The sequence below is a fragment of the Cavia porcellus genome, unplaced genomic scaffold, assembly GCF_034190915.1.
Source record: "Cavia porcellus strain 051 isolate PalLab524CR breed Dunkin Hartley unplaced genomic scaffold, mCavPor4.1 scaffold_12, whole genome shotgun sequence".
Lineage (NCBI taxonomy): Eukaryota > Metazoa > Chordata > Mammalia > Rodentia > Caviidae > Cavia > Cavia porcellus.
The window spans coordinates 45,445,130-45,567,025 of NW_026947495.1; the positions used below are offsets into that span (position 1 = coordinate 45,445,130).

General features: G+C 37.8%; 1 protein-coding gene and 1 pseudogene across 5 annotated transcripts; one reads left to right on the forward strand and one right to left on the reverse strand.

The window, feature by feature from the left end:
- Positions 1-80,823: 80,823 nt before the first annotated feature.
- On the forward strand, positions 80,824-81,801 carry LOC100725792 (testis-specific Y-encoded-like protein 5; annotated as a pseudogene).
- Positions 81,802-103,567: 21,766 nt separating this feature from the next.
- Nr4a2 (nuclear receptor subfamily 4 group A member 2) lies at positions 103,568-121,293 on the reverse strand. Of its 5 annotated transcripts, none has more exons than XM_063259112.1 (8): positions 120,888-121,293; positions 109,765-109,891; positions 108,414-109,101; positions 107,500-107,629; positions 106,935-107,098; positions 105,852-106,054; positions 105,292-105,470; positions 103,568-105,145 (listed from the first exon to the last, which is right to left on the reverse strand). In XM_063259112.1, the coding sequence occupies exons 3-8, from the start codon at positions 109,086-109,088 to the stop codon at positions 104,889-104,891; spliced, it is 1,608 nt and encodes a 535-aa protein (XP_063115182.1). In that variant the 5' UTR covers positions 109,089-109,101; positions 109,765-109,891; positions 120,888-121,293; the 3' UTR covers positions 103,568-104,888. The 5 variants fall into 5 exon arrangements, 4 of the variants coding, with proteins under 4 accessions (XP_063115182.1, XP_063115180.1, XP_063115181.1 ...); XM_063259110.1 differs by having other exon boundaries at positions 108,414-109,279; positions 120,888-121,291; XM_063259111.1 differs by lacking the exon at positions 120,888-121,293 and adding an exon at positions 111,510-111,729.
- Between the last annotated feature and the right edge of the window lie 603 nt (positions 121,294-121,896).

Sequence of the window (121,896 nt, forward strand, 5' to 3'; positions counted from 1 at the left end):
ATTAGGGAAGGAAAAGCTTATTTATCTTACAGTTTTGGAAGTTTATGTCCATAATCAACTGGCTCCAAGGCAGGGTGGCATGACACTGGGGCAACACTTCAAGGTATCAACCAGAACAAAAAGTCGGAAAACAAACCTCTTCTTCTCCCTTATATCATACAGGCCATCCCCTTCCTCACTTCAGGGTGGACTTAGCACACACAAAATCTCTTTGCCCTCCTTTGCAGAGGATGAGGATTCACAAAGTAAGAACCATAGCTCCCTGCTGAGTCAGTCAGTTAAACTTCTAAACTTCTTAAGTTGCCACAATTTATCAACCATAACAGGATCCAAGAGCCCAAAGGTGAGGAGTGAGACTGAGACAGAAGAGAAGTAAATAGGATAAGGGTATGCCACATATAGGAACCCAATAACCTTACATTCCTTAAAAATTGACAAAGACTAATGATATCAACCAGAATGAAAATGTGGAAAGAAGAATTACAGGAGGAGGGAGGGGTGTGAGAGAGAAAGGGAAGGGATTTTTTAAAAAATGATGTATTATGTACTACTCCCAAGATGATTGCCAATTGCACATATTATAAGCACGTACTAATAAAAAAAAGTATTAAATGGTAGTTGCTCAACTCACTCAAATGTGCTTCCCATTATAAACAATTTTGAAAATTTATTTTTTGGTATTTTTTTATTTTAAAGACAATAAAACCAAGCAAAATAAAACAGAATAAAGCCAATCATAACAACAGTATAAGTGATACAGAACTTCATAACAAGATAATAGGAAATCAACAATGATTACCATAATGTCACTTGTTGTCTTGAAAATAGTTGTCCATACCTTCAGACATAGTAAGAATTAAACAAAACAGAACAGAATAGAACCAATAAAAACAAAACAATGAAATGCAATACAGGACTTCAAATAAGATAATAGTAAATCCAAACTGGATACCATAATGTATTTCGTTATCTTTGAAATAGCTGCCTATGCCATTGTGTATAATAAAATCAAACAACACAAAACAGAATAAAACCCAACCCAAAAAATCAATGAAAATGATACAGGAATTCAAAACAAGATAATAGGGAATTACCAATGATTACCACCTTCAGAAGATCTCCCATAGATGCTACATCGCACACTGATATCCTCTAAATAGATGATCAGACTATTGGCTTTTGGCCTGCAAGGTCAGGGAAACACTAAACATTACAAGCATTAATTTGTATTTTATCTCAATAGCTATCACCTCAGCCTGTGTTTCTCCAGCTCCATCAATCACTTGCAGTGTGTACATATGGGGAGGGTGGCTCTTCTTGTCTCTCAGCCTGTGCCCCATTAGGGGCTGGCAAAGTGGGTCTTAATTCTGTACCATCAAACATTCCCCAAGAAGATACTATCTGACCCAAGGCTGAGGTAGACTACATTACTGTTCACAATTAGTTGGTTTCTCTTCCTACAGGAGGATTAGATTTCTACCCCTCAGCTTGGAACTGCTCTGTTGAAGTCAGTGATTTCTTGTGAGTTAGTCTGGAAAATAAACTGGAAATGAAAATAAAATTGAAAGCAAAATGACACGTGCTACTTTTAGGCTGGCTATTTGAAAGCATATCTTCTTTTCTCTGCCCTGAGACTGTGGAAAAGAAGTATATGTTGTGACAAAGTCTTCTTTTGCCTGAGTCCCTGAGTGACTATTTAGATGTCCTCCTTCACTAAACATGTTACATGAGTAACCTCACTCATTCCAACTAATGGAACTCACATTCTACAAGCTGAATATTTTGGGGTACCAAACTTCATCTTATCTCAACCCTCAAAATGATAGTATAAGGAAATGAAACCTTTGAAAAGTGATTAGGTCATAAAGGTCAAGCCTTCATGAATAAGATCATGGATTTCTAAGAGTCTTATAGAATTCCCTTCTTGAAAACATAGGAAGAAAAGGCAGTGTATGAACCAGGAAACAGGAAGAAGACTGGTACCATCTATAAGATCTGCCACTGCCTTGATGAGAAACATTCCAGCCTTCACAACTACAAAAAATAAATGTATGTTGTTTATTGTTCAAGTCATCCAGTCTGTGGTGATCTAGTATAGCAGCATAAAGCAGCATAAAATATCACAAAAGAAAAAATTGCACAATAAAAAATTATACTCTACAAAAAATCAGTTTCTAATGGAGATATTTGAAAATTAAAAATTTAAGGTTCCACAAGATACAGAGAATGTATCTACAAACTCTGATAAAGATTTTTTATTCTATTCTCCTAATAATTTTTTTTGTGTTTTGTTTCATGAGCGTTTTGCTATGCAGGTCAGGCTGGTCTTGAACTCACTTTGTAGCCAGGCTGACCTTGAACTCACAGCATTTTTCCTGCTTCAGCCTTCCAAGTACTGGAATTACAGGTCTATCCTCCTAATAATTACTACCTTTCTAATAACAAATATTCTACCCATTATTGGTGCAAAAACTTTTTGAGGAGATTTTTACATGAAGTGAAAAACTTAGAAAATATCTGTCACCCTATCTAAAGTGTTTTTAAAAACCGATAAGAGTTGCCTGAAACTTTAAATTTAGGGGCAAATAATGATAATAATGATGAAAAATTAATATTTAGAATACAACATAAATATTAAGGCATTCTATGTTTCGAACAAATAATCATTCTGATGATGAAAATCAACGATTTACTAAAAACAGAGAAAGTACATCTCTCTAGTGCAGTCTAGGCCATATACACACCAAAACAAACTATTGAATTGATATAATTTGCTTTGGAGGATCATAAATGAAACATAAAACATTCTTTTGAAAAGCAAGTTCTTCTTACTTTAAAATTACCATGATCATCAGTGATTCACTGCATACAAATGCCTCACCAGAACAATAAATCAGGCATTTTTACATTGTAGGAAACAGCTTTGTCAGTAACTAGAGCTCAGAGTACATTATGATTACTCAGAGGAAATTTCTTTCAGGGAATTTTTGTCAATTTCTGCAGGAAGACAAATATTTTCCCTCTCTTTTGAAGGGTTGAATGCCAAATTCTATTGATCCATTTTAAATAGGAAAATACACTCTTAAACAAAACAATAGCATAATCAAAACATCAAGATGATAAAATAGAAAGTTAAAAGAAATGAAGTTTAGGGTACCTGTGGAAAATAAAAGGAAATGTAAAAGCCAGATATAAAAGTTGGAAAATGTAGTCCTAGATGCTACTTGTCCTGTGATGTGTATTATTTCCATTGCTTTCATAGCAGAACATCTGTATCGATAAAGACTAAAGATCCTAGGCTTCTTTGTAGTTTGGTGCACCACCTGCCTAACGTGTGGGCAATGGTTCATTGTTGCAAATGGTCTAGAAGCTTCCAAGAATGTCTTCCAGGGAGTAAACAAATCCTTTTAGCTTTCTGCCTCCTCATGGAAGGTGACTGAACTGGTAAGGACCAAAGTGGCCGTTTGAGCAAATGAGTAAAAGCTTCACATTGAGGATAAAAGGAACTTGGCTGCCTGACACTGTGGCAACCTGCATCACCTCAGGAAAGCCTGGGTTCACAGGAGACAGAAATAGATTTCTACTTCTTTGAGTCATCCTTATTTGAGGTTTTCTGTCACTTTCAGCTGAGCTTAATCACAACATCACATATTATAGACTACACTGTGTCTCCCAAAATTCGTATGCTGAAGACTTAACCGACATTATTACTGCATTTGGAGACAGATAACTTTACTAAAGTAAATAAAGTTCGACGAGGCTACAAGGCTAGGGCCTTAATCCCATAGGACTGGTGTCAAGGGAAAAACACCATAGCTCCCTCTGACTCTCCACACACCCACAGAGAACACAGGCCATGTGAAGAGACTGAGAAGGTGGCCATTTGCAAGTCAGTAAGAGGTCTTACCAGGAACCAAACCCATCAAAATGGCAGTCCTGGACTTTCCTAGCTTCAAGATTGTGAGAAAATAACTCCTGCTGATTAAGTCACTCAGCTTGTTGTACATCAGGGTTGTAAACCTGGCAGACTAATAGAGAATACGTAGTAAAGAACCACAACATTCAAGGCTTTGCATTTCATATTAAAGAATTTAAATATAACTAAAAAAGGTATAATCAAAGTATGATGAATAATCAAAGAAAAGCATACATTTTTAATATTTTAATCACACTTTCAGAGAAGAAAACATATTAATTGTAACTAACTGGTCAAACATTTACATATTTTATCCTACTTAATATTCACCCCAATACTGTGAGTTATTATTACAGCTCTTTTACAGATTAAGAATTCAAGTTCAGAAGAATTAAGTGAGCTCCTTCTCAGACTGCATAGCTAACAATTATCCAAGCTAGTGTTTATTTTAGAAACAATTTTGAAACCCTTTAGTTTTCTCATAAGACACTTTGAAAAGTACCACAAATATGAAATATCTAACTGATGGATATAAAAAATAATGCATTTCTACTTGTTTAGTCTGTTTAGTTTTTCCTTTTTTGTCTTGTTTTTGTTTTGCTTTGTTTTATTAAGATAAGGTCTTGTTATGTAATTCAGACTGGCCTCAAAAGCTCAGCAATCCTCTGCCTAAGCCTCCCAAGTGTTAGGATTATAGACATGTGCCACCACATTCAATATTTCTAGTCAATTATTTTGGAATGTGAAGTTATAATTGAAATTTTTAAAAAGTTGCTGCTCCAAATAATTAAAAGGATAATATCAAAATATATACTGACATAATTTAATTCAGTTGCAAAAATTAATAACAATCCCAATATTTGTCAAAAGAAGACATACAAATGTCCAGTTGGTACAAAAAAAGGTACTCAGAGGGAAGTGCAAATCAAAAGCACAATGAGCTATTACCTCATATGTGTTAGGATGATTATTATAAAAAATGAAAACTTAAGTGTTGGCCAAGGATGTGAAGAAAAGGAAACCTTATTATACATTCTGACACCATGAAAACCTTGGTACAGCCACTGCAGAAAACAATACGAAGTTTTCCCTTAAAAGATTAAAAAGAGAATTATCATTTGATCCTACATCATTTACAAATATACAGCCAAAGAAACAGAGATGGCTATTTTTAAAAAGATGCCTGCGTTTCCATGCTCCTTGAAGCATTACTCACAATAACCAGATATATAATTAACCTAGGTGAAAGATGTGATACGTAAATATAACATAGTTACTCATCCTTGAAGAAAGATGTGAACCCTGCCACTGTAACAGCATGAATTGAGTTGGAGGGTATTATGTTCCCACCAGACCCCACCTCTGAAAGCTCACCCCAGCTCCCAACACCATCACTTCAAGGACCAAGCCTCCAATACATGAACCTTTGAGAGGACAAACACCTCCACCATAGCAGACGCCATCAAAATCAGGAAACTTTACATTTCACAAGACTATCAAGAAGGTCAAAGACAACCCACAGAATGGACGAGTATATTTGTAAATAAAGTACATTGTAAGGAATTTGATTTCAGAATACATAAGATACTCTTACAACTCAACAATATAAAGACAAATAGCCTAATGAAAAACTGACAAAGAATCTGAATAGGCATTCCCCCGACCAAAAAAATATACAAATAACTAGTAAAAACATGCAAACATATTCAGTATCAGTAGTCATAAAGCAAATACAAGCTAAATTCATAAGACGACATCACATCTACTTGGTTAGTGAGAGTGTGTCCATAGGACATGCTCCTACCTGTGTCATTGGCAATCTCATTGTCTATAATTGACAACAGACACAATAACAAGTGTTGTCACTTTGGAAAACAGTTTGACAGTTGCTCAAACCATTATAAATATTAAATTATCATGTCACATATAAATTTTACTCTTAAGTCTTACCAGAATTTTACATGTATAGTTTGGGTCTTTCAAATACATATGTATGATCATATTGTAAAATTCTGTTCCTTACTCTTACCCTGTTATGTCATAAGCATTTTCACAAACTGAAAATTACTGCATTTCTGACTAATTTAGCAGCAGTCTATTACTTTGTCAATTGCATATACTAGAATATATTTAATCTTTCCTTTCCTCCTCAACATTAGGTCAATTTCAAATTTACTACATCTAGATGTATTTTTCCATGAATAAAGATTTCTCTACTTATGATTACATCCCATTATAGATTCCCAAAGATGGTATTACTAACTCAAAAATTGGTAAAATGTTAAAATTTTATATATGATGTCAGACAATTTTCTAAAAACTTTATATTACTTTCTAAAACTTACAAAAATTTCACCAAAATTATGTTTTCAGTATTTGATAAATCATAAGTAGGGAAAAACCTGTAGTTCATCTACTAAGATTAAATATGTTTCATGCTCAATCATTCTATGTTTGGATTCTGCCCATTTCTGTTTATGCATATTGTACTTTTCATTAATTTATGTATTAAAGATAGCATATTTCTATATATCTTTTTTGCTGTGACAATTGCACTGGTGCTTTGCAACAATTTTAATTTTCAGATACAATGTATTTATATATTTTTTTCTGATTTATATGGTTAACATTTACAAATCCTTTTCAATATGGGAAACTTAATAGAAATATTAACTTCTATTATATTCAAATATTTCAAGAAAAAAGACACTATGGTAACTACTTTTAAGTCGGGTTATTTGGTGGTAAAGCACTAGGTTGCTGAAACTGTCATGCTTTGACCTGTATTATTATGTTGTTATGTCCTCTTTTATCTCAATCTCTCCCTTATTCATTAAAAAAATTATTTAGTTATTTTTTATGATTTTTTTAATTAAGGGGAAAAGTCAAAAAATTAGCAGGATATATTATAGTAACTTTTTTGATTTCCTATTAACTTGATTTGAAGTCCTGTAATACTCCCACTATCTTGTTTTGACTGATTAGACTCTGTTCCATTCTGTATGATAGTACCAAGTTTGAGGGTATAGGCAACTACTTTGAAGGCATTAAGATTCACTATGATGCCCATTCTGGTTTGACTATTATCTTCTTTGGAAGTCCTGTAATGTTTACAAAGTTTAGGTTTTATTGGTCTTGTTCTCTACTGTTTTGTTCAACTTTATACCTAATGAGGTAGACAATTCTTTTTAAGGAAGCAAGAGGCATTATGGTAACCATTGTTGATAACCTTGTACTCTGTTTTTACATCATGTGCTGTGTCTATCCTTAGTTTTGACTGACAGCTTTGTTTTGCCATATTTGACTTTATTCTCTTCCAAAAACAAAAGTAATAAGAACTAAGGAGTAATAAAACCCAAAATGTGTAAATTTTGTTGTAAAAAAGAAAGGGAAAAAAAGTGCTCTAAAGGATACAACAGTAAGTGTGTTTAGGGGTGTTAAATAGCTGTCCATATCAGTGTTTTTGGTTGGATCATTGAACACAACTGTTTGCAGTCTCACTGTTTGAATGTCCACTTTGTATGCTTTGATACTGTGACTTGAGCAAGTATCTCTAATATGATAATGTGTAATCTATTAACTGGTGATTTCTTACTGGTTTTTTTTTTTTTTTTGGTAGCTCTGTATTACTTGTACCCTTACACCACTTTGTTTTGTTTTGTTTTTTTCTCTTTTTCCTTTTAAATAAAATTTTAAAAAAGAAATATTAACTTCTATCTTCTTTCCTCTTAATATTTGATAATTTATATTAATCCTTTAATTTTGTTGGAATTTATTTTACTTAGTTTTTAAAAGTTATTTCTATACTGTTTTTCTCGCTTGTCTTTTCTATTGGTTAGGATTCAGCAAAAGGATCTTCTTTGACTAACTTAGAAAAAGAATTTCTTGAGCAGACCAATTTATAAAATTGATGGTGTGGTTGAAAAAGCAGGCTTAAAACTAAACTTCTGGGAATAATAAAAGGCCAAAAGTATGACCAGAGAATTCTGAAAATCTGTAGCCAGTACTATTTCTGCTGCCATCACCACATATCAAGTGTGGCATTTGCTTTTTCGTCGTATTACTGCTTTCCTGCATCATGAGATTGATCACGAAACCATGTCGAGCATAACAGCAACAGAAGCTCCACATAATCTGTTTTTCTGAATTAAAGCATATATGGCTTTAATTTGCCCAACCACATCCTGTACCTGCCTATGTCCCAGCAAAGAGAGGCCATGAGAAAGAGTTCTGACTTTCATATCAGGAGCAAGGCTCACAACACTGAAATTTCTCCCATATGTACAGACATGGCAATCACATACGGAACCAAGTCCATAAGTTCAGAACCTAGCCATCCAATATTTCTCCTAAATTTTCATGTTTACTTTAAATTATCTATGCTAAGAGCTTTATAGATTATAAAGCTGGAAAATATAAGTCAGATACAGCAATTCTATCAGAATCCAAAAATAAAAAGCATATATTCTGAAGCCAGACTTTCCCATCTTAAATTTCAGCTTTGGGTCTTAGTAGTGCAAGTTGAGTAAATTAGTTTCTTTAGTGACCTCATATATAAAATGTAGATAGTTAAGTTCCTACTTTATAGGATTTTCTGGGGCATCAAATAAACAAACAGTGCCAAAAAGGAAATTAACACTTTGTGTTTTACTGATTTTTTTCAATCTTCTTCCCCAAGGTATTCTTTGTCCTGCTTGAAATTTTTTCCATTTACTTTTACCCTTAACTTCTGCCCTTAGCCAGTTTTCAGTCTAAGCTGTCAACCTCTGTTCTATTTCACAACTCTGCACCTTAGACATTTGCTTCTGATGCGGAACTCTGTTAAATGCTATCTGAAATGATTTGTAAACTGTGGCTTGATTGCACAATACAGCAGTACAAAGCAGAAGTGCATAGGTAAAAATTATTTCCAAAAAAATCCTTAAGAAACTGATTTTGATCTCTTCCCATATAATGAGCCACATCATAATACTACACTGACTAGCAATTTCATACTTGCTTAGCCTTGTACTAAATGCTTCAAGTACATTATATCATTTATATTTTGCAATAAGCTCTTGAGGTTGTGTGGGAAGTGAGCATTATAATCCTCATAGGTTTCAAAAAAATGAAGCTCAGGGAATTTGACTTCCATGGTACGAGTATCCTATTACTGCTATAACCAATGACATTAATTTAGTGTCTGGAATTCAGAAGTCTACAATGGGTCACACTGGGCTAAGAGCAAGGTGTTAAAAGGGCTGTGCTTTTCCTATAGGCCCTTGGAAAGAATCTGTTCCTTACATTGTCTAGCTTCTAGTGACATCCACATTCCCTCACTCAAGAATCTTCCATTTTCTCAGCCAGTCACAGTGAGCCAAGATCCTCTCACTCTGCTACTTCTTTGTATCCTCTCGCCACTTACCTGAACTCAGATGACCACACTGGACCCACTGGGATAACATCTCTATCCAACGCCAGCTGATTTGCTACTTTATCTGTAACCTTAATGCCCTCTGCCATACTAACATATTTACAGTTCCAGGGATTACAAAATGGACATTTTTGGAAGCCATTAATGTGCTCCTGACAGTTTCTTAAAATTTGTTATTGCTTGGCTTTAACAGTGTAAGTAAATTTCTATCACTTTTACTCCCTATCCTGGTCAGGGCCTTGGGACTTGTGGTTCTTCAATTTATCAGACACTGGGCCACTTGAAACTCTGTAATGAAATCTGGTTCTATTTAGATATAATACTGAAACTTCCTAAATAATTCTCTTGAAAGAATGGAATTAACCTTGCTGATGGTTATATATTCTCATTACTCCGTGTCCCAGGAGACTTGTATCTTCCCATAGTTCCTATCACTTTCCAGTTAGACCCAGTTCAAAATCAAGAACCCGGCCAAGAGTCCCAATTGTCAATCTCAAGAATGTGGCAAGAAAAATAAAAACACAAAGACAAGTGTCATACACCAACAGTGGCTGGGAAGTCAATGTCCCTGGATCCGATGACTCTCACTCTTTATTCCATCTATACTATGAATAGGTGGAGTTAGAAAAGGATTACAGTTCAGACTCAAGAGGGCATAGATAATTTTACGGTTTGAAGTATATTGACCTTGAGTGTAATCCTGAGATGACTTAGGAAGGCATAGATGATCTTATGCTTAGAAGTATCCTGACCTTAAGTATAATCGTGAGATGACTCATAAAGGCATAGATGATTTTATGCTTAGAATAGTCAACGGGAAATCTCAGATGGGTGGTACCAATAATCCCAATTCTTCCTTTATCTCATACGGAAATGTGCAAAACCAGTCACTGTGAATTTGTAGTCCCCAGCAGTTCAGATCATCAATAACTCAACTTACCTTACCAGTACCCATGGTCTAAAATATTTTTTCTCACAGTAAATAAAAAACAGAAGTATCAGGCCATTCACGCAAATATCAAGCTTTACAGCTGTACTTCCTTAGCAGTTACTATAAGACTTTGCATAAGAGTGTGTACTCCAAAGAGTTTATTAAATGAGTAAATATCTTCTTAATCAAATTATACTTAATAGTTCCTTAGTACCTTTCTTTAGAAAACCTTTATACATTTACAATTTATTTTCACATTCAAGTTTTGCATAGATTTCATAGTGTATGTAATATAAATCTAATTCCATACCTATTTTTAACTGTATCTTTTGATTGAAAAATTAAATAATAATTTCCACAATTCATTATTTAAATTCTTAGTTTTCTTCTGCAACAAAACATGATAATTCATAGTAGACAAATCTGCAGAATCATTATTCTTGGACTTAAACCTAAATAAAAATGAGATAACAATAAAGAGTGGGCAGGTAAAGGTGAATACTCTGCTTTTACCAAAAGATGCAAATTTTAATTTCCGAAGTTATTAAAAGTTTACGGTTTTGGAAAACTACTTATTCAAAACAGCATTATCCAATTTCATGTAAACCACAATATATTGGAAATGTCATTTAAATGACAGTATAGAGATTTTTTAAGGAAATTCTAAGTCCAGCTGAATCCTTAATAAATACCTTTCAGAAATATCATTACACCCAACATAACAGAGTCATCACATAAGAATACTAGAAAAATAGCTTGCAAGATGAGCAAAGTGTTGAAAATGATGCTGAATAATTAGGATTTGTTAAGCTAGTCTCTTCTGAGTAGGTTTACAATTTTTACAGTAAAAAATTTAAATGAAAAGAAAATAGTAGATTACAATTATTGAAATATATGATCTCAAAAGGTAAACAGTAAATGTCAATGGCAGTTCACTGGCTGTCAACTGAATCAGCAGGCAAATTTTTATGCATTTAGCTTGCAGCACATTTATCTTTGGCAAAAGAACTTGAAGGTAACAAGAGGAAATATTAATCTTGTAAACCAAAGAGATACTCATGCTGAAATAACTCAACAAAAATTCTTCTAGTATCATACTGTCCTGATAATATATTGTCAAGATTAGTAATTGGCCAGCTTCCATTATCATAGGGTATTCATCATAGTCAATGATAAAAGCAAAGCAAATGGGAAAAGGATGAGAAGATCTCAAGGTTTAACAAAGAGGAATCTGACAAGATGGAATCTGTGAACGAGTAGGGAAATCATGACCCATATGGCCACGGGAGTTGAGGATGGTGAAACAAACAGAAGAAACGGTGAGACATGGGTGTTGGCCACTGTGTCTTTACCCACATTCTAGCACCATCTGTAACTGCTTTCCTTCTTCCTCTCACTGCAAATGGGCAGAATCCGTCATCAGACCACTGCACTCCTCTAACTGGGAACATCAGACTATTTTGAAAATAGGCCACATGCCCAAGCACACAGACTGCCGTCGATGTCCTCACTGGCCAGAGGACATTCCTGACTTGTGACACAGAGACAACAGTTGCACTCACTTAATTATTGTTGCACAACAGAATAACAATTATTATGCTGCTTAGTTACATGATAATGGGATTTTTATCAGTCCTTACATTAAAAATTCAAGGAAAAAATAATTGATTTATAACCACATGTAATTTAAATCTTACTCATAAATTTTGAAAATTTTAAATCTATTGCCAAAGTAGAGCTGGGGACATAGAAGCTGTTTACTTTCATCATTGTCTTTTCTTATATTTAAAACAAGTACATAATTTAAAAGAATAATTATAAAAAATGGAATGTTTCTTTCAGTAACAGCACTGGCTACTTTTTCAACCTCTCTCTCTCTCTCTCTCTCTCTCTCTCTCTCTCTCTCTCTCCTCTCAGTTGAATTCAGGGCCTTTGCACAGAGCTACATCCCTAGCTACTAATACTTTTTTTCTTTTTTGAGACAAGTTCTCACTAAATTACTAAATTTTCTAGGCCGAGTTTAAATTTGTGGTCCTCTTGACTCAGCTCCCGTAGTGCCAGAATCACAGGGATACATTATTATTTTTTCTCTTTATTTTTTAAAACCTCAGTGTAAAATAGAGTGGCTTATGTAAAGTGAATTTTTTTCCTACCAATTCTTTGTGCCACAATTAAACATAGCTTAAAGGTGACTCAGTGGCCTAGTGAAGAAGGACATTATCAGCTTCCCACAGTTGTAGCCTTAGAATAGTGAAATATTCATCAATGAAGTAAAAGGGAGAAAGGATTCAGTCATTTGGCTGAGAAATAAAGGATAACAATGACAGTATGACATGACAGAAACATCACTGGACACCATATTTGGTGAAATGTGTCCTAAAGCCATTTTGCCTATGAGTACAGGATTCATGACAGTGAATTGAAAATATTTTCTTGATGTAAAAAAATTGCAAGCATGATGCCAGTTTAAGTCTTTATTGCTCCCTTCTCTGGCTGTTCTTAAGGAGAACCATTTTGGATCAAATATCTTTTAATGAAAACTACATCTGGTCTGAGAAACAGCTGCCAATTTCCAGCCTGTTGTGAATTATAAGAACTAAATTTGAAATCATCTTAAAATCAAAGCATGGAGTGGAGAGTTGCCAAATGCTTCTTTTAGTAACAACACTGGCTATTTTCTCAAGCTCATTGATTACCATGGGCTAGTCTGCCTGATTGACCCAAGTCCTTTCAAATCTACCCCTAAACACCCCTGAGATTTCACTCCAACACATGAGCAAGATTGTGAAAAATCTGTCAGTTTCCTTAAAAAGTGAGGTAGAGAAAAGAGCTAGTGCTGATAATGTCTGAGTCTCAAAAAACAGGAAAAAATCTATCTACTTGGTCTATGTTTAACTATGACACCAACTCTGAATAATCCTTCAGGAACTGCATTTCCATAGTAAGTCTTCCGAGCTCTTTCCTCACTGGAACCTCAGCCCCTGCGTTTCTGTCTTCATCTCCCTCCTCTGCTTCCTGCTACTTCGTGAACTCCTCCCTTCTCTTTTCTTTTATTTTCTGATTTATTGTTCCTTATGCTTCTTTCTTGCATGCCTTCCTGCAGATGATTTTCTCTGCTTTATTCAGTGATTGATAAATAATGAACAAGAACACTTACTAAGAATCTATGATTTGTGACAGACTCAACTAAGACTTAAATCCTGCCTAAATGCTCATCTACTGGAGAAATCAGGGTTTGAACTCACATCTCTTGAATCTGTGGCCCACAGTCTCTTAAGACTCCACTCTTACCTTTCTCATTACAAAATTACTATAGGGGTGCAAATAAGTACTTCTTGTATGGACATGTGCAGGTCACTAGAAAATCCTGTTTTATACTCACAAAACTGAATTTTGAAAAAAGATGAAAGCCTCCCAAATAACACAATAAAGTGATAGCACAGACACCTTTTGCCAATACATGGAGAAGACACACCACAGCCTGTGTAGTACTCTTGTCCTAAATATTTCACTTGTATTTAATAATGAAGAAACAATCAGACTAATCTGATTTTGACATTCAATATGACAACAGACAACATGAAATGGACTTTTTAAAAATGTCAACATCATCAAGACAAAAAGCAGAAAGATTAGTGATTATTCTAAATCAGAGATTAGCAAATTATAGATAAAATTGTGGAACAAATCCAGCTGCTGCTTATTTCCACACATCTCACCATGTAAAAATGCTTTCTTTTTTTTTTTGCTGGGAAGAAAAATCAAAAGAAGAATATTATTTTGTGAATCATGAATTTGATATGAAATTCAAATTCCACACTCCATAAATAAAGTTTTATTGGCTCACAGTCACACTCGTTCATTTACATATTGTCTGGAGCTTCTTTTGCTCTACAATAGCAGAGCTGAGTAGCTGCAACAAGACCATATGTGGCCCACGAAGACTAAAATATTTACTTACTATCTGAGCCTTTACAGAAAAAGTTTGCCAACCTCTTCCCAGTTTAAAGGAGACTAAAAAAAAAAAAAAAAAAAAAAAAACACTTGATCCTTGATTTATTTAAGAATAAGAGAAAAAAAGAATAGTATTTGGATAACTGAGAAAATTTTAATATGGGCTCCATATTATATTAGTGGCATTCTATCAGTGTTAAATTTGGGGAAATCATGCTTGGGTAGGAGGATTTAGCTTGTTCTCAGGAAACATGGGCTGATATACAAGTGACGCGAATTGATGGTGTCTGCAACACATTTTCAAATGCTTCAGCAAAAATCTGCATGCTCGTGTATTTTCCTGGAGAAATAAGTATCACGAGATGTTAATGATTAGTGAGTGTAGGTAAAAGGTATCTAGTTTTCTATTGTACTATTTTTTTCAACTTCTTTTTTTTTTAATTTTATTTAAGGAGAAAAGAAAAAAAAGCAGGGAAAGGGTACAAGTTATACAGATTTACAGAAAAAAAAATGAACAGTAGGAAATCACTAGTTAATGGATTACATATTGTCATCTTAGAAATAATTGTTCAAGTCACAAAATTAAAGCTTGTAAAGTGGACATTCCATCAATGATACTGCAAACAGTTCTGTTCATTGATCCAATAAAACTCTGTGATATCATTTTCTATCTTATACATTTAAATATACATGCAGTTATATAGTTTGGAGCACTTTCTTTTCCTCTCTTTTGTACCATGACTATTACACATTTTGGGTTTCATTGTTCCCACGGTTCTTATTACTTTTTTGGAAGAGAGTAAAACCAAATGTGACATAACAGAACAGAATCGGTCAAGTCAAAAGGGTGGACATAATAGATAATGTAAAAACATAATACAAGTGATCAACAATGGTTACCATAATGCCTCCTGCTATCTCTAATAGAATTGCCTATATCGTTAGTTATAATACAATTGAACAAAACAGTAAAGAATAAAACCGACAAAACCAAAACATTGGAGACATTGTAGGTCTTCAAAAGTAGATAAAAGTCAACAAGAATGGGCGTCATAATGAATCTCATTATCTTCACAGCTGATGCCTAAACTTTCGAACCTGATACTATCCAGCAAAACAGAATAGGGGAACATCAGTTAAAAACCAGATGGTGAGAGTAATACAGGGCTTTAAATCAAGGTAATGAAAAGTCAAAGTGGGTTACTATAATATATCCTGCTATTTTTTTCCTTTAATTAAAAGGATAAAGATAAAAAAGTAAATAATGGAGTGGAGATTGAGATAAAAGAGGGCATAACAACGAAACAGCGCAGATCAAAACATTACCATTTAAGCAGAGTAGTGTTTCACCACCAGATAATCCTAACCTAAAAGTAGTTACCATATTGTCTCTTTGAAATCCTTGAGTACAACTTCGTATACTGTAGCATTAACTATATCAAAACAATGTAAAACCATTCAAGAGAATGACAGCATTACAGAGTATTTAGAATCGACTAACAGAAAATGAACAATGGTTTCTGTATAATCTCCTTGTCTTTAAAAGGTTTTTGCTTATACTATCGTACATAATAAAATCCAATAAGATACAGCCTATTTAGACCATTGGAGACAGAAGGACAAAAGCTAGATGAGACTTCAAAACAAGATGATACTAAATCAGTATTACCTATTAAGATGTCATTTTCTCCAAAATAGCTGTTCCTATCATCCAATCTTCTCTGCCTCATTTCTGTTGAACTCTTTTTCTGTCAGTAGCTGTCAGTTTGTCTTCTTCATTTTGTTCTCTGCTCCATTCGTTGTGGCCTCTCTGCCATTATTTCTGGATTCTTTGTATTTTTCTTTTTTCAGAATATGCTGCAATACTCTCTGTAGAGTTGAATTGGTGGTTGCAAATTCCCCCAGTTCCTCTTTATCCTGGAAGCACCTTGTTTTTCCATCAATTTCCAGGGACAGTTGTGCAGGATATCTCAATCTTGGCTGGAGATTATTATCTTTCAAAGCTTGAATTATTTCCCCCCACGCTCTTCGTGATTTGATGGTTTGTGCAGAGAAATCTGCTGTAATTCTGATGGGTGTTCCCTTGTAGGTGGTCTGTTTCTTGTCTCTGACAGCTTTTAATATTCTGTTCTTGTATTGAATTTCTGGAATTTTGATTATTATATGCCTGGGTGTAGCTCTGTTTGGGTTATAGGTAGCTGGGGTCCTGTATGCCTCATACATCTGAGTATCTTTACCTTTTGCTAAATTAGGAAAATTCTCCTGGATTATTTCTGTGAGTAGCTTTTGTAGTTCACTTGTTTGTGTCCCTACTTCTTCTTTTATGTTCTTAATCCTTAAGTTATGGATCCTCTTATCATCTTCTTGTCTTTGTATTATTGCTGTTTGTTTTCTTGTTATTTTTAAGAAGTTTTTCATTTCATTCTCCCATATTACAAGTCTGCCCTCCAGTTCAGATAGTCTGTCCTTAGTTTCTTTCAAGCTGTTATGCCAGTCTTCGATAGACTTCTTAGTATCTTGGTAGTCCCTTTGAACCTGCTTCACGTATTCTATGCTTTCTCTGTTTTCTCCATCAAACAATTCTCTCCTTTTTTTCTGTTCTTCCATTCCACCACCTGTTTTTTCTTGGGTGGTACTTAGCATTTCTCTAACTATTCTGCATACTTCTAGCTTCAGGCCGTTGATAACTTCATTCCTGAACTGGTCTATGAGGCTCTCTATATGGCGCCTTATGTTTATTGGTGCGGTGTCTGCTATTGCCTGTTTCTCAGAATTGGGGGCCGAGGAGTCTTTTTTGTTGCTGCCTCTTCCCATGCTGCCTCTTCTTCTCTGTTCCTTATATATGCAAGCTTATATAAGAGGCCCAGCTTCTCTCCCAGTCAGCCACAGCCTGATCGAATTGCGCCAGTTAGGTGTTCCCGCTCACCACTGCGCACCAGGGAGTTACGGACCAGGCAGCCTACACGTCTCCCCTCCCAGCCACCGTCACGCTCTGGGATCTGGGTTGGGACAGCCTACCAGGTCCGCCAGCAGTGTCACGCAGGCCAGGCACTTTTCACCAATCCAGCCCGAGAGGGGGATGTGTGGCTGGAGTCGCCACCTCGCCCTGCTCCCGCAGGACTGCTCGGGCCCAGAAAGTCCTCTGCTGGAGTCAAACTGTGGTAGAGTGTCAGTTTCTCTCACTCACCTCACCACAAGTCAGTGCACGCCTCCCTGCTGTTCGCAGATTGCCGTTCTCAGAGCTTCTGCGCGTCTCTCCCCTTGCCGAGCCACTGTAGAGGCAGCCAGCCGCCGCATGGCGGGAAACCCAAATCGCGGCTTACAATGGCGCGGGGTCCAGCCTCCACACCGAGGCTTTTCTGTTCCTGTTTTAGCACCAGGACTGCATTCCAAGTTGGTTTCTCTCAGCCCAGTTCGTTCCTGAGTCAGCAGAGCATATCTCCACTTGCTTATGTCTCCATAGTCCACACCATTCCTGGCTTCTGAGCCGAGTCTTTCAGAGAGCCTCCGGTAGTTGCTGTTATCTGTCCGCCATCTTCTCCCCATTTTTCAACTTCTTAAGGTTAACATTTCCCAAATAGAATGTCAAAAAATTAAACAAGTTAAAAAAAAAAAAGAAAAAGCATAATACTTTTTTAAATGTCCATTTTCTTTTGATTTTGTAAGAAAGCATGATAAATATACATTTATTTCCCAAAATTTATAAGCACACTCTCTTCCCTAAGAAGATGTTGACAGTAAAATGGATTTTCCCAGCTTATCTGAGGAACCTAGCACCTAACTTTAATTTTTCTTTTACCCTAACCCAACAAACCTAAACATCAACATACATCCAGAAACTGATTATTTTCCCCACCACCACCCTGGTGTGTTGCTAGGTTGAACCAGCACCTGGTATCCTAAAATGGATGATAAAAGGCTCAGGCTGCCATTGCTGTCCTCCTTCAGTTACAGTATCTGGACTTTCTGGACTTGAACCAAACAATTCCTTCTTTCAGTAATAGCACCCTCTCTTAATAGTACATGTGGGCCCAAAGGTTCTCTCATTTCCTTTGCCTACCTCACCTTCTAACCTCTGGGCGTGGCTTTCTCCTTCACCTACTGGTTGCTTAGGGACAACAATCCCATCAATTTGTATCTTACCCCAAACTTTCAATCACCTCTCATGTAGTAAAAAATTAGAGTCATAACCAAGTTTCTTACAATTCAAATCTGCATCACCACTAGAGACAGTCTAGAAAAGCTAACCCAATAACTAAAAGGCCTCTCACTGTACATAGTTTGTATTAAATGCTTTATAAAAACATTTCATCTATTCATAAAAACTCTGACACAAGCATTATTATATCCTTAGGAAGTAACTACAATTCAGAATAATAGGACTGAGAGGTAAACCTAGAAAATTCTATATACTAAAAAGCAGCAAAAACTGAATTTTGTTGATTAAGGGAACAATTATGTTTTTATTTGTTGGATAGCTAACCATTTATGCCAAATGTTGGCCAGATCTTTTAGTCTTCATAGTTTGTTGGTCATAAAATTAAATGCTCCACTCCTAGAACTAAAAACAAAATAGAAAAATATTATTGGACATTTTAAAACCCAATATTGAATTCTGAAAATAATCTACTGACAACATTGTGTAATGCTTGCAGAAATGACACTTTCTAACTTAGTGATGGTCACTAAATTAGAGCATAGTTTCAATAATACTAAAGCATTGTTAACCTTTAGAAATTATAATTCAATGAGTGAATGAATGAATATCTGACCAGCCAAATATCTGCTTTAAGAAAATAACTAGACTGCACATAAGGAATAGCAAATTACAGCATACTACATGTTAGCAAAAGATTAGACAGCTCTTATCCTTTGGGTCAGATGGGAAAATATAAAGTAGATAATAGTTTCATGCATATGCAGCTGACTTCTTAGTTCTAATGAATTTGGGTTTATAGAAAACAAAACTTTTGATTTCATCATATCCTTATCCATAATGTGGATAGAATTCTACGCTTCCAAAGATCTTGGGTCCATATTTAACCTGACACAGATATTAGCATATTTGATAACTGGCATTTGGAGAAATCAGTCAATATAGCTTGAGGAAAAGATACATTGTATATACAACTGGAAAGTATGCAATAGATTTTCCTTTTAGTAGAGTTCTAAGCACTGTATGTATAAAATAACCAAAGCAAAACTAGCCACCAAAATTGGAAATATTTGCTAATAGTAGAGTTTATTTTCAATAAAGTAAATTGATAAAATTTAAAATGTGATTATTCATGCTTTGCTCTTCCCTGGTAGCTTTACCATACCACTGTCTAGTAAAGGCAACCTTAGCAGCACAAGCACTCCATCCCTCAATTTTCAAAAACATTTCTTTTCATATTTACACTTAAGAAAAATTTATGTAGCTGCCACTGTGCTGCTTTTGGTATATTCCCTTAGTTACCCATGCACAATCACTATTAGTAAAAAACGTTGTACTCATTTTATATTGAGACCAGATCTGTGAAGTCAGTTCTTCTGATGGAATAAGAAATTTGTCTTTGTTTGGTTGGTTGGTTTGTTGTAGTACTGGGGGGAGAGGGGTGGGGCACAGGCGTGCTCTGCCACTAAGCTACAACCTCAGCACTTTTTTATATTGAGACAGAGTCAGTAAATTACTAAATTGCTCGGGCTAGGCTCAAACTGAGGTATAAGAATGTGCTACCACATCCACCTCAAGAAGTTTTAAATGATACACAATATCATATAGAGTATATAAACTGTCAAATATACTTTAGCTATCATGTGAAAGTCCAGAATTTGGATTCTGTGCTAGAGAAAAAATAATACTAATACACACACAAATATATATGTACATATAAGTACATATTTCTGTATTTTCTGTTATGTAAATCAGAAAATTTTTGTGAATTTTATACAGTCAACATTTCTCCCAGATCATGAGTATATAATCAGTTGATACCTATAATAAAGATTTCCCATTCTTCTGCCTTTCTCTATTAAACAAAAAAAATTGTGATGCCAGTTGTGGTGGCACACTCCTGTAATCCCAGCACTTGGAAGGCTGAGGCAAGAGGACTGCTGTGAGTTCAAGGCTGGCCTGGACTACATCAAGTCAAGCCTGAACTACATAGGGAGGCACTGTCCCAAAAAATAAGTAAAATGTTTAAAAAGTAAAAAAACTATGACACATACTTGATAATATTTTTAGGATGAAGAAATTTACACGACATTCATTTAATCAACAAACATTCTCATTCTTCAACTCTATTTTATCAAGATGAATGTTTTTTCTATATTATGAACTCCAAGTCCTTTCATAAATATTAAAATGTTGTACAGTTTTTGGCATAACTCTCATTTTTCATCTCTTATCTTAACAGATTTAATTTTAATTTGTCAAATGCCCATTTGCTTGACCTTTCTTGCTTTATATTTGATGCCGTAATGCCTGTAGTCTCTAGGTCTGAATCTTTTTTGTTGTTTTGAAACTTTTATTTCTTTCTTTAAAAACTAGCCTGTCATTTAATAATTTTAAAAATTTTATGTGTTGAGAATTGTGATTCTGTGATTACTAACACTGATTCTCAAACCCAAAACTGAAAATTGCTGTTGTAATTACATTAACAATCTGAACTATTTCATAAGGTCAGCGTGGTCATTCATCATTTTCCTTTGATTGAAAAATACATTTAAATTTATTTTTTGCTTGTTGATACATCTATGTTATTTGATTTTCAAAGTCCTAAGATCCTGGGTGCCCTTAGAGCAACAATAGACCTAGGCTCTATAGATAATAAGTTTTTGCACTGATGCTCCACTGGAGCTGCATTAAAATCAATTGTGGATACAATATATTTAATTTTTTTCTTCACTAGCTACCTGCTCATTTTAAGCTCTTCCAATTTACCTAATTCTGTACTATTCCATATTCTCTCTTTTTTATTATCCTCTGGGACAGAGTTAATATATTTCTAAATTACTATATCCAATTAAATAAGAGAATGAATACATTCATTTATTTTTTTAATGTTGTACAAACCTTGCTTTTTCTCTTGGGTTAGTGAAGATTTCCTTCTAAAAATAGCCAATGAAACCATAACAGAAATAAGAGCAGCCTACCTATGTGTAGCCTAATAGATGTTTGAAAAATCACAGGTCAAAAGTAAGCAAAAGAAAAGGTTCTAGGTGCAAATACATTTTCTTTCAATAACATAGGAATTAAAGTAAACAAATCTGAGATGATTTCTATGAGAAATTGATTCTTTTTTATTAAAATGAAAGTTTTACACTGTTTCTAATCATGTCAGTATCTCCCAACTTTTAGGGAAAAAATTTTAGCTAGTTGATAATGATCAATTTGCTTCAATTTTTCCTACAATCCTCAAAGTCAGATTTGCTGAAGGCTAATCTTCTCAAGCCACTACCTTTCATATACATCTTCAGGTGATTTCAAATCTGACGATGTGGTGACTAGACACTCAATATTCACAGCCTTCCTTATTATTTATCATTCTTGGTTCATTTCCGAGGACTAAAGGCCTGAGTCATTAAAAATTATATGCCCCATTTAAGCAAGTTTTCTGCATATTTTACTCAGGGAAAAATGCTGAATATATTTTCATCCCTGAAAAGAGATGCCTTTTTTATGATTTATCAACATTTAAACCTGGTATGAAAGCAATGCGTCTCAACCTCACAAATGAGTAATGCATAATTTCTGAAAATAGCAAATTCAAAGAATAAAGGTGTTTTTGAACAATGTCTTCTTTTCATCCCTCAGGTTCTTATTCTCAAGGGGAAAAGTCCCAGAGTTACTTTCATTTTTCAAAGAACCTATGTATTTTAACTTGGCTTTCCATAAATAAAAAATAATAATAATAATTTAAAAAAAAAAATAGAACATCCTTCAGGAATAAATTTAACCAACTACTTATTCCAAATTAACAAATGGCTAGCACTCAGGAGGCTGAGAAAGGAAGATTACTGTGAATTTGAAGCCAGCCTGGGCTTCAAAGTGAGTTCAAGGCCAGCCTCAACTGCCATGAAACTCTGTCTCAAAAGAACAACAACAACAAAAAAAAAAAAAACCTCACAAATTAACAAATAATTTATATTGTATTTTTATTCTGAGCTAAAATTACTCATTTAAAAGAAAATATATGACTTCTGGGAGAACATGGTGGATAGATAGCAGCAGCTACGAGGCTCTCTGAGATACCCCGCTTAGAATCCAGGAATGATACGGTGCGAGGAGTCCCAAGCAAGGGAAGATATACTCTGCTGACCCAGGAACGAACTAAGCTGAGAGAAACCAACTGGAATTGCAATCCTGGTGCTATAACACGAACAGATAAAATTTCAGCGTGGAAGCTAGAACCCGAGCCACTGGAAGCCGCGATTTGGATTTCCTGCTGCTGCTGCTGCATCCAAATTGTTACAGCAGGGAGAGAGACGCACGAAAGCTCTGAGAGTGGGAATCGGCAAACAGAGTTGAGAGCGGGACTGGCAGGGAGCGCTCCATCGACCTGCAGTGAGTGAGCGGAACAGGTACCCTTCCATAGAGTAGGAGGCTCCAGCAAAGGACATACTGGGACCCAGCAGACTAGCCAGAACAGGACACTGCAGTGACTTTAGTCACATATTCCCCCCTCAAGCGGGATTGGTGGGGAGTGCTTGGCCTGGGTGACACCGCTGACTAAGACCCAGTAGGCTAGCCCTAACCAGGTCCCAGCACCTAGAGGTGCACCCTAGCAGTGAAGCCTTCAGCAGGTTGACCTGGAGGTGTGGGCCCAGCAGAGGCTGCCCAGGTCTGTGTCTCCCTAGTACACTGCAGTGGGTGGGAACACCTAGCTAGAGCAATTCAAACAAACTGTAACAGACAAAGAGAAAAAAACTGGGCCTCCTATATTCGCTTGTATGGAAGGAACAAAATGTATGGGAAGAGGAAGCAACAAGAAAGGGTCCTCAGTCCCCAATCCTGAGAACACTGATCCAGGAAAGGGAAATGCAAAGGAGGACAGAAAACATGCAATATCAAACACAGCACCAATAGACATAAAGCGATATCTTCAGAGCCTCATAGACGAGTTCAAAAGTGAAGTATTTAACAAAATAAAGCAAGATATAAATAGAATAGTTAGAGAAATGCTAAGCACCACCCAAGAAAAAATAGATGGTGGAACATGAATGGAACAACAGAAAAAAAGGGGAGAATTGTTTGATGGAGAAAATAGAGAAAACATAGAATACGTGAAGCAGGTTCAAAGAGATTACCAGAAAGCTAAAAACTCTATTGAAAGCTGGCATAACAGCTTGAAAGAAACTAAGGACAGATTATCTGAACTGGAGGGCAGATTTGTAAGGTGGGAGCATGAAATGAAAAACTTCTTAAAAATAACAAGAAAACAAACCGCAATAATACAAAGGCTAGAAGATGATAAGAAGATCTGTAACTTAAGAATTAAGAACACAAAAGAAGAAGTAGGAACACAAACAAATGGACTACAAAAGCTATTCACAGAAATAATCCAAGAGAATTTCCCTAATTTAGCAAAAGGTAAAGATACTCAGATGTATGAGGCATACAGGACCCCAGCTACCTACAACCCAAACAGAGCTACACCCAGGCATATTCTAGAAAAATTCCATAATCAAAATTCCAGAAATCCAACATAAGAACAGAATATTAAAAGCCGTCAGAGACAAGAAACAGATCACTTATAAGGGAACACCCATCAGAATTACAGCAGATTTCTCGGCACAAACCATCAAATCACGAAGAGCGTGGAGGGAAATAATTCAAGCTTTGAAAGATAATAACCTCCAGCCAAAACTGATATATCCTGCACAACTGTCCCTAGAAATTGATGGCAAAACAAGGTGCTTCCAGGATAAAGAGGAACTGGGGGAATTTGCAACCACCAATTCAACTCTACAGAGAATACTGCAGGATATTCTAAAAAAGGAAAATACCAAGATTCCAGAAACAGTGGCAGAGAGGCCACAATGAATGAAGCAGAAAGCGAAATGAAGAAGACAAATTGACAAAAAATGACAGAAAAAGATCTCAACAGAAATGAGACAGAGAAGATCGGATGGTAGGAACAGCTATTTTGAAGAAAACAAGACATCATAATAGCTAGTGCTGATTTAGTATCATCTTGTTTTGAAGTCCCATCAAGTTTTTATTCTTCTGTCTCCATTGATCTTAACAGGTTGTATCTTATTGGATGTTATTATATGTGATGATATAAGCAAAAACTTTTATAGACAAGGAGATTATACAGAAACCATTGTTCATCTCCTGATAGTTGGTTCTAAATACCTTGTAATACTGTCATTCTCTTGAATGGTTTTACATTGTCTTGATATGTTTGGTGCTATAGTATATGAAGTTATACTCAAAGATTTCAAGGAAAAAGACACTATGGTAACTACTTTTATGTCAGGATATCTTGTGGTGAAACACTATTTTTCTTAAATGGTTATGTTTTGATCTGTGCTGTTTTGTTGTTATGCCCTCTTTTATCTCAATCTCCTTTTTTAAATTATTTTTATTTTTATCTTTTTAATTAAGGGAAAAATAAATAAAAATAGCAGGATATATTATAGTAACCCACTTTGATTTCCTATTAACTTGATTTGAAACCCTGTATTGCCCTCACCATCTTGTTTTGACTGATTTTCCCCTATTCTGCTTTGCTTGATAGTACCAAGTTCAAAAGTATAGGCAACAACTGTGAAGACAATAAGATTCATTATGACACCCGTTCTGGTTGACTATTATCTTCTTTTAAAGGCTTGTATTATCTCCAATGTTTTGGTTTTATTCTTGACTGATTTGTTCAATTTTATTATAACTGATGATATAAGCAATTCTTTTTAAAATAGCAAGAGGCAGTATGGTAACCATTGTTGATCACCTTGTATTTTGTTTTTACATTATCTGCTATGTCCATCCTTTTGATTTGACTGACTCTGATCTGTTATGTCACATTTGGTTTTACTCTCTTCAAAAAAAAGTAATAAGAACTGTGGGAGTAATAAAACCCAAAATGTGTAATTGTCATTGTACAAAAGAATGGAAAAGAAAGTGCTCTAAAGGATATAACTGCATTTATATTTAAGTGTATAAGATAGATAACCATATTACTGAGTTTTGCTGGATCATTGAACAAAACTGTTTGCAGTCTCACTGTTTGAAAGTCCACTTTATATGCTTTAATTTTGTAACTTGAACAACTATTTCTAAGATAACAATATGTAATCTATTAACTAGTGATTTCCTACTGTTTATTTTTTCTGAAATTCTGTATAACTTGTATCCTTTTTCTGTTTTTTCTTTTTCTCCTTAAATAAAATTTTTTTAAAATATATGTATCAACTCTATGAATTATACTCCAGGACGTGAAATGACATCTTGAATATAAAAATAAAATGTTTAACTCTTTTATTCTACACAAATTCTTTGAGACAAGTTATTATCATTACTCCCTTTTTACAGATGAGGAAGCCAGGATACACAAAACTGGGAAATATATCAAAGAGCTCCCAGCTATGCTAGTTTTAGTAAGATGTGCTCATAGCATAAGGCTAAGCATGAAAGTTTGGGACCTCATCACTGTACAACCTTCGATCCATTTCTGCTGCTCTAGTTTGGAAAGTTGTTTTGTTGTTGTTGTTGTTGTTGTTGTTGGTAGTGTTTCTTCATCACTATATCACCAATCCCATGTTTTCTTTTCTTTGGTCTTCAGAATGGTCACATCTTTTTCTTACCTGCCCTTTTTAATTACATTACGTATTCTTTGAGGGTAGGAATTTTTCTGCATTTGGTGTTGCTTAATTTTTAAACTGGGGCACATGCCAACTGGAAATGTAGATCCTGACACAACTCTGTTCTGCTTTCTCCACTGGCCACCCCAACATGCTGCCCTTAGTGAAAACAGCTACTAAAGCTGTTCATATCATGGATTATTTCCTGAAGCTTCTGAGTATGCATTGATGTATTTATTTCGATGCTAAACAAATTACCAGAAGAAACCATGATGTGTGTATATTAGAGATGGCTTCTAGTTAGGAGAAATTTAGCAAGGAAAGTTGCTTATGAAAATTTCTCATCGGTCCCAAAAATAAACGTTAAGAAAAACTCAACATTCTGTTCTTTAAAATAATATTAACCCAAAAGGAACAGAGGTAGTGAACAGAACAGCACAGCACAACATACTCTGCCTCTTGGTCTCAGAACATAACACCAAAGATCTGCTCCCTTGGAGGAGTAGAAAGAGAGGGTATAACTATTAATATGTGTAGAGCTTCTGTTAGATCATTACCTATGAACTTCAGCTCAACATAACCGAATTCCTACTTCTACCAAGGACTTTATCAACTATACTGTACAGTGCCCCATCCTGGAAACTAGATTTCATCCAGCAAAGGAGACCCCAGCTTTGGCTCTGACAGGTCTCCCAATGCTTTAACACCAGAAGCAGAGCCTGAGCTCTCAAGAGCTCATTTCTCCGGAAGACCCACTCAGAAAAACTGAGAAATTCATCACCATTGGCCTGACTGCTTTAGCTTGGGTAAAAGTTTAATAATACTTAGCAATTGAAATAATTTTTATGATCAAATTCCACTGCCCAATGTAATGTTATTTTTAGTGGGTACTTGAAACCATGTATTTTAAAATAAAATGTTAGGCAAAATTTTACTTTACTTCCTTCTCAACAGAGGCAGTATGTATAATGAAGAACAATGTCTCTTGGGAAAGGCTATACAAGAAATATATTTTATATTTCTTCATATCTGCTTATACAAGAAATACATTTTAAAGGAATTTCAAGGAATTTCAAAGGAACTTATTAAATGGAATATGATAGAAAATCAAAGTGAAGGAGACACAGTATAAATATATTCAGAATGCACACACATACACACAGTAAACACAAAGTATGAACTATTTCTAAGGTTTCATATTGATACATGCATGCAGTTTCATTGTGTGCTTTGTAATCTATCAGTCACTGATAGACACAGGTAAGAAGAATAGTGAATTAACATGTATTGAGCTCCTCCTCAATACAAACTCAGCTTCAAAATAATAATTCTTCATATATGCTGTAGGTGTTGTTCTCATTTCTTTTAGATGAGAGAGTTGACTTTCTCAAGTAATAATAAAGAAATTGAAATGCTACATCAATAAATATTTCAAAATAAGTAAAATCATATAATTTGCTTTCAGTAAAGAGGAAAGAAGACTTTCACTATGTAACACTTGATCTAGCTTTCCTTGTACCTGTTTCCACCAGAGATGTACCAAGAACAAAATATTCTGCATATGTCATCTATCTCAATCTTCTCAATAATTCATGACATATTGGTTTTATTACTACCACAGTGAACTGATGGAGGAAAGAGAGAAACAGAGATTATTAACATGGATGCCTAAGCTCATAAACTGGTGCGTCTGAGCAAGATTTAGCATCCAGAGTCCAAGGTCCATGCCATTTTATCCCATTGCCTCTCAGGACACATCTTACATGCCAGAAGTTTGAGGATATATGTGGTAGGCCAACTATCAGGAGATATATCTAGTATTAACTTTACCACTGATTAGCTGGAGACCTTGCAGAACCCTCTTAATGTGTTTGAGTCTCCCTTTTTTTCTGCAAGGGAAAGGAGTTGTCCCTAGACATAGCAAGGATTATCAAGGAGCAAACTGAGAAAGAACAGATTCTTAGTTAAATCTATGTGACTTGCTTGTGTTTAAAGGATCTTTATAGCTCAAGGTCTTAATTTACATTTTTTAGAACACTGGTCATGTTTTCTAAATTGTTGTTCTGAATCCACAGTGTACACCTGTGCCTCAAAGACTATTGAATCAAATGCAAATTTCTCTCATTAGTGCACAAGCCCCTCAGTAAGGTGTCTATGCAACACAGTTTCTCTAATCCTGCAACTCAACTTTTCCACTCTAGACTGGGTCTTCTAAATACACCTAGTTTGCACTCACTTCCTTGACTTCTACATAGAAATAACTACCTCTTTATCTCTCCCAAATCTATTCTTGGTCAATGCAACACCCATTCATTACCCCTTTGAACTTTACTCAGTGCTAAAGACTCCTTGAAATTAAGTGCTGGTTTTCACTTTCACATACTTTACACCTCAATCAAAAGGAATCATTTAGATATAAGTCACCCATTTCTGCCTATTTTTCTCATAAACAAGACCAAGAACTAAAACTATATATGTTTTCCTCACTTACATCTCCTTCTTCATTCAATAATCTATTGTATACAAATTTGCATTAAAAAAATATATATTGACATATTTATTTATCATAAGGATAGTAGACAAACAACTTGCTTGCCAAATTATCATTTCTAGAGAATTCACTAGCAAAGACCAAAATGAAATTATGTATGGTTGAACTTTATCTTATTTTAGCATATATTTTTGAATGCTGATGATTTAAATAGGAACAAAGGGAACCAAAATGGCAGAGTAATGATCAGCCTCTCTGAAACCAGGAATCTAGATACCTTAAAAATAAAAAAAAGTAGACCTCTGAGAATCAAGAAGGAACTGACAGGAAAATTAGAAGCTACAGAGATGTTGGGGAAATGGACCACAACACAGGAAAAAAAGGAAACATCCTGGAAGCTTACTCCAGCTCCAGGAAATGTAACTTGTCTTTGTTGACATAAGATAAGCTCCCACGACTGGGAATACTCACGGAAATGGCAGACCAGACCAGCAGCCTACAGCTGTTGTGAATTGAAAAAGCACCAGGATAGGGTTTGCCCCAAGATGATTTGCTCTACGAGGCAGGCAATAGCTGGAGAGGGAATCCAAAGCCACATCCACCATATGACAGATAGTCTAATTATCTGGGGAAAAATTGATTAGTTAAAACTGATAGTCAAAACAACTGAAACATCATATCAAGTTTCCTAGAGTAACTGTCTCATGGTAATAGAGTGAAAGAAAGCACAGGGAGACAGATATGGACAGGGAGTAGGGTAAGCATACACACACTGAGAAGTTTAAATTTAGGTCAAGAAAGACACAGACCCCATGTCCTATTGCGAGAAGCCAGACCCAGCTTTGTTGCACTCAGAAATGGCTGGGTCTGAAAGTGATGGCACTAGGTCCACCAGCATTAGGTAGATCAGCACAGACCAGAGGTCTTACAGTCTTTCCCATCTATCACCATGAGATGATGAGCACACGTCTCAGATGGTGGACATAGCATGGGGTATATGGAAAGAGGGCCCTCTAGGAAGTATGAAGAGGAAGGGAGTGGGTGGGTTCACAAACCCAGAGGCTATAAAGCTAGGTGAAAAACCTGTGACTTACTGGATTCCTAAATGACAGATCCTAGGAAAAAACCACTCATTGAAACATATGGAATTTTTTTTCTCTTTCTTCTTCACTGATTTTTGGGGAATGCAGGGATTTTCCTTTTTTCTCTTTTTCTTTTTCATCTTAATGTTTTCTTTTATTAATTTTCATATTTTTCTTTTCTCTCCCTTTTTTATCACTTTTTTGGTTTGAAGTTTCCTATCCTTTATCTTTTTCTAACCATCTACTCTATAATAGGATCCTTTTTTCTCACTTTCCTCTTTCTCATTTTACGTTGTTTAATTTTTCAAATTTTTTTTTCAGGTTCCCATTCCTAACATCCTTTATTAGCACTAGTATAATTATTAAGCTTTAGATGGTTTATTCAATGTTATTAATTTTTGTTATAGTCAGGGTTTGCAAGGAGAACAAGACAATATAAAACATATAATTTATAGTATTACTTATAATGGTCACTCAAGGTGTCAAATACAAAGAAAGTGCAGAATATCACTCCACACACTAAAGACCTAGAGAATTCAGCCACAGACCTAAATCTTATGGCGGTATCCTACGTGAGTCCAGCTGAAGACCTAGAGCCCATGACAGTGCTTCTCACAAGTCCAGCTGGAGGCCTAGAGCCCACAACAGTGACTCATGCAAGTCTGTTTCACGGATTTGCACTGGGAAGGCCCCAAAGTCAGCAGTGGAACCGAGGAAGTCTGTGCCAGTGGGATGAAAAATCTGTGCCAGCAGTTTGAGGGTTCTGCACTGAAGCCAGGAAGTGATCCTTAAAGTAAGAACCAGAGCTCCTCCACAAAGTACCACAGCAATCCTTAGCATGAGGTCCTGAGCTCCTCCAACAATGAGAACTGACGAGTTCAAATCAGGAAGCCAGTGTGATGAGCTTCTCCTGGAGACTGAGTAAGACAACATCTTCCCACTACCAAGAGCCAGAAAGTGGCAAATTAAAGACCAGAGGTCTCTCAAATTGTCGTCATTCTCAGTAACAAGGTCCCAAGCTCCTCTGATGATGGGAACAGCCAATTTCTTATCAGGGAAGAAGCTCCACAAACTCTTTCAGGAGAATCCATGGCAACTGGAAAACCAACAGCAAGGAAAAACAACAAAAACTTTCCTTGCAGGTCTCATTTTTATGCTAGCAACAATCCTCAGGTGGTGGGCCATCTACACTCAGCACTACAGATTCAGTTCAGCTGGTGTTAAAGCTGACCATCAGTTTTCAATCCACCACACTTTTGGATTTTTTTTCATTGTTACTAGAGGCATAGTTGTCACATTTTATAGATATTTACCATATGACAATATTTGGTTTACCTTAGTATTGATACTATTATTATAGATCTCTTATTTTATGATTAAGGATGTTATATTATTGGTTCTTATATTATATTAATATTCAATTTGTTTTTTACAATATCATGTTACTGATTCACTTACTATTGCTAAAATAACATAGTAGTTGCTATTAATAGGTTTCCTAAGTATGCCAATACCTAGATTAATTTTGTGTCATTATTGAGACTGAAGTCCATATCCAAAGAACTATATACTTGGCCATTGCACTACATCCTCCCCTGAAAATTAACAGAAGTGATCAAGAGATTTGGATAGAGGAAAAGGCCTGGAGTTAGCCACACCTAAAGTGCATCACTGAAAAAGCAGACATTTACAACCACATCTCCATATAGTAACAAAGTCTCTTCACTACATCAAAGCTAACATGAAACAAAGCAAATAACCCAAAAAATGAAGAAGCAAGATATTTTCATGATGAAAAGCACCTAAAGAAACTCATAACTACCAAACTGGGATTAGAAAATTCTCAAGACCATTCTAGAAGGAGACAGTGAATCCAACTATATCAAGAAGCCCAATTTTATACATCAGCCAGGATAAGCAATTTGGCAAAAGGTAAAAAAAAATCAGAAAAAGAAAAATAATGCAATGACAGAAATAAGATAAAGGCATTCAGCAATAACTCTCAAAGTAAATGGTCTTAATTTCCTAATTAAAAGACATGATGGTAGAATGGATTAAGAAACAAAACTCAATGATATGTTCTGCATAAGAAACACATTTAATAAAAATTTAAATTCACCTATAAGCTTCTCAGACTAACGCCAGAATTGGAGGGAAAAACAATTCATTGGTCCTTTTATAAGACCTCAGTCCTTCCAGGTCCCAGGTGAGGTCTTTCAGAACCACGGACACTTCCCAAGAATGCCCAGGGGCAGATGAGGGTGGTGCAGAGCCTAGTCCAGCCTTTCTCCTCCACAACTACAGGATCCCAGTGCGTCTCTTAGAAAGCGGTTTAAGGAAGAGACATGCCATTTTCCTCTGTGTCCCCAGTCCCAGTCTGATTCTAAGACCAGGACTGGCTTCTGAGTCTGGCCTTCCATCAAGTTTTGTCAGATACATACACACACATAAAAAAATTTTTTTTAAAAAAATGCACATGCACATGCACATGCACACACTGATGCCTTGAAGTTTACATGGAGTTGGTCCCAGCTCTGGGGCCTCTAGATGCTCTGGTCCTCAGTCCTCTTCACCCAACTTCATCCATTCCAGATCCAAGGATGGGAGTAATCAGGTTGGGTCTCTGCCTTGGGGTGGGGATGTGGTTTACTCTCCCCAACTTGTTTTTATAGCTCCTTTTGGGCTAGGACAGACGGCTAGCCTAGATCTTCATTTCAGAGCTCGGTTTTATGTCTTTCCATGCGATGGCTATGTTTCTGTTTTCTATGAATCAGTGTATTCAATACAGACAACCAGATGCAAAAAGTAAAATAAAATAAAATTGCAAGGCCAAGCATGGTAGCACATGTCTATAACCCCAGAACCAGGGAGGCCAAGGCAAAAGGATCACCATGAGTTCAAGGCCCACATGGGCAACATAGTAAGACCCTGCCTCATAGATAAATGAAGTTCAAAAATGAATTTAAAATCAAAAGATGGAAAGAATAGTTCATGCAGTGGGAACCTGGGAGAAAACAAGAGTACCTACCCTAATTTCAGACAAAGTAGTTTTCATGTCAAAACTGATCAGCAGAGGCAAAGAAGCTCATCAGATATTGGTTAAAGGAATAGTTCAACAAGAAAAGATTATAATTATAAACATATATGCATCAAACACCATCATACCTAGTTCAATAAAACAAACACTACTATACATAAAAGACTAGATAAACACCAATACAATTATAGTGGAGTTCTCAATATCCAGCCATCACAAAGAGACAAATCAACTAGACAAAAAAATCAACAAAGAAATAGCAGAGTTAAACAAAACTTTCAAACAAATAGACTTGATAGGTATCTGTACAGTGTTCAACTCAATAGCAATAGAATACACATTATTCTCAGCAGGATAATGGGACTTTCTCCAGAATATACCATATGCTAGCCCATAAATCATGCTTAAGTAAATGCAAAAGAATCAAAATTATCCCATTCACTCTTATTAGACAAACCTAGAAATCAATGGTAACAGAAACCACATAAATTATGAAAGCACATGAAAAGTAAACAATGCCATCTTGAATAATCAGTGGGGCATGGAAGAAATCAAGAAAGAAATTATGTAAATCCTTAATCAAAATGATAATGCCAGAATAACATACAAGAATCTATACGGAGTAAAAAAGCAATCATAAGAGGAAATTTTACACCTTGAATGCCCACATCAGAAAAACAGAGTAAGTACAAATAGATTACATAATGATGTATGTTCAAGTCCTAGGAAAAAATAGAACAATCAAAATGCAAAATTAGAACAAATAAGGAGAAAACTAGAAAAAGCAGACAAGAAATTAAGGAAATTGGGACTTAAAAAAGATACAAAGAATCAATGAATGGAAAAAACTTGTTTTTTAGAAAAAAAATAAATGAAGTAGACAAAACCCTGGCCAATCTCACCAGAAAAAAAAAGAAAAGACCTACATCAATGAAATTAGACATAAAAGAGGTGAAATCACAATGGACACTGCTAAAATTCAGAAGGTTTTCTTTTTTATTGTTGTTGTTTTTGATTGTTTGTTTGGGTTTTTTTTTTATTGGAAATCAAACTCAGGACTTCGTGCTTGCCATGCAGGGGTTGTGCCACTGAGCTACATCCCTGGCCAAAATCCAGATGATTGTAAGTAACTACTTTGAGAACATATGCTCTAAAAATTGGGGAACTCAGAATGGATATATTCAATGGATATATTTCTAGATACATATGAGTCACCAAAACTGAACAAAGAAGATATAAAAACCCTGACTAACCCAATAACAGGCAATAAAATTATAAAAATAATTTTTTAAAACTACCAACTAAGAAAAGTCGAAGTCCCAGTGGACTCACCGATAGATTCTACCAGAACTTTAGGAATGATCTAATCCCAATACCCCTCAAATTCATTATTGAAATTTAAAGAGAAGCAGTACTCCCAAAATCATTCCTGGAAGTTAGCATTACACTGATTTCTAAAACAGAAAAAGACCCAAATAAAAAAGAGAACTACATGTTAATCTCTTCAATAAATATAGATATAAAAATTCTCAACAAGATACAAACAGAATGCAGCAAATTATCACAAAAAGTCATACATCATGACTAAGTAGAATTCATCTAAAGAATTCAGGGATGGTTCAACAAACAAATAAATCTAATATATAACATAAATAGAAGCCAAACCAAAATGAAATTATGATCTCAATAGACAGAGAAAAAGCCTTTAACAAAATCCAACACACTTTCATGAATTTTCTAGAACCTTAAAGAAAAATATAGAAGAACCTAACATCAATCTGATCAAGGTCATTTACAATAAACCAATGGCCAACATCATATTAAATAGGAAAAAATTTAAAGTTTCCCTCTAAAATCAGGAATAAAACATGATGTCCTCTATCACACCTATTCAATAGAATATTTGAAACATTAGCAGGAGCAATCTGGCAAGAGAAGGAAAGAAAAGGAATATGTATAGGAAAAGGAAAAGGCAAATTATCAATATTTGCAAAAGACATAATCCTCTAAATAGAGGACAAAAACCTATACCAAAGGAAAGACAGCCCCTTTAATAAATGGTGCTAGCAAAACCAGTTATCCACATGCAGAAGATTGAATCTGGACTCATCTCTCATTAAATACTTAGCTAAAATCAAAACAGATCAAATATCTAAATGCTAAAGTAGAAACACTTAATCTGGTAGGAGATAAAATAGGTAAAGTTTCTCAAGACATAAGCAAAACCCAGATTGTGCAAGAAATAGCATCAAGAATCAACAAATTGTATTATATCAATTTTTAAAAAACTTCTTCCCAGCACAGGAAATAACCATCTGAGTAAAGAAACATCCTACTGAATGGGAGAAAAATTTGCCAGCTATTCTTCTGATAGAGAATTAATATCTAGAATACATGAAGAATTCAAAATATTAAACATCCCCCAAACTAAAACAGCCAATCAAAAATGAGCATTAGAACTGAACAAATGTTTCTCAAAAGAAACTGATAGGAATATAAACTAGTAAAACCATTATGGAATTCAGAATGGAGATCCCTCAAAAACCTAAAACTAGAAATTCCATTTGCCCCAGCTATTCCCTTCCTAGTTATGCCAAGGCTAAAGGCAACTTCATATTATAGTGATACATGCATACCCATATTTATAGCAGCTCAGCTTACAATAGCCAAATTTTGAGAGTGGCCCATACGTCCACCAACAAGTAAGTTAATAAATAAAATGTGGTATTTGTACACAATGTAATAGTTTTCTGCCATAAAGAAAAAACTTTGAGGCATTTGTAGGAAAATGAATGTACCTTGGGGCCATAAGGTGAAGTAAATCAGACACACAAGCTTAAATTACATGTGATTTATCTTATATGAGAAGCCAAAAAATATGAATAAAGAGCAAAATAAAAAATGGATAATAGGAGGGCCAGGGATATAACTCAATGGCACAGTGCCTGCCTGTCAAGTGTGAGGTTCTCGGTTTGATTCCTGGTACCAAAAAAAAAAAAAAAAAAAAAAAAAAATAGGAAGTAGGGTGATAGATCTTTTGCAAATGGGGAGGGAACAAAAGATGGATGGAGATAAAAGAGGAGAAGTGGAAGAGAATGAAAAAAGAATTAAGATGTGTTATGTACATGTACCAACTCCCCATGAAGATGTGCTCATTATGTACTAATAATAAAAATTAAGTAAAATAAAGTGGAGAAATCATTCTCCCATTGGATATCTAGTCAATTTAGCATTTCCAAACTGACCAATCTCTTGACCTCTTGAAACAGATCACAACAGCAAAAGGGTCTTACATCCTGCATCAGCTATCAACTGTTACTGAAGGTTTGTTGATTAATATGGGTTTTCTTATTGGTTAGTTGTGAATAACAGGACTCACAACAAAGAGTTGTGTTTTAAAGGAAAGAAAATAAGCAAGATATTTCGTATTTGACTTGTGTTGAATAGGAAACATGCAATTAAAAGTTCTATATCTTGATGATTATAAAATTGCTTATATTTGTCAGCACTCATCCAACAATACCTTAGAATTTTACTGTATGTGAACACTTTCATAAATCTGTCCTCAAAAGTAATGATCATAAAAAATAAATAAGGGAACCTCAGCAGCCAGAAGCACAGTAAAATCATATCACATATCTATCTGTTGGAGACACTACTACTCATAAAGCTGAACTTTGGGCTTTAAGCACTACTGATTGCAGTGCTTGAGCTGGCTCAAGCAGAATAAATCCTGGTCTTCCCTGATTCTCCGCATTGCTACCTCCAAATTTAAAGCCACAGCCAAACTAGACCACATGCAATGTCACAAATGCAAAGGACATAGGAATATGGAGTATCCCTTTTTGTTAGTTTCTATAATAGGAAGCTAGTTAGAACTCAAATGAAGAATTTTCAAACATAGAAAATGCATTAAAAATGCAACTATCCTTCAACATTTAAAATCTTGAAGATTAATAAGGAAATAGTAGATAAATGAAAATACATAAGATAGCAGTATCACTTCCAAATAAAATACATATCTGGAAATATATAATATTCATTTTCTAGTAATCAATGTATATCAAAATTCCAAGGTAATATATTAAGTATAAATTTGGAAAAGTATTTTTATATATGTAGATTTGGAGAGGATTTGAGGAAATTAGCACTTCAGTAAATTAAGATCACGATATATATATTGATATTATATTTCTTAAGGATATTGGTAGTATCTATTAAAGACTACAAAAGTGTTCATGCCAAGCAATTTGATTTCTAGGAATTCAGCCTAATAAAATATTTTTAAAGCTACACAAAGCCATACATAGATCTTGCTTCTAATAGCAAAATCTTGGAGAAATTCATCGAAGTCCAACAACAGGCAATTAATTACATACATTATATGATACTCAGTACTATCAATATTTACATATGAAACCTATTATAAACAACATGTAATGATATGAAAAGATAGTCACACTTTATTATTAATAAAGTTCATTAAATATTTATGTCACTGATGAACTATCTCCAATTATATGAAAAAATCTGTAATTCTACATATAAAAATTAAGAGGAATATTACTAAATAGTGGTATCATCAGTATTTATTCCCATTATGCATTTATTTTCCCTAAAACAAATGTGTCTTTTATATTAAGAAAAGCAAAAGCATTTTTGAAGTTAGAAGTTATTCCACTCAGTCTACACAGATTATTTTCTTTAACTCATTTTCAATAGTCACCAGGTGTCTATCTCTGTGTTTATCTAGGTCAGTTTTGAAGCCAGCTCCATATTTTCCCCCAAAACCACTTTCAATATCAGGTGCCATATGCTCACTACCTGTGGCAAATTACATTTTTATTTGTGTTTAAATATTCTCTTTTAAATTTCAAAGCAAGCATGCACAAGAGCAGAATTAACATTTATTGAATACCTACTATGTGCCAGGAACTATTTAAAATCCATTCACATATGTTAGTTCATTTGCATTTAAGTCTTGTTCCAATTATACATAACTTTCATAATTTGACAGACATCAATCATTTTCATTTTAGCCTACATATTGCCAGACAGATGAGAGTATATATTTTTAGGTTGTCCTCAGATGGCAGCTCTTAGATTCTCTTGATTCAGATCAGGTGTCCTTTTCTAGACCTTTTCTAGCTATTCCTCTTATTCCAAAATTCCACATGTTCTCCTAATGCTAATACTCTATATAATAATGCTCAGAAATTGCTGTATAATAATGCTCAGAAATTTTGTGACATAGTTGCTTTCCTGTGGATCCACTCTTAGAAATTCCTCACATGAGTTCATAAAAACAAAAGATTAGTAATTCACTTCATTCATTTATTTTACTTTTTGCAGTTCTGGAGACTGAACCTAGGGAACGCTTATCACTGAGCTACTCCCCCAAACACTCTCTTTTTTATTATTGGACAAGGTTTTGTCAAGTTGCCCAAACTGGCTTTGAACTTGTAATCCTTCTGCCTCTCTCCAGTGATTGGTATTACCATGCTCAGCTTTCATCAGATATTTTAAGTATAAATTAAATCTTGTCACACATCTGAGATCCTATTAATGACATTAAAAATTGTATCTACAACAATATATCCTTCAGTTTCTATTTTCAACCTTTTGGGAGATGATGTTATTCATTCTTTTTCTATGCCCTTTTAGACAAGATAGATACAGCTGTATCCCAAATAGATAAGCTGATCTGGAAACCCTAAGCAATATAATTATCATTAAGCAAAATTTTGATTTTTGGAATAAGGAGAAGTCCCAAGAACTGGAGATTAAATCTGTTAAGTTTAGCAAGGGTATAAGTCTATATGAAAAGGCTCTGGTTAAAAATGGAAAAAAAAAAACCATAGCTTGTCTCTCTCTGTCTCTGTCTCTGTCTCTGTTTCTCTCTGTCTCTGGGTCTGTGTCTCTCTCCTGTGTCTCTGTGTCTCTGTCTCTCTCTCTCTTTCTCTTACACACACACACACACACACACACAATATAAGATCATTACAGCAATTGATCTTGGTGACATTACAGGATAGATCTTTCTATAAGTTCATCCTAAAAACTCTATCATCTATTCTTTAGGAGCTAATGAGCTACAGAAATTCGATAACTAACACATGACTTTATATTTCAGTTTTAAAGCTTTATTACTGCAATGAAAATGGGTACTGGTCCACAGAGCCCAACCCAAAAAAGAACTTCAAATAGAGCTAATGAAAATTATGGGGCAGATCAAGAGGAAATCAAGCAGAAGTCCTAAAATAAATCAAATATTCTATAAAACCATACATGAATGCCAGTGTCTGTGAACAGGATTACTATATGCCTTATAGGACAATCATGTTATATGAGGCTTTTACTATAAAAATTCATGGAATCTAATTCATTCTCAAGGCTTTTAAAGAATTAGAGTTCATCTAACCAAACCTCTACCATATTTAAAAGAATTCTCGTCGACACAACAATCAAGGAACCACCTGGCTCCTGTTTACACTCGTTCAGTGACAGGGAGCTTATCAATGTTGAAAGCAGATTATTTCAGCTCCAAAAAGCTCAAATCATTTGAAAGTTCATTAAAAGTTATCAAATTGAAACCTGTTCCTCTTGTCTTCTATGTTTACTCCCTAAGAAGATGACACATCTGAAAGTTTCCTTTAAATATATGCATATTGCTCCTGAAAGGTCCCAATATGTATTCTAGAGAGTCTGTGTATGTGTGTGTGTGTGTCTGTGTGCATGTATTTTCTTCATCAAATGTTAAAACCATTCACCACATTCACAAAAATGTCCAGGATTTATGAAAGTTACGAATCTATGTTTTGCGAAGGAAAACAGAATAAATCTAAATCTTGTTTTGCTTGAGACATATTTGAAAACAAAAGTCATACAACTCTAAGTGTTCCCTCGTCAGAACAATCATTGCCTGTTTCTCAATGATCTCAGTATCACTATCTCCTGTAAATTACGTCTATCCAAGTAGGTGTAGCATTCTGAGTTTCCACATCACAAAGAAGGCATATTGGTCACTCCCTTGTTTTCTGGATGGTTTGCTTCTATCAATAAAACTTAAGAACTCAACTGTTTTTATCAGTATTACTCTATGTGAATTACACTAAGGACCCTGGAAAGAAGGACAGTAACTAAAGACAGCAGACCTCTTCACTTCCCTGGACAGAGACTTGACCAGAGTCAGGAAGGTTCAGAGAAGTGAAGTCACTAAGTAGCTGTCTGCATGACAGGAAGACAACTTCATCAGTCTTACACTTCAAGAAGTCTCTAAAAACCTGATTTAAGACCAGATAATATTATCAAAATGTCAGACTGCATCTTGTCAGTAAACCGTTTTAATACTGCACTTAAGCAATACATTAATTAATTAATTAATTAAATTTTCTCTTCCTGGCCAGGGATATAGATCAGTGGCACAGCGCCTGCCTGGTGAGCACGCAGTTGTGAGTTCTATCCCTGCTGCCAAAAAAATATCCCTTCTTTCACTTCACAAGGTAATGTTTCTTCACCAGAATCGCTGCTAGAAGACAAAGGAGACTTTAATAAATCTTCCTAACTCTTCTGTATTAAAGAGAGAAAATGAGGCAGAAGAGAGGCACCTAGACAGAAACATCAACTGCGAGAGCACTTCTTCTGATCATTCTCCCTTGAAGAACCACCCTCGTAAGCTCCCCACCCCTAAAACTTGTGGTTCAAATTGGTCTGTGAACAAGCTTACATCAAACTATAATTTGCTAGCAGGGAGTGTGGCTACTGTTTAAAAGTAAGCTGTCATGAGCTGTAAGTTTTCTTGCCTTCCAGATAGCTCAGGCTAGGCAGGACCTGCCATTGGAAAGAAGGATCCAGTAATACTTTTCTTCTATTCCATGTAATTAGATAGATGAATAGACTCTACAGCCTCCTGGCATTCAAATAGTTGCCAAATAAATATAGAAAATAGTTAAGTTTTAATATCAGGTAAAGAACAAACAAATTTGTATATAAGTATGTCCCTGTGTGATATTTGAAGCACAAAAAAAACTGGATTTTTGTCTGTGGTGGATTAACAAATTGTCAACTTGGAACACTCGGCTGAACTGAGTCAGCATGGTTTTGCACGCGGAAGACCTACCTGAGGAATGTTGCCAACATCATAAAAGAACAGCTGGAGGGGAAGATGGCACGCTTTTGCTGGAGAAGCTTGTTGCACTGGTCTTCCTGATATGAACTCAGCTGTTGTCTTTGGAGTTCAGTTCCTTGCTATCACTGAGGATGGCTATGGTTCTCTTTGGAGGAACTCTGGTCCTTATTCTGAGAGTCGCTTCCTGGCTCCAGTGCAGATCCCTCAGCCTGCTAGAACAGACCTTTCACCCTGCTGTTGCAGACTTTCAAGCTTCCACCACTGACCTTTGGGTCTTCCCAGTGTAGACACTTGATACAGACTGGCATGAGACACTGGTGTGGATTTTAGGCCTCCAGCTGGACTCATGAAGGCCACTGACATGGGCTCTAAGTCCTCAGCTAGACTTGTGAAGGACATTACCATGGGATCCAGGTCCTCAGCTGGATTCTTTGGGTCTCTGGCATGTGGAAAGATCTCTTGTACTCCTCTGAATTTGACATTTTGGGTGACTGTTATACAATAATCCTGTAAACTATGTGTCCTGTATTAAATCTATTCCCTTGAAAGCCCCTGACTGCATTATCTGATATTAAAATTTAACTATCTTGTATTTTTATCTGAGAACCACACACTCAACTATCTCACTTTCTCTTTCCCTCTTTTTTTCTCTCTCTCTTTTTTTCTTTTACCTCAATTTCTTTCTGCTCCAATATGCAAATCACAAATTTGAATCCCTACAATTTGGACTGAAAGAAAAATCTAAAACATTCAACTTGAACCTCAAACCTAAGCATATTCTCCAAACCATCTTTAAACAGAACTATACTTTTGAAGTGGTGGGGGGGGGACTCATTCAGTTATTTTATAGTTGGACTTCATTTTCCATGTTACTAATGTTCTTTGGCCACCACACAGTTCCCTGGGAAAGCACTCTGAGGAGAAAAGAGAAATGCAGAAAGGATCTATATTTGAGGAAGACCTGACTTAGTATCAACCAGTTTTATCTCACTTTATTTCTTTTTTTTTTATCAATACCAGGGATCAAACTCACAACTGCGCGCTTGCAAGGCGGGTGCTTATGCCACTGAGCTAAATCCCCAGCCCCCTATTTCTTGTACTGTCACGCATACCTGGTAGAATGCAAACTGATACACTACTCTGCAAACAGTTTGACAGTTTCTAATAAATGTATATATGCAATACCATATGATGCAGCAACCTTACTGGTAGAAAGTAAATTGGTATGAAAACTCAGGTTCACACAAAAACTCATGCACAGCCATTTGTACCACTTCTGTTCTATACATAATCACCAAAAACTGCAAACAGCCCAAATGTTCATTCACCAGCTGGCAAAAAAGCAAACAGATGTGGCTGGAGATTTAGCTCAGTGGCATAAGCGCCTGCCTTGCAAGCAAGTAGTCATGAGTTCAATCCCTAGTACTGATAAAAAGGAAAAAGATAAAAAAATAAATAAATAAAGTCCACACCCATAAAATGGAATACTACTGAGCATCGGAAAGAAACAAATTACTGTAGTTTTTCCTTGGTGTCCATAGAAGATAGGTTCAGGGCCTTGCAGATTCCAAAATCTGCAAATGCTCAAGTTCGTTATACAAAATGGTGCAGTATTCACATATAACCTATGCATAGCCTATCGTATATTTTAAATCATCTCTAGATTGTTTATCATACATGATACGATGTAAATGCTATGTAAACAGCTGTTATGTTATGTTCCTTAGTGAATAACGATAAACATCTTTATATGTTCAATATAGACAAGACCATTATAGATCTGCCTATATAGTACACATCAGCAAACACTTTTTTTAATATTTGATCAGTAGTTGATAGAACCGTAGATGCAAAAACTAATGAATATGGAGGCTCACCTATATAAAATACGTTAACGTTTGGACAAATCTCAAAGGCTTTTATGCCAAGTAAAAAATAAACAGTATCAAAAGGTAAAACACTGTATGATTCTACATGTATGGCGTCCTCAAAATATATGGAAATAGACTGACACAACACAGACCAGCGGCTGCCAAGAGTGGGAATACGAACAGGGAGTATCCATAAAGGGTAGTGTAAAGAATGTTTCAGGGTGAAGAAGCCTTACTATATGCTGAGTGAGACAGTTTTTATAGGTACAAATGTATGTTTCAAAACCAACAGAACTGTATACCAAGAAATAGTCTGCTTCACTTTATGTTAATTCAAACTTTTTCTCAGAAGACATCCTTTTCGTGAACCCCTAACACTTGCTGCCAAAAAGAGTTACTACCCTTAAATTAAATCTTATACAACTAGATTTAAACATTCTCCTTCTTATCCCTGATTTTTACAACTCTTTTCCTTCATAGAAAACTAAATACATAGAGCTATCTTTAGCCCTCATACAAAAATTGCTACTTTTTTGCAGCTGTGAGAATGAAATCTTAATTTAATCTAAAGCAATACAGCTTAAGAGTAGGATGTACCCTTATGTCACAAGTCTTTTGTTATAGCCCAAAATCATCCTCTAATGAACACAACCTCTAAGGATACAAAATTAAAATTTAAGGTGTGACTTCTTATCCCACTCCCCTGCAGGTGCAGTTTCAGGTGCTCAAGTTATGTACCTGGCACATGACTTAGCACAGTGCCATCAGTGAAAGCCTTTGAGCTTCTGATACAGGGGTGATACCCTCATTTTCAGACTTTTTTTTAGAATGATGATACAAGCCAGCAAAATTCAGGTTAATTCATAAGTCAAGCACAAGGAAATGTAAAATATATGAGTTCTGTATATGTGAAAGGTAAGCAAGCTTTCTGAAAAAATCCACCAAGTTATTAGTATAAAATTATGGGTTTTTATTTAACAAAAATTAAAATTAACAGAGAAGAAAAGAGGAGATCAGATTCAACACAGATTTTTGTCAAAGCAACTGTGTAGTCCTAGGAGACTCTGCCAGCTGTCTGACTGTGTGAGAAATCCACAGCCATAGCTCACTGGTTGCAAAGCTGGGAAAGGAATCAGAACTGAAGTCTCATTGCCATAGGAACACTAACTTCTGCATTTTCCTTTTCTTCATAAAACTGTACATGAGAACTGCTAATAAGTTTCACATTTCTTGGCTTTATAAGAGAAAAATCTAAAGATGTGCATAAGTTGGCAACATTCTTCAAGTTTAGAAACTTGGTGGGGCTTTCACAATATTCCTGAAGGATTTATCCTTCTTATTCAATAGGGAAGGAGGGAGAGAGGGAAGGATAGAGACAGACAGACAGACAGAGAAAAAGGAAGGAAGAAAAGGGAGGAGAGGCTATGAGAAGGAAAAAAGAAACAATCAAGGGCAGCAAGGGAAGGAGGGAGGGAAAAGGGAGAAAGGGGAAGAGGGGGGAAAGAGAGTATCAGAGGAAAAGCCACGTAGATTTTAAACCAGTGAAATTAAAAGATAAAATAAAGCTGTTTTTTAAAAAAATCTCAAAGAAACAGAAGGCTTCACAGCTACATCTGTCTATTAGGTGCCTTGTCACGTGTGCTCCTGCAAGATATTTTACCTTATTGTGCTTAGTGATCCATCTTTTTTTATCTCTGTGTATTCCAACAAATTGTTTTTATAAAGATGGTCGGTTACATTATTTTGGAAATAACAAATATGTACTAACACCTACCTTATACCACAAAAGAAATTGTGCCAGGCACTGAACTGTAAGGATGAGTTAGTGTCTTCAAAGATATGGTAGTTTTTGTCTTCCAGGAAACTTTGTCTGGTCAGGGAGACATCCCACCCAAAATACAACCAGGAAACAGATACGTGCAAGCACTACTGGGAAGCAAAGGCTGCAGAGCACGAATGAAACCTTCTCTGAAGCTAACAACTGAGTTCTGTACTGACCAAGCCCAAGGTGACCAGCTGGACATTAAGAGAAAGAACTTTCTAATAAAAACTGTAAGAGTAGTAACATCCAAAATGTACAATAGCTATTGTAAAAAAGAAAGGGAAAGAAAGTGCTCTAAAGGATGTAACTGCATGTTTGTCTAAGTGTGTAAGGTAGATAACCATATTACTAAGTTTTTGTTGGATCATTGAACAGAAAGGTTTGCACTCTCATTCTTTGATTGTCCACTTCCTGTGCTTTAATTTTGTGACTTGAACAACTATTTCTAAGATGAAAATATGTAATTTATCAACTAGTGATTTCTTAATGTTAATTTTTTTTGAAATTCTGTATTATTTCTACCCATTTTTCTGTTTTTTTTTTTCTCTTTAAATAAAAAAAGGAAAAAAAGAAAATCCACACATTTGGGGAATTATAAAGTTTTTGTGACATCTTATTTTCTTTTTTTCCTCATGATTCCTGTAAAGACAGACAGACAGAGAGAGAGAGAGAGAGAGAGAGAGAGAGAGAGAGAGAGAGAACTTTCTTACAGGAAATGAGATTACAATGATCCAATTAAACAAGAAACATTTCACAAACTCAGTCGACATAAAAGTGGACAATCACATTGATGGGAGTTTAAAGGCTTTTAATTTAAAATCTCACCAATCAAAATTAGTGGTAAGACCCCAGTTTTGATTATGTGTAAATGTAAAATACAGTGAATTTTCACAGATTCTCAGAAATTGTCATGGGGCTTTCTTCTCTGTAATACATGAACTATGTGGGATATTGATATATTTGAAGACATATCATCAACAAAACCATAAATTACAATAATTATCATTTTCAAAAAATTTTAAGTTATTTTACAGCTCTTATACACCGTTTTATATGTTGCTTAGTCCTCCACTTAAAATGATAATCTTTTACAAACAGTATGATAAATATATTACTAGTTAAGATGCTATATATGTTACATTCATAAATTGGGACTATTTTAGCTGGAGCTTTTGTTGTCATGTTACTTTGGATAAGTAAATACCAAATGCTTCTGTTCTCACTCATTTAGAATTTAGAAAAGTACAAAAGATTTATGACAAAGTCACCTGTAAATCTTGAATATAGATTTGCCACAAACTACAGGGAAGACTAGATGACTATGATTTGATGACAAAGAATAAAATAAGTATTAGGAATACATAATGCCATATCTAATAAAATTTCATAATAAAACAAATGCCCCAATCATTAGTTTAAATTTCAATAAGTTAATAAATAAAAATGCATGTGTCTCATATTACTAAATAGCATGTAGGTTATGGAAAAGCCAATATTCTGACAATTCTCACTAGTTAATGAAAGCAGGCTTATTAAAAAGGGCTTAATTTGTGGTGGGAATCATTCCTAACAAATGCCTTATACTTAGGTTTCAGAAAATATTTAAATATCTGATATCAATGAAAGAAAAATGCTATGAGTTGGAGATTCAATTACTTAATTATTATTAAATATGCTAGAAAGAATTAGTACTAGTCTTCTCTTATAATGATGGAGTTAAAATAGTAAAAGCTAGAAGTAATTCCAGGATTTTTATTATGAGTTGTCTGTTCAACAATCCCTGGCATACTTCCTCTCATGAATTAATATATTGCTTAAGAGTCCCCCTCTCCAACCAGGATGAATGCTACCTTAAGTCTAATGCTATATTAGGTCAATATGAATGTGCAAAATTAGAGTTATAAAAAGAATATGTACTATTTAACTCTTATTATCTTCCGTCATTGAGCAGTTCCATGTCTAATTTAGTGTAATTAGTTTTAGTATTAACATTATTTTGATAAAAATTACAGAAATCTTTTTACATTATAATGTATGAAAACTTTATTACTATAATATTTGCTTCCTTGGTCGTGAAATAACCCTATAGTGGGAGTTAATATATGCATACCAGGTCTGCTTTGATCATCTGTCTAGAACACCACTGAAACTGAAAGATATTTTTGATTGGTAGCCATTTCATATACTCTCATGTGCACAGCTCACACAGTGAGAAACAGCAGTTCACTTAATGCCGTCGCCTACCCAAAGAAAATCATGTAAAATATACACTTTCTGCTCTTTCCACTTCATACACAGGGAGGAAAGACCTTCTGACTTCCCCTCCGCATCAGAAAACAGTAACTGCAGAACTGACTTTTTTAGGAGTTACCAATTATACCATTACACACACAAACCACCAGACTAGAAAAAATCATAATCTAGCAAAGAGATGTAAGAACATGTCTGTCAGTTTGTTAAATTTGGTTAAAATAATCAGTGAAATGTTAAAAATTTACCACTAAAATAAAACAATTTGGGGCTTCTCAAATAAATTGAAAAGTATGTCTATAAAGCAATTACATCATAAATTATCATCATGCAGGATATATATTTATGAGTTAGATGATAACCTAAAAGCATGAAAATATAACAAATTGTAAATTTATCCTCCATGTGTTTTAAATTAATAATAGGATTTTTAAACTATAAAGACTGAAATTGTATAATCAAATAATTCAGTTTCTTTATTAAACCTTTATTAAACCTTTCTACCTTGGCCCATTTGACAATGTGTTAGACTGGTTTGGTCTATTTTACTATTGGAATTTTATAGAGCATGCACATAGATCTTTCATCTAACTTAGCTGTATGTGCTCTGGTCTCTGAGTTCTTTGTGTGTGACTCTATCACCACACACTGTCATCAGTCACAGTTGTGGCTTATTTACCTGTCTCCCCCACCAGGCTGTACCTTCTGTGAAGACAAGAATAAGCAAGTCTTTCTTGACATTGCATCCCCTGGGCCTAGGACTGTGCCTGGAACATAGTATTTGCTCAATAAATATTTGGTAAGCGAATAAAACAACCAACTCAAGGGGAAATAAAGTTCAATATATGTGAATTAATATTAACAACTTGCCCTTTGCCTTTATCTTTATTCTTTCTCTATCTTCTTTCATTGCTCTCAGACCCTTCCAATGTCCTGTGCATAACAACTATTACTTCAATGGTAAAGAAAAATTTAACCAGTGTCTAGTACCCAGCCCACAATATAGCATATTCTCAATAAGGAATTTTTGAATACAGGAAAGGAGTAACCAAGGGGAAAGAGGAAAGATAGTAAACAAAAACCTTTGGAGATGCTATGTTTTTAAGCCTTACCATAGAGTAAAGAAAAATTATGGCCTTGCTCTTTTCTCCTTTGGCTTTCGTGAATAAATTAACCCTTTGGGATAAACCATCTCCATATTCCCAAGGCAACCATGATTATTTAATTATTACTTTTAACGAAGCACTGTTGTTAGTGAACATTCTTATTAACATAAACAAAAATGTCATTGAGTATTTTTATGCACATTTTTCTCTGTAAATCTTCTTTTCTTATAATATTCTAATAATGAAGTATCACCTAATGAAATAGATAAAATTAACATGAAGAAAATCAACGCAGTGTCACAAATTGCAGCCCATTTCTCTGACTAAGAATTAAATATGTTCTTTGTCTATCAGGCTCCAGTTTGTAAGGAAATCAATTATATCAAATGATGTGCAAAGCCCTGGAGTATAAGAAAAGTCAAACCTGTACCCACCCTTCCAGTTCAGGTGGGAAGAAAATAAACACCATGTGGAATCTGCATTATGGGTTCAGTTTAATTCAATCAATGTCTGAATATTTGTTTAATTCAATCGATGTCTGAATATTTGTTTCCTGGGTGTTTGTTAAATATTTGCATGGGAGAATCAGGTTAATTAATGCAGAAAACTAGTCTGAGTCAGAGTGACTTTTGGTATAATTAAGAGAGAGAAAGCTAGAAATGTTGGCTGTTTATGGAAGTAGATTTCTCTTCTGCACAGACCAAATAACAGGAAAGAGACAGACTTTTTGTATAAAAGACATGTAAAATTTCCTGTATGTTGCTATAATTAATTGGTATAGCATAAACTAGATATTAGTGCCTTTTATGGTTGTTTATGTTGCAATTTTTAAAACTAAATTTTGCCACTGAAGTTATTTTCATTAAAATACTAATATATTTGTAATGAAATAATGACATCTTGATCTCCAATGTACATTTAAGAGAATTAACTCTATACAAGTAAAGTACTTCACTTGAAGATTTTAGGATGCTTTAGTTTCTTTAATGCTAAACTTCATCTAGCCCAGCAAAATAATTCAGTAGGTACACTCTTTTAATCTGTTCCTATCACCTGAGAAGTGACTTCATATTGTTATAATGGAATGAAGTATAGGATTATATAATATATTGTTTATCTTCTAAAAATATTTTTTGAAAAGCGGCTGTTATTAATACAAAGTCTTGCGCTGGATGTTTTAAATAGTGTGAGGACTGTTGGGGGGGTAAAAATATAAGACAATAAACGAACATATCACAAAGTTTTACTTCATTTCTCTTTAACCATTGAAGCCAGGTCAGGTCAGAAAATATGGTATTTATACACAATAGAGTACTTCTCTGTCATAAAGAAAGATACACCTGAGTTCTTTGTAGGAAAATGGATGCACCTTTAGAATAAAGTGAAATAAATCAACAATACAAATTTAAATAATGTATTAACTTCTCTTATATGAAAAGCCCATATTATAAATAAACAGAAAAATAAAAGATGGATAATAAGAAGTGTGGAGATGAGTCTTCTCAAATGGAAAAGGGATCAAGAGACACAGGGATCAAGAGATGAGGAGGGCAGGGGAACAAAAAAAGGAGCAAGGATGTGTTTGGGGAGAAACAGAAAGATATGCACCCCTGCATGTGCGAGGGGAGCACCAAAAAGCAAGCCAAGCCCCCAAGCCATTAGTCAGCGGGTACGTGGATTGCAAGAGAAGAAACTCCTGCCTCCCAACCCCAGCAACCAGCTGATTCTGAGGAACACAGGCTGAGATGATAACAACTGAAGTAAAGAAACTTAATGCTTATATTGTTTAATTGACTTTGCAAACCCAAAGCTGCAGTCTGAGCAACTCTTTAGAGGTTAACAGTATTCAATATAGTAACTACTGTGGATTTCCTACTGTCTCATTACTATTTTGTTTTGCTTTATTGTTCTGTTTTATTCCCTTTAAAATAAAAAAGCAGGAAAGAAGGATGTATTCTGTACATATGCCAACTCTACAGAAGGAATATAAACATTACATACTAATTTAAAAAATTATAATCTTCAATGAAAATGAAAGCCTGTTCTTATTTCTCTTTTACAATAAACAGAAGTTGCAAAGATGAAGTAACTTGAAAGAAACTATGCAGCCTGAAAATATATAACTATGTTTATTCAAACCTTACTGTCCCTAATGCACATCCAGGATCAGCAGCTACCAAGTAAGTGGTTGCCTTCTATGCAGAACTAGACTAGGGCCGTGGGCCATTCCTGTCCTACTCATAAAAGGGCACCTCTGATCTCATGTCCTAGTGTGGATGAAATTCTCCCTCTAGAGATTCACCTCTTTGTGTTAAACACTATCCTTTGATTTAAAATGAAAATAAGCAAAATAAAACTTAAAATTAATAAAAATCATAATTCATAAGACTAAAAGAAATATTTCAAATCAACCATTTCCTCTGTTCTACAGACAATGTGTGCCTAATGATAACCTCAATGAAACTACAAAAAGTTGCAGGGAATAAAAGAAAGTACAAATTGAGAAGCCCGCAGTGTTGAATACAGAGAGTTCATCTTCACGACAGTTAGGACTAACCACTCTATATACTTCATGCTGTCTCATTTTCTGACACAGTATCCAAAAAAAGTGGATTTTGAAGTCATGCAGTCAATATCTTCTGCTATGCATAAACTTTACTTCTTTATTACATGTCAAGGAAATAAAAGATTTTTTCCTAGTACATTGTTTTAAAGAGAAAAAGAAGTAAGATTTTTGTCATATATTAGTTATTTCTTTAGTTTTCTTTTTCAAAAAGAAATCTCAAACTGTTCAAAACATCTGGTGTCAGACTTTACATCAGAACAGCCATCTTTTCCCAAAGTCAGGCCAACTTGATCAACCACATGGCAGCTCATGGTAACACTTTCAAGGGTGTTAAAACACGACTCAATTTTATAACAACCTGAATTATTTAAAGAAGTAAATTCACATGATTACAAAGAACTACTGGTATATATGTTCCATGAGAGCAAAGATCTATATTTTGTTCATAACTATAACACAACATGATCAAAATATATGGGGAATGTTTACATTTTAAAATGATCACTAGAGTAAAAGACACGTTGCCATTAATCCTCTTCAGAATACCACCCCTCGCTCAGAACTTATTTATCCTCTCACTCTTGCCACTTTCTGAAGCAGTTCTAGAAGTCCTCTTTCATGAATGTCTTTATGAGGTGTAATTAAAAAAAACAGTGAATGTTGTTGCCACATATCATACAATGAGAAGGCAAACTTGTAAAAACATTATGGTATTTTCTCATTAACTTATTCACTGGATCTGGCACTGTGCAACTTTTGGCTCTTCTTTAAAGTCAATATGACCATAATGGGTAAATGTTTTGAATTGATTCAGGGCATCAAGGCCATAATACCACAACTAAAGATATATATAAAAGAGGACTTCATAACTGCTTCAGAAAGTGACAAGAATGAAAAGATAAGTGTGTTAGGTGTGTGTCACGGGACTATATTAAGGCAGCTTAATGGCAGTATGTCTTTTACTGTAATACTTTAAACACTCACTGTAGTTTTGATCACACCCCATATACCCACCACCTACTATCCTGTGCAATATATTCATAATAGAAGGGTATAAATAAATGGATGAATAAATACCTTCCTATTTTCCTGAAGTACAAGGGGAAACTACTGGTAAGTTTATTTATGTAGACATGCAAGAATTATAATGCTGAAAAAAAAGAAGACAGCATAGCTGTCAATATTTGTTGTATATTGATGTGTTCAAGTGTTTTATGAGTCTTGGTTTTATTCACTACAACACCTTCTAAGTTACGTTTCATTACCATTATTCAAAGACAAGGATGCTAACTCACTAAGACATTGCAGATTTCTTAAAGGAAAAATACTGGTGGTTATAACTAAAACTTAAATCTATGTCTGACCATAAACTTCATATACTGTTTAAGTGCACCATGTCCCTCAAACTATCAAGTAGAAAAAAAATCAACAAGTCCAAATGCAGAGATGAAATGGGAGAATAGGGATAGTAGAAGACAGTTTCCCCAAAAAGAGACACAAATATTTCTGTTTTAAAAGCTAATAGGAATCTAGGACACTCAGAAATACAATAGTGAATGCTATCGTAGTTGTGAATGTTATGTTCGAATTTTGTTTTACCTTTACTATGTCATCCTAACTACAACAAACTTAATGTTATAGAATCCATAGATGATAATGATAATACTAAGTATGAAAAACCTTGCCAAAGGCTCCTTCCTGCAGGCAGCCAGTACAGGCAGGGAGAGCCAGACAGATCCACCTCTGCCTTCTGACTAATGCCACCAGAAGGCTCCTTCCTTTGGGCAGCCAGTGTGGGAAGAGAGAGCCAGAAGATTCACCTCTCCCTGCTGGCCACCACCATCAGAAAGTTTCTTCCTGCAGGCAACCAGCAGAAGCAGGGACATGCAGCCAGGCAAGCCCCATGTACCTGCACACCACCACTGGCAGCCCTTGGTTCCTTTGGGCAGCAATCATTCATTGGGAGAATCAGATAAACACACCCCTGCATGCCTGCTGCCATCATGGGAGGCCCAGTGTAGACACACATACTGAGAGAAGCAGCCCCACCTCCACGTACATCTGGTCACTGGAGAAGCCCACCTGGTCATTGGGGAAGTACATGTCTGAAGAAGCCTGCCCCATACCATGCCCTTTCCCTTATCTCTGGGTTCAGAGAACCCAAGGCACCTGTCCAATTCCTCTACACTGTGGAGGGGCAGCTAAAGTGGAAAATGCCGGGGTCCCACAACCAGGTTGTGGGAGGAATCCAGGAGAATGTCAAAACAAGAGAGCAAAAGGCAATCTCAGACCTCCGGCCCACACAAAACAAGCCTGGGAGATACAGTCATGGAATAAAATGGAATTCACATACCTGAAATCTCTGAGAGGATACCAAGTGAAGTAAAGAAACAACTTCATGAGACTGTAAAAGTAATCAGAACAGAAATAATGTCTCAGTTAAAAGAAGCAACCACAAAAACAATGAAAGAATTGCTAAGCATATCTAAAGAAGACATAGATAAAAGAGGGGCATAGGAAATGATGCAAACCTTGAGTGAATAATATAGAAAGGAATTACAATGCATGAAACAGATTCAAAGAGAGATGCAGGAAATTAAAAAACCAATTGAAAGCTGGCAAAACTGCTTGAAAGAGACTGAAGATAGCCTTTCAAATCTTGAAGACAGGATTGCAACTAGCAATTGTGAAAGGAAAGATCTCTTAAAAATGACAAGGAAACAGGAAATAACAATTCAGTGGCTGCAAGATGTCTCAAAGAAGCATAATCTAAGAGTGATAGGTATCAGTGAAGAGGCAGGGCTTAACACAAATGAAATAAGACTATTTGCAGAATTAATAGCGGAAAACCTCCCAAGCATGGGAAAGGACCTGGCATACACATAAGTGAGGCATATAGAACTCCAACTAGCCATAACCAAAGTAAATCTATGCCTAAACAGATAATGATCAAGATCCCAGAAACTTAGCACAAGAATAGAATATTAAAAGCTTTTAGAGAAAAGAAACAGATTACCTATAAAGGAAAACCAATCAGAATCACAATAGACTTGTCAACACAAACCATCAAGTCAAGAAGAGTTTGGAGTGAAGTGTTTCAAGTCCTATAAGAACACAACTTCCAACCCTGAAAAACTATCTTTTTCAAAACTGATAGAAAAATAAGATGCTTGAAAGAGATGCTTGAAATAAGACTTTCATGATTAAGAACAACTGAAGGAATTCATGACCATCAAGCCAACCCTGCAGAGAGTGTTGAAGGATATTCTAGAGAGAGATAAAGATGTTCATGGTTCCAGGAACAGCAGCAGAGGAGGGCTGCCAAGCAAGACAGGCAACTGAATGAATGGGTAAAGTCGAGGGCCAATAGCAAGAGGATAGCATGCCAGAGACAAAGCAATGCAAGGTGGTTGTAACCATTAATGTAGATGGCCTCAATTTGGCACAAAAAAACCACAGGGAGAGTGGATCAAGAAGCAATATCCATCAATATACTGTATACAAAAAACACATTTAACTGGAAAGGAAATTCATAGGCTGAAAAAATCAAAGGAGAGAAAACAATTGTTCCATGCAACAGGAGACCAAAAAAACAGCAAGGGTAACCTGCCCACAAAACATAGAATGGATAAGAAACATATAGTATTTTCATACAATGGGAAGCTACCTAGCTATAAAGTAGAATAACCTCAAAGCTCTTGTAGGTAAATGGATGCACCTGGAGATCATGTTCATGGACAAAACAGTTTGAACTCATACAAGTAAATCCTAGCATGAAAAACAGAAGTAGTTAATAGTATCCAAAAAGAAAAACAGTTATTATAAAAGCGATAGGGGAGGAACATCTGGGAAGGAAAAGTGTAACTACTGTTAATTTCTTATTGTCACATTTTGAACTCCTGCACTGTTTTCACAATTTTGATAGGTTTAGCTTTGTTCTGTCTTGTTTTGCTAGATTTTACTTTGTCTGATGGTATGGGCAGCCATTTTGAACATAATAAGATGTACTATGGTAATAATAGTTGGCTTCTTATGTTGTTTTGAAGTTTTATAATGCTTTCATTCATTCATTTAATTGATTTTATTATTGTTTTGTTTTGTTTGATTTTATTACATGTGATGGTATGAACAGCTATTCTGAAGGTGAGATGTTATTCTGAAGATGAGACATGATGCTAGCCACTGCTGATTTCCTATCATCTTATTTTGAAGTCCTATCATGCTTTTATTCTTTTGTTTTGATTGATTCTATTCTGTTGTGTTTTAATTTTATTGTGTGTGGACAACTTTTTTGAAGAAAATGAAATATTATATTAATTGTTATTCATTTCCTGTTATCTAGTTTTGAAGTCCCGTAATGGTTTCATTCTTTTGATTGGTTTTATACTACTTTGTTATTGTGTGTGGAAGTACGGTTAACTATTTTAAAGCAAATAAGAGAAATTATAGTAGCCACTGCTGATATTCTATTGTCCTGTTTTGAAGACCTATGTTGGTTGCATTGTTCTCTTTTGATTTGTTTTATTCTCATTAAAATAAAAAAAAATTAGGGCTGGGAATAGCTCAATGTCATAAGCACTGCCTGGCAAGCGTGAGGCCAATGAATTCGATCCCAAGTATCAAAAATTAACTAATTTAATTAAACACTGGTGAAAAAAACCTTGCCTAGCAACTCTAGTATGTTTTCCCTTGTGTTGGTTACCTTTCTTTCATTTCTGAGACAAAATACCCAAGACCCAAAATTAAAGAGGGAAAGATTTATTTAGCTTGCAGTTTGCAGAAGTTTCAGTCCATATCAGCTGGCTCCAAAGCAGAGTGGCATGGCTGAGGGGCAACAGCTCAAGGTAGTGGAAGACAGCAACAGCAACGAGAGCAAAAGGCAGAAAGAGCAAGCCTCTTTTCCTTCCTTATACTGTAAGCAGCCTACCCGCCCTTGGGTGGGGATAGCATTCATACCATCTCTGTACCTCTTCTTACACAGGCTCAGAATGTTTACAAAGTGAGGGACCCCTGACCCACTGCTGAGTCACTTAGTTAAACTTCTAACTTCTCAGGTTGACACTGTGAACAATATCCTGCCACAGGACAGGCATGTTCTCTACACACTAGGATGTAAAATGTTGAGTTACTTAGTTAAGCTGCTATACTTTTCAAATAGGCACAGGGTATCACCCATAACGTCTCTCCTATATTTTCCAGATACCATGGAGTACTCACTTCCAATGTTGTAATTAATTTCAATAGCTTCTGCGTTAACTTGGTTACACTTGCTAGAAAAATATAACTGATAGTTCAGTAAATAAATAATTACGTAAGATAAGAAATGAACTACAAGTTATATATTTCCAACCCCTACAGTAACTTGACAGGAAATGGTGAATAAATTCATGTGGTTTGTATTGCATGAGAACAGAGTTTTACCCAAACAAGTTAGAGAAAGTCACACTGCACCCTGGGAAGGAATATGCTAAATGGAACTGAATTAAAGTTCATTAGACTGATTGGACAGTACGCTAATAACTAATATACTTCCTAAGTCCCACAATCTAACCTGATTGAACAGGACATAGTTGACATCTGCAAATGAGTTTTAAGATACTTGATTACAGACACAGAACATGTTTGGCAGATTCAACCAAACCAATGTACATCACAATGATGTTTAAGTCATGTTAATGTTATCTGGACTGGATACACAGAACCAGGGTGATAAATGCAAATCAATATAATATATCACTCTTGATAACATAAAAAGGAAGAAACATTCTGTTTATAAATCAGAAACAGTGGCCTTAACAATTACCATTAAGTCATGTGGTAAGGAAGGATTGACCAAAGGAGAGTTAAGCAAGGTCAATGAAGTTGAAAAAAACTGAAAATAAAAATTGAGCACAACAAAATTAGGCAAGCCTAATTAATGTCCAACAATCCTTTCCTACCTAGGAAGTAATTTTTTCTAATACCTCCAGGGATGTACTCACTTACAATTATTTATTCTATATCCCTTTGCCTACAAAAAAATAATTTGTAAATGTTAACATCAAAATGTAAGCAAAGATGAGTGAATAAAAATTTACTACTGATTTTACAAGACAGGTAAATCTCTGTAACTAATCTTGTAACACCAGTTTTTGTCTGTGCAGGTATCACTTTCTATCAATACTATCTTTTTAACATAAATTTGCTTGGATATAATGAATAAATCATAAACTACACCCATTATATTTACACAATTCAGTTATTTTTGCTAAGTTTATACAATTGTGCGATTAGCACCACAACTGAGCTTTAGGACATCTCCTTTGCTTTAAAAGGATCCTTCAGACCCATTTATTGTCCAACTCCACTCTCATACTCAGCCCCAAGCACCCACTGATTTGTTTTGCCATTCCTAAGAAGTTTTCTCTATGGGATTATCTAAGATGTAAATAGAGTCAAACAAGATAAGGTCTTTTGTATCTGGCTTCATTTATTGTACATATTTTTAAGGTACAAACACACTACAGCATGTGTCAGTAGTTTACTCTTTATGGCTGAATAGCATTCCACTGTTCAAACACATCATTTATTTTACTGTCACTTCATGATCATTTGAATTGTTCATAATATGAATAATATGAATATGAACATGTATATTCACCAGTCTAATGTGATCATAGGTTCATATTTCTCTTGGGTAGATACTGAAGTAGCAGTACTAAGACATGGTAAATTTAATTTAATTTTGTCTGTCTGTCTGTCTGTCTGTCTATCTGTCTGTCTAAGACAGGATTTCCTTATGTAGTTCAGGCTGATCTCAAACTCAAAGTAAGTCTCCTGCCTCAACCTTCAAAATTCTGGGATTATAGGCAATGTGCTAACATGCCTTGCTTACATTTAACCTACTTGAAAACAATAACCAAACTGGTTTCCAAAATAGTTGTACCATTTTATAATCAACTTTCTCCATATATTCTTGAACATTCAATATTTTTAATTATGGTCTTTCTGAGAGGTATATGTAGTAGCTCAGTGTAATCAGATTTTGCATTTTCTTCATGAGTATTAATTTTGAGCATCTTTTCCTTTACTTAATAAAGTTTAGATATATTTTGGGAGGAATAGACTGAAATATTTTGATCTTTTTTACTTGAATAGTGTGCCATACTTTTGAGTTGTAAGAGTTCTATATGTATTCTCTAAACAAATATTTTATCAAATATGTTTTGCAGGTGTGTTCTTCCAAGTTGTGCCTTTTTATTTTTCCTAAATGTCTTTTGAAGAAATAAATATTTTTATCTTTATGAAGTCCAATTTGTCAAATTTTTTCTTTGATGAGTTTTCTTTTGTTCTTTTCTAAGAAATGTTTGCTTGACTGAGATTTTCTCCTTTATCATTTCTTAAAAGTTGTATCATGTTAGCGTATGTATTTGTTAGTGATCCATTTTAATTTGATTTTTGTGTATGGTGTAAGACAAAGATTTTTGTTTTTACATATGTATATGTCCTTGTTACAGCACAATTTTTTTTGTTATACTTGGCACTGAATTCAGTACCTAACACTTGCCAGACAGGCAGGTACCACTGAGCTAAATCCTCGACCCTACTGCACAATTTGTTAAAAAAAAAAAAAAAAAAGAGATTCCTTTCTCACTGAATTGTGTTTATTTCTAGACTATTTCATTGCAAAAGATAGGCAGAATAAATCTCTTGCTGTCAATTATTATACTTCATAAAAGTTTTAAAATCAGACACTCTAGGACCTCTAATTTTCTTTTTTCAAAACTAGGGTACTCTATCTAGGTCTTAGAGATTATGTTATAAAACAATTAACAAAACTGATTCTTCTAATCCATGACATGATCTGTCCTTGTATTCAGACACATTTTCATTTCTTTTAATAATATTTTATGGTTTTATTAAATATCATTTGCATTTACTTGCTTTTATTTTTCCTGAGGTTTTTTTTTTTCTGTTATTGTGGATTGAACTGATTTCTTAATTGTATTTTAAATTTATTTTCTAATAAATAAAAACACACTTGAGTGGGCGAGCCAGGAGAGAACAACTCAGCATCTCCCAAGAATCAGCCATGCTGGAACTTGGGGGATCAACCAAGAAAGTAACAAGCCAGCCTTCTTGGTAAGCAGCATGAGCTGAAGGCACACGAGTGGGAGAGTAAGTCAGTGCTTCCCATGAGCTTACCGGCACACAGGCTGAGAACCAAACGTGCCCTCTTAGCAACTGGGTGGTTTCAAGGTCAGCCAGAGTTGATAGCAACTAAGGTACATGAAGCAACTGAATGCTTGTATTGTTTGGTTGATTATGCTGACCTGAGGCCAGAGGTCTGAGCATCTCTTGGGAGGATGACAAGTATGCAATATGGCAAATATGGGGAATTTTCTTGTCTTCTCTTTGAAGGCAAATATTGTTTTGTTTTGTTTTGTTTTGTTGTGATTAATTGTTTTGCTCTATTCAGTAATCTGTTTTGATGGATTTCATAGTGTTGTGTTTTTGGTTTGCTTTTGCTATATGTGACTGAATGGACAACTATTGTGAAGATAACAAGATATACTATGGGGCTGGGGATTTAGCTCAGTGGCGTAAGCACCTGCGTGGCAAGCACAAGGTCATGAGTTTGATCCCCGGTACTCCCAAAATAAATAAATAAATAAACAAAAAATACACTATGGTACCTATTAGTGTTATCCCGATATCCTGCTCTGAAGCTCTGTACCAATTTCATTGCATTGTCTTGACTGGCTTCGTTCTGTCTTGTTTTGCTGTATTTTACTATGTTTAAAATAATTTTTAAAAAAAAAAACACATTAGATTTTCTTTTATCTTGTGACCTTCCTGCAATTATTTTTAGGTTCTAGAATATTTGGAAGGGAGGCCATCTTAGTTTTTATGTATTCTTTGGGATTTTCTGCATACAAAATCATATTGCTGTGGGGTTTTTTTTTTTGTTTGTTTGTTTGCTTTTCTTTTTGATTAGCTGACTTAATTTGTGGAATTTTTCTTTCTCCTAGAGTGTGGAAACTCATGTTTCTGCTCATTTTTTTTTTTCGATCTTGCTTTTCAACCCTGCATATAAGTCAACCAATACTTAATCAGAGAACATATTCAAGCACCTTGAGTTTAATAAGATTTCCGCCCTTTCCTGAAAAATGTGTGTATGTGTGTGTACAGGTTCTTTCCTGCTCATATGCACAGCCTTCCAGCCAGCTAGAGTGACTGCAGAGAGCTTCTGCAGCCCCTAAACTTTTGCATTTTCAGAATCTCCCTGTGAAACATTTCCCTTGTCACCTAGTCTGCTCCTTGCTGGAAAAAGGGCCATCGCTTTGGCTCTAAAAAAGCTGTAGGCTTCCTCATTCACTTTCTTTTAAGTTTGCTTTTACCCTGAAACCTCCAATGGAATCAAACTCAGAAGCCCATCCTGGCTTTACTGCCTCATTAGCCGGGCTGAAGGATTACACTGAAAGGAAATAGCCTCATACAAAAAGCTTTAATTTTGTGACTTGAACAATTATTTCTAAGATGGCAATATGTAATCCATTAACTAGTGATTTCCTACTGCGCATTTTTTATTCTGTAAATCTGTATAACTTGTACCCCTTCACTGTTTTTTTTTCCTTTCTTTTCTTTTCTCCTTAAATAAAAAAAAAAAAAAAAAACACTGCAACCTCCCTTCTTCATACCTAACATTCAGCAATTTTAACTAAATAAATATTTCTCCATTGTTTATCTTTGCTTAATTTCTAGACATTTTAACAATAAGTTTATCCATGTTTACAGTTGGTTTTGAAGTGGAGGGTCTTGCCTGCCTCACCCCACTAGTATTAGAATGTCAGCCTCGACTACCTCTCTTTTGTTCTTAAAGCCCCTGCTTTCTTGGCTGGAATCTTCTGAGCATGTTTACTTTCAAGGCATTTTTTCTCAGTCATCTTTGCTGGGGAGGTACTGGAGATGGAATCTCAGGAGCTTCACAATGACCTAGGTGTCTCATCCTGTTTTTTCTTTCATTTTCTTTTATTTTATTTTATTTTAATTTTTTTGAGACAGAATTTTACAAAATCACTAAATTGCCCAGTCTGAACTAAAACATTTAATCCTCTTGCCACAGCCTCTCAGAATTACAAGCATGTACCACAACAGTCCAATCTATTATCCTTTTCTCTCTCGTCACAGAAAGTATTCTTTTTCCATCTTTATATTTGTCATTTAGTATCCATATTTTCCTTTTTATATAACCACTCAGCATTTAGAAATAATTTGTGTCTATTACTGCACAAACTATATACTATACAGTTATTTTTTCTTTAAAAGAGTAAAAAAAAAGTTTTTTTCCTAAAAAGGTCTCCTCTTTTAAAGAAAAAACTGATAAAGTATGTATGTTTAACCTTTATCAGGATTTCATATATATTTTCCTTCTGAAACTATGGGATGGGCATCTTCTAAGAAAAAAATGCCAAATTCAGGGGAACAATCAAAGAAATTTAAAAATAGATCTTTATAAAGCGGTCCTCACATAAGGGCAATGATATTTTCTTTCAGGGCATCTGGCACAATCTGGGGATAACTTTGGTTGTCCCACTGGGGAAGACATGCTGGCTTTCAGGAGGCAAGATGCGAAGGATGGCTCTAAATATCTTTCAATGCCCAAGACAGCCCAACAGCACAGAGCTATCCAAGTAAAATACCAGGAACGCCACAGTTGCTAAACCATGGTTTACGAAAACCAACAAAAGATGATGAGATCCCCTCAGGAGTCACCAAAGTACAAAGAAATTTACAAACCTTACAACCTTTAGGTCCCAAGGTTGAGGTGAGGAAATTGCTACTAGAGGCCCATCAGACGGGGCTGATCAAAGTTTTAGAGGAATTAAGTTTATATGATTTGGGAGATTCTCTTTAAGAATAAGAAAACAAAATTTCAATTTCAAAATTAAGCACGACGACCAATAGCATAAAAATCACAAATGTTTAATATCTAAGAAATACTATCACAGTGAAATTCAGTTTTTAAAAAAGTATTAATTAACTGACACAGAATGCAAATACCTTTTTCTGACAGTTCTTGCTTGTATATCCTATCTTCACATTTTGTAATAATTTCTACATAGAAAAGAGAAATCAGTCATTACTTTCTCAAACATTGTGGATTTAAATTTGTTTTTCATCATTGATAGTTTAGAAAGTTATTTATAGCTTCAGAATTCATACTATTATGTCATGTAAATTTTTGTTTATCAGATCTGGGAAGCTTTCTACCAAAGTCTTTATGCTTAAGCTGTGACTTTATAAGACATTTCAAGTTTCCTTGGGTCGTAACTAACATTAAACACTCTTTGAAGTGACAGTAGTCATTAACCAGTTTGTCCTAAGTGTCCTCATTATAGCATCCTGTGAGTTTTATATTATATCAATGTCAGTAATTCATGTCAAGGCACCAACAAATTTATATCATTCTCAACTGTGACTGCATGATGCACTTCGGTTTGTTAATTAGATTATCAAACAAGTCAAGAATCTATTCATTCTATTAATAATTTATCTTTTCCTCTTAATGAATTATTGCTTTTAGTATAATCAGAAAAATGTTTGCTTTATTTCTCAATCAGAATAGTTTATATTAACTTGTTTTACTAATTTTGTAATTTAAGTTGTCTCTTGGATATTTTAATAAATGCACAGAAAGAGTATCAAAGATGTCTTTCATTTATGCCCTAATTAGTAGACAAATTTTTCACTTGTTTAATTGAAATGTCTAAAATGTCTTTTAAGTACGTACTTCTCAACTTTAGAATATGTTTTCCTTTTAACAAAAACATATGGTCATGTAGACACATTGTAGGAGCTCCCCTCCAGATCATTAGAAAAAGAGCCTACATATCAGAGGGGCTCTGAAGTTCTATTCAGGTCATAGAAATTTACTCTCAAATGGAGTCTCTTCCAATTCTTTTGTAAGAGAAAGAAGCCAGAAAAATAAATACTTCAACCTCTCCTTATTGCTAGGATCTCTTAATGGCCAAACCCAGCCTACAGTCAAAGACATAGAGCATTGTAGTCTGACCAAGTCAGCTCCCAGGTCACAGAGCAGTGCCAAGAACAGATCTGCAAAGGCAAACAGAAAATAGAAAGTCCAGTTAATTATATATAAATAACTATTGTCTTTAAAATTTTTTCATTTCACAGCACTAATACCGTATTTTGGGCTTCTGTGCTTTTGTTCATAGAAAAAAAAAGTAAAATAAGTATGATTGGCACTTGCTCATAAAAATCACTTCCTCAAGAGGCACCGACTAGCATATGTCTGAATACTGCACAATTGTGGTTCAGCAAAGCATATTCATCCCCTAATACATTCACATATCATAATCATTTTGAAAGCTTCAACACATGTCTTCTAATGGTGTCACTCTATATAATGAGATATGCAAATTAGAATGTTATAGAGAGTCTTAATTGCATTATATCACTCAGAGTTGTAAATGTTCAGCTAGTTATAGTCCAGGTAGGGAATCAGAAGAGGAAAAGAAAAAAAGAAATATTCTTTTGGCTGTTTGACCCAAAAATAAAATACACTTACATTGCTAATGGGCATATTAATATGCTCCTCAGACATCTATTGTAACAGTGGATTAACATGGATGGCCTCCAGAGATGTATCAGCATTTCCTTATAATGCTTTATGAACCCTGGTGTCACTGTTTTGGGATCCCCAGGCATGATTTCTTATATTTTTATAAAGCTTATTATAAGTCCCCAAGGAATTAAAAATAGAAAAACTTAAATCAAATATGGCTTGTCAAGTAAAGTATGATATGGCATAAGCATATCTGCTACAGAGAAAATGTACTTCTTCTAGGTATTTTCCATGCAACTAAATAATTCCATAATATTATTTTCCAAAATTCAAATTCTGACATCATTTCACAACATATGAAAATGGAGCCCATGAAACTTTCTCCGTCTGACCATAGGTGAGTTCTTTCACCGTCTGATAACAGGTGAGTATTACAACTTCTACTCAAGCAAGAAATCTCTAATAGAATGGTGTACAAGACCACTGTTGTGCTCTGATGCATTTTCATGTCTCCATCTGTGCTGTGCACTGTATAATACCTGCAGAATCAGATTGCAGGAGCAGAAAACTACTGAAACAAATACTTTCCTTCTTTCACCTAAAAAGCACTATCCTCTCAAAAAAATAATAATAATAAAATAAATATCTATCTCCTTCTTCTAGCTCTATATAGATTCTTTCTACATTTAAAAATTGCTACTATCCTAAAAGTACCCCCTACTCTTCTTCCATCAAAGCCCAATCATAACTGCCCCTAACTACTAGCATGATTTCTCCTACCAAGAAAACGCTGTTTGAAAGCCATGCTCTTTCAGAGTTGAAACTGTCTTCGTTTACTTCAGTTTCTTAGAGACAGTGCCTGAAATAATTTGCTGTAAGTCTCATACAGATCTATTGAATCACGTTGGAATTAATGAAATCCAAGGCAGAAAATCACAATTTTCCTGAGACAGTCCTATTCTATCATTTGATTCTTGGAAAAAGCATGATTTATTCACTCACCTAATGAGCAGGTACACAAATGTTTCCCCATTATTGCCACATTGAACACATTCAGGATGAACTGATTAATTCTCCAAAGCAAGACGCCTAAATTGAGTCCTATATTGTTTCCAATAGCATTCATTACTAAAACACTTGTGAAGATTTTTAACTCAATATTTATTCTTTTCTCTCTTATTTACTCTCTCTGTATGGCAAAAATTGACCCACATCCTACAATGCATTTTCTCCCTAAATGTTTCTCACATTCCGTTCCTCTCCCTACCATTCCTATTAACACATTTTTCTCTCATAACTAGTTTGTTGCATGTGCTTCCTAACACACTTCCATGGAATTTATTCCAAAAATGGCTTCCAAAATGATGCTCTAAAAATATAATTTTGTTGTATCACTCTTCTAAAAATTTTTATGAATACTCAATAACTCAAATACTAGTTAAAACTCCACAGTTTGGAAGATACTCAACTTATAAAATTCTACCCCATGTCATAATTTCCTCACCAAAGGTAAGTCAGAATGCAAAAAGTATACTCAAATTCAGAAGATACTGAGCAGAAACAGGAATCAAGGCAGAAGATATCAAAATTTATGGTTTTAGCCCACAGGAGCTATACCTACAACAGAATGAAAATCAAAAACAAATTTCAGATCAGCTCATATGAAATTCCCTTTCAGCTAGTGAAAGGCCTTATTGACTTAAAGGATCACAGCCATGGAAAATGACTCAAATAGAATCTTCAAGTCTTCACACTGATGTGTTATCAAAAATAGGCATACTCTTTATGGTACTTGTGGTTCTCTGACTTTGTTATGTATCAGAAGTATCCAAAGGGCTTGCCAAAACTGATTTATAGGACTTACTCCCAGAGTTTTTGCTTCAGAAGGCCTAGATTTAGGTATCTGAAATTTCCAGCAAGTTAGCTGATAAGCTAGTTTGGGACCACACTTTGAAAATAAGCTCCCTAGGTGAAGATATTCTTCTTGCTGACTCTTAAATATAAATACACATTCTCTAGTCCCATTCCACTTTAGTCAATATATAGCCTGCTTAGACTTCAGTCTCATATGAAATTGCCTCTGTCCCTATACTTATCACACTGTGTTTTCTTGTTTTTAGTCTTGCTTCTGATTTTATATTTTCTTTTTTTAACTAAGCTTATTGGTACAAGTTTGATACACATAATGATCACATTCATCATGGGGAATTCATATAGGCACATGACATATCTTGAACCCTCTATTTTTTCCATTACCCTCCCTTCAACTCCTCTTACCTTCCTAACTTACAAAGAGTTATTTACATTTTATCCTTCTTTTCTCAATTTTTTCTTTTCCCTTCCTTCCTTTCTACATCCCCTCTCCCTAGTTCTCCTTCTCATTTGAACATTTTCCTCCTACTTCACAACATCTATTATACAATTTGAACCTACTTACACTTTGAGTTTCTCACACCAGAGAGACAATGTGACATTTACACATGTGTGTCTGGTTTATTTCACTCATGGATATGGTCCCAAGATCCATTCATTTAGGTTTGGGGATACAGCTGAGAGGCATAAGACCCTGCCTGGCAAGTGAAAGGTCATGAGTACCAAAAAAAAAATCCATCCATTTAGCTATAAATGTCTCAATTTTCTTTCTTTATGACTGAGTAGTACTTCATTGTATAAAATCTTTTTATCTATTTATCAGTTGATAGGCAATTGAGTTGTTCCCAAGACTTAACTATTACAAATTGTGTTTCTATAAACATGGGTGTTCATATATTGTTGTGATATAGGGATTTAAAATATTCTAGGAAGATACTAAAAACTGGACTATCAATTGGGACCTCTAGTACTAGTTTTTATAGAATCTCCATTTCCAGTGGTTGTACCTGTTCACACTCCACCAATAGTGAAGAGGTGTTCCTTTTTCCCATAGTCCTCCCAACATTTGTTACTGGCTGATTTGTGGATAATAATTCTTTTTGGAGTAAGATAGAATCTCAGTGTTGTTTTAATTTACATCTCTCAAATGAAGAGTGATGTTGAATACTTTTTTTCATACATTTATTTGCATTTGTACTCCTTCTGAGAAATGTGTATTCCTAGCAGATGCTCAGTTTTGGATTGGGTCTTTAAACTTGAGAGGCCTGATTTTTTTTCAATTCTTTAGATGTTTTCTTTTGAGGTACAGGAACATAAACAGACACAGGAATAGAGACAGAGGTGGTTGCTTTTTTGACAAACTTAGATGCTAATCTTACCTTCTTGGATTCTAATCCTGCTTCCAACTCTATAACTTGAAGCAAATAATTTAGGTTTTCATGATCTCTACTCTGATTTGTAAAACAATGATAATAATATGCTTTTTGTGCAAAGGCATCAATGTTGTGCTAGTTTTTCGGCCTCTACTTGTTCCTGTCTAAACATAGTTTCTTTGTATTGTGATATACAGTCTTTATCTTGCCTTCCTAATTCTGGAGGCCATCATAGCACCAAACGTTTGTTAGTGAGGAATCTTAAAAATTTCATCAGAAATTTTCCAAGGTGGAAAGATTCTGCTTATCTTCAAATGTAACTCTTTTGTTTGAACTCACTGCCAGAAATGGTGTATTTGATGGATTATAACTCAAGCTTAATCCATGTTTCCTAATTCCACCTTCTCAACAAAAACTTTTACTTGGGTTAACAGGTTGATGACCCAGTATGAACTGCTATAGTCAGTGAAGAAACAAAATATTTTGGAAAATAAGTCAAAATATCAGGCAACAGATAGAAATTCTTACTTTAAAACATCAATTGCATCATCATTTATTCCATTATTATACTTTTCATTTCTTTAAGTCTTAAAAGTCAATGGCATGGAATTATACTGACAGAAAAAAACTAATTTCAAAATGCTACAAACTGTATGATTCCACTTACGTAACATTTTTGAAGTGATGAAATTATAGATATGAAAAACAAATTAGTGGTCATGAGGGATTAAGTGGTGATAGGGACATGTGGTGGGGATGTTGCTGTTCAAAGAGAGCACAAAGAATCCTTATGAAGAAGTAGCTGCTCTGTTTTGACTATAGTAGTAGTTCCATACTATCTACTCTGGTATTATGGCACAGAAATGAACACATGACCACACAAATACACATGAGTGCCCATAGAAGAGTATGACCTTAGTAAGGTCAGTGGATTATGTCGGTTGCCCACTTACAATATTACACTATACATATGTAAGGTATTACCATTGTAGAAACTAAATGACAGGGGCTGGGGATTTAGCTCAGCGGCATAAGCACCTGCCTTGCAAGCAGGCAGTCATGAGTTCGATCCCCGGTACCGGTGAAAATGAAAAAGAAAAGAAAAAAAGAAACTAAATGACAGACACTTGAAATGGGTTGGTATTGTTTCTTGAAACTGCCTATGGATTCATGAGTTCAAAATAAGAAGATTAAACTGTTTAAAAATAAAATTCAGTAGCATAGAAGGGTGGTGATATTTTTTAAACTTTAAACTGATTTCCAAATGCCTTAGTTGAAGCTCAGCTTAGAAAGGAAAACCTGTTGAAGAAAAATCAGAATATTCCTGGGGTGAAGCTGGAATTTCTGGAATAAGGGAAGACAACATAAGAAGAAACAAAGAAACATGTCCCCGGAGGAAGCTGGGAAGATGGAAGATCAATAAAAAGTAAAAAGCCTCTCTGAGAGAAACAGCTGGAGAGATGCTGGAATATAACATCCTGGAGAAGACCTGACAGAAGGAGACAGATCCTCTCGACCCAGGAAGAAACTAAAGTAGAAAAGAAAGAAAGAAAAGAAAAGAAAAATGTAGACAGAAGGCTGTAGCCAGATGCACTCTCACCAGAGCCAGTCCCACTGTGTGTGAAACGCCCCTGGAATCCGAAGATGCAGTCACAGTGAAGTTGGGGGTGGGCAAATCCCGGGGCCTCAATGGGAGGATGAGTTCACTGACGAAAGTGGCAGACCAGAGAACTGCACTGGCTCCCAGTGAGTGTGGGGAACTCAGTCCTCCCGTGGAAGTGGGTGATTGGCTGGGTGGCATTTTGGAGTCCAGCAGGATAAGCCCAGAACAGAACTGCAGCTGGCTTCATTCAGCCACTCCTAGCACAGAGCAGATTGGTGAGAAATGCCAAGATTTCCAATAGCCAAGATTTCCCTGAAGCTATCCCTAACCAGCCCCAACTGCACAGCACACAGGTGGTGAAGACTCTCAGTGGTTGCCCAGCTCAGAAGGGAGAGGCCAGCCTGCCCTGCCCCTGCTTATACTTTAGCGGTCACTGGCAGACTGGGAAGGCAGCAATCCTAGCCAGCACACTTCAGAGAAAATATAACCAATGTAGGAAGTGCGGAGGATGCCCACTATTCACTTTTCTAGAAGAAACCAGAAACATGACAAGAGGGAAAAAACAAAAGGAAGTTTCCAGCCTCTAACCCAAGCAGTACTGGTCCAGGAAAGGTAAACATACAAGAGATCGGGGGTTGCACACTTGCAGTTTCTGAAGAAACATCATCTGACATAAAGAAATATCTTCATGAAATTATAAAACAACTTAAAACAGAAATGCTAATACAAGTAAAGATATAAGAAATAATAAAAGAAATGTTAAGTACTTCTCAAGGAGACAGATGGAAGAATGGAGGAGCACAGAAAAAAGGAGGGATTCCGTATTATCATGTTGTGAAATCTAGTAATGCCATTATTCTTTGTTCAGAGTGATATTAGTCTGTTTTATATTGTTTAATTTCAACATACATGAAGGCATAGACAGCTATTTTGAAGAGAACAAGAGATTATGGCAGCCATTGTTGATTTCCTTACTGTCTGGTTTTGAAGGCTTGTAGTGCCTTCATCACTCCGTTCTGATCAACTTAACACCATTTTGTTTTGTATGAATTCACTGTGTGTGAAGATATGGACAACTATTTAGAAGAAAACAAGAGACATTATGGTAGCTAGTTGAAAGGGTTTTGGCCCAGACAGGACACTGTAGCCAGGAAAGCCTCAGCCGGAAACAGGAAGCCCCTATCTCCCTCACCCCTAGGAATTTATCTGTGACGCCATCTTCTCGCCCCTGGAAATTTACATATGGCGCCAAACCTAGAACCAATGAGCTACCTGTACATCCCTAATGGCCTCCTTAGGTTCCACCCCAAACCGAGGCTATTTATATACCCCTACACCACAATGTCCGCCAGAGAGATCGAGGGATGCCAGCGGTGGGGGGGTGCCGGTCATCTCTCTCCGTATTCTCAGAATAAAAGCCGCTTTTTGTTGTATACTTCTCATCTTTTGGAAATATTTTTCCATCTTTTGGAAATAATCCTATCACTAGTGATGTTCTCCTGTTGTCTTGCTTTGAAATCTGTGTCATTTACATTGTTTTCTTCTGATCAGCTTTGTTCTATTTTGTTGTTTAGTTTTACCCTCTTTAAAATAAATTTTTTTTAAAAATGATAAACCTGAGACATTCTAGAGAAAGGAAAAAAAAGAAACATGTCCCTTGTATCATTTTGCCTAGTTCTAAGGTCTAAGTAAAAAAGAGAAACTTAAGAAATCATAACATTTTTAAACAACTGTCTACAATTTCAATGTTGTATCACTGCTATGTAAATATAATATATATCTCCTATGTCAATCATCTAAAATATAGTTATTGAACACCTACTACATACAGAGATCACTAACTACTCTTCTATTTTTAACACAGAGTTACAAGTTTTATAAGTGAGTAATGTTAGAGTCCCTCTAATCCAACCATTTTAACTTATGGACCCCAAAACAAAGATCTAGAGCGACTGAATCTCTTGTTCATCAAGATGTTTGGGAAAACTATAAATATTCTACATTTCTTATTTTATTAATTTTTCCTCATTGCTTCCACTCATTAACACACATAGCATTTAATCCTGATTCCATTGCTCACCATTCTTTTTAAAACATGATTCTTCCAAAGCCTTCATAAACTCTGCCCAACCCACATGCCTTATACTTAGTCATAATATACTAGTTGTGCCTCCAATATAGTTATAACTTTCCTATTTTTCTGATGTTACCCCAACAAAAGAAAGAACAAGAGAGTGAGAGTAATTGAGCAAAAAGGCTAAATATAGTAAGAGAGAGAAAAAAAAAAGGCAATGTAATAGACATAGAGAAAATGCTAATAGAAAGCTAAGCCAAAGGTATGTCTGAAAAAATATTTTTTCATGTACTACTTGTAGTTTCCAAGTGATCATCTTCCTCATTAAAATTCACTGTCCCATATGCCACCCCCTTCAATATTGTTCAAGAAACAGCTAGATTATTTAACAAGATGTTGTGTGCTAATGTGACAGGGCATCCCAACAGCTTCCGTAAGAAGATAATGATTTGCTCAAGAAGAACCTTTTAGAATATCCATCTTATCTCAAAGGAATAAATATCCTGGCAGAATTGTCAGGCACCCTCACCTCTAGATCTTGTAGGACAATGTGAGGATAAATTCACTTTAGATTCAGCATAGAATATTGGCTAAGAGCAAGGATCCTGGGGCCTACTTAGCACAGTTTAAATCCTGTCTTAAACTCTTAGTTTTGTGACTGGAGCCTCATTACTAGCTATTTGGTGTCAATGGCTTTCAACTGCCATGAGTACAACATGAACACTCTCTCTAGGATCCCATGTGATCCAACTCCTACTTTTTGTTTTCAGATACATTTCTTGCCGTTTTCTAATGCACATTGTCCCTCAAGCTCTGAGTGTGTTACACTTTATCAATTGGTTAACCAGGAATTTTTTGAGGACAGCAAAAAGAAAGCCTTCAAGTCATTAGCTAACTTAGTATTCAAAAAGACAACTTTAAGTAATAAATTCTTTGTCTAGTGTGACTCAGTAAGAAATAATGTAGGTTATTTTACAAGGACTTTCAATGGCTCCTTTCTTTGATTTTTTTTTTTTTTTTTTTTTTTATTTATTTTTTATTTTTTTTTTTTTGGCTTTTTCATTTTTATCGGTACCGGGGATCGAACTCACGACCGCCTGCTTGCAAGGCAGGTGCTTATGCCATTGAGCTAAATCCCCAGCCCCTGATTTTTGATTGTTAAGATCTAAACATGATATTATCTAGTCCTTGAATTGCAATTTATTTTGATTAGAAACTGATTTTTTCTTCAGTAAATATTTCTAACCTTGAGATATATACATGGCCAGCTATTGTGATTTTTTAACACTAAGAATTACCTTTGTTTTAACTATAAGATTTCAGTAAAACATAAATTGCATGATTTTCATAGTCTTATTTGCATCTTTCTAACCATTGTAGAGTGTTTAACACACCTCCATATAATAGTGATTTATACAGAGCTATTGTTTGAAATGATAAAATTCCCACTTCTGCTAACTCTAGTATGTTATTTAATTCTTTAAAAAACAAATGGACTTTTAACATGGGCTATATTATCATATGTATCAAAGTTTATATATTATTTTTATATATGAAAAAATCATAATTTAGTGTATGAATTTTTCTTAGAACATGGCTGTGTTTCCTCTCTTCACCATTTATATCATGCCATTTAAAAAACAAGAATGCCATAAAATATATATTTCTTAATTTATGAATAAAATAACTTGAAAACAACAATAATATTTCTTATAACAGTCACCAATTCTAATTTTTTTTTGCTTTGCTTTGTAGCAATATCCAAGGAATAACTGCAATGCACAAAAATAAAAAATGAAGCCACACTCCATAACTGTGTCTATAGAAGAATTCATAGCATTCAAGTCTAATGCTTTTAAATGTGACCTGAGCACACAGAATATGTCTTCAAAAACACAACACATCACCATTTTGTGATTCTGGGTTACCAGAATCATCAGCAAGACACAGGCCAAATTGGGTTGTGAATTTAGAGGCCGAAGTTGAGAGATTATTGTAAAGACTCTGAATGGGGTTCTTACACAACACACACACACACACACCAGGCAACAAGAAGATATATCAAAAAACTATCAACAAATATTATCAATAAGCAATTTGCAATGAGAGGAAAGAATATCAAGAACCTAAAAACCCATGTCTTCCTAACACACCTGTGTCAGGAAAAACAAGTATTATTTTTAATGAAGCATTACTGAGCAAGCTTCCATTCTTTGCAGCAGTACAAAGTTTCCTCATAGTTGTTCATTTTAATAATTTTTAAAGAATGCTATATGTTAATAAATAAATAAATAAATAATGCTATATGTTTTAAGCCTTCACACACTGTTTATTCTTCCACAGTAGCATCTGTTTAAAAGTAATTCATATGGGAAAAAAATGGGACTCTTGATCCTAGGTTGACTGACATATACAGTACATGATTTACTTTTCTTCTCTCCTCTCACTAATTAAAACTGATTATCAGTCATTCCCTGAGAGGCTCATAGCCAAAGTCTACTGAACCAAATTTGATAGATTCTCTTTGTACTCTGTAACCCAGCATTCTTTTAAAAGGACAGAAAATTTAGGAAATAGTGGCAAATTGAAAATAGTGACAAATATGTTTTAAATTGATATATTTTAAAGTCTTGTTAGAAAAATATTTTTCAGGCTAGAATATTTTTAATTTTCAAGGTATGGATTCTGAAACCACAAGATCTAAATACAAAACTCCAAAACTCTCAGAACGCGCTTGAAAAAAAGCTTGTCAGTGGACCAAACAATGCTTTTATAGATATGACCCTGAAAGTACAAGCAACAAAAGCAAAAATAGATGTGTGAAACTACACCAAATTAAAAAGGAAAAAAAGAAGCATACAAAAACTATCTACAGAATCAATGCTATTTCTATCAGAATTTCTATAGCATTTTTTATAGAAATAGAAAAGGCAATTCTAAAATTTATAGTCAAAAAAAGCATCATACCTAATGATTTCAAAATATATTACTATACTAATTAAATAGTGTGATACTGGCACAAAGATAGGCATATAAAATAATGGAACAGAAGAGAGATCACAAAAATAAATCCACACATACATAGTTAACTTTAACAAAGTTGCATGTATTATGCAATGGTGAAGGGATGCTCTCTTGAAAAAATTATGTTAAGCAAATGGATATCTAGATGAAAAGAATAAAATTGAATGTTTATCATATACCACACACAAAAAAGTAACTCGAAATGAATTAATGATTTAAATACAAAACTCCAAAACTTTTAGAACACATATTAAAAAAGCTTCTTGTCAGTGGACTAAACGTTATAGATATGACCTTGAAAGTACAAGCAACAAAAGCAAAAATAGATGTGTGAAACTACACCAAATTAAAAGGAAAAAAAGAAACAGAAACAGCGCCTTGTAGAATTCTCTAAAAATTTTTCAACCATATAGCTAAATAAATGTTAATTTGCAAAATATTTAAGGGACCTATAAGTCAATAGGAAAGAAATTAATTACCCAAATTAAAAATGAGGTAAAGTTTCCATCTCAAGGTACAGGCCTGAAATCCTAGTATTCTAGGAGTCTGAGGCAGTTAGATTGAGCAACTTAAATCTTTTTTTAAAAAGATAATAAAATCCAACAAAACAAAACAAAATAAAGCCAATCAAAACAAAGCAGTGAAACTGATACAGAACTTCAAGGCAGGACAATAGAAAATCAACAACGGCTACCATAGTATGTCTTGTTATCATCACAATAGTTGTCCATTCCACCAGACATAGCAAAATCAAACCAAACGAACAGAATAAAACCAATCAACAGAACAGCAAATAAAGTAAAACAATAAATCAGAGCTAAACAAAACAGTGAGATCAACATTGGACTTCAAAAACAAGACAGAAGGAAATCCTCCATATTTGCTGTATTACATACTTTATTCTCCCAACACATGCTCAGACTACCAGTCCCAGGCCTACAAAGTCAACCAAACAATACAAGCATTCAGTTGCTTTTTGTACCTCAATTGCTATCAATTCAGGCTGTCCTCCAAAACAGCTGGCTGCTCATGGTGGAGAGGAGAGGTGTCATAATTCTCAATTCGCATGCCAGTCCACTCACAAGAGGTTCTTCTTTTGCTGGGCACTACATGGTTTACCAGAAGGGCTAATTGGCTTCTTTTTATTATTAAGGGACTCCTGGGCAATTCAATGATCTTAAAGATATCCTATCGCAAAATTTAAAAAAAAAAAAGGGCAGAGAATGTAGCTTAGTGAAAAGAGCTTCAGAAGAACTTTTGGAAAAATGGTGGAGTGGTGAGCAGCTGAGAAATGGCCTCTCTGAGATTTGGTGTTGTAGTGGATTGGAAACTGGTGGTCAACTTAAAAACCAGCTGAAGTAAATCAGTGTGGTGCTGAGCATGGATGGGTCTCCCGAGGACTGTTACAAGCATAAAAAGGAGTCCTGGAGAAGACAAGTCACATTGTAGATTCTCCTAAGTGTTACTGTTGTTTGGAGTCACTGGTTCTCCTAGAAGAGCCTGTCATGCCCATTTAAATTTTCTTCCCTGAGGATAAAATTGCCATACTGAGAGCATATTTACCGCATACAATTTTGTGGTTTGTGTTAGATTCTGATGTATGACCACAAATCCAGTTCATAGAGTTAAAGCTGGCAAATTCATAGTTTCCACAATTTGTAATTCTCTAGGCTGGGTTCAATACTATCATCAGAGAAGCTTGGGACCTTGTTGCTGAGAATGGCTACTTTGGGGGAGCTCTGGTCCTCACTTTGAGCATGGCTTCCTGGCTCTGGAGGGGAAGATGTGTGCTATTTAATCTCCAGAAGTTTGTTACACTGGCTTTCTGATATGTCTTCAGCTATTCTCTTCATCAGAGGAGCTTAGGACCTCAACATTGCTGAGGATGGCTATACTACTTTTCAAGGGAGCCCTGGTTCTTATTTGGACTGTCACTTCTTGGCTCCAGTACAGAACTCTTGGTTTGTGGGCACAGGTTCTTCCTCCTGCTGGCATAGACTTTCTAGCTTCCACTGCTGACCTTTGGGCCTTCCCAGAACAGATCCATGGGATAGATTTTTATGGATCATTGTCATTGGCTTGAGTTTTCAGCTGAACATGTGCAAGTTACTTCCATGGGATCCAGGCCCTTGGCTGGATTTTCTAGAACCTTAGTGTTGCAGACAGATTTCCTGCACCTTCTTTGTATTTGACTCCTTGGGTAAGCATTATAAATAATGCTATAATTATGTGTCCTGCATGTACTTGTTGGTCTTGCAATCCCTGACTACAACAGGTGTCAAGACACTTGAATATAGCAATGTGAGAAAAAAAAAAGCGGGGGGGAGTGGGTCCTGGGATGCAGCAAGGATCCCAAGTAAAAATTAAAGCTCATTGGGAGGGAGAAGAAAGAAACTACAATACAGAAAAAGATGGCAAGTGGTGCTTTCTCCCTGAACCCAGACTCAGTGTGTAGAAGAAGAGCTAGAAACTGCAAACACATGGTGACTACCAACAACCCGAGAGACCTCCATGGATAAATGCATCAGTATAACAGAGCAGAGGATTTGGTGAATTGCAGTGGCTGTTATTTGGGTTCATACATCCTGCAGAAGAGGGTGATTGAATGGTAGCCATCTTGGACAGGGGCCAACTGAGCTCAGAATTCACAAGAGTTTTGGGCTGATTCCATTTAGTGACATTTAGTGAGGTCCCAAGCTCCTCTGATGATAACAGCTGAAGACACATAAGGAAGCCCGTGTGACAAACTTCTGGAGATTAAACAGTACACATCAGGTTAAGGTGGAAAAATTCAAGTCAGAATGAGGTTAAGGAACCAAGCTCAAGCAAGCAGAGAACTGAGGTCCAGACGGCAGGAGGCACACAGTGTTTCAGGCTGAATAAACTGGGTTCCAAACTCACAGTTAAAAACCAATCTGAACTTCAGTGGAACTAAAGGTACAGACTTGCAAGAATTACTCACTGCCCCACAATAAATCTATAGCTGGCTTGTTGGTACATCAACACAAATCTATTTGTCCACTCTGCTACCAATGACAGTAGAGACACATCCTGAGGTGGGCATTTTTTTTTCTACTGTACTTCTTTTCTTGTTTTTTGTTTTTGTTTTGTTGGTGGGTTTTTTTCTTGATTATTCTTGTTTCTATATGGGTATGAACATTTTTCCAGTTTTTTCATTGTTGTTGTTCTGTTCTATTCTATTCTATTTTTATTTCGTTTTCTCTTTCCCTCTTGTCTTCTTCAACAGTTTACCAAAGTTCATACAATATTCCTTTGTCCTCCAGTCTTGCTTCAGAACTTTTCCTCTTCTTCTATTTCTCTATTTTCCCCCAAGACCCATTTAGATTTTCTCCCCTGAGGATAAAATTGCCATACTGAGGGCATATTTACTGCATACAATTTTCTGGTTTGTGTTAGATTCTGATGTATGACCACAAATCCAGTTCATATGGTTCAAGCTGGAAAATTCATACTTACCACAGTTTGTAATTCTCTAGGCTGAGTTCAATACTATTGTTATTGCTAATCATACTGCTTTAGCCAAGGTGACATAGTTGTTCTAATCATTTTTCTTTCCTGGTATGCCAAGAATGAGATTACCAGAGCCCTAATACTATAGGCCAATGCAAAAGAATCAGGGACTAGGTCAAATAGGCAGTAGCTTCTCATCCCCAATAAATTGAAGAGGTAGGATCTGGCAATGGACTGAAACACAAAAATTCAGCTACAGTTGGAAGACACTTTTGAGAAGTAGTCATATCCTAAAGGTTCTAAATATTAACAATAAAGTTATTTGCCATAAACAATTTAGCATCAAGCCAGGAATTAAACAACACACACAAATGAAAAGACAGAAACCTGGGAAAGAGCAGAGGTAGTTATTCTATTTGCAGACAGCATGGATTTCAAAACTAGACTGATTAAGAGAGAAAAAGAAGGTCACAGCATCTTTGTAAAGGGAACAATCCAAGAGGAAGACATAAGAATCATAAAAAGATATGTACCAAATACCAGCACACCCAACTATATAAAACAAATATTAACAGACATGAAAAATCAAATAAGTACTAATACAACTGTAATGGGGGACCTCAACATTCCACTGTCACAAATAGATCAACTAGACAAAAAATCAAATATCAAAACAAAAAAAACTTCTTAACAAACGGACTGAGTAATCTACAGAGTTTTCCACCCCAGAACATCAGAATATACATTCTTCCCAGCTGTACGTGGGACATCCTCCAAAATAGAACACATACTACCTTATAACATGTTTAAGTACACAAGGAATTAAAATTGTCCCATGCATATTATCATAACGTAATACAATACAATTAGAAGTCACTGGAAAAAGAAACCACAAATACTTCATAGAGACATGGAAATTAAATAACACCCTCCTGAACAACCATTGGCTCACATTTGAAACTAAAAAAATCAGACTATTATGCAATAATATGACAATATCAATACAAAATACTGGAACTTATGTGATTCAGTGAAAGCAGTCCTACAAGAAAAATATAGTAGTGAATTCCTATATATGGAAGCTAAGAAAATACAAAGAATCAATGAATCAAAGTTGGTTACTTTAAATAGTAAATAAAATTGACAAACCCTTAGCCAACCTTATTTTTAACAAGGAAATAAAAGACTCAATTCCAAGCAATTAGAAATGAAAAGGATGAAATCACAACAAATCCTGCAGAAATTCAGTTGTTCATCAAAACCTACTTTGAGATCCTATTTCTAGTAAGAAAAAAAAACACAGAGAAATGTACATATTTGCAGATACATATCAATTATCAAAGCTGAGTCAAGAAAATATAAATATTTTAGATAAACCAATGTTAGTGAAATTGAAGATGTGATTTAAGATCTATCAACAACAAAAAAGCACGGGTCCTGACATATTCAATATTGAATTCTACAAGAAATTTAGAGAAGAACTAATGCCACTACTTCTCAAACTTTTTAATGAAAGAGAAAGGGAATTAATATTCCCAAATTGATTTATGGGAGCAACCATTACTCTGCTACCAAAACTAGAGAAGGACCCAACCAGATAAGAGAACTACAGGCTAATCTTTCTGATGAACATAGGCAGAAAAATCTTCAATAAGATACTGGCAAACAAAATGCAGTAAACCATCAAGAGCGTTATCATCATAACCAAGTAAGATTCATCCCAAGGATATAGGGATGGTTCTTCATACACAAATCAACAAATGCACTAAGTCTAATACCCATTCACAATTAAAAACCCTACAGAAAATTGAAATAAATGGATCTTTATCTCAATCTGATAAAAGCCATCTATGACAAACCAACAACCAACATATATAAAGTTTTTACTCTAAAATCAGAAAGAGGACAGGGATTTCCACTATCACCACTCTCATTCAATGTATTTCTGGAAACATTAACCTGAGCAATTAGATGATACAGAAATAAAAGGAATAAGGATAGAAAAGAAAAGTTTAATTATTGTTATTTGTGAATGACATGATACTCTACATAGAAGATCCCAAAAATTCCACCAAAAGACTTCTAAATTTAATAACCAAATTTAGCAGTGTACCTGGACACAAAGTCAACACTCAAAAATCAATAGTCTTTCTATACACAAAATAACAAGCTTGCTGAGACAGAAATTAGAGAAACAAGACCTTCCATAACAGCATTCAAAAAACAAAAATCAAATACCTAGGAATCAATCTGACAAAGAAAGTAAAAGATCTTTTAATGGAAAACCACAGTATGCTGAAGACAAAGATTAAAGAAGATATCAGAAAATAGAAAGATGTCCCTTGTTCTTGGATAGGAAGAACAAATATAATGAAAATGGTCACACTTCCAAAACTGTTATACAGATTTAATGCAATTGCAACAGTGTGTATCAAAGAATTCAAGAAAACAATCGGGATTTAGCTCAGTGACATAAATGCTTGCCTGGCAAGCATGAGGTCATGAGTTCAACCCCTGGTACCAAAAAAAGAAAAAAGAATGGCAAAAGCAATTCTGGGCAACAAAGATAACACAGCAGGCATCACAATTCCTAATTTGAAATTATCCTACAAAACTACTGTGATAAAAACAATATGGTACTGGCAATAAAACAGACTCAAACATCAGTGGAACAGATTAGGAAATACAGCAACAACTCCACCATGCTCAACCACCTTGATGAAGGAGCCTAATACCTTCGTTGGAAGAAAGACAGCTTGTTTAATAAACAATGCTAGGAAACTGAATTTACACATGCCAAAGATTAACATTAGACTCATTTCTTTCATCATACACTAAACTAAAATTGAAATGCATCAAATATCTAAATAGTAAAACTGAAACAATCTGCTGGAAGATTAAAGTAGGTAGTAATTGTGAAGACACTTATGTAGGCAAAGACTTTATGAACAAAACTGACCACACAGGAACTATAACAAAGAATCAACTGGGATCTCATCTTATTTAAAAGCTTTTGCACAGCAAAAGAAACTTCTAACAGAGTGAAGAGACACTGCATGGTATGGGAAGTTTTTAACCAGTTGCTCCTCAGACAAAAAGGACTAATATCTAGAATTTATAAAGAACTCAAAAATCCTGGCTGTAATCCCAATTACCACAAAAAGAAAAAGAAAATCAGCTAAGAAAATGTGCCAGGGAGAAAAATAAAACTGGTCAACAAGCATATGAAAAGATGTTCAGTATAACTAATCACCAAGGAAATAGAAATTAAAACTAAAGGGATATAGTACCTCATGCCCATTAAGATGCCTATTATCAAAACAGCAAGAAATGACAAGTACTGTCTGGGATGTGGAACACTGGGCCTCTTATACACTATGGGGGAAAAAACAAAATGGCGCAACCACTATAGGAAGAACATAGAGCCAACTGTAACCACCACGTGACCCACAAAACATCCCTTCTGAATGTTTATTCAAAGGAATTGAAATCAAGATTTATTGTAATCTCAGTATTAAATATTGTAATCCAAGTATTGTAATCCCTTTTTCAGTCTTCTTCACAATTCAAAAAGTTACATTTGTAACCTCATTGAAGACCTTACTGGAATCTCAGCAAGTTAATTCCAAATATCACTTCCAATAAAACCCATGCAATTGAATTGTACTTGGAGGCTGTTGCTTCAGTTTCTGATATACAAACTTTTGTGCCCTACAGACTCATAACCTCTTTATTTCAAGGCTCAATACCCAGGTGCCCAGGTGACATTCTTGTAGCTGACTGACTCTACCATCCTCATCCCACTGTGCTCATATCTTTTACAAAAAGCACTATTCAAGGAAACAGGTGATTGTCAGAAGAACCCAGAGGCTTCTTCATAGAGACTTGGGGATGGAGGGGAAAAGCAGACAGGGAGGACTGCATTGACTGGCACTCCTGGTACTCCACAACTTGGTCCTGTCAGTCTGGTACTCCATAATTCAGATTCCCTAAGGGTCACAGAAAACACTGTGGCACAGTGCAAAGAACCAGGGACTGGGCCAGACAAGCAACAACTTCTCATCTCCAACAAACTGAAGAGGTAAGATCTTCCAACAGACTCAAAATCCAAAAACCAGCTACACCTGGAAGGTGTTTCAGAGAAGTAATCATCACCTAAGAGTCCTAAATACTAGCAATGGAACAACCCACCACAAGCAACTTATAAGCGTTACCCAGGAATTAAACTAAAAAAAGAGAGAAAAGAAATGAGAAGACACTGAAGCAATAAGCAATCCCAGACATCCAGTTCACCAAAATGAGGCGGGACAATGGGCAATGAGGTGGGACAATCCCTCTGAAGTGGTAACCACAAAGCAACTGAATGGGGCTCTGGAAAAAATGAAATCAGAAATAATCTCTCAGATAACTACAGAGATTACCAAAATAAACACCATGCTTAGCAGATACAGATTTAAAAAATAAATGAGCTTAAGAAAATTATGGGAAGGAAGAGCGGCCTCGCGCTCACTGCTTGGGCCGCAGAGGAACATGCGGTGGCCACCACCAAGCCCGGCCCAGGCAAGGCCAAGTCTTTCTCAGAGCGCGGGGCCACAGACACCATCTTCATGGGAACTGTGGTGAGGCTGCAGAAGGGCCCCTGCACCACCACCTGGCATGGCTCATCTGGAAAGAAGGTGCCAGAAAAGGAGTCTTTCCATGGGGAAGACGCCTCAGGCAGCTGCTGGTGGGCAGCCGAAGAAAGGCCTGACTAGGGAGTGTAGCCCCGGCTTGATGGGGGAAGAAGGGAAAATGGCGGAGACATCTTCTGGGTTGGGTCCCCTAGCGATCGAAGGCAACATGGACTCCCTAGAGATGGTCCTGCTGAATGAAGCTGGAAGCCTTGAGCAAGCAGGAGGGCTGGATCTACCTCAAGCTCTTGCACAAATTCGGGCAGCAGCAACTCCCTACGTGGAGAGCACCAATGACCTCATCAAGAAAATCCCAGGTTTTGGCTGCAGGCAAGCGTCCCAAAAGCACCCCAGCTCTGTGCCTTTCTCAGTGGCCAAGATAAAGAGGTGCTAAGCTATCTGAATAGCTTGGAAGTGCAGGAAATTGGCCTCGGTGGCCTACAAAATCAAGTTCTACTTTAGCCCTAACCCCTGTTTCCAAAATAAGGTGCACATCAAGGAATATGGATGTAGGCCTTCCATCAGATAATTTCTCATTCTACTCTGACCCAGTGGCTCCCAGAAGATCTGCACTCCATGACTCAGAGAAACCCAGAAGAGAACGGGAGCTTCTTTGTGTGGTTTGTAAACCACACTTCTATTGAGTCTGACAAGATTGTTGAGATAATCCACAAGGAACTACAGCACAGTCCTCTGCAATGCTACCTTCTGAGTGAAGGAGCCCATGGAGAGAAAGCAAAGGAAGGCAGGCCAGGCCCAGCAAAGCAGCCAGGGAGACCCTGGTGCTAGGGTAAAACTATCCAACTGATCCAGTGCAAGTCTCCCTACTACCTCCTGTGGGACCTGTTCCTGGTTCTCTACCTGTGTGCTTTTTGGCTGTTTGTGTTCTCTTCATCTTGGCTTCTATGTGCTGTAATCTATTTGGACTTAGGCAGAATATGGCACTTATGAACATGTTCTTTAGCCTTGCTGTGGTCTTCCTGTTTTGTTTTGTTTTTTAACAATAGTGTCACATGTTACATGATCTCACCCTGCTGTTTGTATGTTAAGCACTTACATTTGAGATGTGTCCTGCCTTTCTGTACATTGCCTGGACCCGGTTTTTGACTCTGGCCTTCCCTACTTGTCTTCAACACGAACACTCTTAGGAGAACCAGAACATCCTCAAGCTCTGCTACTTCGTGGCCAGTGACTTGCTGGGATTCAAGTTCATGCTGACCATGCACTTTATCAATGGGAAGCTTTACTGTTACCTCTGCAAAATAAAGCCAGTGCACATGATGAGCCAGAATTTACTGTCATATGCGTGTGCGAGCACCACCTACCTTATCTCCAGTTTTGGACAGCAGAATGGCACGTGGCTGCTGGGCTTCACAATGGACAGTATGCCATGTATTCTCTACCATTGTGTGTCTTCTTGCCTCTGGGCATGCCTGCTGATGAACCTTTGATATCTACCTATGCCTGGTAAGCTATGACTGTCAGACCTCTCAATTTTGTCTAGATTGATATTGGCCCTCATTGGTTTCCTGATCAACAAAGACCTCAGGAACCGCCTTTGAATTCAAGAACCCTGCCAGTGCATGAGACACACACCTGATCTCCGCAGACTTCAGGACCCTGCCCGCTGGGACTGGACAGAAGACTGGAATATAGAGACACATGCTCACTATCTTCATGCTATGACTCTTGGCGAGGGTGGGCCTGGGCCCACCTTTGTCAACTTAATACCTTTGTCAACCTCCCTTAATTTCCTCTAAGATATGACCAGAGTACCCTGAGGGAGGCCCTGTGGAGGAGGTGTTTCTCATCCGTGGACTGCTGTCTCCTTGACTTTATCTCATTTCTCCGTGGTATTTCCCTGACTTCCAGACCCTTCTCCCACTCTGCCTTCCACTTTCCACCTTTCTTCTTCTTTCTACCACCTTCCTTTCTCCTCTACCTCTCTCCTTTCTTCCTTTGTTTTTTTTTTTTTTTTTTTGAACTTTTTTTTTAACAGCACCACAGCTTAGGCACAGAAGAGACAAAGCAGTGTTTTCTATACATAGTGTGCATACCGCTGGGGACCTGTGTGCACACTATAGTAGGCTGAAATAGTCAACGAAACCAAAAGGCCAAGTGGGTTTGTGTTTGGACTCTGGGCCTCACACCTACTTTATAGTTTTGAAGTTGAAAATGTAAGGCAGCTGTATTGTGGACTAGTGTCTGCTTTGGCGGGGGGGGGTGGCACTGGTGGTCTGTAGAGATCTCAGTCCATAAGCAGCTGGCTCCAAGGCAAGGAAACTTGGGAGAGAAGCACAGCAGAGAAGAAACAGTCCACAGTGTGGCAAGCGGAAGGCGGCAGCAGCCTTCAATCTCTAGCTTTATATTCCATCAAGGCAAAAATAGATTAGTGCCTCCCACATCCAGGGTAAGACTTTCTTTATTCACAGTCAGAACTATGCTAAACCAATGTAGTTATCACGTAACCCTCATCCATATTCACACATGCTAAATCCATCCAAAATGTCCATCTATACATGCATGAGGTTGTGGGAGGACATCTAGGTACAAGCATAACACACTATTTAACTTCTGTATTACACACTATATAATTTTCTGTATTAGGAAAAAATATGTACTGTATGTGTTTTAACAAAAGGAAGGGTACGGTTTCTTAAAAGTCCTACATTTCCCTCTTAGTAAACGTCCCCAGTGTGGGCCATGAGGAGAACCAGCGCTCCTGAGATCCAGCCATGGTGGGACTTAGCTTGGTCACCTGCCCTCTTGGTAAGTGCCCCTGATTGTGGGCCAGTTGGAGAACCAACAGCTCCCATGAGCCTACCGGCACACAGGCTGAGAATCAAACACACACACACACACACACAAGCTACTGGGGATAGATGACTCAGCGTCTCTTGGGAGGATGACCATATGCAATATAGGAAATCTGAGGGATTTCCTTCTATCTTCTGTTAAAAGGCAAAGGTGTTTTCACTGTTTTGTTATGTTTCTTTTGCTCTATTCAGTACTCTCAATTGGTTTTATAATGTTCTGTTTTTGGTTTGATTTTGCTGTGCCTAACTGACTGGACAACTATTGTGAAGATAACGGGATATACTATAGTACCTATTACTACTATCCCAGTATCCTACTGTGAAGTTCTGTACCAATTTCAGGGCATTGTCTCGACTGGCTTTGTTCTGTCGTGTTCTGTTGTATTTTTACTACTTTCAAAATAATTTTTTTAAAGTCCTACATTTTTTCATGTACTTTAGATTATAAAAGGAAGATAAATTATAAAAGTAGAGTCCCTGGTAACTATTCTGTATACATAGTGTCCATTGGCTTCATTGTAATTGTTCTTAAACCTCAGAATCAAATTATATCCCTCTCTTTCCTCTGGTTCCTCAAATATAGACCATTTCTAAGTTGCTTTGATGCTTCTTAAAAATCATCTCAATTTATCTTTTGTCCTTGTGTCTTTGCTGCCACTGCCTTGAGTGCTCATCTTTTATTTCAGTGTCTAAAGCATCAGTGTGTGGACCATATTTGGCAGTCTCCTAGTGATCTTTATAAAAATCTGCACTGCCCAGCTTTACTATTTTTTTTTTTGAGAGAGGGTCTCACTGTGTGGCCCAGGATGGCCTCAAACTGATGGTGATCCTCCTGCCTCAGCCTCCTGAGTGCTGGGATTATAGATGCACACCACCACACCTGGCTCCTGCTTTTCTCTTTGTAAGGAAACATATTTGACATCTACAATTTAAAGAAGATCCTTATTTGTCTTATGGTTTCAGAGGGTTCAGCCCATGATTGACTGGCTGACACATTCACACCCAAAAATATGCTTTACTAATCTGGTATATGGCTCCCAAATTGATCCAACTGGCAATTCAGTTTAATTGTCATAAAGTCTAATTAAGTATTTGTATTTCCGGTCTGTTTTATTAATTATTGGCTGTTGGTAAAAATATAAAATAAATTCCTATGAATTACTCATGTATGTATATATCTATTACAGAAAATTCAGCCTAAATATCAGTATAAAACATATATATCTAACACAATATGTTAAGAACTGTAACAAGGCCTCTAAATCCTAGTTTGGGATGGAGTATTCACAAATGCTTAGAAGAATACTTCCTTTGCAGAGAAGGTAGAAGTCTGCTTCTAAGACAAAAAGACAATGTAAAATTAAAGGCTTACAGATATGAAAATGTCTGAGGGTTTTCTTGAAAAATCCTTACATATAAAATGGTAAGGTAGGCATTTTTGACAAATGAGATTATACTGATATTTAGACTGAAAATCTTGGAACTAACCCAAATATCCATCAAATGCAGAATGATTTAAAAAGATGTGGTATTTTTATACAATGGAGTACTATAAGGCTATCAAGAAGGATAAAATAAATGAATTCAATTTGAGACCATACTCATAAGTGAAATAAATCAGATTCATATGTATGAACATCATATTGTCTCCTTACAGTAAAAAACTGAAAGAGTAGTAAGTTCTAAAATGTACAAAATATACGATAGATATTGTAAAATAAAAGAGGAAGAAACTGCTCAAAAGGAAAAAACAACTGGGAGAACAACTGGGAAGGAGAAAGGAAAAAAGAAAGAAGGGAAAAGATTCAAGATAGATAATTACACTACTAATCTCTACTAGTTCATCAAAAAGAATGGTTGTACTGGGGCTGGGGATTTAGCTCAGTGGCATAAGTGCCTGCCTTGCAAGCAGGCAGTCGTGAGTTCGATTCCTGGTACCAATAAAAATGAAAAAAAAGACAAAAAAAAAAAAAAAGAATGGTTGTACTTTCATTGTTTCATAATTTTTCATGCCTATATCTTGTAATCTGAGCAACTAATTTGAAGAAAACAACACAAAATGAGATAATTCAGTGTCCACCTGCACGAGTTCAAACCATTTCTCCCATGAGCAGGATCTCCAGTTGCATCCATTTACCTACAGGAATCTCAAGCTTCTCCTACTTTATATCTGGGTAGCTTTCCATTGTATGACAATATCATTTCTTTCTTATCTATTCTGTGATGGATGGGCAAGTTACCCTTGCTTTTTTCTGATCTCCTGTTGCATGGAACAATTGTTTTCTCTCCTTTGATTTTCAGTCTATGAATTTCCTTTTAAGTTAAATTTGCTTTTTGTATACAGCATACTGATGGATCATGTTTCTTGATCCACTTTCCCTGTGTTTCTTCTTATTGGTAAAATGAAACCATCCACATTAACGGTTACAGCCAGCATTGGCTAGTCTCTGCCATGCTATCTTCCTGCTGTTGGCCCTCCACTTTTCCCTTTCATTCAATTCCCTGTCCTATTTAGCAATCCTCCTCTGCTGCTGTTCCTGGAACCATGAACATCTTTATCTCTCTCCAGAATATCCTTCAACACTCTCTGTAGGGTTGGTTTGGTGGTCATGAATTCCTTCAGTTGTTCTTTGTCAAGGAAGTACCTTATCTTTCCATCAATTTTGAAAGATAGTTTTGCAGGGTAGATCAATCTGGAAATTGTTTTCTTTCAGGCTTTGAAACACTTCACTCCAAATTCTTCTTGACTTAATGGTTTGTGTTGACAAGCCTTCTGTGATTCTGATTGGTTTTCCTCTATAGATGATCTGTTTCTTTAACAGTTTTTAATATTCTGTTCTTGAGCTGTATTTCTGGGATCTTGATTATTATATGTCTGGTTGTAGGTTTATTTTGGTTATGGCTAGTTGGGGTTCTTTATGCATCATTTATGTGTATACCAGGTCCTTTTCCCATGTTTGGGAAGTTTTCTGCTTTATTTCTGTAAATAGTCTTTTTGTTTCATTTGTGTTAAGCCCTGCCTCTTCACTGATACCTATCACTCTTAAATTATTTTTGTTTGCATTATCTTGCAGCCATTGAATTATTACTTCCTGGTTCCTTGTTATTTTTAAGAGATCTTTCCTTTTACAGGATTGCTAGCTGCAATCCTGTCTTCAAGGTCTGAGAGTCTATCTTCAGTGTCTTTCAAGCAGTTTTGCCAGCTTTTAATTGACTTCGTAATTTCCTGCATCTCTCTCTGAATCTGTTTCATGCATTGTAATTCCTTTCTGTATTATTCACTCAAGGTTTCCATCATTTCCTATGCTCCTCTTTTATCTATGTCTTTAGATAAGCTTAGCAATCGTTTCACTGTTTTTGTGGTTGCTTCTTTTAACTGAGACATTATTTCTGTTCTGATTACTTTTACAGAAGTTGTTTCTTTACTTCAGTTGCTATCCTCCCAGAGATTTCAGGTGTGTGACTTCCATTTGTTTTTATGACTGTAACTGTTCTGTGTGGGCAGTAGGTCTAAGATTGCCTTTTGCTCCTTTGTTTTGACATTCTTCTGGGTTCCTCCCAACAAGCTGGTTGTGGGAGCCCAGGAACTTCCCATGTGGACTGCCCCATCAAGTGTAGTGGAATGGGACAGGCACCTGGGTTTCCGTGAACCCAAGTTCTGAGAGAGGTAGCAGTACATGAAGCAGGATTCCCCAGACCCATGAAGCTACACTGAGACTTCCCCAATGGCCAGGAGTGCATGGAGGTGGGGCTACTTTTCTCAGCCTGTGTGTCTACACCAGGACTTCCTCAATGGTGGCAGGCACACAGGGTGTGTTTGTCTGATTCTCCTGATGGGCGTTGGCTGCCTGAAGGAAGAAAGGGTCTCCAATGATGGCCTGCAGGTGCACTGGGTGTATCTGGCTATGTCTCCCTGCCCATCCTGGCTGCCCACAGGAAGCAAGCCTTCCAATAGTGGCAGTGGGTGCACAGAGGCAACAGAAGATAATCAATCTAATTCATAATTCCTAAAGTGCTCCAGAGAACAACCCAAGCAAGGTTGATCCTTTCCTTTAAAACTAAATTGAGTAGGATGTGGTAATACGCAGCTGTAATCCCAGCACTTGGGAGGCTGAGACAGCGAGGCCAGACTGGGGTACATGGTGAGTTTAAGACCAGCCTGCACTACATACTGAGATCTTGTCCAAAAAAAAAAAAAAAAAACTCTCTAAATTGAATGGATGAAGAACAAAAAATCAGAGTTTGGCTAGACTTACAGAAAACAAAAGGCTCTAAGACAAGAGCTCAATCTGTTATGTCAATAAGTCATAGTTCTACATGCCCCTAGACCCTATGCCCTCAAAGACAGTTCAATACATTCAGAATAATGAAAAATCCAAACACTTCGCTTTCACTTGCTTTTGCTGTATCTGTCTGGCCTAGCTGGTTTCAAACCAAAGAACTGTGAACCTATGAAGAAATACATTTTAGTTTAATTACTAAACAAATAGCTTGCTTGGCTTTAGTTAGGTAAGTCATTATTTATGCCTTAATTAGTACAGGAGTAATTTAGTATCTATGAAAGTAATATATGTCAATGTCCTCAAGCATTTTCTCTGCATTATGTATATGTTTGTTTCTATATAAATAAACTGGCTTCATTTATTTCTTTCAATTAACAGTAAGTGTACAAACTAAGAGATAGTGTGGCAATTTGCTATTTATATACAATGTGTAATGATCAAATAAGTGTTATCAGCAATTTCTTCTCTTTGAATGATAATTTCTTTTGAGTTGGGGAAATCTGAAATTGTCTCTTCTAGATTTGTATAGAATATGTAATAAATTGTTGTGTACTATCGTCATCCTGCTGTGCTGTAGAACACATTCCTCCAATAAGAAGGTATTTTGGTAGCCACATCCAACCTCCCTCCATCCCCTCAATCATGCTTAGCCTCAGGTGAGCACTGTTCTACTCTCTATTTCTGTGTAATCAACTTTTTTGCACATTTAAAAACATTTCATTATTTATAAATCCACAAAGAAAATGTTAAGCAACCTAGCTTACCATTGTCAAAAACTCTTTACATTTATTCTAACTTAAAGATTCCTTATTCCTTGTGGGAAAAAAAATCAATGGAAGTTATTCACATATGTTAAAGAATCATCTCAAAAAACTACTTTTTCTATAAATAAATATATTTTGTATAAGTAAGCCAAATGTACATAATGTAATTTAGCTACACTTGGCGTCCTAAAAACACATGGGAGGGTATTCACTAAATCGTTCACTAAATGCTATAATATTCTGTCACTGTATCATAATATTTTATGTGCAAAATATGCCCTTCATAAAGTGGGCCTAAAAACAGTCATTTCTGAGATGTTTATCTGGAATATAAATGTGTTAATGCATTACAGAGTAAGACACTTGAGTACTAAAGATTTTCACTGAATCCCAAAAATTTAACAAAAGGAAAATTTTTCATATTTGAAATTATTAGTGTCTAAACATTAAACAGCTCTGAAAATCTCTATCAGTGATACTTACTTTTTCTTTAACTAAGACAGTGTCATTGATGTGCAAGGAAAACAAACAAGATTGACCGAGAGAAAGAAAGATGGCCTTAGTCAAATTTGAGGACACTTTAAACTTTATCATTTCACAGTTTACGAAACAAATAATTAACCATCCCAAAGTGAGTCTAAGTCAAGTGAGGTGGTACATCCCTATAAATTAGCTACTCGGGTGCAGAGGAAGGATAATCACAAGGCCATCCTGGGCACTTAGAAGAATGTGTCACAAAATAAAATTTTTAAGGAGGGCTGAGGATATAGCTGAGAAATAGAGCACTTGCCTACAATGCACAAGGTTGTCTATGCAATCTGTAGTTCTGCAAAAAAAAGTCTGATTCACAAAGTGTACATGTTATGAATATTGTATAAGTTATAGTCAATGTTCTTACACCTTTAGGAAATTCAAGTATTGTGCAATGATGTCATGAATTTGAAAGGACTATACAGCTCCCTTCATAGGATCCCACTGCATTGCTCTCACTTTCCTCAGTACTGTCCCTCATCTCCAATAGGACTTGCCTGATACTTTTTGAAAGGTAGATGAGGGGCTGGAGATTTAGCTCAGTGGCATAAGCGCCTGCCTTGCAAGCAGGCAGTCGTGAGTTCAATCCCCGGTACTGATAAAAAGGAAAAAGACAAAAAAAAAAAACCAACAAAAAGAAAGGTAGATGAAAAAGAATAACAAACTAGGGAATAAAAAATAATAATTGTTATATCGCAATCAAAAACTTAAATTGAAAATAATTTAAACATTAAACTCAGTAAGAGGCTAAATACAAATTGAAGTTAGGACTAACATTCCATACTGAAACCAGAAAAAATTTTAAAAAATATTTTAACTGTTTAATTTTTGAAAAGTCTGAATACAATCAGTGATAAATTATTACTGAATAAATTTACTTTGCAAATAAATACTGTGGGATCTAGGAATAAGCAACCAATACAGAATAATACAAAATTTAATATTCCTTTAAATGGTTAAAAGAATTTGAAATGTTTCACTTGACGTAATTATAAAGCTGAAAAGAAAAAGCAGGCCCCTCCTTTATTCACACTGGTATTTTTTAACTCACAAATAGTTACTGCAGATATGTTTCCTGTTAGGACAGTTTATCACTAGTCTTATAAGAAAAATTCCATGAGAGCAGTTTTGTTTGCTTTAATTAATTTTTTGAAAAAATAAGGTCATTATTTCTACCAACTCATTAACACACTAACTTAAGCAATGCAGTTTAACAAATATAAATGTGTGTTTACAGCACAGTCTACCTGTTATAATCTCTTCTCTATCATCTTTAAGGCAAAAATGACTAAAATTAAAATAAATTACAATCACTTACAAAATGAAAAAAATCTTACCGTATCCTCTCTATTTAATAGAACTCTCTTGTAATTATTGAGTTAGGACAATATGTTTTTAAGATTGATTATTTTAACAAATAATAATAATAAATACCCTGGGAACTTCATTAAGCAAAGCAAGAGGGTCCCAGGCAAACACTTTGTCAGCTTGGAACTGAAATGTATGGGAAGTTTTTGTATAAAACACATCCATCAGGAATTTAAAGATAGTACATGTAGTACCAATTGGATGTAACTGACCACAAGCTATAATGTACTGTCTATGATCAATGACAAGTCCCTAAAAATGTAAAGACAAATGTTAGGGCATTTTACTTTCTTGCTTTCAAACAGTACAGTAGATTTACCAGAGTTCAGCTCTCAATGTGCACTAGCTACATAACTAAAATGAAAATACCTGTGCATATTCCCAATGATACCTCAGTGTTAGTAGCTTAAATGATATATACAGGAAATATCAGTTCAAATAAACCACAAGTCAGTATCATTATGTAATCATACCCAGGACTCTATTCAGCAATAATCACATGCAGCCTTCTCCAGCAGACACACCCTGCAAGCCTGCATGTGCTGGCTTCTCAGCAGCCTGACAGCAGGCAGTTTCCAATTGCATGGAGAATGGAGAGCTCATGTTAATGGGATTCTCCTTTTGTATCTCTCTACCTCACATTGCACTCTTACTAAGCCACAAAAAGCATGAGATCCTTATGGGCCTTTAGTTCACTTACAGTTTTCTCTCATAACACTTAATGCTTTAAAGTCCATTTACATCCCTCACTGACACTGGAAAGAATCTTTTCCTTTGCTTGTCTCCTAGAGCAAGAGGCTTCTTCTAAAGTGTCCACTTAATTCCATTTGCTCTTTTTCCTTCCAAACTCTCTGAGCCATACCTCAGAGAGACTTAACAGGAAAAATACTAATAATAAACAAATGATAAACAACTTCTTACTTCTTTTACAGATTTAATAATAAACTTTTTCCACCAACACCATTATTTTTTTCCATCAACACCATTATTCTGTATTATGAGGAGAATAGTTTCATGAGAGAGAGAAATATTTTATTAAAATAAAGCCACCACCCTACGATGATAATGCATGCCTGTGATCCCACTTCTTGGGAGGCTGAGACACGAAGATTTCAACTTTGAAAATAGCCTGGGAAACTTAGTGACAACCTGTTTCAAAATTTACAAACTGTAAAAAGATGGAAGGAAAAAAGGAAGGGAGGGAATGAAGGAAAGAGAAAAGGAAGGAAGAAGGGAAAAAAGAAGATTAACATCCTTTTATTACACTGACCAAGCTGAGATTATTACCCTGCTGTAGAGTGTATAGTGAGTAGTAGCTCCTATCCTAAGAAGGACTACGAAAGTAAGAATAGTTCCACTGGGGCTGGAGATTTAGCTCAGCAGCATAAACACTTGCCTTGCAAGTGTGTGGTTGTGAGTTCAATCCCTGGTACTGATTTAAAAAAAAAAAATAGTTCTATTTTCAGGTCAATCTCATTTTAAGTTCACTCTGACCTTCATTTAATGCGTCATTTAATTTTAACTTTAGGTATTTAATTTTAGGTATTAAATTCTTCACATTCTAAATTGAAGTAAACTGCTGGATTTTTCTTCCTTTTCCTCCTGATCTGAAAGTTTACACAATAATGAACATGCAGTTTCTTTTTACATTTTCAGAAAAGAAAAAAATAACAAAAACATTAAGGGCCAACAATTTAGCTCAGTGGTGTAAGAGCCTGCTCAGCAAGTGCTAGGTCCTGAATTCAATCCCCGGTACCAAAAGAAACGGCACAGTTTTTACTTCACAAATGACATAACAAAATAATTTTTATACTCAATCTAATTCCTCTATACTTATTTTTTCCCTTTACCTTAAAGTTATTGCTACCTTGAACTAATCTAAACAATTCATCTCCTGCCTTGATATTTACCCTTTTCAAATAATCATACGTTTTATTGTCTCTCCTCCCAACTCTGCTGCTCCTATGATTTGAGTAAGAAATACATAATTTGTTCTTTTAATCTTTCCTCATAAGGCAATCGCTCCAGTTCCTTAAGCATGTTTATTGTACTTCTCTGAAATCTGTCCAGTTTGTCAACATCCTCTGGTCCTGGGAAATTGAGGGCCACATGCAAGATTCTGGTACTGCCTTGCCTCTGTTTTTCACACAGTCACTTTCCCCTTTCTGATGTGCACCAAAGCATGCAGCTTTAAAAGCATATAAGATTTTTTGTGATGATTTTACACAGACTAGCCCTGCCTAATGTTTAACTTTTACTCCGAGAGTTAGCATTTAGGAAATATTTATTTTGCACTCATACTCAGTATTTCAAATTTGCTATGCAGAGACATATATTAGATATATTTGTTTTCATCTTTGTCACTTAGAAGTCCCTTATTTTTTCCACGTTTGCCTGACCTCCTTTTGTGGCACTGGTTTTCTCCAGTCTTGCCAAATTCTCAACTTAGTACTATTCTGCAGCACAATTAACATGATTTTTACTCATTATAAGTTATTATTAATAAAGCCAAATAAAGACCTTATAACAACATCCCACTGAATCACTCCATGCAAACCAGCTTATAGCTGGCTAACACTTCATCTTATTTATTGTCTTTCAACCAATTTTCAGCACATGTGACAGTAGGCACATAAATCTGAATAAGGTTTCAAATCAGATTTTGTAAAATCATATCAAAGATTTCATGTTCCTTTCAGTCACCAGCTTTGTAATTTGATCAAAGGATTGTTAAGTCTGACTGCTATGGCTCAGTCTTCAATTTTAGAAGTTACTGTTAGCTAGAGGAAAGAAATGATTAGGCTATTCATAGTACTGAAAGATTGATTTCTCTAAGTGAAAGTCATAAGAATACAGACTTTTAAAAATAATAAGCATTCACTGTAAAATCATATACATTTAATAATATGCCTAGTTTTCATATTTATGATCCTGTTTCACTAAGTTATCATTAAAATTTATGAATATGTCTACATAATGCAAGTATTTGTATTCAAGTTACAGAAAAGGAAAAATGCTTATTTATAGTTTCTTGTTTATAGTACCTTCCCTTTCCTATCATACACTGCTACTTGCAATCTAATGAATGATGCATTTCTCACCCACAATAACTTTCCTATAATCATCAGATTCCATAACTACTTTACATTATGTTACATTGGAATGCTTATTTTGAATACATGTTAAGGGAAATTAACTCAAGGAAAGACAAGCACTTGATTTTCTTTTTCTTGCTTTTCAGTTAAGTACAGACAAGAAATGTAATGAATGAATCAACAGTACATATTTTGATGAAAGCAATGTTGAGCATACAAAACACTGCACATTCAAGAAAAGCCTAGCATTTTTCCTAATTTATAACATTGAAAATGAGATTCACAATCTTGTTAGTGTCAGGCTATAATCATTCACATTGCTCTATAAATCAAAGTATTTTTAAAAGAGAAGCATTGCACTTTCAGTGTTAAAGATTTTATTGTTTTGAGCTTTATGAATGCAACTTCCTAAACGAAGATGCATTCATAAAGCTCAAAGGATGTGACAGGCATAGACTTTGCTAATCAAAAAGAAAACTCAGGAGAATACTCCTAGAATAGTGCATAGGAGTTGGTCTCTTATACCATTGAATTGCAGAATCCAACATTAAATACTTCTGTTTACTGAAATAAACTTATGGTATTCTGGTCAAACCCTGGACCACAATTGCTGTGTGTGTCATAGAGGTGACAAGTGTGTCTCCAGGGACAGGGTACAATGGAAAGAGCATGTAAAACTTCCGCTTCAAAGGAAAAGCAGCCCTGACACATTAGACAGAAAAAACTTGCCCCTGTGTCCTCCTACCTGGAGGTATAGTGTCCTGGCATGTGACAACAAGTGGGGATTAAAAACAGAAGAAATATCTGGGACAAAAAAATGTCAAAGCCTTAGAGTCAGTTGCAGTCTTAAAGCGAACAACATCAAAAAGAAAGCCACATATTACAATATAGGCTTCAAAGGAGGAAAAGACAGCTAACAATGTATTAATTCTGAATTACAAAACTTTCAGCAAGATCTATCATTAGACAAGTTTGAGCAGACATTAGAACAGACTTCCTGTAGCACTAGGTTGTACTGAACAAGGTGAAATGTGGTAATGAAAACTTTGCAATTAAAGAGGATGCCTTTTCTAGCACTCAGAAATACAAGCGCTAGTTCTTTTAACAGGGTAGTAGCCATAAATTTGCAAAATGCTTTGTCAAAGATTCATTTTTGAAGTCATTTACTGAGTTCAACCTGGAAAATCACTGTGGAGGAGATGAACACAATATCAAACGTATCTTTTTCAGGGAGCGCCATTGAGTGGGCTGATTCTACATGTATTTAGGTGTATGTTTTCTAACAATACACTTACCTCAAGGCCATCTGGATTTCTCAGTTCAGTAGGCAATTCCCCACTAGGGATCCTTTTATCCCTTCCAAAAATAAATGAATAGAGGACAACTTTAAATGCTGCTCCGACTGATTTCAAAACCTCTATTCATTACACCAGATTCTAGTGCACAAATTCCTTGGCTTCTGAGAGCATAATCATTCCATAGAATTGCTTTTTTTTTTTTTTCTCCCTTATTTGCTAATCCAGGATCATAGCAAATTTGAAATATTTGAACATGTTTCAAATACATTTTATCACTTATTGCTTCTTTAAAAACTGAAATTTATCTCTCCTTTATAAAGTCCTCTTTTCATACTTAAATCATAAAAAGCAGTAATAATCTAATGCATTAAAACTTTATTTGCATAAATAGCAAACAAATTAGTCTTCCAGTCAGCAGACTTGTAGACCCCAAATATGAACACCAAAAGCTGCATTTTAGTAAGAAAACAGGCACTTTTGAGGAAAAATTCAAGACAGACAGAGCAGTACACCATACATAAAATGTCAAACATGTCAAAACATTCATGAATACCAACATCTCCCACCACACCATGACCAATTTTAAAGGTTATCTAGGGCTAACACATCTGCAAGTGCAGAATTTACAGCGGCAGACTTTCTTTTTCTCAGATATATGAAAAATAAGTCATTGATGGGTCAAATGTTCAAACGTTGTTTTCACACATATGCCCCACGTAGCAAATCCTGCCCAGTGCTTGCAGCAGAACAATTACACAAAGCACAGACTGTTGTCATGGAACAGGTTCAGGCTGGATTTCCGTAAGCTAGTTTTTAACTGTATTAATTCAGTATGCAGGAAAATCATCTATGCAAAAGACCAAGAAAATAAATGTAACCATCTTCCTTCCTCAAAAATAAAATCTCCTCTTAGAGTCTCCATAATTCAACTTTTCAGAACTTCATTTCAGAAAAGGCACTTTCAGAACATGTCACAAGGCTTCCTTGTCCCAAAGCCACTGATTGTAAATTATTTCTGGATAGCTGCAGACAAGTAAGTTTTATAAAACAAGAAGCATAACACATGCAGGGCATACTTATCCTATTCCTTGCCTTCAGATGAGTGAAGCTTAAATTAAATGTCAAAGATGAACAGAATCTATTGTATAAGCAAACAGCTGACCTAAATCCACCATATTTTGTTTGTCAAGTGTGTATATTCTAATAAATTTTGCAATATAATAAGACTATTTTTGCCACCCTTTGACCACACCAAGTTAGATGCAGAGTTTTCTGAAGAAATATTACTTTCTGCTTGACTCTGTAAACAAAAATCTATTTATGCCATTTGGTAGACTGCAAGAGCAGCTTTTAGGAAAATGTTAATAACAGTTGAGCATTGTAGACCACAAATACCAGAGAAGGAGAGAAAAGAGTAAATGACTCATGTGTACTCAGTTTTTTAGTTTCACTAAGTGGCCTGCTCAGGGCTGTGTATGACTACAGTGACCTAACTTGGTGATATGTAATTTAATTTGATAGAAAACGTAAAAGTTGACTGAGAAATCAAATGATCAATACGTAGAAATTCAAACAGCTTTGAGAGAAAATATTTTCCCTCATTACTATCTTTAATATACTTTCTCAGTGACACAAACACATCCACCAGTCTAGTTCCATTCTTTTTCTTGGGCAGCAGAGCAAGCAACTCAAAACTCCTTCATACGTTAATGATGAGATGCAAGAAAAATAAACTTCTTTGCAAACTTTCAGATGAAAAAAGCACTATGCTATTATCACTGCACCATTCTGACTTCAGGTCAGTACTTCCCTCCAGAAGTCTGACCACATCTGAAGCAACAGTTTCAACTCTTAGCAGGTGAGGAAAAAAAAAAATCCCAATTTCTGCAAAAGTACTAGAAAAAGGTATAATCCTTCTTACCCAGGCAGTGCTAAAGCAAGGCACTCACCGTATGGCCTAATTCTGAACTTAAAGGCCAAAGATTCCATATACTTGCAGGCCAAGATATTTTATGACACCATTGACCCTCATCTTGTCATCAGTAAAATGGAAATAATAAAGCCAAGTCTTGATAAAATTACATGATAGGAGATCTGACTTTACATCAAGTGATAGATACACTGATTGTGATGGAAGAAAGTCAGAAACCATGGGAGGTGGCCCATATCTTTTGGGTCTGCCTTCCCTAAAGGCTGCTAGGCCTTTGAAAGAGTTTGTATCACCCTTCTCTGGGGATGGCAGTACCCTCTTAGGAAACAAGTCTTTAGTTATAACAGAATGACAGAACTTTCTATGTCAATGTCTTTCTTTCCCATTAACTCCTTTATCATAGAAGTTTAAATCTCTGTGTGATCCCAATTAGCCTAAGGTTTCTCACACTGAAGGTCATACTCTTTAAATAGTCCTACTGTGGCCTTCTTGCCCAAGTTTCATCTCCTATCTGCCTACCTTCCCCTCCACCTCTCTCTCTCTCTCTCTCTCTCTCTCTCTCTCTCTCTCTCTCCCTCTCTCTCTCTCTCTTTCTATCTCTCTCTTTTCCTTTAAGCTCATCATATTATGGTTGGCACCCTGAAATGCTATGTTTTTAAAACCCTTCAGCTCTTTCCTTCCATTTCCATCTTCAATTTGGAGGAATTCCTCTAAATTGCCTCGTCCAAATGCTCCTCTCCCCTTTCTTCACTTGACAATACAGTATGAGTCTTAGTTTTTATCCGTTCTTCTCTCTGCCCATTTCCCAAACAAACTTTGGTTCCTTCCTTGTGTTGAACTATACCACATCAATGAAAGGATCTATCTGCCTGGCTTCCCTCCATTCCTTCTGTACCTTTCACTCTTCCCAGGTGGCTGAGGGAGATGAAAACAAGGTTACTATGTGGGTGGGCATAGTGGCACAAGTGCCCTATCCCAGCACTCAAGAGGCTGAAGCAAAGGATTGCCTTGAGTTCCAGGCCAGCCTGAGCTACACAGTGAGTTCAAGGCCAGCTTGAATTGTATAGAAAGATGTTGTCACCAAAACAAAACAACAACACCTCCCCTCAAAAAAAGAGTTGCTACATGTGCTTGTCCTCTGGCCCATCCTGATATCCTGTGGGAGCCAAGTAGGTAACAGGCCAGAGAATAATGAGAGGCTGAAGTCAGGTAAAGGAGAAGTGGTTGCTTGACCAAAGATTCAAGAACTACAACAAAAACAAAAGCCACCACAATACACCGAAGAAAGAGGACTGGTCATAAAAGTACATTGTTAGGATTCCATGTCAGTATCCGCTCACTGCAAGCAGCCCTCTCACTTCCCACGCAGTCTGGTTGGTCAGCAGTGGCAGTCAAGTTTTTACCTTAACTGACACTCACGCTCATACATACATTTTATATTGTGTCTCAATATAAGTCTCAGCAAGCAATGCTTAGAGTTCTCAGAGTTTTCCCTACCCTATACACTCATAATTTCTATTTCATTATTCTTTCATATCTCTGGGATAAATTTCTGATAGCAAGCCGTAATAATAACTTTGCAAACCAGCAACAGGTCAGGACCCTCAGTCTGAGAGACAGTGGCCTACTTATGGCTCATTGACCAGAGTCCTCTCCATCCTTGTCCCATACCCTTCTCAACATTCCAATCTAAGTAAAGGCTGTCAACACAATCCTCTCATCCAACCCCAAAAATCTTAATCGGTTTAGCACTTGTCTCTATCTTGCCTGCAATGGAGTTCTCACACTTGTAGAAACTCCTTGGTCACCCTCTAATGATTAAGCAAAGTCTCTAACAAAAACTTGGGGATCCTGTCTTTTAGGATAGGTGGAAAGTGTCTTGGAAATCCTACTTTATAAAAGACATTTAGATAGAAATAAGAAATTCATGTGATAGGGAATAACTACAGGAAGAAGAAAGCGTTGACTCTGGATCTACCGGACCATGTGAGCGCCAGCTCTGTGCTGTCACAATCTGAGCTCAGTTAAGCCAAGAGGGCTGGTGGACCAGCGGCCCGAAATTGGCCTCTTCTAAAGAGGAAAGAATGGGACACCCTTCTCGGCAGCCCGAGGGCCTTGCAGGAACAACTCTGTTCTGGCCACCTGACTAGTAGCTCAGTCCAGCGCTGGAGCCAAGGGCTCATCACACGTGGGGACATTTGAAAGCGGTGTGTGGACGCGCGAAGGAACTCTGTTTAGGTTCGTAGCCACACGCCTTTCCCAGTCCTTCCAAGGCGCTGGCACGCCCAGCAAGCGATCCCTGCGGTCTCTGTCCCGCCCCTTTGTGCGCCCCAAACACTAGATAATTTTCTCTCGAGTGGTCTGGGAGGATGACCCAGCCTTGCTCTAGGTTCGGGCAGACCTCAGATCGGAGGTGCAGGAAGAAAGCGGGCGCGCGCTGGGCGGCTTAGGTTCGCGCGTCCTGACGCACTGGACCTGACCGAGCCTGGACCAGAGAGCCAGCTGCGGCCTCTGTCCTGCGGAACGTAGAACAGCTGGGAAGACTGGAGGAGCAGCTGGGAAGAAGAGAAAAGGACCAGGAGACAACAGTTAACCCGGAGGAGCCCATACTAATTACTCCGGGGCTATCTCGGCAAAATCTATCCGAGCGAACTTCAGAGCCAAACTCTTATGTCTCCAAAACGCAATGGGCTGAGCGAGCGATGCTTCTTCTCTTCCTCCCGAGCAGACTTTGAACCCCTGTCCTGCCCAGTAATGCTAGGGTCTCAATATCGCCACCACATGTCGTGGATGGGGGTCTAGGGAAAAGGCGTGCGGCGGGGAGTCAACCTTCTCTCGCCACCCTCCGCAGGGCCGTGGCACAAGTCGCGGCTAGGAACCCGCAGCGCGACTCTCCTCCGAGCGCCTCCCGCGTGGCGTGCGGCGCAGTTTCGCGGCACAGCGACCGCGTCCTGAGGCTCCCGCATACGGAAGCTGGACTTTTCCCAATGCAAAGCACAACCTCGGAGGAAAGACCTGGTGGCCCCGCAGGTGCTTCCAGCTGTGCTCAGGAAACAAGCTATGAAAAATGAGTTTAAATGACGGACAGCCTCGCCACCCTAAGTGGTTATGTGTGATGTTCCACTTTGGCTTCTAGTACAATTACACAGTAAAAATAAAAAGCGAATTTTCAGGTGTTTGTTTTATTATTTAAACGAATTGTTAAGGAATGGTGACCCGTTTGGAATTCACACCTTGCTTTATCAATAAAGGCAACCAGTATTGACTTAACCCATCACTCCAAAACGTGACTGCTCCAATTCGAGTTCTTCCAAATGCACGGGTTTAAGATGAACCTTTCCCAAAGACTGTTGGAACCAAAAGAGCTTTTTTAAAAAGAAAAGAATTTGACTGAGTGTCGGCTGGGACCCCAGTGGCTTAGCTCTCGGGTAAGACTGCAAAACTGAGTCAAATCCCAGCACGTGGTGTGCCCAGGAAGTTTGGATTTTGCTGAGAAATTCCGAGCGCGCCCTCGAAGCAAGAGTTCATATTCTTGTATTGTGGGAGCGGATAGGAAGGAAAATTAACCCTTAAAGCTCCCTTTGAAGGAGAAGGTTTTCAAAGACACCCATTCCAACACCTCTGTTCCATCACTAAAATAATACTTGGGAGAGGAGAATTTAAAATCCTCGGGACTAGACACTGCCCCTTCCCCTCCACTTTAAAGGAGCGCGGCTCCATTTTTGCTCTGGCTTCGGGGCGCAAACGGCCTCAAGGCAAGCACCTCTCCCACCAAGCGAGGCGAGGCCAGGCGGTAGCGTGAAGACCCTCGTCCTTTCTCTCCACAGCCACCTCGCCGCTGCCGCGTGGCGGATAAAAAGGGAAAAGGACGCACGCGGAGCCAGGCGGAGATGGTGGCGCGAAGATGCGCCGCGCAAGCTTTCCCTGGAAGCGCTCCGATGTGGCTGTCCTGCTCCGGGCCTGGCAGGATGAAAATACATCCCTACCCCAAACTGCTATCAAAACGCTTCAAAGAAATAAAATAAAACTTTTCCCTGGCTGACCTGTCTGTATCTTAGGAATAATTTTTTTCTTCACTGTTGATGCCCAGGTTTGTAATATAATTAGATAAGTGGGTATCCGCATTGATGCACCACCAATCTCGGCAACACCAAGAGATTCTCAAGGCAAAGCGAGATGGAACCTTCAAGTAGCATTCTTAAATAGGCAAGAATGTCCAGGTCTCTTTATAGACTTCTTGTGTACAGAAAACCAAGAGCTAGAGTCCGTATTTTTAGGGGAAGTGATACCCAAACTCTCTAGGGATAAGGTCGGATGCCAGAAAGAAACATACAAGGTCTTTTGGGTGTTTCTGTCACTGCAGAATAATCCGAGATTCAAAATCAAGATCCGAACCCCCCCCCCCGCCCTCACTGCGAGGACCCGCAGGGCACCCAGAGATGCTGCAGCCGCCGCCGCTGCTCCTGCTGCTGCGAGGTCCGGCCCGCCCAGACCTCAGAAGGCAGAACCAGGCAGACGGCAGGCGGTAGCGCTGCTCATCACCCTTGGAATGAAAGGGCATCTCTCCGGAAAGTCAGAGCGTCCTAGGCAACCATTCGACGTGAGACCGGACCGGAAGACTAAAATTAGCCCTCTCAGAGATCAGAAGTGTATGGCCATGACTTTGAAACAATGGTGGTATATTTTCCGTGGCTGGAACTATACATAATCACTGAAACTCCTAACAGGACATGTGGAGAAGTGGCATATGACGCCCCCACTATAAAGTTTTAATCTCTTTCTAAAGAAGTTCAGTGCAGCGTCTGGCTTGGACAAGACTGCGTGTCTGTGGACTTTCCTAAACTTTATTCCTAGAAAGACTAGGACAGGAAAAGTTCTGAGCTGCTCCAACGTCTGAGAACAGGGAAGACAGGAGCGAGTCTCTTCAGCCACGATTCCCTGTGCAGCGGGACTTGGAAAGGACTCTGGAGCAGGGAAGACCCGCCCTGCTTTACAGTTAAACATCTCAGCTGAACGCTCAGCACCCGGTGCAGGCTGCACGGCGTGGGTGAGCCCATCCTCTCCCCTTCCTTTCACCCTAAATTCTCAAGAGGCGCCCTTCCGACACCCCTGGCCTCGGGCGACGCGCTCCGCTTCCCCCAGAGAGAGCCAGCAACAGAGTTCTTTTCTGGGTTCAGCTCTCAGAGATGCTGTGACAGAATGTGATTGTCTTGGGGCTGCAGACACCTGGGAGATGAGGGCTCCAAAGACTCTCAGCGCTTCTAAGGAGTTTTTTGGGTTTTTGTTTTTCTTTTTAGTCTCTGTATTAATTTGTTTTTGATTGGCCATAAGATGGGGGGGGTGGCAAGCTTCATCTTTTCCAGAAAGCCAGGATATTGGACATTTCATTTCCATTTGATAGTCACCCTCCTTTGCCCCTGAGTTTCTATACTTGAGAAGAAACGCGTCAAGTAAAACTAAACAGCCACCGAGACCAGCCTTCTCTTTGCCTATCAGCAAAACTATTCTTTCAAAAACAGAAGGGAAGAAAAAAGGTAAAAGAAAAATAAGAGAGCTCTCTTGGCTATTTACTGTTTTAGCTCTCCATTTTAAAAACAATAACGCTCTTTGTAAATTTTAGTGACCCGGAGGTGGGCTGTAATTCGCCGGGGTCAGCGAACAGCACCGTCGCATCCAGCTGTCTGCGAAAGCGCAGCTGGCCGGGGTGGAACCCGCAGCCCCGGGGGCCCGAGGACCAGGAGGTCGTTGGGAGGAAACTCAGCCGGAAATCGGCTACGCATCAGTTTCCTTTCTGCACGGAAAGTTAGTGCTGCGCAGATCCTAGTGACCCTGTCATAACTTACTTGTACCGGACAATTTATTACTTATTTGAGGAACTTAATGGAAATTTTATCCTAAAACTGCGAGTGGCACCTCATCACTCTCCGCTGAAGAAGTAAAAAAGTAAGAAATATCTCTACTGTGCCAGAAACTGATCCAAGGCCCAAAGAGCCTAAAATGCTTCACTCTTCCTCCAAGAACCATATCAACAGTTACATGTGAAGGAATTGGAAAACCAGACATAACATATGAAACTTCTCAAATTCATGCTTACTTTCTGAGCCTTAGAAAGGTATTTTCTAAACAAGACAAGAACTTGACCAGACTCCCAACCTTGTAAAAGTTCAAAAGCGTTTGAATCTTCTGAACTTCTCTTCTGATAGTTGTATTTGCCAAAATAACGGAAGAATGAGATACTCTAAATTGATCCTGATACATATTGGTCACAATACTGGAAAATTCTGCTTAAGTAAAGATCTTGTACTGGATTCTGTAGAACAATCAGTTTGATTACCCAGTTCCTTTTGCCAGAATAGATCTAGGAAGCCAATTTGAAATTCAGATGTTGAATAAATCACTTATCCCAATTCCACCTATTATATCCTGTTGTTTAGTCACCATTTTCTTCCTTACCCAGAAATAAGACAAAGTTCTCTTCATTTACATGGTTTATTGTTGTAAACATTAAAATTGTCTTTCTCAAAGAAAGAATTTATCGGAAAAAAATCAGCATTTCTAACTGTCATACACCATAGAAAAAAAGGCAGTGACTCATATCATGTGCCATACTAGAAATATACAAAGAAAAATACTACAGAATATGGCAATATTAAAATTCTTACTCCAACATAAAATAATATATTAACTGACAATTTTAGACATTAAAAAGAACAAAAAATTCAAAGTGCTCAGTAATTTCCAGGGAGTTATGTAGATTATAAGCACTCTGGAAACAGTCAAAAGCTGCTGCATGCAAGTTTTGTTTAGCTTTAGACAACAAAATAATCAAGATATAAACTTTCTTTTATCAACAGCAACAGTACATACAACACTTACAAACAAGGAATGTTGGACGGTGTTACAAACACTATGTGTCCCTTTTGTCAGGATTTTCCGATGTGTTAATACTTGTGCCCATCTATTTTACAATTGAGAAAATGTTTAAGCTCAGATAACTACCAATCTTTATAAAATCTAACAGACTACATAGTGTCTGAAATACTATTTATATAATATAGACATTACTGAAGTAGCAAGTGCCTATAACATGTTCAACCTAGAATCAACATGCTTGTCCCTTTTTATGTAGTTATTTTCTTTTTTTTGCAAACACACTTATCTTTTAGAATTTGTAATATTTATTCATAAATAGGCACAAAATAATTTAAAAAGCCAAACTGCATTGGGTAAATTTACAAGCCTTTGCCTTCTTCAACTCATGCCACCCACGCAACATTTAGTTTTACTATATATTACATCTTTCTTTATAGCAGAAAACTTCAAAGTCTTGTCAAAGGGCAGTATTTGTGGGTCGGTCCCCTTAAGATGTATGTGTGTGTGTACGCATGAGCATGTATATGTGTGTATGTGTTACATTATTTGTCTTAATTGCAACAACCAAGCATAGCCAAACATTTCCCATCATTCAATAGCAATCTTTCTTCTGAACAACAAACTGATTTTTAACTGATAATAAAAAGTTTATACCACTGTATTGTGTGTAGTCCTTGTCTTATATCCAGGATGCCCCGGAGCAAAATGCCCTTTCAGGTTCTGCCTGCAGGTTAGGAAATAGCAACAGTTTTTTATTTGTTTGTTTGTTTTCTTTAGGGAACATGGGGCTGGGAATTTTACAGAAGGGGGGACAGCTTGAGCTGAGACAGCTCAAGGGGCTATCTCCGCCCATATGACTAGCCCCTCTGGACAGTTTTAGTTTTCTTTCCAGTTCTTTGAAGTGCATGGGAGAAGATATTAGAAAGGTAAAGTGTCCAGAAAAAGCTTGTCAATTATTGCTGGCGGTGGTACCAAGTCTTCCAATTTCAGGTAGAAAATGCGCTGTAGCCCCTGTGTGCAAAGGGTACGAAGTTCTGGGAGCTTCCCCAACAGTTTGGACAGATAGTTGGGGCGATTCAACCCCCCATTATTGAAAGTCACATGGTCTTTGAGACAATTAACAATTTTGTTTTGCAGCTCTTCCACTCTCTTGGGTTCCTTGAGCCCGTGTCTCTCTGCAGAAAAGATAATCAAAAACAAAAGAAGGCACAAGACAGTTAGTTAGCAGGCAGGACCAGAGCAGATGTGTGGCAAGGGAAGGCCAGGACAAATCCCAGTGGGCTATTCTGGAGGGGAAGTGCCCTGCACCTGCAGTACTGACCTGTGACCATAGCCAGGGCCGCAATGCAGGAGAAGGCAGAAATGTCGATGTTCATATTCTGCAAGTTGGAGGAGAATTCAACAATGGAATCAATCCATTCCCCAAAGCCACGCACGCATTGCAACCTGTGCAAGACCACCCCATTGCAAAAGATGAGTTTACCCTCCACTGGGTTGGACCTGCAATTAATACCAAAGAGAGAGGGGAGAAAAAGAGAGAGAGAAAAGCTAAACAACTAATTACTTGAAGAGCAATAAATGAGGGATTTAAGAGGCACCTAATTACTGAAGAGTTAATAAAATGTAGACCAGTGGACCTTGAAAAGGTTTAATTTCATAACAAACAAGATCACCCCCTACCCCACCTCCATTCCATTCATCCAAGATTTCTGGGTTCACACACCTTCCCTTCTCCTCCTGTGTTCACTTTTCTTCAACTTTTCCCTCTTTATTTCCTAGTCTGTCCTTTTCACATATTCCTCTTTTCTGCCCCTTTTCTTCCCTTTCTTTTACTTTCTGGATTCCTCTCTGACCTCCCTGGATTGTCTCCTCTCTCATTACCTGTATGCTAATCGAAGAACAAATAGTTCCAAGAAAGCTGATTCAAAGAGCAGGTCCTGGTCAGCTTTGGGCAGGTCAGCAAAGCCTGGGATCTTCTCTGCCCAGCCCCTGATGATCTCCATGGAGCCAGTCAGGAGATCATAGAATTGCTGTATATGCTGGGTGTCATCTCCGCTCATCTGATAGTCAGGGTTCGCCTGGAACTGGAATTTCATTTTAAAAAGCACTTAATGAGGTTCTCTAAAATATATAACCCGTGAAATTGCTAACCCCATTTCTAGTAGGGGAGCCAGGTTTTTATAACAATTAAACCTCTCTCTGACCAGTAAGGAAATTAGATGTTCCGGGGCAATTAATTCAATTAGGGACCGTGCTATGAGGTCGCTGCTTTAAATATGTAAATTACCATTTCCATACAGACTAAATACAGTGCCATCCGGCCCTGAGAAACGTTCACTCTTATCTCCACAAAACAATTGACGTGTTAGTATTCATTCTAGTCCCAGAGTGGGTCTTGAGCTGAGATGCCCTTTGCAAATCTTAATAATATTGCAGTCGCTTCTAGGTTTGCCGAACATACTTCCTCCAATTAAAGCCAGCACATTTTTCACAGCTGGAGTAAAAGAGAAATTTGACTACTTGATCCCTGACCCCATGGCTATTCCTTCCACCCTTCTCTTTTCATTTCCTGGCCCCGGGGCAGGTCCCACATCCTTCACCCCCGGACACTGGCGGAAAGGATGATTACTGTACCTCTATGGAAAATTGGGGATAATGCAGAAAGGCAAGGGAGACGGAGTATTGTGCAGTCTCTGATTTTTGCCTTTGAGGCACTGGTGTATATGGTGGTGGAAGAGGGGGACAGCTGGGGTTCACAGAGATTGGATCACGCTTTGGGTCTTCACAGTTGTACTTTGAGCTACACTGACTGTGTCTCCCATGGCCCCACCCAAGCTATGAGGCAAGTAGCCCTTGAGTCTGAGGTTGAGTGAGTGCTCAACCTGTGTGGAGAGCAGGGTACCCTGCCTATCAGTTGGTTTGTCCACATGTTCCTCCCACCCCCATCCCACACCAACTTCTTACCCTGGAATAGTCCAGGCTGGTCATAGCCGGGTTGGAGTCCACATGGGCCCTGACGAGGGCACTGATCAGACTCACAGGGGGTGAAGGGGGAGAGGGTTCCTGTGGGCTCTTCGGTTTCGAGGGTAAACGACCTCTCCGGCCTTTTAAACTGTCAGTTCTAACCACTGCAAAAGAATAACCCTGTTTGCACCAGTCCAGGATCCCAGGCCCAGCTGCTACTCCCCACCCCCTACCCCAGGCCATAGTGGTAGGGCATCAGGCCTGGTGGCTCAAGACCCCTCTGCTTGCAAAGCCTTTACCAAGGAAAAGCATTTTTAAAATGCAATGTTATTTTATGTCTTCCTCCAACTGGGCCGCTTAGTTAAAGGCAAAAAGGGCCTAGGGGCTTTCTCTAGGAGAGGCTAGGCGCATAGGCTGGGATGGGATCCCAGAGACTGGGTAGAGTGGGGGTAAGAGGGGTTAGGGGGGTAACTGGGGACTGGACTCTCTGTTCCTGGGAAGTGAACTATGGGATTGGGGTACAAGTATCAGTTTTCCATAGGCTCGGCAGATTTCCCCAACCTACCTTCTTTGACCATCCCAACAGCCAGACACTTTTGAAATCGGCAGTACTGACAACGATTCCGACGTCGCTTGTCCACTGGGCAGTTTTTATTTGCTAAACACACGTATTTCGCATTTTTTTGCACTGTACGCTGCAAAAGGAGACAATGTACGCCGCAAATTATTTGTTTTTTCCTTGAAAATCCAGCAACCTGCAGACAATTTTTCATTGGCTTGGATCTACACTGCCTCCCCACAAACAAGCACACACTCACAAACTCTTTTCATATTTTCTCTTTTCCTTTTCTATTTCTTTTCTTTTTTCCTCCCACAGGGCATTTAGCAGAAGAAAATTGATAGCGTTAACATTTGAGCTAACCTTGCCGCTCTTTGCTGTGTTTTATATGCCAAGAGAAGGGAAAGAGACGCTCTGTAAATACAAATCCGTGGGCATTCATATTATTTACATTCCTTGGAGACCTTCTCTATTTAAAATGATAAGATTATTCAATCAGGATGGTGAAATAAAGAGATCACTTAATTTGACCATAGGGAATTCTGTTCCACTTGGTTAGCTCAGACACGGTTCTCTGTCCTAACCAATTTCAATCTGAGCAGGAAAGACAGCTCCTAGCACATGCAAATGACCCTCTTCCAAGTCCAGCGCCAGCAACTTCGGTCGAGGGCACGCCGGGTCTGCTGGGTGAGGGGGGCTGCGACCCCGGGGCTCCTAGTCTTCCAGTTTGCCTTGCTCAGACACCCAAAGGCCTCCTCCACAGACCCTGGGCGGCTGCCATGCAGCCTGGGCTGAGCCATGAGACTTAGGCAGCCGGGCACAGCTGAGACCAGCCTGCCTGCGCCGAAGTGGAGGGAGCACTCCAGGGTCCCCGGCACTACAGGGCCCCTACCTGCCTGCTCGGACCCGCCCTTGCTCACCTTAAAGAAGCCTTTACAGCCCTCACAAGTGCGCACGCCATAGTGCTGGCAGGCCGCGTTGTCACCACAAACCGCACACAGCCCCTCGTTGGAGGGAGAACCCCGCGACGGCGGCGAGGGCACCTGCGTGTCAAGCAGCTGCGACGCGTGGCCGATCTGCAGGCCCGGGAAGCCCATGGACGCGGGTTTGCGAATGGGGTTGGGTACAGCGAAGGTCTGCCCATCTACCACGTGGTGACTGCCTGCGGGTTCCGGGTTCATAGGGACGTGCAGGGGCCCGTCGAAGCGCATCTGGCAGCTAGACACCGGAGTGCCCGGGGGTGACTGCTTAAAGGAGAAGAGCGAGAGGCGGGAGACTGGCGTTTTCCTCTGCTCAATCATGTGCGTAGTGGCCACGTAGTTCTGGTGGAAGTTGTGGAGAGACCCCGGGTCGTCCCACATAGGGCTGTGCTGCACCTGGAAGCCCGGGGTGGTGGGTGTTGGGGGCGAGGAGGGCTTGTAGTAAACCGACCCGGAGTGCGGCATCATCTCCTCGGACTGGGGGGGCAGGTGGCTGTGCTGCTGGTAGTTGTGCATCTGAATGTCTTCTACCTTAATGGAGGACTGCTGTCCGGACAGGGGCATTTGGTACAAGCAAGGTGGCTTGACGTCGTAGCCTGTGCTGTAGTTGTCCATAAAGGTACTGAAGCTGGGGAGAGAAGTGGTGGCAGTGATTTCAGTGTTGGTGAGGTCCATGCTAAACTTGACAAACTCTGGAGTTAAGAAATCGGAGCTGTATTCTCCCGAAGAGTGGTAACTGTAGCTCTGAGAAGCGGGGCTGGCTCCTTGAGGCGAGGACCCATACTGCGCCTGAACACAAGGCATGGCTGGAAATGAAACAGGGTGATACACACTCAGCCTGGTCAACTGAACACCTTCTCCAGGGCTCCGGAACACCTGGAGCTACACCGGCAGCCCACAGCGGTCATGAGTGGGTAGGGGCACACAATGAAAGAGAGAGAGAGAGGTAGGTGAAAGCCACAGAGCACTAGCATAGGGCCTGAAAGCACTGATCAGTAAGGACCAGCGCTGGAAAGCTCTTGAGGGTCTGTACTTCAGGATACTTCCAGACACCTCCCGCCACCCCTTCCCCTTTTCACTGTCAGTCCCACTCTGATAAAGCCTCTTCTCCCAAGCTAGGATTCAGTCAGCTTTCTAGAAACGACCATTTTAGAAAGGAAGTTAAACTGCACAGTGAGAAAGTTGTTTCCTGTAACCTGAAGTTACAGGATTTGCTTGAGGAGATTCCGATGCTCTGTTTCTTGATGTTAAGGGAACTCGGGAAAGGTGAAAAGAAATAAAGTTCACTAACCTTCAGCCGAGTTACTGGTGGATTTTTCGAGGAACTTAAAGGTGGACAGTGTCGTAATTCAATGAAGGACAAAGTTTCCAAGATTTTAAAAAGAGCAATGGGGAATCCAGCCTGTCCAATCTCCTCCCTGAAATACAGACACAGGATTTCAGAGCCCTCCTCACACAGACTGGGCAGGACATATGTGGACTCACCAGGCAGGCCCTTTCAAGTCTCATTGGAAAATAGTGTGTTGAGCTACCAAATAACAGTTGAAACGAATGTGTGAAAGACATGCCCAGAAACAAGAGAGAATATCACCCACAGTACTGTGTAAATCCTTGTAGCAAAAAGATCCTGAAGGAGGAAAGGTATTCCACGAATTTATTTAATACTATGATGAAACGAATTGGCCCCATCGCTACAGTGTGGGTGAAGAGGTCATTTCCATTTTAGTTTATTTCAGACTAGCTGAGGAAACTAAGAGATAAAAGTACAGCATTGGAACCTGCTCTTAATCCACCCCCATGGACTTTTTTTCTGGGAGGCAGGAAGTTAGAAGTCAAGAATATAAAGTGAGAAAAATGACCCCCCTCCTTACTAAATATTAGCAAGGCCTGGACGCCACAAAGGCAATGTGAGTGGAAGCATCTGGCTTCTTTTGACAGAGCACTGAGACTGGGGATAGAAGTGAACTGGTGTTCCTTTCTTCAGAAGATTTGGTTTTCAACATCTTTAATAGCCAAAGGGTAAGAAGAGAAAACCCCACTTTGCCAAGTGCATCCCAGGTCAACTGCAAAGTGAGGAAATACTCCTTATGGGTGCTGGAACCAATAACAGAAACATTTCCCGGCACAGCAGATTGAACACCTTCTCCATAACACCTTCCACCATCTAGATACTTGCTGGAACAAGGCATTCTTGTGTCTGATGTTCAGACGTTCCCACTTGGACGCTATTCTAGAGCACAATCTTATTACTAATGAAACAGAAAGCCAAACATTCACTCCTACTCCTTCCCTCCCTCCCCCAATAATCTTGCTTCAGTGGAGGGAAAGGAGGAGGAGGTTAATCAGAAAAAAATAGAAAGGAGACTCCTGACACACACACCTCCACCTCCACCACTACCACCACCACACCACACACACACACACACACACACACACACACACACATTCAGCACAGCCCTCGGATACGCCTTGCTGGATATTAAACCTCAATTATCTTCCTAAGTGCGCTCCCCCCTCCCCTCAGGACATCTGTCAAAACCAGACATTTCAAGCAACTTAGTAACAGGACACTCTATCAACACTATCTTACTCAATAATACCACATCGGCAAGCTGGCCAACCTCAGCGACACAGTTCCCAAGCAACTATAAACTGAAGAACTTTCTTTCCCTGTCAGTTTGAGGATAGCTTCCCTCCTGTACACAGGACTTAAGTCTCTCCACGTCCAAAAGCCACAATCAATTCCAACACCAAGAGCAAACTTTGCGCACATTTCCGCGGGCAAGGCAGCGGCTCCCAGCGCCGAGGAGTCTCCCTTCCGCGTCCACCAATGAGGAGCCTGGAAGCCTGGGTTGGCAGCCAACTCCCCCCTACAGCCAAGCCGGAGTCCGAGCGCACGCCCGCCGCGGCTGCGCCTGACCCACTCCCCATCCTGCCTCACTCGCGCTCCAAGCTTCTGGCGCTCACTTCTCCACACGGGCAGTAGGGACAAGCTAAAGAAGGATAAAAGCACGCGAGCCGCAGCGCTGCACTTACTCTCTTAGGTGTTCTCCGCGCCTCTCTTCATTCATTCAACTCTGCCGAAGTGCAGTCCCCTTGGGGCCGGGGGCCGGGGTCGGGAAGGTGTGGGGGAGCGGAGCAAAGGAAGCCACACACCGCGAGCCCGGAGGGCGCAGAGGTAAGCGGCGGCTGGGCCGGCGAGCGAGCGGGACGCGGAGCCGAGCGCGAGCCGCTGGGCGGACTGGCCCTGGCCGCCAATGTGCCTTTGTTTATGTGGCTCGCGCTGCCGCTGCCAACATGCACCTAAAGTCTCCGCGCGTCAGCGCGCGTCAGCGGCCGGCCGCCCAATCGCCGCGCCGCCGCGCTCCCCGGACTCCTGGCCCGCGCTCGCTTTGGTATATTTCCGACCTGACGTCACGAGCAGGGCGGATTTTAAGGTGGGAACCGTTCTGCTTTCACCTTGGTAGCCGGCTGGTTGGGTTTTTTTTTTTTTTTTTTCCAAAAGAGGTGTTACCTCTCCACCCAGGTCCGAGAGCCCACAGAGCCGTTACATTTCAACACCCCCCAATCCCCCCCCCAGCTCTCACGGCCTCTGGGTCGTTCACACGTGGGGAAGGTGCAACAAAAGCCTGGGTGGAAGGGAACGCAGGCGTGGGCCAGGTAGACCGCACCTGGAGCAGCGATGGGCTGTGCCTCGCCACCCTCGTCGCACACCTCCCCCGCTGCCCAGGGAAATGCACGCAGACGTCCCGCGACATCCGTGTCTCGGAGGGCTCGGGCAGGTCCAGTGGGATTTCCTAGCCGGCGCACACTTTTTCCTCCCTTTTCCTAGCCTGGTCTCTCCCCCAGCCCACCCCGCCCCCATACACACACCAGGCAGTCTGCGCTGAAAGGCGTTAGGGACGGGGCCTATTTTCCTTTCACGTGTTCCAGTTCTGCGAAACCTGCTGTGTGCGCAGGGGGAGGGTATGAGCAGTGACCCAGCCTTTCAGAGGCCCTAAAAGTCACAGAGAAGCGTCGTCTGCTTTTCTTTAGCAGACAATGCAGCTAAGCAGCTGGCAACAGGTGCGTCTTCTGCAGAAAGATGCTCTGATCCAACCTTCTGCCAACTCTAAAACTTTCGACACACCCCAGTGCCCACCGACTCATCGTGTCGTATTTTAGGGGAATAAAGCGGCTTTCCTCTGAAACACAACGGCTATCACAGCCGCAATCTGAGAGCCCGAGGAAAAGACAGGACCTGAGAAGCAGCGGGGGTTCGGGGTGCGGCGCGTTCGCAAACCCAGAGGGCACGCGCCTCCAAGTCCTCCCCAGACCAGGTCCGCGCGGCCTGGCGCCGGCCCCACATCCGCGGCCTCGGAGTGGTCGCCGACCCCGCTTAGAGACCAGTCGTCCGCCGTGCAGAAGGCGAGGAGCTTTCCACCCCGGGAAACGCTGCTTCTCTGGGCTGCAGGGCCCCCTCCTTGAGCCTAGCCCGAAGCTGGGCGAACCTGCTGGGGCTTCTCCCGCGGGGCCGGAAGGAACCAGGACGCCGGGAGGGTTCACCCCTTTCTGCGCCCGCGGAGAGCTGTGCGGCCGCCCCTCCTTGCTTGGGGTGACTGACTTACAAGCTCCCTAGCAACTCGCCCCTCTTTGGATGCTCAGGGCGAGGTCAAAAGGACAGTGAAACTATCGGGGTTCTAGGGCTGTGCGTCCCCATTCTGCACCCCAGCTACCCGGGAGTGGGTCAGACGCCCTGCGGCTGCCGGGGAAGCCGCGGACTCCGCTGCCTTGCAGCCTCGGGAAAACCTACATGACCACCTTAAGTTTCCCCCAGATGCGGCAGCTGCGGCTATAGCTACCGCCGTCGCGGCAGCTCAGAGGTGCCCAAGTAGGCGCGAGAAAAAATAAGATAAAACTAGGAAGTGTGTGTGTGTGTGTGTGTGTGTGTGTGTGTGTGTGTGTGTGTGTGGCAGGGGGGATGTTTGTGGTGGCAAGTGAGGGTGAGTGAGTAGGGGGTGGCGGGTAGAGTGAAGAAAAGCTTATTAGTATGAGCTCAGTAGCGTCAGCGCCTCGTGGGCAGGAGCGATTCCACGCGAACGAAGGGAAAAAGTGAGAGTTTGGAGAGCACTGGAGAAGGAAGGGGGTGGGGGTGGCGGTGACGCAGGGGCGCAGGCATTGACGCACCGGCCAAGCCAGGCTCAAAATAGCAGCAACTCCAGCTCAGAGGCGCCCTCCCGGGTTTCCTTCCCTTCCGCGAGGGAGCAGGGCAAGGCCAGAGGGGGAGCTTTCCTTGATCCCCGCGGTGGGCCAGATTCCTGCAGTTATTTTCTGGCACACGGAAACTCGAGCTGGGGTGGCGGTTATTATTTTTTAATACAGTCCTAGGAAAGCGGAGGCCTGGAGAACTTTAAGGTTATAACTTCAAACCTCTAAATACAAATAATTCTAAGTTGATACACTCCCCGTACACGCTCCTCCTCCTCCCTCATTGCCATTAAAAACACATTCAATTTAGGCTGGGTTCAATCTGGGGGCAATATGAGAAAATTGTTCCCGGAAAGCGGAAAAGTGTCCTGGAGTTCTTAAAATGCGCTCCAAGGAAGCTACACATTGTAATGATGTGTTAGTTAATAGTCTCCTACAGTATGGAATGATAGCAGAGCACTTGCTCAAGCTTGAATGTATGCAAGATCCAAAAGCAGTTTTCGCAGCAGCTTATTATAATAAAATGACAATACAGTAATTCAGTACAGCGTTAATATGAGATAAACGGAGACTTTTCCCTTCCTTTCGTCTGAGTTTTTCTTCCCCTCTAAATTCTTACTCTGGTCCTTTGGAAGTGTTACTATTTCTTAGGAAGACACCGGCGGCAGAGTAGTAAATTCACTTAAACTAATTCTTGGATGATCTACCTCTTGAGTTGGGTTTTTAGCTAAAACTTATATGCGCGAGATGGAAAGGATCCGTCACACATGTAAGTAAGTGTAAAAGGGCCATGCTCAATACCCCAGACTTCTGTTTTCCTCGCCAGAGTATGGGGGAAAGTCTCAGGAGTACCTTCAACTTCTGTAATTGACTGATCCTGTCAGTAGGGGGCCTGACTCCACAATGTTCGAGACAAAATCACACGCAAGCTTATGGAGGGGCGCACGCTAGAGCGTGCATACACACACACACACACACACACACACACACACACACACTCACACTCACACACTCACTCACAATTAGCTAATTAATACTACTCCTGGGGTAAGCCCGAGAAAAGAATTCTGCAGGCCCAAGTATTCAAATCGTGCTGGAATTTACAAAGAACTATGGATCTTTGATTCTTTTTTTCTCCAAATGGGAAACAGTTTAACACGTGGGATTAGATTCACAATAGATTTTATTTCCGCCTGCCCATGTTTAACCCACTGTTATGGCACTGGGGGAAAAAAATCAAAATGGTAATAAAATCTCTCATTTTATCACCATTCAGTTCAAATTGGCATATAGTTTGGAAAAATGAAAGCATGTTTTAAAATCCTATGATTACATGTTTAAATAAATTATAGTTTAGAAGAGGATTCCTGTGGGTGTATTTGCTAGTACATAAGAGAATGCTTTTGTGCATAGAGGTTTAATTACACTTATAATGGAATCAAAATGTAGAACTGAACAACCTTTCAGCAAATGTTAAAACGATGCTTTAGGCTAAAAGAAACTGAAATTCTGCATTATGTGACTGCAACCCTTCTGGATTCTTACACATAAATAGTTCAAATAAAGTATTTTATCACTCAATTAAAATGACAATAACGGTTTCTTTTCAGGACCAGCATCTGATGTAACTTTAAAATACTGCCATGTATAAATATGCAAAGTTATCCCATATGCAGGCTTATTTTCTTAATAATTTAAAATAAATGGAAGCAAAAATTGGTCCTATCCATAAGCAGCTCCCTCTACAGAAACCAACGAAAATAAATTATAAATTATTGCTATTAATAGATACAATCAGATGGCTCCAGAAAAGTATGTAGGAAGGCAAAGTTACTATATTACTTTTATGACATTAATAAACATTAAGCAGAATATACTGCCACATGTATAGAAAACATATTTTTATTAAAATCAATATAAATAATACATACATTCACATCTAAACTATTTTATGCATGGCTAAGCAGATTATACTTAATAAAATTGAGCTTTTGGTATAATTTAGAAAGCAAACACGGATATAATCCCATAGGATTTTCTATCTTAATGCACGGGAAAAAGGCCTCTAGGAATTGCATTCACCATTCTACCCCCAAGAATTGATACTAGACCTTACAATGTAAATGTAATGAAAAATAAACATATCTCATGCTCAAAAGTTGAGGCAACTTTAAGATATTTCATAAAACAATTATTTTGTGGAACATTAAGCAATAAGATGAAATATATTTTAAATTATATTTGGACAAACTCATCTATAGCATTCATTGCCATTTGGCAGGCAGTTTTACATTAGTGAAAGAAGAAATTTCCCCTTTGAAAAAAATCTTTCAAAATACAGTATTTTTTTCAATATTGAAGGTATTGTTTTGTTTTGCTTTTGCCATTTGATTCACACAGATAGGATACTAATGAACCAAACATTTCATTCCCCATAGGCTGCTTAGAGAGCAAGTCGATTGCTTCCCTGATATAAATTTGAGTAGTTGTGGTTTTTATTCAGTTTTATAAGCTCATTTTTCACCAAAAACCATTTAATGCAAAGATTTTACAAATCATTTCTTACTTTGATTCAGAATTCTGTTCTGGAAATGTGTAAAGATGTGCAAAAGTAAACAGCACTCTTTTCTAGAAGTGTCTACTTGTAAATTAAAATTATAAAACTGAACATATGGTAAAACTCATGCACTCAAAAAGTATTTTGCATAATAAAAATCTTTCATCTTTTCACTAATACATGACTCATTGTGGACTTTTTCTAAACGTTTGTTTTTAAACTAACCATTTAATATTGCCCTATGTAACGATTCTTTTTTATTAGGCAAATTAGATAACTTTAGTTTTATACTTCACTGCTAATTTCAGTAAACATGGAGACATTAAAATGTACAAACCCTTAAAATACATCTTATATAAAATAAGATGCTATACACTAACAAAATACCAAAGTCACCTGAAATTCTAAAAGTAGTAAGTAATGTTAGTAAACCCATTAGATAGTATTTAATATACAGATAAAATAAAGTTTACAAAAGTTCTTATATGTAAATCTTAGCTAGTTTTTGTTCTAATTTAATGACAAAATAACCATTTTTGGTTTTTTTTTTCCTCAAACTAGATAGGAACATTTCAATTTAATGAAACATAAAATAAAGTATGGATATATTATGACAAAGACATATATACATGTCCTCATCATAATTCTGCAATTGTCAAGTCTACAACAACTTAACAAAAGTAACTTATAGCAGGGACCCTTACAGTGATAAGTAATAAATCTAATTACCATATCCTTTGAATAGATGTAATATAAATTTCATTGCTCACTTAAAAGTTCTAAAGTTAACAGCATAAACTTGAAGTTGAGTAATTAAGTAATCCTTATATAGACACTTATTAAAGTATTTATACATATTATCTTAAATCTACATCTATCATTTTGCCAATTAAAATTAGGACTTTAATTGCAATTAAGTAATTTAATTGCCAATTGAACAGCAAAATTGCTAAGTGACTAATTTTAATGCCTATTTTAATTACCAATCATGACTGGGGAGGGAGCTAATCAAGTTACATCAAGCAGTACCAGAGTAATGATGTGGAAAAAAAAAATAGAACAAACATTCAAGGCTACATGCTTTAAAAAAAGACACGTAAATTAAATAAATGCAAACACAATCTTATAAATGTATAAAAATAGTGTATTTCAGTATCTGAATACAGAACATGAAAGAGAACAAGATTAATTAAAGAGCCCCTGTCAATCTTCAATTAAAGTAAGGACAATCAAAGTCAAAATTTTATGTGATATTTACATGGCACTCATACTAACCTAGATAAAAACAAAGCTGCAAAAACGGAGAATAAAAGGCTGTTTCCTGCTTGGCTGGTTAAATATTTACAGACTGACAGGTTTTTTTTTTTTTTTTTTAATTTTGAAATGAAATGCTTATAAAGGAGACAAGTTTTCAATGCAACAACATGAGCTTTGAATTTGAAAACCAAACAGGCCAAGTGCAGTATAACTACAGTCCTTCCTGGTGGATGGCCTCAACTCCACTCAATAGAATGCAGAGTTCTTTCAGAGGCCAAATGCCTATTCATAACTTGCCCCACGTTACCTTGAGAAAAACATAAATCTTGCCCATCTTAAAGATTTTAGATTCATCAGTAAAAATGAGAATGCCCTAGAGATTATATCATAATTAAAATTACTTAGCATGAGGAATATATCTAGTTCTAGCAGTCTTCATTTTCAATTGGAATAAACATACCGGCTTAAGATAAAGACCCTAAATCAGCAGGCAACAAAACAGTGGCAAAACCTTCTTGGGCAACATAAATATATCATCGATAGTTTACCTATCCAACCAAATTCTCATTTTAGTAGGATGGAGGGGTAATACTGAAAGAGACAGGTAAAGTTGAGAACTAAACAAATTGAAAGAGATTCCCTAATAGATAATAACAATTCTAGTACTTTTTGGCTATAAGGTTGCCCCTTGGCAGCCAGCCACCTATTTACAGTAAAAATGGACATTCATCAAGCCTTCATTTACAATAAAAATCTGACTGCAAGGTCTACATCTTGTTTTTGTTGTAATACAGGTACTATATGGTACTTATGTATAGTTTATAAATACAAAAGACCTGAAATTATTCATGAAACATATTATATATTATACCTTGAGAAAAAGCAAATAGTACTGCTGGGGAGTTTATTTACTAATGGACTTGAATTCTGAAGCAAAGCACAGCAGGACTTTTGGCCTGGCTTTTGAAGGGGGAACACTTTAATAATCACTGAGCTTGACAAAAGGCTGCAATATCTGTCCATGACAATAACAGCTTCATAAGACAAGTTCTGTATGTGATTAAAGGACACACTGCCTATTTACAAGTCATGAAGATGGAATCATTTACAAGCTCACTACTGATCATGGTTTAAAACTCACCAAGTGCTGATCTACACAGAGAGCTAAAATCTCTGCTATTAGATTACCAAAACCAGCTCCAGAAAAGAATCTTTCCACAACTTCGATTTATCGCAAGTTCATCTAAGTTAGGGTTTCCCTGGCTAACCTTAGTCCAACTTGGTGGGTTCAGTATAAGTTGTTGCTGTTTGCTACATGCATATATAAAAGATCTTACTTAGTAATGACTATCAAAATGGTAGAACAACTTAAGCGCCATGTAACAAATCACCAGCCATTACAAACGAGGAAGAAAGGAGAAACATCATTTTTCATTTCAAAATGATTCTGGAAGAACATAATGTATAGACAAACTTGCAAAATATAACACATTAAAATACCTATATGACCTATTTTTTAGACTGTTCATGTCTATTTTATGTATTTTTGCTGGCTTACAGTGTATCAGGTCACATAGTGTGGCCTATATATTGCTGAAAACAAAATATTTTAAACGATAGTATGTCCCTTGCTTTCAGGTATCCTTTAACAAGTAAAAGTAAAAATGGAGTGAAAAAATTATGATGCTATTTTACTTATGTTTCCTTAAGTCACTGCTTGCTTCTCAAGTGATCTGTTTTCGTGAATCAAATAGGATATAGTAAAAAAACATTTATAATCTGAGCTTAGAGACAAACAATTGAAACATTTTTATTAATCACCTGTTAAAAAATACGATCTGTGAAACATTATTAAATCGTTTCCCTAGGACTTAAGTAACATGGTGTCACTCATCATGGTGTCACTGACATGTTTGGAGGGAAAAACAAACTACCAATACTACCACATACATGATTCAAGTTAAAATGCACAAAGCGAGTGCATGTGTGTGTGTGTTGGGGGGGGGCGGGTAACAAAAGTTGGCTTGCTGAGATCCTACTTAGATTTCTTACAGTTCGTATTTCTCAGAACTGTTTTCCTTAATTTCCAAAGTTTAGAAATAGCTGGATTTTTTTAAAATGTAGAATTTCAAACAATGAATAGGAGTTATATTGAAACAACTAGTGGAACATATTCCCCTAGGAGTCCTTTAATTTTCTGGGTTTAGAAATATAGCATACATAAAGACTGCTGCCTCTTTAACTAGTTCTTTAACTAACTAGGAAATCATATTTTCTATGCGCTCATTGATTAGTCTGTTGATTGGCAGTTTCCCCGACAACAGTTTTGTTAAACTTTATAAATTTTGCATTGTCTACAGGTGGGACAGGAATAGGAAAAGCAATACAGAAACAGAATTTACTTGATTTGACAGGGCCTCTCAAACTACAAATACGTGTTATAGAATTTGAAATGTAGCTCTGTAACTCAATTTATACCACAGAAATTGTGAGATGCTATCTTCCTGTTGTTATAACGTACCAGGTCAAGGGATATAAATTGTACCAGGTAATTCATTTTGCTGTTCAGAGAGTCATTAAGTTCCTCCCAGAATATATGTGATTGATATCCCTGGAGGTGAAAGGCTAAAGGAACCATATGGCAACATGTTGCATTCCGTATGCTATCTGCCCATCCGTGCTTAAGCTGCCATTAGCAACATCTGTACCTTACGGAAATCCAGCTGCGCCAACGACGGCTGACGGAACTGTACTTGGGGTGGGGGTGGGGGGCGCCTAGCTTAGCGTCATTAACTTGAGGCTTAGAGTCTATCTACCAGGACGAATGGAAGCTTTCACAATTAGACGAGACGACACAAATGCTTTATTAAAGTTTAATTTTGAACTCCCAATTAGCGAAAGTGCATTACAAATCGATTGTAATTTCCTAGAAGACACCGCAAGTTCGCTGTCTGCCTGCCACGCGCCAGGGGTTCCGGAGCAAGCTTTCCCAGCCCCGGCTGCAGAAGGGGCTGCTACGGAGCTGGCCTCCGCATCCCAGGAAGTCCCTAAAATTCTCGGAAGCCCCTCCTCTCGCAGGGCTGGAGCTCCGAGGATCGAACCCACAGAGGAAGTGGGGGACCGCCAGTCCGCTGCAAGTGGGATGGCGGGGCGGGGGCGGGGAAGGGCTCGGGGGGGCGGGCGGGCGGAAGGGGGGGCCTTTTCTGTGGCCTCTAGGGAGGAGCCTCAGCTAGTCAGTCAAGCAGAAGTTTCCCTTTTGGCTCCACGAGCTACACAGCCAGATTGGCTTCCTGCGAACATCAGAGGGGGCGGAGGGAGGAGGAGAGGAGTCCCGGAAGGGCAGCCCGGAGTTCTCGCCCGCCCCTCCCTGCGCCCCAAACAAAGACCCCCCACTCTAGGTCGGGATACTTTACCTGCACGGCGCTCCCGGGCCCTCGGTCGCCGCGTCCCCCGCTGGGCGCGCCTGGTGCGGGGCGGGCTCCCCGGGGCAGGCCAAGTGGATGGTTCCCCCCTCTCTCTCCAAGTTGGGGTGGAGGGAAGAAAGGGACACCGAGAAAGTGGCAGCGGAGGCGGGGGCCGGAGCGACTCACTGATAAAATCGGGGCACAAAAGAAAAATAAAAAATGCCCCCGAGGCCTAGCCTGGGGCGAAAGGAGCGGGTTACCTTTCGGGGGGTCGTGGCCGGCAGGGACGGGGGTCGGGGAGCGGCCGCCCGCCCCCCTCCGGCCCCTGGCGGCCGCGGCAGCTGCACACACAGAAGCCCATTGTCGCCGGCGCGCAGCCCCGCCGACTCGGCCGGGTGGCCAAGCGCGTCAGCGGCCCCGTCAGCCAGGCCGGGCTCCGTGACGCGCGCGCAGCCCGCTCTATAAATAACCCGCCGCCGCCGGGAGGCCCGGGCTGCTTTCCAGTGACGCCGGGCAGGGCGCGGGAGGAGGAGGGCGAGAGGAAACAATAAAACCGCCCGCCTCCGGCGCCTCCTCCCCCGCCCCGGGCCGCCGGGCCGGCCCGGCCCGCGCTCCCTCCGCACGCTCCCGGGCCGCCTCGCGGGGTGCGCCGCTCCGGGGTGAGGGAGCGCCCCGAGCCGCCCTGCTGCCCGGAGCCCTGGGTCGGGGCCGAACGCACCCCTGGGACAGGGGAGGGGACCGTCCCCAGCCCGTGCCGCGGGGACGGCAAGGCTACTTGGCGAGTTTCGCTCGCAAAGGCGGACACTGTGTTCTCCCAAAGTTGACTTAAAATGCTTTCGCAGCTTCCCCACACCCTTGTAGGACAGGTCGAGTGCGTTTTTTGTGGCTGTAAATTTCCAATGAAAAACAAAAACAAAACCAAAAATCTTCCATCTTAAATGCAAACATAAAGATGAGGGGGTAGGTAATTTACTCTTTTAATTTGGGGGTTTGTTTCAAGAGAGCAACTTTACAAGAC

Coding starts and splice junctions, on each gene's coding strand:
- Nr4a2 (XM_063259110.1), bottom strand. CDS start 109,277: ATGCCTTGTGTTCAGGCGCAGTATGGGTCCTCGCCTCAAGGAGCCAGC. Junction 107,630..108,413: donor GCTGTAAAGGCTTCTTTAAG/GTGAGCAAGGGC, acceptor CTCCTTTTGCAG/CGTACAGTGCAAAAAAATGC. Junction 107,099..107,499: donor TGTTGGGATGGTCAAAGAAG/GTAGGTTGGGGA, acceptor ATTCTTTTGCAG/TGGTTAGAACTGACAGTTTA.